Raw genomic sequence first — 137,394 nt, 5'->3', positions numbered from 1 at the left:
CCCCTACTTGACCTTGTCCTCTCCATCTTGCGACTCCCTTCATGTCTTGTTGGAGCTCCCCCTTCTGCTCCGTCCTTTGCCAGCCAACCTTTTGCGGCCTGCCCTCTTCCCTCTCTCACTCCATCAGGTTTGCCTTCCGTTCCGTGCACAGGCAGCAGCAGTCAAATTGATTTAGCGTCTGTGCTTAGGAGCACAATCAAGTCACAGATTGGGTTTCCCGGTTACTCACTCCCTCTGGCTCTGTGCATTCCTCTATATTTCTCTTTTCCTCTTCTTTTTTTGCAATTGTCTCCTTTTTGTCAAACTACACACACTCAATGTTGTGTACACATTCATTTTATTTAGCTCCTTGTACAGTGGCCCCTCTATTTCAAGATACGGTATGTCTTTCCGGCAATTATCTTTCGACCTACGAGATAAAATACGAGTTACGAGAATTTCCTCACTCTACCACTAGAGGGCCAGCTCACCACCAGCATAAGCTCGTCCCAGTTTGCACATGCGTTTCCGGGCATACAGACCTGTTACCTCTTGTAATGTTTTTTTTTTAATTGCATTGCTTTAGATCACAGGTGTCAAACACTCAGAGAAGCGCAAGAGAAAAACAAGCTGCAGGTTGAAATATGTCAACTCGATGTTGCTAAAGCCAGGTGCCTCTCACAAAGACACTGTACTTGTATTTATTTTTCTTTCTCTCTCTCTCCCTCTCTCTCTCTCTTCCACCCCTTTTCTCCCACTCTCTGTCTCTGTCTCTTTCACTCTCTGTGTCTTTTTTTCTCTTCCTTTGTTGCTCTTTGTCTCTTTCTCTCTCTGTGTCTTTTTAACTTATTTTGCTTCTTCTTTTTTGCCTTGTTCTATCTTTTCTCTTACTCTCTTCTTACCCTTCGTGCTTTCTTTTCTCTTTTTTTTCTTTCTGTATTTCTATTTCTGTTTGGATATCTTTCTTCCTCTCACTTTCTTTCCCCCTCTCTCACGACTTCTCTTTTTATCTATTTTGTTTCTCACGCTCTCTCCCTCTCTCTATTTCTTTGTCCCACCCTCTCTCCCTTTTCCTCCCTCTTTCTCTTATTGCTTTATCTCTCTTTTTCTTTCTCTTTAATCCGCTAGTCCGGCCCCCGACAGAATGTTTGTTCTATCGTGTGGCCCCCAAATCAAAATGAGTTTGACCCCCCTGCTTTAGATAGATAGATAGATAGATAGATAGATAGATAGATAGATAGATAGATAGATGGATAGATAGATAGATAGATAGATAGATAGATAGATAGATAGATAGATAGATAGATAGATAGATAGATAGATAGATAGATAGATAGATAGATAGATAGATAGATAGATAGATAGATAGATAGATAGATAGATAGATAGATATCTCATTCATCCCCGTAGGGAAATTCACACTTCCAGTAGTATCCTTGTGTTGAAAAAAAAAATGATAATAAAATAAAATAAATCAAATACTGAAATGACCAATATAACGTGTTTATACAGAGTATTTGAATTTATTTATTTATTTGCAGTATTTAATTACAGTTTCCGGACATGTTAAAAAGGACCCTGTTCCGAGGATGTTTTTTTTTTCTTGGTAACGTGTACTGTAATGCGTTATGAATAACATTTGGTTGATGAATTGTTGTTAATCATGGTGCATTACTACTCTTCAAAAACAGTGTCTTTGTATAGGTGTGTCATGGTTGCCATGGCGCCCAATTGGCTCCGCCCATGGACACCAGCTGAAACTCGTTAACAGATTGCTCCCTGTCACTTCTTAAACGCTGTCCTGTGAGTCGCCTTTTGTCGGAGCGTCTTCGAAACTCTGTTTTGACACGTCTAGCCCTGAGAATCACAGTTTTTGCCTGTGTTTTTGCTCCTGATTTGTTCTCGTCCCGATCTGTTTGATTTTGACCACTTCCACGTTCCGAGCAATCTACTACCCGCGATCTCCGGATCGAGTGTGCCCTCCTTTCTCTTCTCCCCAATAGACTGTGAGTGACGTTACACGAGTGAGTTCTGCTTCCTGTCCTGGTTCTGACAAGGTGAAATATACTGATTTTTTTATGATGCCCTCTATTTGCCAGCAACACTTAAAAAGAGTGGGCGTGTTTATATTTACCAACAAATTGCAACTGAAAACAGCTATGAGGGGGCTCAAGCACATAAAGCGAGAACAATGAAATTATCCTCACAAAGATATTCTCCCTAGTGTATACACTTGCCTATTAGCCTAACGTGTATCTATAAAATACTTTGGTTTATATGCACATATTTGGTTGTGTTTTACTAGAAGCACATTTTACGGAGTGTGGGTTGGGGTGTGCGTGTGTCTTTGTGGCTTTTATTGGAACAACAAACAAAAACACGAGCACAGAATAAAAAAAAAAAGTGCAGCTTTTTTGTTTGAAAAATATGTATAATATGCTGTACATGTCAGGACCAGAATGAAAACGGGACCGAATTGCGTTACGTTTCTCACAAGTTTTATTAAAGGAGAGAGGAAGGGCTGCGCCCGCGATCCGGACACGGAGGTGTATCTTCCGTCGCGGTGATGGCGGTGTCAAGGACGGAAAAACAGGTCGATAGCCGGGACAGGAGAGCAAAACGTGGTCGGGGTCAGAAACAGGTTGTAAGCCGAGATGGGAGAGCAGACGTGGTCGGGAACAAAAACGGGTCGTAAGTCGCGACGGGAGAGCGACGTGGTCAGGATTCAAACAGGTCATAGCCGGAGACAAACAGGTGGGAATCATGGTCGAAAAAGGCTTGCCAAGTGTTCACTGAGGTTCTCAGACGGACTGACAACATGGGATTGACAGGACTGAGTTCAAATAGTGACAGGGAGCCAATCAGAACCCGCGGTGGGTGGCGCCAAATGAGCGAGCACAGCCAAGTCACATCAGTAATCATGGCAGTACATCCATATATCCATCCATTATATGCACCGCTTATCCTCAGTAGGGTCGCGGGATATACTCTAAAGTATACTGGTATGTATAATAGTGTATATTCCGACGTGCAAAAATGGTCAAGAATCTTCAAAGAGTAGTTTTCCTTCGTAATAACTTTTTTTCAATTTTGGGCAAGGGGGGATTCAAGTCACTTCCAGGGCATCCGGAAAGTATTACACCCTTATTCCTAAATGGATCCATTAATACCCTGTTTAGTACTTAAATGATTTACCTTTGGATACAATTACCTTCTCAAGTCTCTTTGAAAGTAATATCAAACGATTGGCACAGTTATCTTTGGGCAATACTGCCCATGCCTCTGCAGCACCTTTCAATCTGTATCAAGTTGGAATGGGAAACGCCATTGCCCAGATGTTTTTAGATCTCCAGGGAAGTTCAATCAGATTAATGTCTAGGCTCTGGCTGAGCCACTCAAGGACATTCACCGAGTTGTCCTTAAGCCACGTCTTTTGATATCTTTGCTGTGAGCTTAGGGTCGTTTTCCTGCTTAAAGATGAACCATCGACCGTGTGTGAAGTCAAGTGTGCTCTGGAGCACCGGATGTCTGTGAACATTGTTGCATCCTTCCATCCTGACTAGCTGCCGCTGAAAATATCCCCACAGTGAGATACTGACACCACCATGCTTCAATGTATCGATGTTGTTGGTCTGGTGCCTGGTTTCCTCCAAACATTCACACCAAAGACCTCATTCTTTGTCTCATCGGACCAGAACATTTGGTTTGTTGTGGTCGTCAGTTGCCTTTTAGCAAAATCGAGGGGTTCTGCAATGTGTTTTTTTTTTAATATGAATTGGCTTCCATCTGCTCATTTAGACCAGATTGGACGAATGCTTCAGTCATTGTTTTGCTTCAGGGAGGTTCTCCTCTGTCCACAGTGGAATAATAGGGCTCTGAAAGAGTAACCATCAGGTTCTAAAGCCCAATGTCATTTTTTCCACGTTCACCCAACCACCCCATCATATTTAGCCTCCCTTTCAAGTATTTGGTGAGGGCAAGGGTAGGATTTCCGCACAAATCAGGAATGCATTTTCTGCTTACCACGTCGTCACTTCCAGCACCTTTTGTGACGTAACATGCAGCAAGTTTTCCTGTTTTTTTTTGTTTTTTTTTACTGGAATAAAATATCGGAAATATACAATCTGATATTGGAGAAGGCAACTTATTTATTTTTGTCATTATAATTTAGGAAAACATATTTGATGTAATACAGATACTTGTTCTTAATTTATTTTCAACCATTAAATAACACGCATGAAATAGGAGAAGGGAGAAGATTTTTTTTTTCATTTTAATTATTAGAAAATTATTTGTATTTATGTTATTCGTCCATGCTGAATAAAGAAACATAATATGTGATCTAATGTTATATAGAAGATGGTAGATTTGTTTTTTCTTCTCATTTTAGGAATTCTGTCATGATTACTGCTGTGCCCGCTCTTTTGGCGCCAACTGCCGCAGGTTCTGATTGGCTCTATGTCTGTATTTGAACCCAGTCCTGTCTGTTACCTGTTGTCAGTCCATCTGCAAACCTCAGTGAATACTAGGCAAGCCTTTTTTGAACCTGACTCCCACCTATCCCATTTCTGCTCCCATCTGTCTCCGGCTATGACCTGTTTTGATCCTGACCGCGTCTGCTCTCCCGTCCCAGCTTAGAACCTCTTTTCGTCCCCGACTATGTCTACTCTCCCGTTCTGGCTTACGACTCGCTTCCAACCCCGACCACGTCCTGCCCTCCCAGTCCCAGCTACCGACCCGTTTTTTCCATCCCTGACATCGCCATCCCTCGCTACGGAAGATCCACTACCGTGTTCGGATCACAATCCGAGTACGAGAGTGACCTGCTTCCCGCGTCCAGGGAACACCGGATCGTGGGTGCAGCCCCTCCTCTTTCCTTCAATAAAACTTGTGGTAAACGCTACGCAATCGGGTCCTGTTTCTGTTCTGGTCCTGACAAAAACAGTACAATGGCAATTAGCAACAACAACATTCTAAAACAAGTTGATATATAATGTGTGAGTAAACATTTTTCGACATTTAGTCAAAATATCTATGTTTTTCCAGTTTTTTGTGCTTGTTTAAGGTGATGGTAGACATTTTAAGTGACCTGTAGTGCCTATTAGATAGCAGAACGGTAAAGGGGTGGTGGCTGGAGCGAGGGGAGTCTTTTATAATATTGGTATCTCTGGTGTGGTATCGCAACCGGCAATATCCTTCGTATTGTAAAGAATAAAATCAAACTGTATTATTATTTTTTTTTACCCTACATATCGTCAGATCAAAAATGAAGTCTGTAAACTAGGTGTCAGGTAGTGAGCTCTTTTTGCTGTGCAGACTAAAAGTAAGCAGTGTTCATTTTACCTCTGAAAAGTGATGAGTCCCGGGGACTCGCACGCTCAAAAATCAATGGGTCCCAACAGAGATCTATGGGTCCCCAAAATTAAGTGTTATCGAGGTTGAAATTGTAAATCGGTGACAAATATATAATAAAATTCTATATATTCATTCAGTTTTAATCATCAAATTATTAATTCATTTCCTGCATCAAATTATTGTTGGTAATATACCGATTAAAGGGATAACCACAAACCTGTCTTTTTTTCATTTTCTCCTTTTATACTTTTTCTCTTAACTTCTTTATACAACATAATAATTCGTAATATAATGCATCAAAGCAAGTCAGAAGTTTGAGAGCCGGCTCTCTTGAACGAGTTGAGCCGAAAAAGCCGGTTCTCTAGAAAGAGACGGACTTTTCACCACACAATTCGAAAACGGCGGGCAGACGAAATCTTGAACTGCAATACCAAAACAACATCTGCCGGATCTGCCTGACGAAAAGTTTGGAGTGCGGTAAATATTTGTTTAAAAAAAATGTAATGGGGTAATAATGACAATTTTGTGTCAAAAAAGTTGCGTTCCGGGGACGCACGTTGATTTGAGAGTATGCGTCCCCAGCAAAAATGATGCGCGTAGGACGCAGTGACGCGGGAAAACGAGAACACTGAGTAAGCAGGACTTTTTGAAGCCCAATTTATTTATTTTTTCAAAATATTGACATGGAGTTAGGAACTAGAGATAATGCATCTCAAATACATCATGTACACATGTGTTAATGTATATCCCAGGGCCAAATGTATGTCACTTGTTTTTCCCAACAAAAGCCCTCCTAAAATCCTTAACATAAGTGCCTTGACACAAACCTCAAACATCCCTAAGAGATGCAATTTTCTACCAGCACAGATGGTTTTTGCAAAAATAGCCTCATAACTCCTTTACCTAATGAGCACCGGACCTCCACGCCACGAGGACATTTCCAAAATACCGTAGGCATTATCACCGGAGGTGAACCAATTTACTGGAGGTTTGGCTGACCTTACCACGAGTGTTAGTGAAAATGCTCATGATCAAGCTTGGCTTCTCATTAACTGATGTGCTTCATAAATGCAGTCACTGCAAATGATCTTGGTTGATGAATGCCTTTCTAGGAAATTAATCTTGCGGTGCAATAACTGGACAGATTGCTCCAATTATATCACATTGCCGCTCCTCTGTGTGCTGTGAGTCATATTCATGTGAGCATCACACAAATATAGAGAGCGCTTTTTTTGTTTGTCTGTTTCTTTTTACAATGTTTTCAAGTTGAGTCAACAAGTGACTTCCAGAATGTTGCATCAATCACAGCTAATACCTCAGAAAACAGGCGAACCAAAAATGGATCATTATCTAAAAATAGCCCAGAAAGAGGACATACTTTTCTTCTTCTACATGCTAACTTAACATCCGGGTTGCGAGACGCGACAGGTAAAATAAATGCAGTAGTTCCGTTGTGTCACGAACCAGGGCGGGAAACAGAATTTAGAACCCAATAGTGTAACGTACTCACAATTTATTAGGGAGAGGAGGAATGTGCGCACACTCGATCCAGGGATCGATGGTCGCGGAAGTGGATTCAAATCCAAACAAGAAAAGTTGTCAAAAACAAACGGATCTGGCCAAAAAATTAAACTGGTTCAAACACAGGCAGATTCACCTTACTAGTCATTTAACACAGGAGTCTTACAGAAATCTCACAGACGCTCAGACAACTAACGGCTCAAAGGACCGCGTTTAAGTACTCCCAAGGAGCAATCAGTCAACGCGTCTCAGTCGGTGTCCATGGGCGGGGCCAATTGGGCGCCATGGCAACAGTGACACGTTGAGGTTTTTAAATTCAAAAGCAAATAAAACAGAATGTAATGAACTTGTGGGTACAGAACAAGGCTATGATGATTGCACACGTTTAAAATGGCTGACAAATTTCACATACAAGATCGTAAAACATGGCAGGCTATGACAAAAACGAAACATACGTCAATGGAAAATTCCCAGCTTCACACCATTCCTGTGTCAAGACTGAATCCTGTAGGTGGTTTTACAAGACTCAAAGCAATACTTAAGGCCTCCTTCCAACAGTAAATCAGAAAACCATTTAGAACAATGTAGAGACTTAATAACGCCTGAATGATTGGATACGGGCAGCATGGCGGCGCGGTGGTTAGCATGTGTGCGGCACAGTTCTGAGTTCATGGGTTCAAATCCAGCTACCAACCTACCTGTGCGGAGTTTGCTTGTCCTCCCCGTGCTTCCAATCCACATTCCAAAAACATGCATGTCAAGTTGGTTGGCCGGTCCAAACTATCCAAAGGTGTGAATGAGCGAGTGAATTGTCTGTCTCTGTGTGCCCTGCGACTGGGTGGCAACCTGTTCAGGGTGTCCCCTGCCCACTGCCCGAAGATAGCTGGGATGGGCTCCAGCACCGCTGCGGCCCTACTGAGGATACGCGGAGCAGATAATGGATGGATGATTGGATACATGTTGATGTCAAGTAAATTAAACAAGAAGTAAACAAGTAAATAATTCAATTGAAATACATGGATAGCCATAAGGTGCATTAAATACAACTGAGTAAGTGAAAGCCATATGAGTGACTGAAATGATAAAGAAGTTATAGCTTAAATGCAGTGAAACAATTCAATCTTACAGTAAGCAACTGTGATGTAATTGTCGATTGTATTCTCAAATTGGCCACACTATTAGATGTATAAGACGGGTGGGGTTTGCGTCTTTCCTACACAATATTGATCTAAAAACAGTGTTGTAACTAGTGGGGGAACATATACATTGATTTGTTCAAGCTCCACTTTAGAGGATTGAAACGTATAATCAAGGACAGAAAACTAACAAGTGTTTTATGAACCAGCAATGCAATTTTTGATTTGAGAACATTTTAGAGATAGGCTCGTCTTTCAAAAAAAAAATATATATAAAACAATAGAACTGTTAAGTCAAGTCATGTTTATTCGCATAGCCCTTAATCTCAAAGGGCTGTTAAACTACAAAATAAATACATTAATCAATGCCTAAATAAAAGCTGTATGTTGTATCAAATAAGCCATAATATTATTTGAAATTGCCCAAAAATAAAAAAATAATAATATATAAAAATAATGAATATAAAAATAATGAAACAAACAAAACCAAATAATAAAATGTAGAAACATTCAAAGATTAAGGTAGAATGTATAAATGAAGATAGATTTAAAAAATAAACAGATTAAAAAAATGTCTAAAATAATCAAATGATATAAATGACAAAAATAATCAAAGTACACAAAATAAAATTGAATAATGTAAACATTAATACGGTATAATGGCATGATTACTCATTACACTCACCTGTGCCCGCTCGTTTGGTGCCAGCTGCTGCTGGTTACCTGATTGGTTCCTATTTAAGCTCAGTCCTTTCACTCGCCTGTTGTCAGTCCGTCAGCGAACCTCTGTTTTCACAAGGCAAGCATTTTTGACTCTGACTCCCGTCGGTCCCATTTTGTCACCCGTTTTCCATTCCTCCGTTCCTGATTTCTCCGTTTGTCTCCGGCTAACGACCCGTTTTTTGACCCCGACCACGTTCTGATCTCCCGTCCCGGGTATCGACCTGTTTTTCCGCTACGAATTCGTGCTTTGGAAGATCCACTTCCGCATTCGGAACATGCTCCGATCCTGTGAGCGGCTTGCTTCCCACGTCCAGCGAGCACAGGATCGCTGGCGCTGCTTTTCCTCTATGTTTCAATAAACTCGTGAGTAACGTTATGCATCTGGGTCCTCCATCTGTTCTGGTCGTGACAGTGTAATATATAAATTACGCATGTATTCTGGAACTGAAGCATATTAAAGACGATAAAGACGCATGTTTAAAGATCAAACTCAATAATTTAGCCGAGCCTCACTGCAATTGTTGATTTGTTCAAAATATACTCACATTCAAAATCCAATAACCGCTCAGTTTAAGAGTAAAGCATTAAAAGTCAATAAAATATTGACTGTAAATTAATAAAATGTGTTTGTTAGAGCAAGGAGTTCTGTGCAAACCATGTATATTAAAGTTTAAATATAATATACACAAAGCATACATTATGCATGTATAGAACGTTAATCAGGGTGGACGAGAAAGGGATTTATTTTGATGGACCAGGAATAATCCCCTACAATAATAGAAGTCGATTAAGTTAGCAGACAATAGAAACTAATGTGTAATTAATGTACATGAATAAATCTCGGACTACCAAAGACTTAAACATAGATATGGGAAATGCGTACTTTGTTGAAACATAATACAGTGTAAAAGCCATTTAATGAAACACAAAGAAAATGTATTGAGGTGATTTATAATCTGAATTAAAATGGATAATTTGATTTGAGCAATGACAGATATGTATGTCTTTCTAAATGTTTGTAGAATTGTAATTGTAATTTTATGGGCGTGACCACCACATTTTAGCCGTGTGGTGATGTTAGTGTCTGGTTTGGCAAAGATTAGCAAATAAATGAAACTACATCTGTCTCAAGCCAGAAACGGAGACAGGACCCAATAGCATTCAGTTTTATTGAGAAAGAGAGCAGTGCTTGCGGGTAGCTGATGGCAGGGTAGCTGATGGCAGGAACGCGGAAATGGCACTTCCGTGTCGAGCGAGGATAGTCGTGGGCGGCAGGAAAGCTAATCGATAGCCGGGACGGGGGAGCAAGGGCGGTAACACGTCCAGAAAAAAGTTCGGCAACAAGTATCATGTAGGAAACAGGGCAAAACAGGTCGATGCCCGGGAAGGAAGAGCAGGGCAGAAACGGGTCCAGAAACAGGTCGGCAACAGGTAACAGGCAGAAGTAAACAGGGCAGGATATTGTCGGAGGGTACAGAGCTTGCCTAGCAAAAGCGTAGGTTTGCAGGACCGTCTGACAGCTTCCTCTTGGAAGCCGAGGGTTTAAAAAGGGTCAGGGACCCAATCAGCGCTCAGGGCTGTTGGCGCCAACGGGGCAGCGGCAGGTGCCCCGAATCAATAATCATGACAACGTCTAACTCATCATTTTATTGATTTGAGTATGAAATAAGTCAATGCATCGAAAAAGAAATTGCATTAAGCTTGCTAATGTGATCACTAATTCTATTGTTTTGGGATAGGGCAAATTAGACTTGTTGGTCTCACTTACGCCCTCTGCCATGAGGCAAAATAATTGCATGCCTCATACTGTATCTGTAGACGCTTAACACAGTAATCCATTGCATTCTGCTCATACATAAATAAATAAAAGCTTCTAAATATAGGTAATGATCCAAAAAATACTGGACGGCCTCCCTTGTTGTTAGCCTTCATACTCATTTTTTCTTTTAATTATTTCATTTTTTTGGGGTGATCAAGCAATTGATCCTCCTCCGTGGCTATTGTTCTTTTGTCTTGCAAATTTATATTTTCTGTTTTGACCTGTTGTGCTTTCCATTTTATATTTGCAAGAAGGTTCAAATGCAAAAAAAAATGTTGAATGTCTGATTGACTCTAGCAATATACAGACGCTCCCCTACTTACGAACATTCGAGTTACGAAAAACAGTAGACACGAACATTTTTTTCGGGATGTCTTAAAATATCCGTACATTGCTGTAAGTTAGATGTTGTGTTGTGCACTGTTTTCCGAATACAGGACAGTACTGTAGTGCTTCTTTCCGCCACTACTGGCATGTGGCGCTGTGAGAGGTCACCCAGCATCTATCCCGAAGAAGATATTTGCTTCCTCTTCCTAGTTCATGTGTTAACATATATTACTGTACCTCCAGCGCTAATTACTAAATTTTGTGCAGGCTTAGGGAGTAACGAAACACATGGAACGGCAAAAATGATGTTGGCAAGCTGTTTGGATTTTTATTTCATTTTGTTTCTGTCGCATTTCATGTTAGTTTTGCCGGAGATCAAAGAGATCAAAGCCAGGAGAGAAAGCTTACCACATGTTGTGATTCATAATTGTATTCATATTTAGTTTATTTTGTCTTTTATTAGCATATTTGGTATTGGACTAATCCAAAAGTAATTCAAAGTAATCCAGTTAAAGTAACCCTACCCAACCCTGTGCATACCCATACTGCACATCAATGTTCTCCACCAACATAAAAAACACACCAAAGACACTATTTGTTCCAATTGTGTTATCTATGCTGTTTCTACCTCAGAAATCTGCCAACAATCACTCCGTCATTATTTCCACGTCAACCATCCGTTGCATTCAACATGCTAAACCGCCAACTCTGGTGGTATAAGGAAAAATCTCCGCGGTGTCAAGAGTACCATGAAAGGGTCATCAGCCTCACTCCATCTGTTTGATCATTTGGTTTTGCCTCGAGATTGACATCAGTTCAGGACACAGAAAAAACACTGGACAATAGAAAGATTTGTAGCACGCAGGTAATAAAAGAGCACTTATATGGCATCAAACCATAACGTGACCTTTATTGCCATAGCTGACTCTTTGAAGATTGATGTCCTGTGAAAGGATGGATGTAACAATTGATCTTTTAAACACTCGGCAGACAGACAGCTGTGTAATCCACAGGTAGTGGGACCGCAAGCGGGGGCCATTGATCAGTAGCAAAGAAGAAAAGGGAACACTGACATATAAAAGGACAAGTATAATACAACAGTGGTGTGCTCATTGATAAAGACGCTTTTAACCTTGCACTTTCTTGCATGAGGAAACAAATGAAGTCAAAGCTTTTTCATCGTCATGTGACAATACGTATTTCGATTTTTGTAACTTTTACTTTTTTGTAAAAAATGTCATGACGATCAGGGGTTACTTTAACTCGATTACTGTTAATTACTTTTGGATCACTCCAATAGCCAATATGGTAATAAAAGAAAAAATAAACTAAATATGAATAAAATTACTAAATTGTGTGCAGGCTTGGGGAGTAACGGACCACATGGAATGTCAAAAATGATGTTGGCAAAGTAACCCTACCCAACCCTGATGACGAAAAAGAAAAAAAAACTGTCTTTAACGGAGGTATAGTTCCATATTATATGAAATTTTCTCTTGGAACGGACGTGCCCAAGCTGTCCCTTTTTGTCGCACAGTATTTGTCAGGACCATAACGGAGACAGGACCCACTTGTGTTAAGTTTCTCTCAGTTTTATTGGAAGAAAGGAAAAGGGTTGCTCCCGCGATCCGGTGATCGCAGAAATGGGGCTTCCGTGGCGAGCGATGGCGTTGTCGGGAACTGAAAAACGGGTTAGTAGCCAGGACAGGAGAGCAAAAAACGTGGTCAAGGTCGTAAGCCAGTCGTAAGCCAGGAAAGGGGAGTAGACGTGGTCGGGGACAAAAAAAGTCAAGAGCAGGGGCGGGAGAGTAGACGTGGTCAGGATCAAAAACAGGTGGAAGCCGGGGGACAGACAGGAGCAAAAAACAAGATAGAGTCAGGGTCGAAAAAAGGGCTTGCCTAGTGTAAACTGAGGTTCGCAGACAGACTGACCGGAGGGGACAGATAGGAGTGGGTTTAAATGGGGACAGAGTCAATCAGATCGAGGTAGTTGGCGCCAAAGGAGCAGGCACAGGTGAAGCATATCGGTAATCATAAGCGGCTTGCTCATCGACTGAAAATGACAACTATTTTTCTTTATTGCAAATTGGTTTCTCTACAAAAATAAGTAAATCATATAGCGTGATCCAGGGATGTAAAACTCGTAGTGGCTCTGGGACCGGATCCCGATTTTCTGTCCTGATGCGGGTCGGGTTAGTAAAAAATTGTCGACTCAAAACGTTTAGCTTTTATTTTCAGTTTCTCGCATTATCATTCAGCCTACATCAGTAACCTATCGTACATACTATCATCACGAGTGACACGGGATCAAAGGTTTTATGTTTGGTTTTTTTCCAACAGTTGAGTGAATTTTAGACCTGAACAAACTCACCACACTATACAGACCCAACTTTATTGTTTGCATCTATAAAAAAAATTCTAACTTTTGAAAAAAAAAAAAATATGTATATGTATATATATATATATATATATATATATATATATATATATATCTCATCTCATCTCATCAGCTGCACCGCTTATCCTAAGTAGGGTCGCGGGGGTGCTGGAGCCCATCCCAGCAATCATCAGGCAGTGGGCAGGGGACACCCTGAACTGGTTGCCAGCCAATCGCAGGGCACACGGGGACAGACAACTCACTCGCTCAGTCTCACCTAGGGACAATTTGGACCAGCCAATTCACCTGAAATGCATGTCTTTGGAATGTGGGAGGAAACCGGAGTGCCCGGAGGAAACCCACGCAAGCACGGGGAGAACATACAAACTCCGCACAGTAAGGTCGGGAGCTGGATTTGAAACCACGCAGGAGGTTCCCACGACCTCAGAACTGTGCCGCACACGCGCTAACCACTGCGCCGCCGTGCTGACCATATATATATATATATATATATATATATATATATATATATATATATATATATATATATATATATATAGATAGATAGATAGATAGATAGATAGATAGATAGATAGATAGATAGATAGATAGATAGACAGACAGATAGACGGATAGACAGATGTATAGATTAGATGGATTGAGAAATAAAATTGAGCGACAGAACTGGAGTAGTAGTGGAACTGAGCAAGCGTGTGGATAAGAGAGTACTCGGTTGGTTTGGACAGATGGATAGGATGGATGAGGAGCGAATGTTGAAGAGGATCTACAGAGCAGAAGTAAATGGAAGGAGACCAAAAGGAAGGGCACGGTTGACGTGGATGGGTGGTGTTATGAGTGCACTGCAGGAAAGAGGTCTAAATATAGTGGGAGCTCGTGCTCTTGTTAGTGATAGGAATGAGTGAAGAGGTGTTTTAAAAGGATAGTGGGATGTTTAGACGTGTTCTAAGGGATGGGCTCGGCACCCATATGATGCGGCAGGGGTAAACCAGTGAAAGCTGCCGGGCCCTGCTGTTGAACAGAAGAGTGTGTTGTTTTGGCCTGACCCAGGTGACATGGCCGCTTTCTTGTGTCCTGTTTCATCTGGAGGGAGGAAAGCATGACCAACTTGGTGCTTAACTTGTTTGGGTGTTTGGGCATTTGGGTTGGCCATGGTCCACACAATTTTGTGTGTGTATCTTGCTACTTTTTCCTTTTTTATTTTCTTTTTTGTATGTGTTTGTCTTGCTGTCGGTCACCCCTCTTGAGGGATATTACCAGAATAGATAGATAGATAGTCTGTTTGTGGTGATTGGACACCACCATTTAAAACTTCGGTTGGGGCTCTCTGGGCGTAGGATGTGTGTCATACCCTAACATTATCTTCAATTTCACATAATATACCTTTAATTATATTACTTTGGTGTGCATGATATACAAATTACGACTTTTCCTATATTTTGTTTGCATGTAACCATAAGAACACACATGCATTTGACCAATTTAGGTTGATTAAGCTTACCTTGATTAATAAAAACATTGATGAACAAGAATTTTGCATGTGACTTGACATTCATTCCATCAGCAAGGGACATCTCCTGAGGAGCAATCAGTTTGAGTTGCTACTCTATTTTTGTGCACCTATTTGCATATGAACAACAAAGTTTTCAGAAGACAAAAGGAGATTGGGGTCATCTGTCATGAGTTGCAGTAATACAATAGCAGCAATTATGCACCTCCACTATGTTGCAATTACGCTCGGTTATGCTAAGCAAAACGTGTACTAGTCTTTAAGAATATGGGCACTTGACCAGTGTTTTTCAACCTGTGTGCCAGGCCAAAATAGTGTGCCATCAGACATTGTCCTGTGTGTCGCAGGAAATAGCCCGATTTTATAAGTGCTAAAAGCATGTCGTTTTTGGGTGTTTTGCTTCCTTCTGGTGATTATTGCAGTAACTACAACATGCATCTACAGTTGGTGAAAGGGGATTATTATATATGTTTTGAAATTTTTAACCAACCAATTTTAAGCCTCTAAGTTACTACAGAGAAATGTGTTGTAACACATGTCATTTGAATGAACTGTTTAAAATGTATAACAAAGTGAATCAAACAAAGTAAGTCTTCTTGAAAGTATTGTTTTCATTACCAAACTACATTTGTCCTAATGCAGTCTTTATAGTAAATTATTTAAACAGCTTTTCTTGTTTTGCTTTTGATGGATAATGCAAAATCTAGGTTTATTTTTTTATTTTTTATTTATTTTCACTATATTTCTGTACTTTTGTAACACTATATTACTGCAACAATACTAGTTGTATTTATTTTTTATAAAAACGAGTAAAATACATAATTTTACCAATTTCAATAAATCACTAAAATACAGTGACATTTCTTATTTTTTTATTTTTTATTTTTATTTGATTATTCAAATTTACTAAAACAACTTATTAGTATGATATTTGCATTTGTGCTTTATAGAATACAGAAAGTAACTTTTAAAATTCATAAAATGATTGTACATTACATATGGAAAATATATATTAGATGCTGTATTTTGAAAAAAAAATGTCACTAAAAACAAGAGCAATTGTAAAGTATCTGCCCTGCAACTGGATGGCAACCAGTTCGGGGTGTCCCCTGCCCACTGCCCAAAGACAGCCCGGATGGGCTCCAGCATTCCCGTGACCCTACTGAAGAAAAGCCTTGCAGATAATAGATGGAAATGTATGGTATATCTTCAGATATTATAATGATAAAGTTTGCCCTTGTTCAAATTAGGTTGAAAAACATTTACCCAGACCTTCATTCTTTACGTATCTTTGTCGAATGTTTGGGAGCAATGTTCCCTCCAAACTGCGTGTGTGCGCAATTGCTTTTCCGCGCACAAGAAAATCTAACCTAGCTCACAAAAATCAGGGCTCGAAATTACTAATTAAGAAGCAATTTAAGTCAAAGTTACAGTGCATGAAGGTAAAAATACACAGGTTGAGGAGAACGAAGTTGAGTAAAGTCAGTAGAGTTTTTCGAGAACCGGCTTCTTCTGCTTGGCTCGCTAAAAAGAACCGGCTCTTTCGGGTCCCAAGTGGCTCTTCAGGTTGTTTTTGCTTCGTTTATCCCTACACGACCAAATATTATGTAAAATTGTGGGCAAAATGACTTAAAGGAAGAGGAACAAATAGAACAAAATAGAAAAAAAATACCAAAATGAAAAAGTAGTGAAAAGTTGAGAAAAAAGGAAACGCAAGGAAGAGAAAAAAGAAGGAAAAATTCAGAAAATAAAAAACATAGGAAAAAAGTAAATAGAGAACAAAAACACAAAGTTAACAGCTAGGAAAAATAAACACAATGAGATTTTTTTAAAGGAATTGAAAAAAATTGATAAAAACAGGGAAAAAGACGAAAAAGTTTGTGTTGCATTCAAATAATTTCCAATTATACCAAGTCAATCTTGTTGCCAACATTGTACTTCCACTAAAAACTGTGATTAAATACAGTTCTTTATCGTGAAACCGACTAAATAAGCCCCAAAAATGAGTACAACAACAAACGACAAAAGATACCAGGAAAAAAAAAAATTGGAAATATTGTGAAAGAATTGTTGTAAAAACAAATGACGTTTGTAGGCCGTACAACCTTTGCAATAATACATTTGTCAATTCATTCAAAAGTGATTTATTTTTTTTGCATTGCCGGAAACTCAGCAAAATGTAACTTGATGTCAAGTTTTGGACGTATTTGATGATGACTTAGTTGCCACACTTGGGATTGCTGTTGCCCACTGTTGCTTCAAGCGTTGCTCACTGACTTTGAGTGCACACTCAGACCCGTGGAAAATTAGAGGGAACATTGTTTGGGAGCGCCTGAAACATGTGCAAAGGGTGATAAAACGAGTAGAATTAGCAATTCGACAGATTTAGGGCTCTATAATGACATTGATTAATTTGGATTATGTTCAACTTGTATCTGAAAACGCACATGCACAAATAGAAAAGAGCAGCGCATGCAGGATTTGTTTGGAGGTCAAAAAGTTAAACCGGTTTCCGAAACTTAAATACAAAGAAACTGTCAATCATCTGCTTATATCTTCGTTGAAGAAAAAATGGTAAGACTGCTCGTTTTTGTGTGAAAAGTGTTGATTTTCTAACATCGCATAGTAGCACAAATATGTAAAGGTCATTCAGTGTAAACTGAAAATGATTTACCGTTTTAATGGTTGCAATAAATGACAGCATTCATACAGTTGTCATAGCTGACCTCAGTTGTCAGTTTAACAAAGAATCGGGCCACAAACACTTTAAGTATTCGATTTGGCTTTGAGCCTTAGTTGTGGCGCGTAAATTGCGTCTTGCAGATCATGTCACTTGTGTTGCTGAGGGCGAACTGATGTATTTCCAAATCCACTCACTGATTGGACTGCCAGCCCGTTTCTAAGGTGCGAGTATGACCTTATAAAGGGCTTTTCTGACAAGCAATGTAATGTATTGGATTTCTGTCTTGCAGAGCTCAAGATTTGTGTTGCTTGAAATGACTTATAATGGATAACGTGCCATTTTCTTAGTCCTTTCTGTGTTTTTCTGGGTTTTTGGGGATTTCTTGAACACCACCACCCATTTAGAAATGAACATGTGGGGTGAGTATGTTTGCTGGGCAAATACTACTTGTAATAATTGGCTGGTTTTATAGAGTATTAGAAATTAGGCTTCCAAACAGCTCCACAAATATGTTTTCGACAGCCTTACTTTATTATAAAACATTATGGATGAAATGACTTATTGTTTTTTTTAAGTATAATTTATAAATTGAAATACCATACATTTTTATGGTTATTGGCTTAGCTAATCTGTGTCTCAATGTGTGTTTAACTTCTGAAGGTTCTATGATAAGATTAGGGTTGATCCATCAGAACACCACTGAGAAACAATGCTGGGAAAGTAGTGATTGAAAGGATACAGACGCTGCCCTACTTACGAACGAGATATGTTCCGATCATTCGTAAGTTGAATTTGTTCGTAAGTTGCTTCTGTGCTATATTTTGTATGTTTGAGGTTTATAAAAGTACTAAGGCTAGTATGAGTAACCGTTATTATTTAGAAAGGGAAAAATAAATATTTAATAAAAGAATATGCTCCATGACAGTACAAAACAGGCTGAATGATAAAGCATAGTACTGAAAAACAAAGGTACACATTACACGTTGACATTCTGTGGTCTGTGAAGCCCTCTGAGACACTTTGTGATTAAGGGCAATACAAACATAACTTGATTCGACTATAAAGATACATGAAGTTAATTTTAACTTACTTTTGGAAAAAGTGGATGAAAAAAAAGCAATCCAACCATTTTCTCAACTACATCAAGCTTTCTTATTCCACTATCATTTGAAAAGAAACGTCTCTTCTTCACATTTTACACCAACCATATTGAATGGATGCACGAGATATTAAACAATAAAAATATCAAAGTTCTTGGCGTGCTAGAGATACAGTGCAGTGCCTTTACATTACACAGAAATTAGGAAGTAGAAGCCAATTTCTTCTTTGGGCTGGATGCTGGGTGACCTCTCACAGCCCCATTCCAAAAACATGCATTTCAGGGGAATTGGCCGGTCCAAATTGTCCCTAGGTGTAATGAGCGAGTGAGTTGTATGTCCCCGTGTGCTCTGCGATTGGCTGGCAACCAGTTCAGGGTGTCCCCTGCCCACTGCCCGGAGATGGCTGGGATAGGCTCCAGCCCCCCCGCGACCCTAATGAGGATAAGCGGTACAGCTAATGAGATGAGATGAATCATTTTTGCTTTTCCATGTATTCCGTTACCCCCCAAGCCTGCACAAAATTTAATAATTGTATTCATATTTAGTTTCTTTTGTCTTTTATTGGCATATTTGGTATTGGAGTAATACAAAAGTAATTGAAAGTAATCAAGTTAAAGTAACCCTACCCAGCCCTGACAGTAATGTCCTGTACTCGGAAAAAGGTCCACACAATACAAAATCTAACTTACAGCAATGTCCAGATATTTCTCGACATCCCAAAATTGTTTTCGCATTTAACGTTGCTCTTCACTCGAATGTTCGTAAGTAGGGGAGCGTCTCTACATTGGAATATCACATAAAGCCAGTGAGTTAATGCTTTGTTTAAATGTGTGGAAGAATAAAAAGTGCATCTATAACAACTAATTGAATATTGTGATTATCAAGGTAATGATGTGCTAATTAAATGGTAAAATTAATGCAACTGGAAAACTCATGCAGTAGTGACATCATATAGTGATAAATTTAATAATCAAATAGTTTTTCATCGCGCCTATCTTCTTTTATCACAGCTGTTTGGGACGTGCAACACTTTAAAAAACAGGAAAAAGTGTTTTTTTCCAAAATAACATCTGTTATTTTGTTATTACTATACAGTAACTATGTTTTTATGGCTTACTATGTTGTAATAACCAGTTGTGGGGGAAATTAACCTACCATAAACTATTTTAAAAACAGAACCGCTTAACTACACATGTAATTGATGTAGAAGATGCATGGAGAGTCATTATATTTTCCATTGCTTATATTTTCAGTTCCTAAATTGTTTCTCATGAAATATCAATGATGAGGTAACTGGAACCAGTCCCGTCCAAGTTTTTGTTTGGGGCTAACTGGTAAGGATGGGTGGATCGATCCAAATATCGATGTAAGACCAAGTACTTGGATCAGATCAAACCTATTGTTGTGGGATCGATACTGCCTTCGCATTTCAACCATCACTAAAAATAATGTGGTATGATGTTGTGAGATTTAACATATATTCACTTTCAGTTTTGATACAATTATGATGACACATTTTATGGCACTACTGACTTTATTTTCAAAATATTGTGCAATGAAAGTATTGTCACTGTTGACATTGGCACACATTATTCTTACATGTATCACATTACTCATTTTTGAGGTTTGACTCTCCTGGCTATTATTCTGGAGCAGTCATAATAGAAATATGCATATTGTTTTTTATTTACAGCGTTAATGTATTCATTGTAGTAATTTTAGGAAAATAAAACATTGCGCTGCCTAAAGTCCTTGTGCTGTTTTGATCGTAATTATAAACTAACTCAAAGAGGGAGGGATTATATTGTTTATCCTGACATGTTTAGCAAAAAGTATCTGTATCAGATTGGTATCAATCAATACTAGCCAGTATTTACTTGGATCGGATCTATACCAAAAATCCTGGTATCACACAAGTACCCGAGGGCAATTTATTGGTGTCTTCTGATATAAAATCATATCAATTCTTTTGATTGGAACACTTTCATTGAAGGGCGGCATGGCAGCGCAGTGGTTAGCGCATGTGCAGCACAGTTTTTAGGTCATGAGATTGAACCATCCTGAGTGGAGTTTGCATGTTCTCCCCATGCTTGCATGGGTTTGCTCCAGGCACTGCGGTTCCCTCCCACATTCCAAAAACATGCAAGTCAGGTTAATTGGCCGGTCCAAATTGCCCCGAGGTGTGAATGAGCGAGTTAGTTGTCTGTCTCTGTGTGCCCTGCGACTGGCTGGCAACCAGTTTAGGGTGTCCCCTGCCCGCTGCCTGAAGATAGCAGGGATGGGCTCCAGCACCCCCGTGACACTACTGAGGATCAGTCGTGCAGATAATGGATAGATGGATGGACTTTCAATGAAGGTTTTTCTATACTAAAAGAGGTTAACAAGTGTCTACCAAAAATGAGTTTGTCGCCTGGTTTCGAAGGTTTTGTTTTGAGGGTAAAAAGTTGAAGTCCTTGAGATCTTGAAGTGCATCAGGTGCAAACGGCAAGTACGCAGAGCACGCCAACGATATGAGTCAGTGCGGTTCTATTTTATACAGGACGGGGGTTACTTTTAAGTTGGCCTCTTGCGCAAATAGAAAGTCAGTAAAAGAAAGCCCAAGGCTGGAGAAATGTGGTTGAATTCATGAGTCCTTGTTAGATTCTACCCCGCGGGGCTGGCCCTTTTTCTATCAGGGAGCGCTTAGGATGGAGAGTCAAACAATTGGAGGACCAGAAAGAGAAGTGGGGAGATTAATACGAAATGAGCTACAACAGAGTGCGGGGCTTAACTCAGCTCGCAAAAGTGGCACTTTTTTTTCCAGGAGAAAATGTTATTCTCATTATGATATGTTGAATTATTCACAGACACTTCCATTTAATTTCACTTTATTGGAAATAAATGATGACTTTTGACACAACCTTTGTATTAAGGATCTATGCAAACTTCACTTTTCAGAGGTAGTGAGGCTGCCAGACTCACGGCACTTTTACAGACTACATTGGATCAAACTTTAACTTCAACATCTGTAGTTTATCGAGGTAGTTTACATTCTGAATTCTCTGAAATAGACCAAAACATCAGTAATGATAATGAACACATTTTAAGTCAAGTCAAGCCATTTTTATTTGTATAATCCTTAATCACTAAATCACTAAATCACTCAAACGGCTGCATAGACCACGGACTATTGCAAACTACAGAATATTATAACACCATCCCCTGATCTAAAACCTACATGAGGGCAAGGAAAAACTCAAGAACCTTATCATGAGGAAAATGAAAAAAACCTTGAGAAGGGGCCGCAAATGAGGCTGCAATGGATGTAGCAATAATAAATATGACACAGATTCTATCAACATAAAATGTAGGTTATTCATATGCTATAGAATAGAAGTGTGTTTGAAGCCTGGATTTAAACAATTCCACTGTGGTTGCAGATCGAATCTCAGGGGGCAGAGAGTTCCACAACAATGGGGCCCTGAATGGAGAATGCTTTCGATCCTGGGGATCTCTTCTTGGCCCTTGGGATCACTAGTAGACCAGCATTTTCTGAGTGAAGGCTACCGACTGGAACATAGGGGGACATTATATCTGAAAGTGTCCTGTAAAATATTTGTGTCTGTTAAAGAACAGTCAGATTTACACTTAAATAAACCTACATCATATTCATCATTTGATTAGCAGAGCTAGAAGGCAATAGATAAACTGTAACATAGAAAAACAAGTGCTTATCTTATCTTAACTTATAATAAGAGTACATTTATTTTGAATAATGAGGTGATTTATTATGAAAAAGAAATCCATGCCACAATAAAAAAAAAATAGATTGCTTAACGGGACGTTAGGTTGCTAATATTATCATTAAATATATGATTTGGTTCTAAGGTGTGCACCTACAAATCATCTGCCTCACCATCACCCTCTGTCATGAGGCAAGAGAATTGCGTGCCTCACTCTGCATCTGTAGACGCTCAGCACAGTAATACCTTCCCTATTACTTACATGGATACTATTTATCATATAATATCAATCTTCAGTTATTTTAAAAATGGAAATCCAAAAATTGAGAATAGATATAATCTAGTTTTCATTTTATTTGTCCTGACTGTATAACACTCAGGCATTATTGAAAGAAAAGTGGTAAGATATACAGATGTTTGTCATTTTGAAATGGTATGGCTGAAGATAGCTGGAATGGGCTCCAGCACCCCCGCGACCCTACTGAGGATAAGTGGTGCAGATAATGGATGGATGGATGGATATTTATTCTAAATATTTGTACATCTTTGAATTTTGTTGGTATGGTATGGTATGGCGAGCTCTGTTGTGGGCAAAGAGCTGGACAGAACTAACAACAGTAGCTGAGAGACGGGCACTGGAAACGCTGCGGTCAATCATGGACAATCCATCGCATCCACTACACGGCATTATCTCCAGACAGAAGAGCAGTTTCAGCGACAGACTGCTGTCACTGTCTTGTACTACGGAGAGAATGAAGAGATATTTTCTTCCTCATGCCATGAGGCTCTTTAACTCTACCCGGCAGAGTAAAAGCCCACATTAAACCACACCACCTACATTGCATATTACCGAATTTTATTGCAATATGTATTCTGTGTAGCACTATTTAGATATTCTATATAACACGCTATAGTGGGCATTTGCACGTCAAACTGGGTATTTGTATATTGTATTATTTTTGCTTTATTATTGTATTGTTCTCAGCTCAGGGATGCTGCTGGAAATGTGAATTTCCCTTCGGGGATGAATAAAGTATCTATCTATCTATCTTAAACGGGCAGCAGGTGGCTGAATGCTTAGCGCATCTGTGGCAGAGTTCTAAAGGTCATGAGATCAAACCTTCCTGTGTGGAGTTTGCATGTTCTCCCCGTGCACTCTGGTTTCTTCCCACATTTCCAAAAACATGCATGTCATGTTAATTGGCCGGTCCAAATCGTCCCTACGTGTGAATGAGCGAGTGAGTTGTCTGTCTCTGTGTGCCCTGCGACTGGCTGGCAACCAGTTCAGGGTGTCCCCTGCCCACTGCCCGAAAATAGCTGGGATGGGAACCCCACACACCCCCAACCCCCCACCCAACTGAGGATAAGCGGTGCAGATAAAGGATGGATGGATGAATATAAATAATTAGCATATTTTGCCAAGGGGAAATATGTTCTTCTTATCTTATATTTTGTTGTAGATAGTTATGCCAAGAAGTCTAGATACGTTAAAAAAATGCAGTCAATAATATTGCTTTACTAACACAAAAATGCAAATTTGCTGTCGTCATTGTTTTGATGTTCATTGTGACCAAGTGTACTTGTGGTTTTTATAAATGGTGGCAGCAACGTTATAAAAACAACAGGATCGGCTTGGAACCCAGAAACAAAACAATGAGCAAGCCCCACGCATGTTAACGTCTTATGGCCTGCCTGCTCACTTGCTGTGTTCTGTTTGTGTGAAACGCTGAAATGGATTTGAAAATAATTCTGAATGGAAAGTTTTGTTTCAAAAAGTTTCAAAATGGATCGATTGACAAGAAGTCATTGTCAAAGACCAACAAAATTCAAAGATGCATAAATAGTTAGAATACATATAGATAGATAACCCAACACCCATTAAATAAGTAAAAGTGCATACATGGTAACATAAAAACTCAATTGCAGCATCATTAAATCAGTCAATGTTCGAGTGCAAAGACCAAAGTAATCTGACATTCAGTCTGAAATCTCACTTGATGTCCAAACATAAAGCAAATGCAAATTCTCCACCTCCTCATCTTTAAAACCAGGCGACACTGGATGGCTTTTGACACAGGCATATGGATACCGGAACCAAGAACAAGCTAACTACGGCCAAGAGGACAGAATTTATCCATGTCTGGAGCGCTACAAGGCAGAGCATCATGTTGGCATAGAGGACTCTCCCCAGAAATCGTGGTGCACACATGAAGTGTCACACAGTGAGATGGCCCTACTTGCACGGAAGTACTTAGCAACACCTGCCACATCAGTAACTTCTAAAAGGTTGTTTACGTCGTCTGGACATGCTGTTCAGAAAAGGCGAACCTCCCTGTTGTCTGAAAATGTCAACAGGCTTGTCCGCTTGAGTAACTCGTTCAAACAAAAGAAGGAATAGACTTTCATATATTATATCTAAATGCTAATGTCCATTCTTTCCAATTTCCAGTAAATAAATGTTTACAGTAAGCCATGATTTACTGCTATATAGTTACCGTAAATTCCGGACTATAAGCCGTTACTTTTTCCCCAAACTTTCAACCTTGCGGCTTATTCAGTGATGCGGACAATTTATGTAATTTTTCTAACGGCTGCCAGCGGCGCTGGAGTACAAAAGGTAAGATTTAGACCGGTGGAATATATGCACTGAGGAAGACTGCAACTTTTTGGCTTGTGCATAAATTAAATTAGCGTAAACATACCCTCATCATGCAAAATGCAAAAAGAAAGGCACATGACACAGCTTTCAGGCTAAAAGCAATCGAGCAGTCCGATAAAAAAGGAAACAGAGTTACTGCACGTAAACTTGGCATAAACTAATCAATGGTGAGACGCTGGAAACGGCAGCGGGAAGAACTGGAGAAATGTAAAAAGGCGAAAAAAGCTTTCCTAGGTAATAAAACTAGGTGGCCCGAACTGGAAGACCTTCTAGAAGACTGGGTGAACACACAGTGAGCAGATTGCCGACGTGTTTCGACTGTGCAGATCAGACTGAAAGCAAAAAACAATCACCACCGAAAAGAAAATTCCGGATTTCAAAGGAGGACCGTCGTGGCGTCTTAGATTTATGAAACGAAAAGGTCTGTCCGTCAGGACATATATATTTAGTGGATATATATTTTTCCCACCCTTACCTTTGGAAGTATACACTTGTTTCATTGGATTACTTTCAACGGGACCCAGACCCCGCAGGTCTGCATCAAACCTTAAGTACCGGTATCATTTTCCGTTCATTTTGCCGGCTGTGATTTTTGGACTGTGTACTTTAATGAAGGACATTTTGGTTCAATCGCGGGACTTAAAGTCGGGTTTGGGTTAATTTTGTGTTTGTGTTACATCATGCGGCTTATATACAGGTGCGGCTTGTGTAAGTACAAAATCGGTTTTCCTCTTAAAATGTGGTGGGTGCGGCTTATAATCAGGTGCGCTCTATAGTATGGAATTTACGGTAAGTTCTAGTTTACAAGATGTGCACTTTGTAACTTTATTTTGAATATATAAGGGAATTTATGGTCTAAGTGTGGCTTTTATACTATATTCTATATTTTATACATTTATATATCTTCATACGTTTGTATATTTCTGTATTGTACTCCAAACCAGTTAAGCTTTCACGTTGTTCTCAGGAGCAAGCACCTTTAAGGTCAGGACAATAAGGTTCCCAAGCTTAAAAGCTACAATTCAGACACTCACTGTTAGACTTCTATCTGTTATCAAACAGATGCACGGAAATCATTTGCTAACCATCTACAACTTAAAAGGCTACTGGTTACGTCTTGTTCTATGGAAGTTTGACTCCTAAATTCCAATTTTCTATTGCTCATTCGTTATACTCGCATGGTATCTCGCGACCAACATTATACACTGCATTTCCTGTCCGAACCAATCAGAAACATTACTGTGTCCTCCAATCAGAATCCACAAGATCGTATAAAAAAAGAGGTGCACACTTTGTAAATATTATATTTCAGTTTGCAAGAACGCAATCTTTCCTTGTTTCTATGTGCTTGCTTTTCCTTAATAAACGAGTTTGATTATAACTTAAGGGCAGCATGGCGGCGCAGTGGTTAGCACCTCCTGTGTGGGTTCAAATCCAGCTAACGGACTTCCTGTGCGGATTTTGTATGTTCTCCCCGTGCTTGCGTGGGTTTCCTCCGGGCACTCCGGTTTCCTCCCACGTTCCAAAGACATGCATTTCAGGTGGATTGGCCGGTCCTAATTGTCCCTCGGTGTGAATGAGCGAGCGAGTTGTCTGTCCCTGTGTGCCCTGCGATTGGCTGGCAACCAGTTCAGGGTGTCCCCTGCCCACTGCCCGATGATTGCTGGGATGGGCTCCAGCACCCCCGCGACCCTACTGAGGATAAGCAGTGCAGACAATGGATGGATGGATGGAGGTTATTAAATCATCCGGACATAGTTTTCAACCTGACAGTATCATCCTGTTTTGATCCCTTAGAAAGGTTTGTTCAGGGTTTTTGTTTTTGTAAATAAGTATTATTTTTTGGTCATTTATTTATTGACAGTGTTAAATTGTGTGAAATGTTCCTTCAATTATGAATGACTCTTTGGAGTCAAAATAGATAATGTTAAATATAAAACTACACATTGTTTTTAATTAAAAAAAATCCACGAAGCGTTCTTATCAACGTTTTCGAGTTGATAAGAGCATTAAAATGATAATTTATGACATTTTCTGTCCTACATACTCAAAGCCCCAGTGTGGAATATTTGACCACTAGATGACGCTGTTGTCTAATGTGAATGAAAACCTGACCCAAAAGCACAGGGTCGCAGCAAGATACGCGAGAAAAACATGGTGCCGACTAAAAACTAACATTGCTATGATAGTTCATGCAATTTTGCCTAGTATTCAAATCAATGTTTTTTTACTGAATTAAAGATGTTTTGTATCATTAAGAGGCACTCAATGTTACACACTGTCCCTTTAAGTGAGCTGTATGCAAATGTGTGCCTAATTACACCCTGTCACCATCCCCTGGCTTAAAGTCTTTGTTACAGCCTTGGTCATCTCATTTATGATACGTGAGCCCTCTGAGACAGGCTAGAAAGATTACATATTTTTTCCATGTTTCTTGGGGTTTGAGTCTCATCATTTTATTGCACCCCTTCTGTCAGGACCAGAACGAAGACAGGACCCACTTGCGTGTGTTTATCTTAGTTTTATTTGGAAGAAGGGAAAGTATAGTACACACGATCCGTAGATCGCTGGTCGCGGGGAGCAGGTTGCTCAGACGCGGATGTGGTATTTCTGTGGCGAGCGAAGGCAGTGTCGAGAGTGGGAAAAAACAGATCCGTGGCCGGGATGGGGGAGAAAAAATCGTAGTCAAGTTCAGAAAATGGGTCGGAGCCTGGAAACAGACGGGAATCAGAACAGGAGAGAGTCAGCGTCGAAAGGCTTGCCTAGCTGCTGACAGGAAAACGGGGGTTTTAAAAGAGACAAGCAGCCAATCTGCGTCCGAGGCAGTTGGCGCCAAAGGAGCAGGCTCAAGTGCCTCGCATCAGTAATCATGACACCTCCAAAAAAAAGGCGGGAACAAGCATGACATCTCTCACCTGCACCCCCAACCCCCATATCCCAGTCCTCAAACCTAACGTTGTTCGCCCTGAACAGCTCTGATAAGTAAGAGAAAGCAGATACGCGGAGTAGAATATAAAGCAGAAGGGCTATTTGAACTCAGTTGGTCATCGTTAACATATACTTAATAAAGCAATACCTTCCAACTTTTTAAGGACCCTTTGAATGCACCCCACTTTTACAGCTCTTCTACATAAGTCTATGGAACAGATGACCACTGTGAACAATGTTACGTCTAAGCTGCGCGCGTGCGCAATTGCGCACTGCCTCCACATTCTTAGCACACAAGAAAATCTACCCAGCGCAATGTTCCCTCTAAGCTGCGTGTGTGCGCAATTGCGCACTAGCCAGAGCTTTTCTGCGCAAAAGGAAATGTAGCCAGCTCACAAAAATCAGGGCTCGAAATTGCGAATTAAGAAGTGAATTAAGTCAAAGTTACAGTGCATGCAGGTTAAAATACAAGGGTTCCCCTGATGTTGTGTTCTAAATGCGGTATTTTGAAGTCAAGGTCGTAGTAGAACGAAGTTGAGTAAAGTCAGTAGAGTTTGTCGAGAACCGGCTTCTTTGGCTCGGCTCACTAAAAGGAACTGCTCTTTCGGGTCCTAAACGGCTCTTCAGGTTGTTTTTGCTTCTTTCATCCCTATATGACCAAATATTATGTAAAATTATGCACAAAATGACTTAAAGAACGGGGGAATATAAAAAAAAGAAAAAAATACAAAAAAAAAGTGAATAGAGAACAAAAAGAAAAAAGTAACAGCTGAGAAAAATAAACACGATGAGATTTTTTTAAAGGAATGAAAAAAAAAATGAAAAAACAGGGAAAAAGAAGAAAAGGTTTGTGTTGCATTCAAATAATTTCCAATTATACCAAGTCAATCGTGTTGCCAACATTGTATTTCCACTAAAAAATGTGATTAAATGCATTTGTGTATCGTGCAACCGATTAAATAAGCCCCCAAAAATGTTAGTATTATGCGACAAAAGATACCAGGAAAAAAAGAAATGGAAATCTTGTGAAAGAATTGTTGTAAAAACAAATGACGTTTGTAGGCCGTACAACCTTTGCAATAATACATTAGTCAATTCATTCAAAAGTGAAACATTTTTTTGCATTGCCGGAAATTGAGCAAAATGTAACTTGATGTCAAGTTTTGGACATGTTTGATAATGGATTAGTTGCCACACTTGGGATTGCTGTTGCTCACTGTTGTTTCAAGCATCGCTCACCGACTTTGTGTGAACGCTCAGACCCGTGGAAAATTAGAGGGAACATTGACTGTGAAGTCAAGGAATCTCTTCAATAGGGCATGATAATTTTACAAGCAAGAGACATTTTAGTGCGCGATTCTGTCATGGATTCAAGAGCTCTTTAACCTTGCGACGAGCTGAGAAGGTAATGCCGTCGTACACAAATCATAAATACGTTCCCCAAAGTATCTCATCTTGTTTGTGTCGTGTTTTGATACAAACAGGCTCATCTTTGAAATGGGTTTCATCACTTGCTCATTATCCGTGTTATTTTGTCCTCTCCACTTCATAAACAAGCGTGTGATGCCGGCGCTGGCGAGAAGCATACAAGCTTTCCCTTCTCTCCCTTGTGACGGTCCATTGCCCAAAAAGCACCGTGCAATTATTGATGAGGTTCATTATCAATAATTCAGCCATACTCTGATTAGCCAAAAGGATTGATGACGGGGGCCCCGGCCCAATCCTAGCGCGTACCCATCAATCCTGGACGGCGCCCGAGGCTGCCAGTCTCTCCCTTCCTCTCTCGATTATTTTGTTGTCTCGTTCTCTGTGGTCCGTTTGCCTTCCTCTATCCCGTCACTCCATTATCGCCGTCATGCGTCTTCTGTACCTGACCTTCTCTCCTTATTCAGGCAAATTGATCTGCATTCCAGACATGCTTCTGTCCCTTGAAAGACAACACTTACATCAACAAGTGGCAAATGCCACACCACCAGCCAGTAGCGAGTCTGTGTTTGCTTGTTTGTCTCAACTGGAAAACTAGTTACGGGAGTGACTAATCTAAGCGTTTGAATAGAAGTCAATACTTTTTTAAGGGGATTTAAGTTCCAGCTGAAAGGGGTGTGCACTCTTAGACATTGGGTGATGCTCAAGCCCCTGCTTCCTTTAACTCATTCAGTGCCATTGAATGGGACCAGACCTCTTGACCGAGAGTTCCCGCACCTAGAAAAGAAAAGCAAAGCTCCAAACTGCCTTGTTTTTTTCCCAGAGCCTACACACGTGATGGAAAAGGTCTCGCAGGCCGAGGCTGCCTGAGGACAATGGAGATTAGGACGTCCAAAAGCCACAGTTGTCATGATTACTGATGTGAATCAACCGTCCCTGCCCCTTTGGCGCCAACTGCCTCGGACTCTGATTGGCTCCCTGTCCCTATTCATACCCACTCCTATCTGTCCCTGTTTGTCAATCCGTCTGCGAACCTCAGTTAACACTAGGCAAGCCTTTTTCGACCCTGACTCCCACCTATTTTTGCTCCCGTAGGTCCTCCGGCTTCAACCTGTTTTTTATCCTGACCACATTTACTCTTCCGTCCCGGCTTTCGACCTCTTTTTGTACCCGACCACGTCGACTCTCCTTTCCTGCCTTACGATTCGCTTACGACCCCGACCACGTTTTTGCTCTCTGGTCCTGTTTTCCGTTCCCGACACCGGCATCGCTCACCACGGAAGATCCACTTCCGCGTTCAGAGCGACCTGCTTCCCGCGCCCAGCGAACACTGGATCTGGGCGCAGCCCTTCCTCTTTCCTTTGATAAAACTTGTGAAAACGGAACGCAATTGGGTCCTGTCTACATTCTGGCTCCTGACAACAGCCTTATCTCTCCAGCCATTAAACATATCAAAACCAAGATATGGTTCTCATTTTCCCTATCCCTCGGCTGAAGGATGCGACAAAAAGGGATAGAAAGACTTTTCTGAGGGTTTTTTTTTTTACCCAGCATTAATTTTGGTGGGACACCGTGTACACTACCTGCTGGCCGAATCGTTAACCAACAAATAACATTCTGGATTAAATAGCAATTACTCTACAAATATTTCGGTATTCTGTTGTTTTTTTTTGCTTTGTATATGTATACGACATACAGTATATGTGTAGATATTTAATCATTTATACCTTTGATTCTGCATAAGGTAGTATTGGCCAGACCCTATCTCTGGACTATACTATATTTGAGTATTTGAGTCAGGCGTGTATTTGAGTTGTGCATTATATTGTGCGTCGTTTACAAGGCAACAAAGACTCACTGTTGCAAAGTGAGAGGGAAGAAAAACTTGCCAGAATAGAGCCGAAGTGTTAATTACTTATCGATTCAATTTGGCAGATATAGGAGGCAGAGAGCAGCTAGGCTAATGTCTAAAAAGAAGGCAATGGAAAGACTATCTACTGTTCAAAAGGAGTGCGCTCTCTCATCTGTGGTCGACTAAATGTTTACTCCTGTTTTTACCTTTAAGCCTTGCATGGCCCAGTAATTTTTTATTACTTTTCAGCTTGGCAAGAGAACACCTACTCCTGTGTTTTTGAACGCTCGTTGCACAATGTCTACTTCCATTAACATGTTCACGCCTTTAACTTAGGCGTCTGTTTTTTTTCTGTGATCACATCCATAGTTTATGTGTTTGTATACATGTAGACTAAATGTATTAACACTTAGTGTCTTATAGGTTCCAACAAACTAAATTCCTTGAATTACAATAATAATAAAATAAAATAAGAATTCTCCATGTAATACTTAATTTCTATACTATTTTTATTTAGCTAAATACTTCTGTTCTACTCATAAAATATTGAAAAAATGGTGCCCAGCTGGCCCCGCCCCTTGACATCGGCTGACCTGCATTTTCCTGATTACTCCTATGGGTACTTAAACGCGCCTTGTGGAGCTGCCTTTTGCCAGATCATTGTTTAGACTTTTTTTTAACCTGTTTATGCTTGTTGCGCTTGTTGGACTTTGTTGCACTTGTAACATCCGATGTGATTCCGGCAAGTTCTGTTTAATCCTGTTAAATGCCTGGTCTGTAAATCTGCCTGCGTTTGATCCTGTGTTTTGTTTTTGGTCCGTTTGTGTGTTGGACAACTTTTCTTTCTCAATTAAAGTGACATATCGTCTACGCAAATGAGTTCCAACTTCCTGCTTCCCGACCTGCTTCGTGACACATTTTACTATATTCATACTAGTTTTCCCCAAAAATATATATATAATAAAATGAATTGAGCTAAATTATCCAAGAATTTTGTATTTCATTACATTTTATTTTGTACTGTTGTTCAAAAAGAAAAAAATCACTTGACCAAATTAACTAATTGTTGCAGAACAATTAAATAAAATGGTAAAATGACTTGAAATGGCGGGCAGCACGGCGGCGCAGTGGTTAGCGCGTGCGCGGCACAGTTCTGAGGTTGTGAGCTCAAACCCCCTGTGTGGAGTTTGTATGTTCTCCCCGTGGGTTTCCTCTGGGCACTCTGGTTTCCTCCTACATTTCAAAAAACATGCTTGTCATGTTAATTGGCCGGTCCAAATTGTCCCTAGGTGTGAATGAGCGAGCGATTTGTCTGTCCCTGTGTGCCCTGCGATTGGCTGGCAACCAGTTCAGGGTGTCCCCTGCCCACTGCCCGAAGATAGCTGGGATGGGCTCCAGCAGCCCCGTGACCCTACTGAGGATAAGCGGTGCAGATAATGGATGGATGGACGGACTTGAAATATCATATCATTTTACAGATTTTAACCCAGTTTTTCACTTTAGTAAAAGAACAGTACATATTATTTGTAAAGTTCTATTTATGTAATATTTCAGTTGTTTTTAGTAAAGCATCTCTTAACTTTTCTGAATAGAAATAGTAATTAATATCAGCTAAACCAGCTGTCAGCAACAAGCAGCTGTAGAGCCACATGAGGCCACATAATCATTCATTGAAGGGAAAGTGAGGTTTTGGATTTAATTTGGAGACAAAACTCTATTCAGCCTCCGGTAGCACAATACATTTTGAATTGCTTCGGCGTTAGCATCCACGAGTACTTCCGCAAACAATGGACATGCTGTGTGTGACGGCAGTGACCCCTGTAGGCCTGGATGAAAACAGAGGGTTGTGAATGAAGACGTGGGTGATTTTTTGGGGGAAATGTGATTCCATAAGAACATCGGATTTTACACAAAATCTGGAAGTAAGCATTAAGCTGTCCAGTGTTTAAATATAATTAATTACATTACTTCTATGTACATTTTAGTAGATTAATGATGCTTATGTTCAATGGTTATTTGAGTTACTTGCCTGCAAGTTTAGTTCAATATCAAACATGCGTCGTCAGGAATGAGCCCACTTGATGCTAAACTGTGAATGTACATTTGTGGTTATTTGTAATCACAACCATTCTTAGTTGGTGCTGGCTACGACAGCTTAACTCATTGCCACGAGTGCTGTAAGCACTCACATTCAACGTTGTACTGACCCCTGCTGGCCCGGGTGAAGACAAAAGGTTGTGAATGAAGATGTGGGTGATTTGTCTAAAAAATGTGATTTATTCCGCAAGAACATCGGATTTTACAGAAAAATTGGAATTAAGCATTAAGCTTGCCAGTGTGAGTCGGTGTCCTCAGCTACATACGCCGTCTCACATCACACACAGGTCGCACTGTTCGATAGGGCGCGCCGCACAATTTGAAAAACATCTGAGAGTTTTGTGTGAGCTTTTATTGTCGTTGACACATGGTACATTCCCAGTATCGGCCATCTTTACTGTGAGTTTCTCATATGCTGCAGTTTCCAAGCTGCTTTGTGAAACCGAGCCCTTCCTCCCACTGTCGCAACACTATTTGTCGACTTACCTCTTCGACGTAACCTTTAATGCTCGAAGCCTCCTTTTATGTTTTCTTCCTTTGTATGAGCGATTTTATGAGTTGTTGTGCTGATGTTTTGTATTTGTTTGGCTTTTTTTCTTTTTGTACTCACCTGATATTCCCGTGTAGCTGAAAGTTTGTGTGTGCCTGTTCATTGCCAAGTGCATTAACCTGTCAAAGTGCAAAGCCGACTCATATCTTACATCTAGGAGCCAGATAGGAAAACGACTCCACTTTTGATTTGAGGCGAGAAAAGTGGTTTTGCACACCTCTTTTATATATATCACCTCCTCCTGTTCCTCCGTGTTTGTCAATTTCATTTTTATCCCGGTTGGACGGACAGCAGCACCTGTGGATGAGGGTTTCATTCGAGCTTTTCTGATTTGTTTACAAACGAAATACCAAGAGCAGAATATTGCTTTTTGCTGTTCTGCTGGGTTCGAGGTATTGCAGCAGCTCTCCGTGTGCGGTATCTTGAAAAAATATGAGATTTTTTTTAAACCCTCTCTCAAATGGGAATGTTTTTACAAGAGAAGTTGTAGTATATTTGTATTTAGTGACCTCTCAGTAATGTTTTCCATAATAATACACATAGTCATCTTGCTTTTCCTCATGCATTTTTCTGTACTGAGGATACGAACATTTTTGTGTCGGATAGGGAGTTAATGTTATATTCAAGAATAAAATAAGGCCACTAACGAAAAATGGACCCATTCAATGACATCACAGCCAATCATATTTAAGTAGGTCACGCCCACTTCCGGTTGTAACAGCTAATAGGCAAGCAGCTAAAGCCAAGAAGCCCCACCCCCATCCGTGGTAAGTCCGACTAACTTCCGGCGGTCTCAACCAATAGAAATTAAGTGTTTCACATAGTCCCACCCACTTCTGGTTATGCCCAAACCAGGTATACCCACTTACAGCCCCGTCTACGTCCTGTCAAGACCAAATATACACATCCCATCACGCCCACAATCGTAACAGACTGAAGAAAGTATAAGGAATTGTTTCCCATCTTTGATCCTTAAAGGGACATTGTGTAATTTTTAGCAGCTTCAAGTGGTAAATCATCTGAATTCATACCAAAAACTCAGACGGCTGTCGAGGATCAGACCTTGTATGGGTGTCATATCCCTTTCTGATAGGGTCATTGGCACATGCTCACCAGTTATTTGTAGCTGATGGGTTACCAGTACATGTTGGTCAGTAACGCGGGGTGGCACCTGATTGATGTCGAAGTAACACACTAACGTCAGCTGTGTATGCTAATATGTTTTATCCAGGGTGGCATTAAACCTCAAATCTACTGTAACCGAAAGTTGCTCAAATTTTATATAATTTGTATTTCAGCTACATTGAGTGTATTTGGCATGACTCGTTGTGGCTGATTTCCAAATTCCTGCAGAATTTCACCCCATTCATGCAAACCTGCACTCGTGTTTTATTTTTTAGTCACGCCATTCAATGTTCTTAATAAACAACTTCTAAAGACTACGACCGGGACATTCGTTCTCTCGAAACGCAACGCTAGAAGCATAGGAAAAACCGAGTGCGTGCTTAAGTTGAGGGGGGCTAGATACTTCTGCTGGGGCATCTAAGTTCACCAAAACACTCGAAGCTACTTAACAAAAAAATTGATCGGAAATACATCAAACGTTCCACGCAAAAAATACTCGCTGCAAAGCCTGGAAAAATTTGAGGGCTGCAAGTCCCTGGGGTTGAAGTCACTTAAGTTGTTAAAAAGCTCCTCCGTGGCAAGGCCCAAGGGGTGAATGAGATCTGCCCGGGGTTCATTAAGGCTCTGGATGTTGCAACATCGTGTGGACATCGGGGCGGGCAGACTGGGGTGGCTGGCCCTCTTTTCCAAGAAAAGTGGACCAGAGTGTGTGTTCCAACTACAACAAAATCCCACTTCTCAGCCTCCCTGGTAAGGTCTATTTGGGGGTACTGCAAAGAAGAGTCCATCAGCAAATTGAACCTCCTATCCAAGAGCAGTTAGGTTTTCGTCTGGGGCTTGGAACAGTGGACCCGGTCTGAACTCCATGCAGGGTCCTTGAGGGTGCATGGAAGTTTGCCTATCTGATCTACATGTGTTTCGTGGACTCGAAGAAGGCATTCGACAGGAGTATTGGGCAGTGCACAGTCTTGTCAGAGCTGTGCACCAAAGCAGATTTTCCCCTCCTCTGAGACTTTTTCGAACGCAGAAAACAGAAAAAAAACAATGTTTAGAAGAATTATTTAGAAATGTAATCAAACATAAGTAAGATGGTAATGCAGAACATGATAATGTACCTTTCAAAATAATTCTATGTTGCAAGTACACCATCCTGTTTTTATGGCTTATTTTGTTGTATTTCCAGGATATTAAGGACTTTATTGGATCCTAGTTTCTCCCACGCTCTGTTCCCACAACCCTGACCACACACTTTACATGCTTCACTATTAACTATGAATGCAACCTCTGTTAACAATCAATTGGCTCAGGCTGAAAAAACACGATTCATCAGATAAAAATGCGTGCGTTTGGAAACGGCTGGAAAGACATAAATCAGTGTTCAGTACAGTTTGTGGTGCCGTGACAGATTGTTTATGTGCTTGTTTAAAGCTACATTTACCTATTTTTCACTCCATCAGCGGTATAAATATTAATTTTGCGGAAAGCCTTGATATTATATGCTGGCTTCAACCAGCCATCTTTATTTGCGTTCACAATTTGTTTCCTCCTCCATTGATGGTTTTTCATCCACTGTCAAAAAAGCCAAATATGAAGGACGCGGGAGGAAGAAACTACTATGATAAAATATTGTATTGAAGAGGGCTCTGTCTAAAAATATTTCAGTTGAAAAACATGATTTATTATTCCCCTTTTCTTTTTCTGGGATTATACTTCATCGCTTTTTGTTTTCTCTTAGGGGCTATGCTCCCTCTCTTTTAGTCTCTGCATTTGCAAGCTTGAATTTTGATAACATTCCGGACTAAAGCAAAGGGCTAAAAGAGAGAAAAGCTGGAGAGGGAAAAGGACGAGACGGTGGGTGTGGAAACGGCCAGAGATTTGCAAACAAATTTAATAACCGCCCCTGCAGAATTGAATCATTTTGCAGAGTTTGAAATTGCTCACCTCCCGGAAAAAGAATGAGGGGGATGAGAGAAGGAAAATTGAATATGGAGAGGGTGTGATGGGTGGACGGGAGGGGCTAGAATTTGACACATTACATCAATTTCAGACACAGCAGCTATGAGAGCGTTTGGCTAGAACCTGAATACTTTGGTGGCAGGTGAACAGTAATCTCGGGGGCAAGGACAGATAGGCTTGATGTGGAACTTTCTGGCACAAACTAATATAATATTTCTTGATTGTAGGTTAGAAATAACTAAACTTGTTTATTCATTCCATTCATTCATTTCCGAACCGTTTCTCGTCACTACGGGTGAAGGGGGGCTGGAGCCCTTCACAACTTTTCGAAATATTTTACAGGCCTGAAGCGTCGTTGCTGTCAGCCACTTTCTGGACAAATTTCCACATATTACCTTTTTTATTATGATTGATGTTTAGTATGTTTTGTGTATTGTTAACCATTGCTAAATCTATCGCTCCCTGGTCATTCTGAAAGGGGGATTACCACTTGTGAGGCCCCTTCTCAAGGTTTCTTATTATCCACGTGTTGAGGTTTTGAGTTTTTTCTTGCCCACATGTTGGTTTAAGATCAGGCAAAGGTGTAATTGTAATCCTGTGCAGTCCTTTGGACATCTTGTGATTAAGGGCTATACAAATGTCTGTGACCTGACTTGACTTGACAACTGAAATCAGGCACCCTGCACCGTTGACATGCAGTCAGGAGAGGCAGGAGAGAGCGTGCCTCACCTTTCATCATTGAGACGTCCAATAAAAATATGTTAAAACATTATATTTAGTCAGGGCTTTGTCATTTAACTTCACAATTTTTAGTTTTTTTTTTTTTTTTTTAAATCATTGATTTTTCACATTTAACATTCACATACTAAGAGTGTGCGGCCACCGAGATTCACTTGTCTCACTGTCGCCTCCAGGAGGAGTGATAGGAGCCCTCTGCACCTCATGTCAAACAAAATAAAAACAAGCACTTTTACGAGCTAGTTATCGGCAATGTTGGTACTGACGTGTTACAAAGAAAATCATTGCAGGAACACATACTTTTCTCGGTAATAAGTACTGTACCGCAGTAGTAATGACATTTCGAATTCAACTGTAGTTACTACATTGTGCATTACTAAATGCAGAAAATGAATCGTGATGTCCTCTGCTGAATACTTCTGCACCACAGTATCACATACAGTTCTCAATCTGCCAGCAATACTAAATGGGCATGTTTAATTTAACCTATAAAGTACACCTGAAGACAGTTATGTTGGTAAAGCACAGAGTACGAGGACAGTGAATATCTCCTCGGGCAGATATTCTCCGTACCGAATACATTTGCATGCAAGCCAAATGTCCGTCTGTTAAATAAAATTTTCAAATCAAGGGTTCAGTTTAACTGCACATATTTGGGTGTGTCACCAGTAGCAAAGGGTAGGTACTTCTTGAGGAGGGGGAGCATGGCATACACCAGAACAATGTACTTAAGCCGAGTATTTACGTTCAACATGCGCTGAATATAGGTATTTTTTTTGTACAAATATTTTTACAATATACCATTCATAGAGACAAGGAAAACATCTTTGACTGTACCTCGACATGGAGAAGGAGATCTTCAAGTGGTTTGAAGTCCAGGCACAAAATGGAAATAAAGTGTCTTTGCAAACAGTTTTTTTTATAGTTATTTTTTTTTTGCTAATCAATTAATATGAAGAGCTCGCTGCTTCCAAAGGTTGGTGTACATTATGATTTGGCTATGTATAAGCATTTTTAGGTGATTGGCTACTACAAAAGTATATAAGATCATTTGTGACTAGTAACTATTACTGTCCGAGTAATGAAGTCAGTGAATGAAGTAACTATTTTTCAGCAAGGCGCCCAACACTGGTTATCTTTTTATATGGACCAGTGACGATAGAACAGATCAAGCCTCTATGGGCGTGCTCTTAGATATCTGATACTCACAGTATCGGGTGGTGGTGTTTGAAATTGCTAAACGTGTTAGAAAGCCAAACAAGTGAGACATTTGTGTAATTTTCTGTACTTGGGAATGTCTCAATATTTTATCAATGCCTTGGATGTTTTAGATACATTCAAAACTTCATGTTATTACATTTCATTATGGTACATGGTGAACTAGTACGGCCGGGAACTGTCCAAAAGAGAACACAGTCATTTCATCCATTCCAAAGTGAGTTATTTGAAACGAATGTGGAAGTCATCTTTGTGCCGGGCTTATTTATTCTAGACAATCATAATTGTAAACTAATGCAATGGGGGTAATTTGTCAATGATCATAACATCAGTATCAGATTTGTGTCAATAGAGATTACAGCCTGTATTTATTTGGATCTGATTGATACCAAAATTCCAATATCACCCACCTTTCATAGTATTGTCTCACTGATAAATCGCAAATAAACAAGAGTTATTGTGAGAAAGGCCCTCATACTGGTAGGTAACCATGACTCTTTAATTACATGTGTGTTTAACATTAATATGTAAAGTTGAAAATAATACGAACTGGGGCTTTAATGAGTCTGAAAGCTATGACCATAATTACATAAAACTCTAAGTAATTATTGCCTTGCCAACTTAATAAGTCCCTGTTTGTGTAGTGGCCTGGAATATGGCCGTTTGATTGGTTAGGGAAGGTTTTAGTGTCACTGGTGTAGTTAATTGCGGCAGGGAAATCATTTTAATAAAAACAAATGCCCTTGATAGGCTCTCTCTCTTTCTCTCTGCAGATATATTGAGGGCAAAGAGATTGGGACTCCCCCATTAATGAGGTATAATGTGACCCTTAATTCTAATTACCCTCCCTGATTACATGCTACAATCATAGAATTCCGGCGCTAGCAAAAAAGCTATTAACACAAACGGGGGGAGAGAGAAGGGGAACGTTTCTTCTTTTCCTGTCTGGTCTTAGTCACTTTAATGAACAGATAATCCATGGTTGATAAATACATTAAAGGTTGTACTGACAACCCCAGATACGCATTCGTTTTTTTAACTAATGACTAATCGATAGGTAGTTTGCGAGACGGACTTTATGGGCCCATTGGGATGAAAATAGCTGATAAGTACATAGCCAGAGAATGCTGGATTTCAAAGTAAAACATGTTACAATGACTCAATGTGCCTGTTTGAATTCAAATGTCAATTGTTAGTTTTATTTTGATGATCGGAGGCATTTTTACAGATGTTGTAGCACTAACTAGTTTTACAACCTGTAGTATTGAAAAATCATCTAAAAACAATAAAGTATTGTTTTAGATAAATACCTACATGTACCTACTATAGAATTTGCCTTAAATGGACAGTGTGTATAATTTAGTGCCTCCTAGTGGTTGTTAAAAATGTTCATTAATTTAAAAAACAAAATTGATCTATTTAAGAAAAATATATGAACTATTATATAAAGTGCATTATTTAATGTCATAAGTAGAGAAATTTGTATTTATTTCACATGCCATAAGGGAGCTGACATCTTTGTCCGCCATCTTGATGCCACGGGAATCCCCCTCCAAATTAAATAAAAAGACAGCTTTCTTACCCCCCATTTTCTAGCTTTTTTTTCTCGCTGTTCTGTTTTTTATCATTTTCTCACCTATTCTCTTTTTTCTCTTTTCTTTTTTTAATATATTTTTTTCTGTTTTGTTGTCTTCTGTTGTGTCCCTGTGACATTTAATGGTCAAATATTAAATATTGTAACTATAAGATCTTGTGGATATAATAAAAGCTTTCATTAATTGATCTATTGGATTTTAAACTTCGGAGAAAACAGCTTTAACAAATAAAAAACAAAACAATAATAACGTGCCAAAGATCCTCATGTGACTCCTGAGCTGGTTTAGCGGGTAGAGACGTTCAATTTGTTTGGGACAGAAATAGTCTTCCTCTATTTAGCCAGTCAGAATGCAGAAAACAATGTGCAATGAAAATCCATGAAGCAATGAACCATAATCGAAGTGCACAATTTGAAGTGCAATAATCAAAGTGTGATAATCGAAGTGCAATAATCACATTGCAATATTCAATGTGCAATAATCAAAGTGTGATAATCGAAGTGTGATAATCGAAGTGTGAAGTATCCCCGCCTCTCTGTATTTGTACCCTTATGATAGCTGCCATTCAAGAAAAAATGTTAAATAGAAAAATCAAAGGACATACACAACAGCACAAAAATATGCATTACATAACATGTTTTGATTGACACATAGCCTACTTTGAAGCAAAGGCAAGACCAAGAGCTGCTACTGATGTGTTTTTTTTTTGCACTCCTTCAGCCTGCCTCAATATCCTATCAATGATCAGGAAATCAATAAGTTTCAGGGCTAATTTCAGTAACATGTCGAGTTTATATCTTCTGCATCAATAATTAAGGTGTCTTATAGTATCGTTGTAGGACTCGATTATATCGGTGTCGAGGACAGGAACCCTTTTCCTTTCAGTCACGCTCGGCGGCTTTCTGGAGATTGATCGGTATCAGTCATCGGCCTGACAGCTCCAGGATTGAATCTCATTCAGTGAGGATGGCAATTTGGGACTCAGTTAGCAACAAGACAGGGAGAAGATAAGAAGTGACCGAAAAGATGGAACGAATTGTGAGTTATTGATCAGAAAGACATGAATTATAGCAATCTTTCCCAGGAAAGAAATGCTTGAAACAAACTGATTAGATCTGGAAAAATGACCACACATTTATGGATTGAATATTGGAGGATTATTTAGGAAAATGTTCTTTTCCTTTTATTGTAATTTGAGTATAGGACAGGTTAGGGTAACTAACTTATTCAGTGCTAGACGTTTTTCTCAAATTGTGAGAGGTGCTCCTGACAATTTTTGAAGACCTATCAAATATTTCAGTTTTGTAGCTATATAGGCATAGGGCAGGGTCGGTAACCCGCGGCTCCGGAGCTGCATGCGGCTCAGGAGCCAAGTGACTCCCTGGCGCTTTTTCAAACAAATTGAAAAAAATGGGTAGGAAATATAACTATCTTTTACTCTGGTTTCTGACACAAACGTTTTCAAATGTCGTAAAAATGTTTGGAATACATATGACATTTCAACTAGTTCGATATACTTCCATCTCCTCTCGCCCGTGTTGCCTGTGTCGGAGCCGAGTGGAGCACAAGCTCCGTTCCATTTAAAGGGACATCGTCACAATTGAAATCAACCTATCACGACAGCCCTGATTTCTACAAAGGGGCCAAGGAACTAAATTCACATTTCCAGAAACTATGTGACCTAGTCTGGTGATACCCCGTCAATTTTGGTGAATATTTCTTTGAACATCGATAGGTTGATAACACTGAAAGGGTGGCATTATCTAAACAGAAATAAGAAACTACATGCAAATAACAAACTAGGAGTTGAAGCAAATTACTTAACAGAAACCAAAATCTTTAATCATAATGTAGGTAATTTCGCATGGTAATCAAGCTCTCTATTACTATCAATTAATAGACTCCTATTTCACACTCAATTAGACCTTTTATAAAAGAACTTAGACTAGAGTTTAGAGCTTTAACCAGAAACCCGAACCCGAAATTATTTCTTACCTTTTTTTTTGTTTTATTTTTAATTATCCACTTGTCATTGTTCTTTGTTTCTTCGGCCAAAATCACCCTTCCTCCTACCAAGTCCCCAATAGATAAAATGTGAAATTGTGGGGTTGCATCACTCTTTGTCCCTCAAATCAAGTAATTTGTCGGGCTGTGGCTGGTTCAGGCTTTAATACCCGCAGACTCAGGTCGGGTCAGGCTGGATTTTTTTTTTTAGGCCGAATATTACCTCTAACTAGACTATGTCAATCTCAAGTCAGTGGCCCTTAACCCTTTCTAAAGCTTTGAGTTACTCCCAGGTAGTGGTTAATGTGAAGTGCTTCCAGGTTGATACACACGCCGTAATATACACACAAAGTTAAAAATCTCATTGGGGAACAAATTTCTAATTATGCAACGTGTGATCCCGTTCCCACGCATTATCTCTCGATCCAAGCTGTCAGAACGGAAGCGGGTTGGGAGCGGTGTGGTTTTCTAATAGCTAGCTCATCAGCACTCTGACAACGCCAAATGGCTTGAACAAGCCATTCTTGTTTTCGTTTTAATATAAATGTGGCAACACCCCTGAGATAGATGGTTCTTCTTAATCAGGATGCCGGTATGCACAGAGTACTCCTGACACAATTGCTCTTTCACACTCTCTACTTCCTACTTAAGCCTTCCACCTAGCAAACACAAAACTCAACAAAAGTCAAGGTATAGGGACTCTAGCTAATGACAGAAAGAGGTAATCAATGCATTGCACGATGTCTCTTAAGTCCCCTCATTCTATTCTCATGCATTGCTTGCCGTTCTTTCTTCATTACCTATTCAACTTCACTGGTTCGCCGCATGACTAATCCTTTCTTTAGCCAGCAGTTCCTTTCTCACTATTCAGTTTTCCATGCACTACACATCATTCTCTACAATTTTACTGTTATACCGCAAAAAAAACATACTGTGACTGGTCCCCAAATCTCAAGCTATACATTGCAGATTTTATTACAAAAATTGGACTCGCTCAGCTCATCTCAGAGAATTTCCACTGCAGGTAGAATTTCAAAACTCAGAAAATGTTATGAGTTAAAACTATGGATTTATATGTTAATTTAAAATGCTAAGTTTGAAGGTAGGTAGCTTAGCTTTTTTGGGATTACATCGTTTAGCACCACTAGCCACATGTCAAAACAAAGCCTGGCAATTCGGGAAAACTGCAGACTTAATATTCAACACTTGGTCCGGTGTGTGCCGAGCATGACCAGAAGTCAACAACATTCTTCTTGGTCTTCGCTACATTCAGGCGGAGATGGTTGTCATTTCACCAACACTTACTGATGAGAAGTGTTGCCTTTGTAGCGTCAGAATTTGTAGGAAGTGTTGGCAAATTCAAATGACATGCACATCTATTGATTGCAATTCAAATTTAGGTGTTCTGGGACACAGGTTGGGACTATCATGGGTTGTTCCTAGGGCTCTATGGGTTGCTAATTTAACTATTGGTGCATTTAACGGCCCACAATTACAGCAAAGACAATCCCAAATCTGGCTGGATCAATATAGTGCCATGATTGCCAATGAGGCACCTGTGACTGCCCATTTGGCGCCAACAGCCCTAGAGCTGATTGGTTCAGAGACTCCTTTTAAACCCCCGGCTTTCAAGAGGAGGCCATCAGATCGTTGCGAACCGATGTCCCAGCTAAACAAGCTCCTACCTTCAGACATTTTTCATGCCCTGTTTTCTCCTACCTGATACCTGTTGCCGACCTGTTTCTGGACCTGTTTCTGCCCTGTTCTGCCATCCCGACATCCGACCTGTTTTGCTCCGCTTCCTGCCTGATACCTGTTGCCGACCTCGTTTCTGAACTCGATACCGCCTAGCTCTCCCGTCCCGGCTAATGACCAGTATCCCTACAGTCTACGATTATCCTCGCTCAACACGGAAGTGCCGCGTTCTAGCCACCTGCTACCCGTGTCCGTCAATCATTGGATCGTGGAAGCAAGCCCTGCTCTCGCTCTTTATCAATACAACTGAGTAAACAAACGCTGCTGGGTCCTGTCTCTGTTTCTGGTCTGTGCCATATACTTGTAGAATAGAATAGAATAGAATAGAATAGAATAGAATAGAATATACTTTTATTGTCATTGTTACAAAATGAGTTAACATTTTGTGACAACGAAATTGGGCATGACACTCCAGTTTCACACATTCACAGTGAGATAAAAAGCCAAGAAGATAAAGGAACAGAGAAGATAAGATTATAAAACAAGGAGGATAAGGCTATAGTTATAATTTACATGATATGTACATAAGATGTCGGCATGTAGGATGTTACATACAGTTGGGGAGTGGGATTTTGTAAGGTTTATTGTTCTATATTCTTTATCAATTATCCATTATCCGTTATCGGTCTAATCATAATACGCTACAAACCCAAGGGGCCGAGACATTTGCTCTCAGCCAAGAGGCCGAGTTAAGGTCCTAGCCACAGAGCCATGCAGTGAACAGTGCGAATGCACCGTTCCCGGAGGTACTGCAATACCGGGCCGATGCGTGGAGTGGACAGAGCAAGCTCTTATTCCATCTCCGAATTGCAAAAATCAAACTTAGATACAAGGTCCTGACCTGACCGACACATGCCGAAACAGTTGACTCTCACATGTCGAAACACCTTGAATGACATAAATGCGGCACAGTTTTTTTAACTTCATAATTACGGCACAGCTTTTCTTATCAGCTTGGTATCGTAATACAGTTGGTATCGTAGGGGTTGTGCAAATTTGCATTCCATGTATTCCCCTCATTTAGTACAGCAAGCAATATGTTTCACGAAAAAGTATCTCACGTAGTTTCTTATTTCTGTTTGAGGATGAACATCGTTTGTTCATATTTCATCTGTTTTGTACCTTTATTCAGTTACTATGAAAGACAGGTTACGAGCCAAGTGGGTCGTCACTCACATTTCCCTTGATTACAGCATGCACATGCAGCATAGTTAATTTGAATGCGCGCATGGTTGTGTTTGAGTTGTTAGTGTCTCAAACTGCAGCAATATGTAACTATTGACTTAACCATAACCTCACGACTACAACCTGACCACAAATTGAAGCATTTAATCAACGCAATCAAAGTGCGAGAGGAAGAAAGCTCAGCGACAATTCAACAAACAGAAGAGTCCTCGTAAATGTTGAGTTTTTTACGTTATTCTATGTTGAGTGATGACTCGTTTATCCCCGGGGTTGGGTTTCAAAATGAACCAGTGGTAGGCAAAATATGTGAAGAAGAAACCATTATTATATTATTATATTTTACAATTCAAATCAAGTCAAGTCATGTTTATTTGTATAGTCCTTAATCACAAAGAGTCTCAAACGGCTGCACAGACCACAGACTATTGCAAACCACATACTATTATGAAACCATCCCCTGATCTAAAACCTACACGAGGGCAAATAATACACAGATATTGTCAACATAAAATATTCATATTTTACCACCAGGATGTATAGTGCAGGGTCCTCGAACCTTTATCAAGCTGTGAGCTACTTTTTGTTACTAATTAACACAAAGGGGAACCAAGTTTGGTATGCATTTCTAAAATAACAACTTACTATGCTGTTACTATGCCATGCCCAGGGTTGGGTAGGGTTACTTTAACTTAATTACCTTCAATTACTTTTGGATTACTCCAATACCAAATATGCTAATAAAAGACAAAATAAACTAAATATGAAAAAAAATATTAATTTTGTGCAGGCTTGGGGAGTAACGGAATACATGGAACGGCAAATATAATGTTGGCAAGCTGTATGGATTTATTTTCACTTTGTTTCTGTCGCATTTTATGTTAGTTTTGCCGGAGATCAAAGAGATCAAAGCCATGAGATAAAGCTTACCACGTGTTGTGAGTCATAATTGTATTCATATTTAGTTTATTTTGTCTTTTATTAGCATATTTGGTATTGGAGTAATCCAAAAGTAATTGAAAGCAATCAAGTTAAAGTAACCATACCCAACCCTGGCCATGCCCAGGTTAATTATTGAAAGAATGGTTAAAAATACTCAAACACTGAAACAACAATCTTACTATACAATTAAAATGACCCAGCAGTGGTGAGCCTATTTCAGAACAGGTCCGCGGGCACCTTAGCTGTCCTTTGGGGACACCACGTTGGAAACCCCTGGTTGGTCCAATGGTAAAAAAAATACAAAATGCTCAAGGAAGAATCTAAGGAGACCTTAAGTAGCGAATCTGTTTGGTACGTCTCCTTCAACGAGAGAGTGCCAATAAAATTTGGAACATGGCAAAGGTGTGTCCAATCACCACACACGTGTCCCTGATTATCCTGATCTCTTATAATGATATTTTGGAAAGCACACGGCATCGGGTCATTTAATTTTCATTGTCACCGCCACATATGATATGTTTTTTTTTCATTTTTCTGGTTTGGGCATTTTTCTGCCCATTGCCAGCTATCTTTGGCCAGTGGGCAGGGCACACTCTGAAATGGTCGCCAGCCAGTTGCAGGGCACACAGAGACAGACAACTCACCCTCTCATTCACACTGACCAAAAAACTTGACTTGCATGTTTTTGTGGGAAGAAACTGGAGGGCCCGGAGGAAACCCACACAAGGGAGCATGCAAACTCAGAATACAGAGGCTGGTTGCTGGATTTGAACCTGTGACCTCAGAGTTGTGCAATGGGCGCCCTAATCACTCATCTGCTGTACCGCCTCATTTTTCTTCATTTGTTCTGCTCATCCTTAACCAAGGCTTTTGGGAACCTGGAGCAGCAAGATAACATACAAATATGTCAACTCCCTCAAGGCAATGGTAATGCTATTCTAAATAAAAGCATATTCATCCACATATTCATATTTTTAAAAATGCAAGATAGTTCATGTTTTTTGCATTTTCCTTAAAAAAAATGCTATTTATTTTATGAATGCTGTTATCTTACGACTAGGAGGTGCAAACATATTCACACTATCTCATTAAAAGATTGAAATTCCACCCTAGACAGTATTTAATGAATTAAATAATTTTCATTAAAGTTACAATTTGTCCTGACTGATTCCATAATTGAATAGCACTTATCTGTGTAAACAGAAAAAGCTGAATGCAAAACATCAATTCCAGATAAGTGTCTACCATTTTGGAACCCAAACTCAAATGAAAAATGTCGAAAATTCGAGGTGCAAAGAAAATGGCAGGTCCTTATCTTCCATCAAGGGCAGATCACGTGTATGCCTCTGGCTGTGTAAGAGACGTAATTGATAACGCTGGCAGGTGGCTAGGTCGGCAGGAGAGGATGGCTAGAGATTAGCACAGATCCTGACAAGCTGACAGGAGCTGGCAACCAAACACTTTCCTTTTATATCGGCAATGTATGGAAAACCTAGAGAAGCATCATGGAGAATTGCATTAGAATTTGGGATACGCGATAATTATCTACGGCAAATTAGGTTTTGGGACAAATAGAAAAGAAATACTCTGTAATTAGTCATTCAGAATCACGATATAATATCCAATCTGCCAACACCACTTGTGACAAAGATTCTCGGCATTTATGTTCCTCATAATTATACATTCTGACTTGCTGTAGAAGTAGTTGAGCAATTGGCAGCACAGCCGCGCAGTGGTTAGCGCGTGTGCAGCACAGTTCTGAGGTCATAGGGTCAAATCCAGCTACCAGCCTTCCTGTGCGGAGTTTGCATGTTCTCCCCGCGCTTGAGTGGGTTTCTTCCTGGCACTCCTGGCAGGGATGCTGGAGCCCATCCCAGCTATCTTCGGGCAGTGGGCAGGGGACACCCTGAACTGGTTGCCAGCCAGTTACAGGGCACACAGGGACATCGCTCATTCACATCATGTGAGGTCCTTTCTCAAGGTTTCTCTTTTCTCCTCACACTGAGGTTTTTGAGTTTTCCTTGCCCGCATGCTGGTTTAAGATCAGGTCATTGTGTAATTTTGTAACTGTAATCCTGTGCAGTCCTTTGAGACATTTTTGTGATTAAGGGCTATATAAATACATTTGACTTGACTTGACTTGACATCTAGGGACAATTTTGACTGGCCAGTGAACCTAAAATGCATGTTTTTGGAATGTGGGAGGAAACCAGCGTTCCTGGAGGAAACCCACGCAAGCACAGGGAGAACATGAAAACTCCACACAGGAAGGTTCGATCTCATGACCTCAGAACTGTGCCGCAGACTCACTGACCAATCAGCTGCTGTGCTACCATATTAAAAACAGTTGGGTCAAAAATGGACCAAACCAATCCTGGGTTGTTTTAATCCCCCTCAAAATTTGAGTAATGTTTATTTTTTTGGTACAAAAGTTCTCAAAAGAATATGAATTTTGTCTCAAATAACTACTAAACTTACTAAGTGATCGGATTTATCTTTAGAATAACCCAAGAAATTGCGTCGTTTTGAGTACGGGCCTCAGAAAAATAGTATTGGATATTAAATTGTTTTCATTATGAAGAGTTGTTGAGGTCCTTACTCTTTACTCATAATTGACATACAGTGTGCATGTTTAGGATTAAATCCTCTCATTTTTAATACAAACCACTGCAGAGCAAGATCCACTGTGCGCATATATACACATACAGACCAAAGCACTGTCATAATGCAGTCCTTGGTCTTAATATCTATGGAAAGCGATTCTTTATGTTGTGACAGCTTAATGAAGGCCCCGAGAAACAAACAGACCCCCCACGCAGGCAATCACATTATGTATAAAGACGAAGCAGTGGAAAATCTATCTTAATGAGTCTCCGTAATGGGTGGCCATGCATCTGCTATGCGCTTGGACACACTAGACAAACATTCACTCCAGCAGTAGTGCTGAGATGTATATGTAGATTAATGTATTTGCTTTTTTATAAATATTGTATTCTCTATATTTGTCAACAAATCAATAGGGGTTTGATCCCAGCCCTCCTTGTGGGTCAAGCCACTAAATACATCTCCTCTTGTCATGTTCAAGTTTTAGTCCTCACTGAACAGTTGGTAGGAGGCCTGAACAAGCAACAGAACAGCGTGCATGGTTTGAACCTGACAAATCCACTCTTGTTAGGTGTGTGTTATTTACTGCTCTCGCTCGAAAAATATGTTGTACTTTCATCTCAAGAAGTACCATCTGGTGGTAGCACAACTAGAGGAAAATCTGTCGAAGTGGTCCTCGACTGTGCTACTGTACCCGAGAAATGTGGTCATGATTTAAAAGTAAATGGATCATAAGAAACAATAATAATCAAGTACTTTAAGAAATTCACCCGTGAAAAGATGTATTTATAATACAACTGTAGTATTTAGCCAGGGTTGGGTAGGGTTACTTTAACTTGATTACTTTCAATTACTTTTGGATTACTCCAATACCAAATATGCTAATAAAAGACAAAAAAAAAACTAAATGTGAATAAAATGATGACTCACAACACGTGGTAAGCTTTCTCTCCTGGCTTTGATCTCTTTGATCTCCGGCAAAACTAACATAAAATGCGACAGAAACAAAATGAAAATATATCCAAACAGCTTGCCGACATCATTTTTGCCGTTCCATGTATTCTGTTACACCCCAAGCCTGCACAAAATTTAGTAATTTTATTTATATTTAGTTTATTTTGTCTTTCATTAGCATATTCGGTATCAGGGTAATCCAAAAGTAATTGAAAGTAATCAAGTTAAAGTAACCCTACTCAACCCTGTATGTAACGTCCAATGTCCCTAATGTATATATAATAATTTGGTAGGTGTGAATTAAATGATAACAAGATTGGTATTTTTCTTCTTGGTTTTTATATGCAAGTTTTTTTCATTGTTTTTATACAATAGTACTGTACAATTAAGCTAACACTAGAAGTACAACAGCCATGCCATTTGGCTCTCCTACATAGAATGCCCAAAGGATAGCCAACTGACTGGATTACTTTCACCATTGATCTGCAAATGAGGCTAGCTCTGTTGTGATCAACACAACTCAGTCATGACCCTTTGCATGCTAATGTGAAGAAAAAAATGTCTGTTCGGGGCATAACCAGCCTGTATTTTTACGATTAATGTTTTACATTTTTGTGGTATTTTATCAGTATTTCTGAAGTCTAATTTTTGTAGTTTTTCTGTCGTATTTTTATAATATTACTGTACTTTTATTTTGTTGTTTTTTTAGTTTTTCTACAGTTGTCAGGGACCAGAATAGGAGACAGGACCCACTTGCGTTTGTTTTTCTCAGTTTCATTTAGAAGGAGGAAAAGGCTTGCGCCCACGATCCGGTGATCGTCTGTCACGGGTAGCAGATCGCTCGGAACGCGGAAGTGGCGAGCGAAGGCAGTGTCGAAAGCGGGGAAAGAACAGGTCGATGGCCGGGGCGGAGGAGCAGAAAGTAATCGAGTTCAGAAAAGGGGTCGGAGCCGGGAGTCAAAAACAGTCAGGGTCAAAAGGGCTTGCCTAGCGAGGGGCTGAGGTTCGCAGACGGACTGACAACGGGTGACAGGAAGACGGGGGTTAAAAAGCAATAAGCCACCAATCAGCGTCCGAGGCAGTTGGCGCCAAAGGGGCAGACTCAGGTGCCTGCATCAGTAATCAGGCTTGTACTTTTAAATTACCTATTATATATTATATACCAGAGCCATATCCCACTAGTGGGAGGTGGCTAGAGTCTTTTTCTGACTCTTTCTGGGAAATCGATACAGAGGAGGGGATTCCCAGCCCCCTCGCCCAACCCAACTGAAGTGTTGGGAGTCATTAGGTGACCAAAACCCCCAATTCCAACCGCTAATGCTAATGTCTTAGGAATGACCCGGCCGAGGCTTGAACCTGCAACCTCCCAGTCTCAGGGCGGGCCCCCTACCCCAAGGCCACCAAGCTGGTTTTTATATTATTTATGTTTTAATATTTCAGTAGCAGTATTTCTGTAGTATTTCTGTTTTAATATTTATGTCACAGTATTTGTGTACAATCATATTACTGTAGTGGTATTTTTGTATTATTTATGTAGAACTGTTTATGTAACAGTATTTGTGTATAATGATATTCCTCTGGTGGTATTTTTGTTGTATATGTGTATAAGTATTTTGAAGTATTTCTATACTAGTATCTTTGTATTATGTACAATAAATATATATTTCTAGACCTATGAATAATAAACAAAGTGCATGTTAACATGACAGTTCATGTACTTTTGCTAATATTCAAATGTTTGTTCGTTTTTTACTACCAAGTGGTGCAAATAAATCTAAATATCCCTTTAAAGTGTCTTCCAGTCCCATAATGTAATTTTCTAGGACTATAGGTAAAAAAATGGAAAATAAATACAATCCAAATAGGCAAGAGCTAATCATGAGGTTTGAATTAACTGACTATAAGCATGGTAAAAATGTCCTGATTTGTTGACATGACACAGATACAACAAAATAAATGTTTATTTTGAAACATAAATTGCCCTACCGTGTTTTTTTTTCCATTCATTTTAGAATTAGCAACTTTAGGGGTCTGGAGCTATGCAACTATTTTATGTAGCAAGCTGGTACACATAAATTAGAACCTTTGTGAATGTGGAAAAAATGGCTTTTAAACTTATCGTCTGCGCTTAAATGGCTGTTTTATAACAGGAAATAAAAATTTGATGACTATTATATCATAATTAATTTCAAGCAATTTCAAGCAGAATTATGCCAGGATGAATGCATAGTTCTTTGAAGGCAATGTATAAAGAATGTTCCATTTCTGTTCATGTAATTTTAACCTATTGTAGAGTCTGGTGTCATTTAATGTTTTAGAGTAAAATTAGTGAATTGAGTACACTAGGCATTTTTTTTAACTCATCCCTGCATTATTTTTTCATTAACAAAACATGTCAGTCATCGGGAAGACTTGTATCAGGCTAATATTCTACGGAGGTATTTATACTTTGTGACTCAAGGCATTTTACAGACATGTCAAAATATTATCCCTTTTTACCATTGATTGACATCAAGGAATAAGCAATTACAAAATGTGGAAATGTTAATGCATGGAGTTTAAAAAACTAAATCTTTTTTCAAAGCAGATCAGGTATTTTTCAGGGGAATATTTTGTACCAATAGTAATTATGGTAGTTGGTTCCTCATTTATCTCCGCAAACATGACGTAAAGACCCGACCATTAAAGGACCCATTGGAAAGCATCCTTCTCCTCTGTTATCTAAGTATTGTCTGCCTGGTGCTGGTTGAAAAAAAAAAAATAAATAAAAAAAAAATACACATCTCGGTAGCCTAGATGGTAGGGTGCCCGCTCCGTGACAGGGAGGTCGCTGGTTCAAGCCCCGGCCGAGTCATACCTAAGACTCACAACATTGGTTCTATTTGCCTCCCTGCTTGGCGCTCGGCATTAAGGGTTGGAATTGGGGGATTTGGTCACCTCATGATTCCCAACACAGCAGTTGGGTCTAAAATGGCGGCGCCCTGTTTGGCCGCGGCTGCATCGGCTCATTACAGTTTAACAGTACAGGTCAGGTGTATCGACATTTCGTTCTGTGTGCATGGTTACAAAGAAGGACAATAAAGTAAATTCTATTCTATTTTAGCAGGAAGAAAGTCCCTCACCCATTTCTCCTTCCTGGTCCAGCGACAAAGAAAAGTTCCCTTCGTCGCTTCTGGTCCCTGTCCTTGCAACGAGAAGGTTCCTGTCCTGAACAAAGTCAAAGTTACCTGGCTGCTTCTGGTCCCTGCTTCAGGGGGGAAGTCCTGGTGGCTGTAAGGTCCACGTCCCGGGAGCTTAGAGAGGAGTCCTCAACTGTTTCTGGCTCTGCTTTGGTGGGACGGACAAGGACCTTCAACCTCCCCTGTTCCGGTGTTTTGCTTTTATTTTTTTGCTTTTAGGGTCATCTGGCATATGGCCCTTGGGGGGGTTATTGTGGTTTACTATCAGGATCTGGCACACTGCCATCCCCCAGAGGGCTTCAAATGGTTTTATAACTAAACATGCCTTCGCCAAATCTATGGACAATCTCGGTGGCCTTTGGGTAGGGCGCCTGGTTTGCGCCTTGGCCGAGTCATACCTTTGACTTGCAACATTGTTACCTATTGCCTCCCTGCGTGGTGCTCCGCATAAGGGGTTGAAAATGGGTGGTTTGGTCCTCTAATGACTCCCAACGACACAGTTTTTGCTAACAGGCCTTGGGTAAGTACTGCTTCCTTTTATTGTCTGAGGATACAAAAAAATGAACCCCAAAAAATGCATTGCAACGGTTGCATACTATATACGTCTCTGGACACCAGAAATATATTATTATTTCCATTTTCTGTCATCATCCATTTTATACCCTCGATCTCTGTTTCCTCGCCTCATATATTACACAGCTTTGTGGTTTTATGTGCATCCCCATGGCCACAAGCATAGATTTCTCCTTCCTTTTTCTTGCTGCACAAGTCCTATTAGGCGATTGCGTTTGCCCGTCTCGTGAGGCGCAACTGAGGTGCAACGCATGGCCTGACGTAAACCCCTACGGGGTCGCAATAATGCTGGATATACTTCTACTCCATCAGCCTAATGTCATATTATTATTGACCACCTGAGAGACAAGAGCTGCTAGATAATTATCTGCATGTATCATAAGCATGACTATTGCACAGGCCGGGGGAGCGCTCGCGCTACTCGGATAATGAACGAACAGGCGATCCGCCAGCCAGAGGCGTTTAATGGTACCAGAAATGTGAAGCCAACTCAGAGACGCAAAGCAGAAGATTAATTCATTCTCTGCCAGGCTCGTGCAAATCTTTGGATGAGTTAACACAATAGAAATAATGCAATGCAAGATTTTTTTTGTCCCAAACAGCAGATGGACAGATCAAAGCAATGAGTCACGTTTGCCGGCGGACGGAAGAGTCCAAGCTGTGATTAGGGAGGGTATTGATGGTGGAGGCAAGCAAATTGCGTCGTACTTCTTCAGCCTCCGACAGGTGCAAAGGTGCATACAATAACACAGGGACGAGGCACGAAGACAGAGTGGCAGTAAGGCAGATGGATGGCCGGTTTTGGAACGACCAGGGAGAGAGAAGTATCACTGAGTCCGAGTGGGCTGGACGTGGACATGCAGTAAAGCAGCGCCGGTTGTCATGTCCATAAGTCACACTCCCTGGAGTTTTTCCTCGAAAATGAAAGTGGGACGTTGTTGGTTTCTTCTCTGGGGCATGATAGGAGCGCGGAAAAACATTCATCCTCCCGTTTCAGAGTCTGATAACCTAAGGTAGGGGTCGGGAGAGTGAGCCAGGTGTATACTGGCTGAAAGATGAAATTTTCTTTTTGAATACACTTAGATTCAAAATTGTCTTTATTCTCATTATCATTAAATGATAATGAAAGTTTATTTGCAGCCTAGATGTACAGTGTTTACATAGGAAGTTCTAATTTACAAAGGATTTTAAAACAGGATACACCAAAATATATATTCAATGGTACCTCTACTTACGATTTTAATTTGTTCTGGGAGTAGCTTTGTTGCATAAAAACTTCGCAAGTAGAGAAGCATTGTGTATGTAAATGCGCTAATCCGTTCCAAGCCCCTTAAAAGTACAATATATATATATATATATATATATATATATATATATATATATATATATATATATATATATATATATATATATATATATATATATATATATATATATATATATATATATATATATATATATATATATATATATTTGTTTTTTTCCCTGGGTTTTCTTGAAATACGCATCCAGTGACGTCGGCTTTTTCCGGCTTTTGACACTCCGTCGGAAATGCGCAAGGCAGACATAGCGATAGCCCAACTTGTCAACGACTTGTCAACTGGTTGCCAGGCAGATTTGAAGCAAAAGCCAGTTTTTTTACGTTCCTGAAACTCTGGGAGCGGCAAATCGCAGCGCGTACTGTACTATATTTTTGACTTCGTAACGAGAGGCAATATTTTACTCTTCAGGTACTCCGTAACCTGAAACCTTCGTATGTAGAGTCATTCTTAAGTCAGTGGTACCACTGTAAATAAAAAGGAAAGACTGTGCATGTATATATATTTTTTCTAGATTATTATGTCTTGTATATGTACATCAAAGTGTGACTGAGGGGACCAGGACAACGTCCGTGGTTGACGGAATGATGAATTCTGTTTTTTAAAGTCAGGCCATCAGTTTTTGCCCTTAAACTCAAGCACTCTTTTCCTGCAGCAGCACACTGATGTGAAACACTCCAGCAAGTCCACCTCTGAATGCCTCAAACAAAAACATAAAAAAGAAGGTTAGCAGTTGCCAAGTCAAAGTCTTGATTTAAATCAAGTTGAGATGCTGTGGTGTGACCTTAAACGGGCATTTTATTCAAGAAAACCAAAAGGTTACACGGGATCAAAGAACTTAATAACCATCTGAGCATTATTGGAGCATGCAAGATACAGAAAACCATTCAACAATAAGTTTTAAACTTTGAAATGTTCTTTGATGCTAATTACGATACAACATCATGCAGAGTTGTACCATTTAAAAAGACAAATGATGGATTTTAAAGTCATGACAGAATGTTGATGGTGTGTCGCTGAAATTAATTGAAGAGGGGGAAAGACAATGATGAATAAATTCAGACTTAAGGCCAAAGATCCATGAAAAATGGCATTCAAAACAAATGTATCTGGTCAAAATGTACGATACCATCCGTTTGGGATATCAATCTTGAACATTAAAAAATGACAAGGAAAGCGGGAAAAACTTTCGACAAATTATAGTGATTTGGGCTTCTACAGTTTTGAATAGCCCAAATGAAGCCAGTTTATAAGGCACCAAGATATTGCGTTGTGTAAACATTACCTGATTGTAAGCGGAGAACAGTTATTACGCAGAGGTGTAATTGCTGTTATGAAGTGTGTGGATAACAAGAGAAGGAGTTGACCCTGGTCCATAGAAGATTTTGACGGATAAATCAAACTTTTAGTTGAAAATCTTAACTTTTTCTTCTGCCCACGTTGGCACTAAAAATACTCCTCTTCAAACGTATGCCTCTGTGTCTTCCTGTGACAATCTTGATGGTGAGAGAATGATGCCTTAATGCCATGTGAACGGTTATTACAATATTTAACGTCTTACAAGAATCTTTCCTTCAGTCTATTACCGCATCTAGCTGCTACGATATTGTATAATGTATTGTCACACAATTATTTTCATTGTTAGCACTCAGATAACAACTACTAGCGAGGCTTTTAATTAGGACAAGAAAGTCCGATCACATTACGCCGTTTTTGGCTAACCTGCATTGGTTCCCTGTTAGCCTAAAATGTGATTTCAAGGTTCTCTTGGTAATATACAAAATCATACATGGACTTGCTCCCTCATATCTTTTAGATTTGATTTCCCCCTATGTTCCGGTCCGAAGCCTTTGTTCTGAAAGCGATGGTCTACTGGTGATCCCAAGACCCAAGAAATGTTCCGCAGGTTCGAGAGCGATCTCCATCCGGGCGCCGGTGCTGTGGAATGCTCTTCCCCCTGAGATCCGATCTGCAACCTCAGTGGAAATGTTTAAATTTAAGCTTAAAACACACTTATACTCTATAGCGTTTTTGTTGACAATATCTCTGTACTATTTGTACTTGCAATATCCATTGCAGCCTGGTCATCCTGAAAGGGGGATTACCAAATGTGCGGTCTCTTCTCAAGGTTTCTTCATTTTCCTCATGTTGAGGTTTTTGTGTTTTTCCTTGCCCTCATGTTGGTTTCAGATCAGGGGATAATAGTTTGAAATAATAGTCTGTGCAATAACCTGTGCAGCCCTTTGAGACTCTTTGTGATTAAGGGCTATACAAAAAAAATGACTTGACTTGACTACTACTATAGTTACTTATTAGTCTGTACACTGAAGACTTTCTGATGTCAGGGGCTCTCTCTGAATACTGCGGAAGCACAGATTAGTTCGATTAAACTATTGATCTTTATAAAGTCAGGGTACATCACACAGATCGTCAGGCAGCTAGGCATCTGTATCCAGAACACCAAGCGTAACCATTAGACAGGTAAAAATTTGGAAAACCACAGAGTCCAGGCAACAAAGTCGACAATCCAAAAGGGTATTGTAGTCCGGAAGCTTGCTTGGAATATGAAGAGAAAGGAAAGAAACTAGCAAAGAACCAAGAGTACAGAACACAAAAGGAAAAAGGACAAATTGTGATAGGAGGAAAAACCTTGAAGTCAGTGACCAAATAAGGTAAAGACAAGCGCGAATGAAGAGAGAAATACAGAAACAGAATTCACCGTGCAGGATCGTGACAACTGAGCCACTTCACTTTCGTGGGATGTGAACCTAGACAAAACCCAAAATAAATCTGACTAGATGACACCTTCTTTGAGGGGCCACACATTTACTGTGGTTCCATTCCCACACAAACACATTTACAAATGTCACAATTCAGTGATGCACTTCCTGGAATTATTCATCACTCTTTGCTTCAAGGTCATGGACCTCCTCAGTGAAAATCCAGAGGTGGAGATGAGTCGCATACAAAAAAAATTGCCAAATGAATCGAGGTTGGGTTGATCAAGGTTGTTTGTGGTTTAAAGTGTTATGGGACAGTCATAACTACAGGGAAAGACAACTGTTTCCCGACATGCCGTGCTAATGGCATTAAAGGTTACACCACAAGCAGCATTTAATTAGGAAGCATCGCATGGGAGAAAGCGGTCTTATGCTGTTGGTGTTTTTTGCACTGCTGTGCATTTCTGTTATTTAATCAGCTATCTATTTAGCTCCATTGACTGGGCAGTTGCCAAATCGAACAGGCAAGGAAGAATAAAATGAGGTACCTTGTAGCACTGCAAACAAAACAATGTTGTTACATAGCCATAACATTTTCCCAATTTTTGATATCTTACAAAACATTTTGACTGCATAATACAAAACGAGAATTCCCTTTTTTCAAAGTAAATATGGTGTTAATTAAAGTCAGTTTGGCTCTGGGGCCGGATAGAGACTTTTTGTTCTCAGGTGGACTAGATCATTAAAAAATGTCAATGCCAATTATTTAGCTTCGTTTATCAGTACTATACTTTATCATTTAGCCTATCTTTGCAGCCTACTCTACAAACCATAATCTCAGAGATTGTTTCCAAGCACAATGCATTTATTCACAAACAATTAAATGAAAATGATTTTAATGTTAATGTTCCTGCTTACCTTCATTTTGGTCCACCCCAGAAAAGCGGAACAAAAACAAGACTTTGGGGGAAACCATTAAGAAATGTTGAACCATTCAAAGGGCAATTTAGCATTTTGAATGTTTATCTCTCAGTTTCCTTTCTGTGGTTTGTAACTTGCTTTAAATTCTCTAGTTGTAAGTGGCTGCAATAGCTTGAGTTTTAAGAGCTGTTTGTTCACCTGGACGCGGGAAGCAAGTTGTTCTCGCACTCAGACTGTGATCCGAACACGGAAGTGGATCTCCCATAGCGAGCGATGGCGGTGTCAGGAACGGAAAAACTGATCGGTAGCTGGGACTAGGAGAGCAAAGCGTGGTCGGGGTCAGAAACGAGTCATAAGCCAGGATGGGAGAGTAGACGTAGTCGGGATCTAAAATGTGTCGTAAGCCGGGACGGGAGAGCAGGCGAGGTCGGGATCAAAACAGGTCGTAGCCGGAGACAAACGGGAGCAAAAACGGGACAGGCGGGAGTCAGGGTCGAAAAAGGCTTGCCTTGTATAAACAGAGGTTCGCAAACGGACTGACAACACGGGATTGACAGGACTGGGTTTAAATAGGGACAGCGAGCCAATCAGAGCCCGCAGCGGTTGGCGCCAAATGAGCGGGCACAGGTGATTCACATCGGTAATTATGACACACACCCTCTGTCAAGCTGCTTGTATTGCGAGTGCAAGTACGTGCATTTCCAAGAAATGAATCAACTCTTCTTTATTTATCTTTTTGGGGGTTTGGTTTAGTGTTTGGACTGTATTTGAAACAGTCCTCTTCTTACTTTCACTATTTTCATGCTACACTAACAAATATATTTTTGGCTAGTATCGAAAGCGATGTTTTTCTTTTTTACTGAATGAAAGTATTTGGAGCACTATAGGGGGCACTAAATATTACACACTGTCCCTTTAAACACAAGAAGTCTCAAATGGCTTTACAGACTACTATAAGACCACCCCTAACCTAAAACCAAGAGGGCAAGAAAAAGGCTCAAATACCTCAGCATGAGGAAAATGAAGAAACCTTGAGAAGGGGGCACACATGAGGAAATCCCCCTTCCATGATTACCAGGCTGCAATGGATTTTGCAACAGCATCAAGGGACTATGAATGAATGAATGAATGAATGAAAACTTTTATTTCGAACATAAAAATAAAAACAGGACAAAAACAATGAGTCGACAACAAAATAATGTCACATAACATGTTCGAAAGGGGGTAGTCAGAAGCAGATGCTTATTTTTCCTACCCCTTTATCTTCCCTATTAAATACACTTTATAGATAGCTCCTCTTGTGTCCAATACAACAAAATCTTATGGATATACTTATTACACAAGTCAGATATCAATAATTATAATAGTTACAATAATCACATATTTTATACACTAATCTTCGCAATACCCATCCCTCAATGTCATTTACATATACATTTGTTTGTTTGTACATGATTCAAATTGAATCTTTTCTTCCGGCGCCGTCACGAATGGCAGCCACTCCAGCAGCTCCCGTGTTATTTCCGTGTTATTTTCGATTGTTCTCGATTGTTCTCAGCTCAGGGATGCTGCTGGAAATGTGAATTTCCCTTCGGGGATGAACAAAGTATCTATCTATCTATCTATCTATCTATCTACCTCTGTGCAAAGCACAAATGTCTTCAATAGGTCCATAAAACATGTGCATATTATATGGGAAGTCCTGACCTCACTCTTTTAGGAGAAAGAAACCGCAAACCCTCGATTTTTCCTGGGTACAATGAAGGGTCTATTGTTCTAAGATGTGTGGTTTGCGTCAGTGACTCTTTGCACATATTTTGACAGCTTGGGGAGATCACAATCCAGGAGGGAAGGGAGTTCATCCAAAACCTGTCCCTGCTATGAACCTGTTGCTACATGAGTATTCTTGGAGACATCAAATCTGCCAATGGATTTGCCAGTGGAACACAATTTCAATGAATGGGTTGCGTTGGAGGCTCCTATGTAAACATAACGTTCATCTTTAGATGTTTTAAATCAATGTAAAATTGTGTGGGAGAGTACTTGTTCAGACATTGTTCGAATTAACTATTTGTTTTTCTTGTAGTGAAACATTATTTCTCAGTATTCAAACAACTACACACCGGATAATGGATAGCACAATTCTAGACGATCACTTGTTTTTGTTGTGTGTGTTGAATCTCTTAATCACTATGGTTTTAGGGGCACCGTTTCCTGTGGTGTATCTTGGGCAAGTACAGACTGGTGGTGCCCATTCCTCTCCAGGCCAACCAATGTTTCGACGTGATTTCGAACCAGGGACCTTTTGTATTAGGCAATTGTGTTAAAAACTGAATTACAGAAACACTAATAATTGATGAGGAAGAAATGTTAAAACTGAATGATTGCTAATGGACATGCCTCCGTTAGCTATTCCATAGCAAGGCATGTTAAATTACGAAGAATTGATGTTTATTTTGTCAAATTACATATTCACTAATTGGTTTAGACTGGCTGTAGGACATTTAAACTTGTTACGCCTTCTCGTTCTTTATTTTATTATTTTTCTCATTTAGGTAAAACAATCATACCAATATTGGCACACCCAAGAGGCAAAAAGATATAATTTTTCTAATCTGTACTTTCTACGAAAAAATACATCTGATACATTGAAGGTGTGGTGCGTTGCTTGAGGTGTCTTTAAAAAGTTGAGCATACACAACATACAAGGGTCAGTCAAGTTCAAAGAGCCTTTACCAGGGATTTTTTTCCACCATGCCCATCTGATTATATCTTAATTTTAGCACGAGTATTCCGGAACTCACAACACATTTGGAAAACAAGAAAGGGTGGGGTCGGGGGGCGGTGGAGAGAGATTTCATGCTCGTTCCTTGTCTTTTTGTGAGTGTAGCCTGAAAATGGTAAAGTTAAGAAAAGACCTGTTTAAAGTACAAACCAAATGCCAACCCAACCCCCGAAAAGAGGAGCTTATTAATATTAGCTGACTGAGGCTACGATCATGACTGTGAGCCAGCAGATGGTGGCAAAAAGTAGTAAAATTCTAAGTTGTGAACATCACCTGTAATAGTGTAGTATTTAATCAAAACAGGGTTCAAAGACCTCAATGATTTTTACAATTGTGTGGAGAGCAGTAGAGGGCTATGCCAAAACACTCTAGATGGAAAAATTCCAACCTGCCCTAAAGGTTCTCCCTTGATCCCTTTTTTTTTATCTCCTAAGATACAAAAAGGGTGTGGAAATAAAAGAACAGCAACTTGATTGGCCAATAGTGGCACCGACGTAAACAATGCCTAGTAGTCAAAATAACAAACAATAGTCAGCTAAAATAAAGCAAAACAAAGCGCACTAAAATGTAAAATAACAAACAACCCTGGCAACCGAAAGACCGTAAATTCCGGACTATAAGCCGCTACGTTTTTCCCAAACGTTCAACTCTGCGGCTTATTTAGTGATGCGGCCAATCTATGTAATTTTCCTAACGGCCACCAGCGGCGCTCAAGTACAAAAGCTAAGATTTAAACCGGTGGAATATATGCGCCAAGGAAGACTGCAACTTCTTGGCTTGTGCATAAATTAAATTAGCGTAAACATACCCTCATCATGCAAAATGCAAAAAGAAAGGCATATGACGCAGCACATGAGGAAGATGAGGACGGTTTACCGTGATTTTTACAAGTACGGTATGTTTTTTTAGCAGACCCGTTTACTGTGTTGCGATCGTGTTGCTAGCGTGTTGCTACCATTAACTGCCCTGTCACAGGCACCGTTTGGGATGAAAGTTATGTTATTATTATTACAGCTTTGAAAACTCTCTCGGTGTACCGTCTTTCTTTGTAAATATGTGTAACCATGTATAATATGTAACAACTGCAACTGTATATTTTTGTAACGTATTTATTTTAGAGACCTATTCTGATATTTTTGCACGGGAGAATGAAAAAAAGGGGCGAAACAAACAGGGGGTAACGGGAAGTGGGTAAAGGTGAGACCTGTTTGTGGACGCAGCGGACAATAGTGGATATATATTTTTCACACCCTTACCTTTGGAAATATACAGTTTTTTTCCTTGGATTACTTTCAACGGGACCCGGACTGTGCAGGTCTGCAACAAACCTTAAGTACCGGTATCATATTCCGTTCATTTTGCCGGCTGTGATTTATGGACTGTGTACTTTTATGAAGGACATTCAGTTTCAAACGCGGGACTTAAAGTCGGGTTTGGGTTATTTTTGTGTTTTTGTTAATTTTTTTTTAATGTGGGCGCATGTGACATATATACAGGTGCGGCTTGTGTAAGTACAACATCGGTTTTCCTCTTAAAATGTGGTGGGTGCGGCTTATAATCAGGGGCGCTCTATAGTCTGGAATTTACGGTAACTGCTCTGCAGGTGTAAGAACTAAACCACATCCTTCATTGTAAGCAAGCTGCATTAAAAACAAATATGAAAAAAACGTTAAGTTATTTACTTACCAATAGCATTCAAACCGGTATTATTGGATAAAAAATAAAGTAGAAATGTGAAAAAGCCCATCAATGTTTCTGGTCATGGCAGCCTCATCCATCCTCACCATGTTTCTTATTATTTGAGCTGAGGGTCGTTCACCCTCTAGATTTCACGGCTCTCTGCTCCTTATCAAGATCAATTTCATTCAACTTGATTCAAGTTGAGCCTTTTTATTACCAAATTGAATTTGGGTGACTAATGAGCACAAAGGGAAGCTCGAGCACATGTCGTCTTCGGAGACTTGATGTTGTGGAAAAACGTAAGAAAATAAAGCAGGAAAATATAATTCAAGAAACGTCTGGCTGCATCAATAACTTTTCTGGAAAACACTGACTTGAAACATTTTGTTGTCATAAGCTTTGCATTTAAACTGTGTTCATTGCCACAAGAATTGTTCATTTCTACCAGTCTGTGTTGCAGGGCAATGCACATTTGGATGCTCATTCACTTTGGAGGACCCAAGTAAAATTCTTAGTCATACTTCCTTACTCTACGTTGCATAAAATTCCATGAAATGACCCACTTTAAAATCCGTGTAGGCCTCAAGGGACCTTCAGGGGGCAAAACGTTTGGCATTTGCATACCTTTTTGTGCCGCTATCTTGACTTTCTCGGGCCTCATGCAGGTCAGGTTTTTGTTTCAGTTTGTCTTATTTAAATGGGAACGAGAAACATCAGAGCTGAGAAAAAACTCCACCTGTCACTGAATCCTAACGCGCTAGGAGAACTTGTTTCTCACATTTTTTATATCTAGCAATGCTCTTGCTATGTTTTCTCGTTTATTTATTTTGTACTGTATGGTCTTCTCACATTTTCTCCCTCTGGTGCTCACTCACACACACGGCGAGTTACCAGTCAGATTCTATGTAATTCAGACACCAGACAGTGCTTTCTCTATGTCTAACAACTTTTTAAAAATTCATTAAGTTCACCATCTGAGAATTGCTTTTGACTTTTGGCGCAGAGGCCTGTGTGTGTGCATGTTAACATGGGCAGGAAATGTGCATATTTCAAGAGCAAAATGCTTTCATGCTGAAAAAAGTGGGGAGAGAACATGAAATTAGAGGAAGACAGTTGTTCACTTTCTTTTTTTAAATATGGACTAGAACAGGAGCAATGGCTAAGGGAAAAATATTATCTAATAGTGAAATATATAAATGCGCCTAATGTGTAATTGTGCAAGCAAAATACGTAACTTTAGTATAAAATAGATGTCTAATATATTAGACGCCTTTAGGATTCATTTTGTCTGAAGTTTTACTCAACATCCAGGTCACGAGACAAGATGGGTAACAATAAGCGCTGAAGGAGCAGTTCCGTTGAGGTTTTCTTCCAATAAAACATAATATCGGGGGTTTATAAATACAAAATTAGTTGGGATGGTTCCACTAGAGCAACTTTTAAGTCTATAAGACTGACAATCATTTATGTACCAAATGGGTGGGATACAGAGGTTAGTAGAAAATACCCAACCAGTCCTTCATCCAGACGTATGACACTCTACCAACAGTAAATCAGAACACCACTTAGCACTGTCAACATTTGCCATGGCGCCCTATTGGCCCCGCCCGTGTGGCACCAGCTGCGGCTCGTTGACAGATTGGCTTTCCGTCTATTTAAGCTCAGTGCTCTCACTCTCCCTTTGTCAGTCCGTCAACGAACCTCTGCCCCGCAAGACGTGGGTTTTGACTCGTTTCGACCAGTTTATTTTGTCCTGTTTAATATCAGTTTCCAGTTTTATCCTGTTTGATTTTGATATCCTGTTTTGAAAACAATCCTGTCCGTGCCGTCCTGTCTGGTATCGACCCCATCTGTACGATATCTCCTCGGGCAAATGGTATAGATCTCGTTGGCCTCTGGCTTCCTATCATTCCACGCCAGACTGCTGCCCAACGTGCATGACTCCCCATTATCCGTAAAGTAAAAGGCTTGTGTGAGAAACGTCACACATTTGAGTCGTGATCCTGTTCCAGTTCTTGACAAGTACAGGCGCTGGGAAAGTATGGCCTGGAAGACATATACGGCTATTTTCATGTGTACATCTGTCTTGGAGATAAAATGTTACTCATGCAAATATTTTCTGCATTTTTCTAATAATCGCAGTCAACTTTGCAAGAACAAAGCCGGAACACCTCCAAGCTAACATTCGGTTTGGTCCAGTATATGTAGGGCACAACTGAACTGTATTTTAAAGGTAAGATGTTACACAAACTGACCCTGATTTGGTTGTTTTTTGCTGAAAAATCCTTTATATAAAAGCTCTTTAAACAGCCTTTGTTTACTGTTGGGAGACTTTATGACGAAAACCCACAAACCAAACTGCAAACACCCAAAAACACCAGAAAACCACCCAGAGAAGTGGGAGTATGGGCAGAGCTATAAATGTCACACTCCCTTCTTCCCCTTGCCCAGCCCTGTCTGCGCCAAAGATAAACGTGTCTTGTTTGCAGTTTTTGGGGGTTTCTTGACCATAACTTTGTAACCAATGATTTTCCAAAGGTTCTCTATTGGATTGAGATCAGGACTCTGCGAAGGCCATGTCATCAATTTAATATTTTCACCTTTAAGGAAATCCTTTACCCGTTTTGATATGTGATATGGAACATTGTCCTGCCTAAACACTGCAGGATGGTTTTGTGATAAAGATCAGGGTTGGGTAGGGTTACTTTAACTGGATTACTTTCAATTACTTTTGGATTACTCCAATACCAAATATGCTAATAAAAGACAAAATAAACTAAATATGAATAAAATTACTACATTTTGTGCAGGCTTGGGGAGTAACGGAATACATGGAACGGCAAAAATGATGTTGGCAAGCTGTTTGGATTTATTTTTATTTTGTTTCTGTCGCATTTTATGTTAGTTTTGCCGGAGATCAAAGAGATCAAAGCCAGGAGAGAAAGCTTCCCACGTGTTGTGAGTCATCATTGTATTCATAGTAATTGAAAGTAATCAAGTTAAAGTAACCCTACCCAACCCTGATAAATATAAATAAGAAACCATGTGCTGTTGAAGAAGGTTCTGATACAAATTTGCATTCACTTGGCAATGTAGCTGTAGAAAAAGCCCCAACTCCTGCCGCACAAAACATGACCAAACCATGACAGTTCCTCCTCCACCTCCACATTTTTACACACTTTGGGTTCAATCTTTCGCCAATGGGTCACCGAAACATAATGCTTCCCATCAGACCTAAATAAATTAAATTTGCTTTCATCACTGAAGTAAACTCTGGACCAGTTCTACTCTGTCCACACAACATGCTCCTTAACCAAGCTCAGTCTAGCTTTTAGGTTTTTTTCTGATAATGAGAGGTTTGGTCACTGCGGCAACACAGATCCTTATCATGTTCAGCACAGAACTGACAACCAATTCCTGCTGCAATGTCGAAATGATTATCCATTGACGTCCTCCACAGTGACCTGTCCTCTGTTGCACTTGTCATCTGTGAACAGCCATCCTTCTTGGGGGACTTGAATGTAGTTTTTTTAAAGATTTGATATTCCTGAAATCACAGATTTGGAATCATCAACTTGCCTTACTATGGCTGATAGGGTCATCCCTTTTGTTTTCATTTGGACAACCTGCTGCCGGAGGCTTTCACTCACTTTAGAACAGACCAACATTTTGCAAAGTCAGTGAAACTGGCAGTTAGCATGCCAGTTAAATAAGGGTTGACAGATAATGAAGGAAATTAGGACCGTATGCCAGATTAGCAACATTAAATAAAGGGCAAATAATCAGTGCTTTTATGGCAAAATACCTGTTTTTTGCTTTCTTATTCCTTTTTTGAAAAAGTGTTATAGTAGCATGGTATATAAACAACATAATGTCATTAAACTTTTGAGCAGTGAAGATGGTATTATTTCAAAATGGTTTTTTTAAGTTGTTCTCTAATTTTGATCTCCAATGTTTATATTATATTATATTTAAAACCTGACGCATGTGGCCCGCCAGCCGTTGTTTGCCCACTCCTGCTTGTGTTAGATTTTTTCAGGGGTATGGCCTTCCCACATTGCACATATGTTGCCTGCTCTAACTAAAAGATGGAGCAGCATTCCTTAATAAAAATGGAAGACTATTAATTAGAACTGCAAAATTGTCATGCTCGTCCTCACACAAGAGGTCAAAGCCGAGTGTGCTGCTCATAAAGAAGTCAGGAAAAAATGCGTCTTGGTCAAGGACTCTTCACTCATGCGGCTCGGACAAAGTCCTCGAGAAATGAGCTGTGCCAGAATGCTTGTGAATTGTTATTTGTGACGTGGGTTGTTTGTGTCTTCGTACATTCACACAGGACTTTTTCACCTTTTGAAGAAAACTATGAGTCATTTTCATAGTTGAGAAGTAACAGCGTTATTTTTTAGTAACAGGGTAATTTAACTAAATTCCCCCTGATATTGTTACTGATGGTAAAAAGTGGTGCATTAGTTTGGCTGCAGAACGCCAATGGCGTTGAGTCCCCGTATAACTGACGCTGTTTTCGTTGGGGCGTTTTTATGGAGTTGGTTATATTACGTATTTTAGGTTCACGTCATTATTCAAAATAGCGACTACCATACAGTTTGACAGCGATTATGGATAGAGTATCTACTAATGCGCCGAAAGAAAATGTAGGTTGGTGAGTGCTGCAACCGATTCATGTAGTTTGCGAAGAAACGGCTTTATGAGCTGTCTCTAGAAAGAAGGAGTCGGCTACTCACTAATCGAGCACTGGTTTCCTTCTATTTTTCTCATGTGATTGGTCAAAATGCTATTTTTTCAGGGATTATGTGCTGTTGACTTTGAATTTGTTTAGTGTAAAAAGGTTTACATTGATTTGTGTTTTATATATTTTTTTGTAGATTTATAAATATTTGATTTTTTGTTTCCTGTGTTTTTCAATGTTAAGTGTTATTTTTGCTTTATTTCTCCCCCTTTTAAGTAATTATTAATATGCATAATACATAGTAATATGTGGATTAAAGAACAAAAACAAATCAGCCGCCATTTTGGAACCAAAGGAGTTTTTTAATGAAAAAGCCAGTGCTTTAAAGAGACCCGCAATTCCCATTTCTACAACGGACCATTCCAGTTTTTTTGATTAATTAAAAAACGTTTTATTGTTTACTGCCGATTGGTATTTTATTATATTGTGTACCGTTTATTTTTGTTGCACTTCAAGTGTAGGATACATCTGTTGCTCTTGAGGTTTAATAAATATTACATGGTTTTATAACACAATTACCTGTATGTTCTTCTTTATTCAACTGACTGGAAAATTGCTCAGAAAATTTCAAATTATTTGACATACAAGAACTTGTTTTTAAAGTCATGGATGATGTCACTTTCCTTGGTAACTAGTTATCTTTAATGTAGATTAAATTAGTTACTAACTCAGTTTCATAATTGGTGAGTAACTATAACTACTTTTTTTTTGAAGTAACCTGTAATGGTCATCTTTCAATTGCTTTTGTTGTTGTGAAATTGTGGAAATGGTGTCTTTTACGAGGCTTACTTATTGCTTGAATGGAAACTTGTTTTTATTCTTGGCAGACAGACATAATGTATATGTGTGAGAACCTCAATCATTTATTAAAGCCATCCAAGTAGAGTAAGGGGTCCGTGTCTCTTTTAATTCATTGCAAACACTTGTTGGGCTTCAAGCCCCACTGTGTAGTATTCCACCACTAGATGGCATTTTGTTATCTGGTGTGAGCTAGGGCCAGTGATACAAGGCAAAGCGTGGGATTCTTCTCAGCCTATGAGTTTTTATAACAATTAACACTGAAATGATAGTTCATGTGTTTCTGGCCAGTATTCAAATCAATGTTTTTCTTTAGTTTTTTTTTTTTTTTTTTTTTACTAGATGAAACATTCTTCTACCTGCAGTAGCCACTAAATATTACAAACTGTCCTTTCAACATGTAACTATAAAAAACACAATAAATATCAACCTTCAGGCTGCATACATAAATCAATTTCATGACTGAAGTTCTGTTGAATGTAAACGGGTAAATAATGTTCTCTTTCCTCAACAAGGATCTAAAAGCAAATCCCTGGTTGCACTCGGAGGGGCCACACTAGCAGCTGGCAGAAGCTGTGACTATATTGTGCATGTTAGTTTATTTGCTTGCATGTTATAGGTAATAATAATATTGTGATTATAAAAAAACGAGGGCAGCACGGCGGCGCAGTAGTTAGCGTGTGTGCGGCACAGTTCTAAGGTCTTGTGTGGGTTCAAATCCAGCTACCGGACTTTCTTTGTGGAGTTTGTATGTTCTCCCCGTGCTTGCGTGGGTTTCCTCCGGGCAGTCCGGTTTCCTCCCACATTCCAAAGGCATGCATTTCAGGTGGATTGGCCGGTCCAAATTGTCCCTAGGTGTGAATGAGCGAGCCAGTCTGTCCCTGTGTGCCCTGCGATTGGCTGGCAACCAGTTCAGGGTGTCCCCTGCCCACTGCCCGATAATTGCTGGGATGAGCTCCAGCACCCCCGCGACCCTACTGAGGATAAGCAGTGCAGCTAATGAGATGAGATGAGATAAAAAAACGAAAATGCACTAGATAATTATCTAAGGTTTGTATCTGGTGAGGCAGAGTGAGTATTACGAACAAATTAAATTAAAATGTTATTCATTGTTTGATTAACAGAGCAAAAAGTAAATATATAAACTTTATCATAGGAAAAAATGCCTACATTGTTTTTATATTTTCTTATCTTGATGAATAAGTTATAATCTATTATGGAAAAAAAAACATGCAATGAAAAAAAACATACTGGATGACTTGACTAGCTTGCTAATCTATCACTAATTCTGGTGTTTAGGGCTGAAGTGTGCAAACTTAAATGGTAAATGGTCTGCATTTATATAGCGCCATTCAAGTCACACACTTACCCATTCACAAACACACTCACACACCAATAGGGAGTCAGCCATGCAAGGCGCCTAGGGATTCAGTGTCTTGCCCAAGGACACTTCGACATATTACAAGGAGGAGCCGGGAATCGAACCTGCGATCTCTTGATCCCAAGACCAGCGCTCTCACTATCACCCTCTGCTATGAGCCAAGAAAACTGTTTCTCAGTATTTTTTTTTGGTGCTGTGCACAAAGCCACAAACAAAAACACTGATTGTATTAATAATATTCACAATAAAATGTAAACATCCAGAAATTTTACAAAAGAAAATTCACAAATTGTAATTTTGTTTTTTACAATTTTCAATTTTATATTTCCATGATGAAAGGTGAGGTTGTGCCTCACCTGTCTCTCCTGACTGAATGTCACTGCAGGGGAAATACTCTCTTATAAAAATGCAAAGGTCACAAGACTCTTTCTTGGTTTGAAAAAATATATTATTTATTTTTTTCTTATATCTCACTGACTGGAAAACGCTATACTAGCCTTCTGGGCTAATTTTCGACTGAGAACAACTTAATCCTAGTTTTCATGGTAAAACAAAAAAAATGCGAAGATGCTAGTTCCATGCATAGAGCTGAAACTTGTTTTTGGTTCAAAAGTATAACGTAATGTAACACAATGTCAAATGGTCCTTGAGCGATGGAATGCAAGCCAATTGTTCATGTTGACTCACTCGTACAAGAATATGGAGACAGTCTTGGCTTATTTTGATGGTATAAAAAGCAATGCATCTTTTGACGTTTTTACACTATCTGTGCAGTCCTTTAAGACTTTTTGTGATTATAGGGCTATACAAATAAACATAATGTGACATGACTTGACAAAGGAATCATATGATGAGTCAAAATGACATTCCAGAAATTGTTAAACAACTTCTATTCAATAGCTCAAGATTGATGCCCACCTCATACTTTTATTTTCCTGTCTTTTTCCGACTGCCTGGCTTGCGATGATACGAGGGAGAAGAACGATTTGAGATGAGTCAGCTGACCAGCATCTGGACCTGAAGCATGTCAATGCCTGCATTAACCAGCCGGCAGAGATGGGAAGCTGTGTGGTTTCTGTTATGGACTTTTTGGACTATTTTACAGGCTTGAGGCGTCGTTACTGTCATGCACATTCTGGACAAATTTAAACATATGACCTATTGTTTTCTTTTATTGATGTTCACTATGCTTTGTGTGCTGTTGCCCAATGCTAAATGCATTGCACCCGGGTCATCCTGAAAGGGGGATGACCACTTGTGAGCAGTGTTCCTCTGAGCTGTGCGCGTGCGCAATTGCGCACTGCTCGCACCTTCTCAGCGCACAAGAAAATCTAGCCAGCGCACAAAAATAAACACAATGAGACTTTTTTTCAAGGAATTAAAAAAAAAGTAGAAAAAAAACACGGAAAAAAGAAGAAAAAGTTTGTGTTGCATTCAAAGAATGTCCAATTATATCAAGTGACATTGTACTTCCACTAAAAAAGGTGATTAAGTACAGGACTGTGTCTTGTAACCGACTAAATAAGCCCCCAAAAATGTTAATATTATGCGACAAAATATATCAGGAAAAATAAAGAAATGGATATCTTGTGAAAGAATTGTGAGAGCAAACGATGTTTGTATGCCGCACAACCTTTGCAATAGTACATGAGTCAATTCATTCAAAAGAGAAAAATAATTTTGCATTGCCGGAAACTCAGTAAAATGTCAAATTTTGGACATATTTGATAATTAATTATCTTGCAACACTTGGGATTATGGTTGCTCACTGTTGCTTCAAACGTTACTCACCGACTTTGTGTGAACGCTCAGACCCGTGGAAAATTAGAGGGAATATTGCTTGTGAGGCACCTTCTCAAGGTTTCTTTTTTCCTCATGGTGAGGTTTTGAGTTTTTCTTTGCCCGCGTGTTGGTTTAAGATCAGGGGATGGTGTCGTTGTAATCCCGTGCAGTCCTTTGAGACATCTTATGATTAAGGGCTATACAAATAAATGTGATCTGACATGACTTGAAAAAAACACCACATAGGATTCTTGTGAATAACCCAGACTCATTCAGTATTTAGTCTACATAATGCACACTGTGGATATTTTCCAGCGTGATCTTACTTTGCCTAGATGTGAGTAAGTGTGTGTGACCGTGTCTTGGGCAGCAGCAGTCACATCTGGACATATATAAAGCAGCGCAAATCACAGCTTAACTATGTATGGGCCGTCTTGTGGGAACCCAGTGTTTAATTTTGCATGTCTGCAGAGAGTGTCATAACATATTCACATCACACTGCTCAACAAGCTCACTGGGTCAGGATAAAGAAGAGTGGGAATGTGCATTAGCCCGCTGAGCTTTCGAATTCTTGTGCAGTGGCTTGTTTGAATGTACTGACAGTAAATATGGCTGATGGTGCACTCTACTCCAAAGAATATGATACGATATCCTAAGTCAACTAGGTAGAGTGACTGTGACATCAATACATATCAAATTTAGTAGGGGTTGGCAATACTTAATTTTGGTATTGATCAGATCAGAGTAAATATTGAATAGTATTGATAGATTGTCTAGGTAATGTCATGATCATTGAATAATTAAACCATTCCCCCTGAGTTAGTTTATAATTACGATAAATTCACCTCAAATATTTGTCACACAAACATTTGTATTTTTTGGGGGGATAAATAAATATCTTAAAAATGTTTACAGTAAAAAAAAAGAGTATGACTCTTGGTGTTACATGGCAGGCAAGATGCAGCAGCGGGCCAGATAGGGAGAGGTGCTAAAATTTTGCCCGTCAGTTCCGACTCATGCTTGAACTGGGTGGCAGAGGGCGCTGGGTGAGAGAAACAAGGGGTGCGCTATCTAGATAGAAAGCTCTTAAATGGAAATTGGTAAGGGAACAATTTATTGATCCCATGAGTCAAGAGGATTATGTGCCTCACTCTGCATCTGCAGACAATGTCAGGACCAGAACAAAGACAGGACCCACTTGTGTGCGTTTCTCTTAGTTTTATTAGGAAGAAGGGAAAGGGTAGTATACATGATTCGTAGAGCGTTGATTGTGGGGAGCAAGATACTCAGACACGGAAGTTGCACTTCTGTAGCGAGCGAAGGCAGTGTCGGGAGCGGGGGAAGAACAGATCGTTGGCCGGGAAGGGGTAGCAAAAACCTAGTCAACTTCAAAAAAGGGGTCGGAGCCTGGAATCAAACAGGAATCAGGACAGGAAAGATTCAGGGTCGGAAGGCTTGCCTAGCGTGAGCTGAAATTCGCAGACGGACTGACAACCCGTGACAGGAAGACCGGGGTGTTTAAAAAGTGACAGGCGGTTGTCGCTAAAGGAGCAGGCTCAGGTGCCTCGCATCAGTAATCATGACAGACACTCAGCAGGTAAGTAGTCGTAGTCACAATACAATGTGGACATTCTGTGATTTTTAAAATGATAATCCAAAGGTTTAATACTGAAAAAATATAACCATTTAATACATGTTCAATTTCCACAATAGGTGAGACACAGGTTTACCTGCCAGCCCTGACTGATTGATTGAGTGTTATTGTAAAGTTGACTGTTTTTGGTTGTGTATTTCTCAGACTTCCATGCTATGAAATTAACCTGCTAATATAAAATGATCTGCATTTATATAGCGCTTTTCGAGTCAATGACTTCCCAAAGCGCTTTACAATGAGCTCCACATTTCCCAATAGCGGCCTTGCAGCCATGTAAGGCACTAACCTGCTTATTGGGGGTATTAGGGGTTCAGTGTCTTACCCAAGGACACTTCGACATGTAACACGAACGAGCCGGGATTCGAACTGGGATCCCTTGATCCCAAGACGAGTGCTCCACCTCCTGAGCTACCTCCGCCCCAAAAACAATCATCATACACACACACATAGTCACGTTTCAAAGATCATTTGTAAATAAGTTTTTCAATTTTATTTGATTTTAATGTGAAGCCGCGCTTATGTGTGACTTCATTTGCTGTTTATGTGTGAAATCAATAAACCACGCCTACTGACCGGATGTTTTCAGTTTTAGCCTGGGCGGCCAACGAGCACGGCCGGTCAGGCTGGGCTAGGATATCCACGAAGTAGATTTAAAACCTCAATAAGTGTTTTTATCTGAATAATTCTGCCAACAGAGAGTTTATATCTTGTATAACTCTCACAGTTATCTGTTTGTTGATTTATATTTTGGATTTATTTTCCTAATCTTGCACCAAACAATCCTTACAATTTTGGGTACAATTAGAAACGGAAAAATCCAAAATCTATTCTCTTACCGGGGTAGGATCAGACAGTTCTTGCCTTGCCTAAAGCATGTTCCAAGCATTTAACACATCAGTGAGAGTCTCACATGCACTTTGTATAATTGATTAGCTGGCACACACCCACACAGGGAATATAGTATCCTGTATGTGTAAAGGCACGCAGGAGCACATGCAGTACTTGCCATGGCACAGCACTTTTACACACATGCATTAAGACAGATTGAGGTCAGTCTATTGTTTAGGATTGCACGGAAGTAATTAACATGTTTTGTTCGTACTGCATGTTTGCCATTTTGCCACTACTGAGCTCAGACAGCCATTTGCTTTTACTGTCATTAAAAAACAGTAACAGAGATAAGGTGACTCATTAGGCTGTGTGTCTTATATACCCTGTGTGATTCCATCAAGTTTTGTCAAGCAGTAGGATTTGTAGCAAAGAGTCCACAGAGACCTCCAGATACAAAGTTGGCTCTTTCTGCATCCCCACTTACGATTTTGCCTGCTTGTCACGATTCTAACAGTGACGAGTTTGGATTTAGTTTTTGCCCTGCCTCAGATGAAGTTCCTGAATGTGTGAGAAGGAGTCAACGTCTTTCTCTGCAATGGTTAGGGGGCAAATAACATTGTGAAATGTACCAGTAAATAATGCATGCTAATTACAACAAACAAGTTGTATTATTATTTATTATTTTGGATCATTTAATCTATTGAAACTTTAGATACCATATGTAATGTTGCACACTGGTTCACGGGTCCGACTTCATGTGGTGTGTTATGGGAAATTACAGCATGGCACACCCATCCCTTTGCTAACCCACATGAAACAGTTCCTAGTACTAGTTTCCATGGTTACCAGTAGCAAGAGAAGTCCCCTGATACGACTCAAATACAGCACCTTCATCATCTGGCTGTTCTTTTGGTTTACAGCGTCGTCCCACTCTTCAGAGATGAGCCAGACCTCAAAATTTATGGGCAGCAGCGGCGTGTTGGATTTACTTCGGCATCAAAATATTCTTTAGCCTTATGACATCCCGACGTGTAATTTTGTGTACAGCTGCTTTGTTCAGAAATGTAAATGTTTTAAATGATAACCTTCAGGAGGCTTTTCATTATTTCCCTGATACAAGTTAGCTCAGCCATGCGCTAGCCTTGAATATTGATGTCCAATGGTTTTGTAATTTTAATATTTTTGAAAATTCCAAAAATATTCGTAGAAAAACAATAACATGACAAAAGAAAATATATCCCATGTGTTATATTCTATTCCAAAGCGTATGATTGATGCCCACCTCATATTCTGTTTTGTCCCGTCTTTTTCCGACGCCTGCCTGGCTGATACGAAGGAGAAGGATGATTTGGGATGGGTCGGCAGACCGGCGTCTGACCTGCAGCATGTCAACCCCCGCATTTACCAGCTGGCAGAGATGGGAGGCAGCGTCGTGGCCGTCATAGACTTTCCGGACTGGTTTGCAGGCTTGGGGCCTCGTTGATGTCATGCACTTTCCGGACATTTTCAACATCTTACCTAATGTTTACTATTTTGCGTACAGTAATGCTAATTGTAATTCACCCTGGTCAATCCTGGAAGGGGGATTACCACACGTGAGGTCCTTTCTCGAGGTTTCTCTTTTCTCCTCACACTGAGGTTTTTGAGTTGTTCTTTGCCCGCATGCTGGTTTAAGATCAGGTAATTGGGTAATTTTGTAATTGTAATCCTGTGCAGTCCTTTGAGACATTTTTGTGATTAAGGGCTATATAAATAAATGTGACTTGATAACAAACAACCTTACCTATCTATCTATTTACCCTGGTCACATCCCTCGAGAGGGGTGACCGACAGCAAGACAAACACATACAAAAACAGCGAAAATAAAAAGAGAAAAAGGAGCAAAAAACACACAAACAATGTTCGACCATGGCCAACCCAAATGCCCAAACACCCAAACAAGTTAAGCACCTCGGCACCCAAGTTGGTCATGCTTTCATCCCTCCAGATGAAACAGAACACAAGAAAGCGGCCATGTCACTCGGGTCAGGGTGACACAACAAACTCTTCTGTTCAACAGCAGGTCCCGACAGCTTTCACTGGTTTACCCATGCCGCATCATACGGGTGCCCTGCCCATCCCTTAGAACACGTCTAAACATCCCACTATCCGTTCACAACACCTCTCCACTCATTCCTATCACCAACAAGGGCTCTAGCTTCCACTATATTTAGACCTCTTCCCTCCAGTGCACTCATAACACCATCCTTTTGTTTTCTCCGTTCTCTAACATTTGTATCATGGACAGTGAATATAACTAGTGAGATAATTAGATAAAATTGAATAAACGTTAAACACGAATAAATACAGTACTCTGCCTTCGCGAACTACACTGATTTATATTCAAATGCAACCCCTCAAACACCCGATTCACTCTGGGAAATCTCAGAATATTAACTCAAAAAATATTTTTTCTGGATCTATACAATTCACATATGTCACTCTTGTCTACTTCAAAATATTGATTTTATTTTTTAAAGGTGCCTGCAGGATGTTTCAGAAGTACAAAACTGCACTTAAAATACACTTCAACCCACAACTATAAGTAGGAACCCAAAAGAAAATATTAAGCACACTGGAGGTCTCGCAGGCACATTATTAAATTAGTCAGGGAAACGTGCCTCAAAGAAGTGAGGTTTTCTCTTTCCACCTAATCCCAACAAAGGGACGCTTCCTCCTTTGTTACCGTCTCCCTCTAGTTTCAATTTGACAAAGCAACAAGGGATTCAGAAAAGGGAGAAATATTTTCCAAGAGCACACATAACATTCTTTTTTTTTCATCTTTTTTTGTGGTTTTCGTCTGAGTTAATCTCAATGCCGCTGATTAGCGAGCGGCGTCGTGCTCTATTGTCTTCTCTAAGAGAAAGAAACAAGAAGGGATATGGAATAAGGATACAAATAATTTCCGTATCCACAAATCTCAAGAGAGCGAGAGAGGCCTCCGCTGTGCACATCAACATTTCTTGTAAACAAATAAACAAGCGCACACATCCAATTGGCCTCCAAGAATAGATTAAAGAAGGGAAAATTACCGGCAAGAAAATGAACAAACATTCACAACCGCAGGGATTTCCCTCACAGTGGCGTGCTATCACCTACTTAATCATTATACATGTTAAATTACCTTCGGCAAAGATTTTCTATTTCGTAAAAACAAAGCATCCCATTGTCTGCGAGAGATAAATGTCTTAAATGATGTGTACTGTTGGATTATGAGAAAATTAGACCCGGTGGTGTAGTTTCCAGTTCAGCTGGGATGGAAAATCGAATAACAATGACAAGTCCATGGATAATTGTTGCCTAAACAATTACCAATTGGTTATGTGTGTCATTTCAAAATGGCTGGAAAGATGCCTTGGAATTCGGTGCAACAATATACAAAAGCATTCAGAAATTAGGATAGACTTTTCGGGATCATCAATGTCCCAATTGATTATTCTCTCAAGAATTTCCAGCAACGGCAGCGATAGGCCGCCATGATACCTATCAGCCGATTGGGCAAACCTTGTGCTCATTGAGACTCTAGTATCTAAAAGGAGTCCCAAAATCTAAAACATACAAAATGTGAGAAAATAGCACATGTTTTTTGCATAATATATCCATATATGGAGCAGCACGGTGGGGCGTGTGCGGCACAGTTCTGAGGTCATGGGTTCAAATCCAGCTGCCAACCTTCCTGTGCGGAGTTTGCATGTTCTCCCCGTGCTTGCGTGGGTTTCCTCCGGGCACTCCGGTTTCCTCCCATATTCCCAAAAACATGCATGTCAGGTTAATTGGCCGGTCGGAATTGTCCCTAGGTGTGAATGTGAATGTGTGCCCTGCGACAGGCTGGCAACCAGTTCAGGGTGTCCCCTGCCCACTGCCCGGAGATGACTGGGATGGGCTCCGGCACCCCCGCAACCCTACTGAGGATAAGCGGTGCAGATAATGGATGGATGGATGGATCTACATATATGTATATGTTATTGGTATATTCAAATTATTTTCTGTGATAATACTTTTTGAACACAGTCTGTCTTGTATTTAACTTCCTGAGCTCTGATGTCATGTGAAGCACACCTAGCAAGACAGTCACCCTATTGGTTTACATGTTTACTAGTCAAAATGGTTGTGAGTGTTTTTAAGCAAAGTTTGGTAGTTTTTGTGGATAATGGCGATGCGTTGTGTCACAGATGGGTGCAGCAATGATGAAACGCATAAAACCCTAAATGCAGAGCAGCCAAAATGGGCCAAACTGGCAAAAATAACACACACAGAGCTAAGAAGGACTGAACCACAAGACAGACTAGCCGGCTGCCATAGAGGACAAACTGGGACCAATTGTCGGAAAAAAGGGAAGGCTGGATGGGGTATAGTATACATTTGTATGTATTTTTGTTTATTGTTAAGCTGTTTGACCAACACTTGGGCTTTTTTTGTACTATATTTTAGAACATTCTGCTGTTTTGTGTACCAGTTTTAATCTCTGGCTAAAACTTCAATATATTGAAAAATATGGGTAAATTAAAAGTGTCTTTTTAAAAAATAACATTCATCGATTAATTGTAAAAATGATCGATCAATTCGTCGAGATTTGAAATAATTCTTATTTGCAGACTAACCAAGACCTGACCAAGTTTGGCACAACATTTCAAATGCTTATTATCTAATTTTGGATATTGATATTTAGCTGAAAAGGTACTCTATTAACATTTAAGTTCTCATTTATGTTATGAATAATTGATAATTAAGTCAAAAAACCAGAAACATCAATTTTAACAAAATAAACTTACCATAACTGCAAAAAAAATATATTGTTTACTGACTGATAATGGCTGATAATAGAGGTCAAAATCTAGTGGAAGCTAGAGCTCTTGTTGGTGATAGAAAGGAGTGGAGAGGTGTTGTCAAAGGATAGTGGAATGTTTGGACGCGTTCTAAGGAATGGGCAGGGCACCTGTATGATGCGGCAGGGGTAAACCAGTGAAAGGTGTCGGGCCCTGCTGTTGAGGAGAGTGTGTTGTGTCACCCTGACCCAAGTGACATGGCCGCTTTCTTGTGTCCCGTTTGATCTGGAGGGACGAAAATATGACTGACTTAGGTGCCGAGGTGCTTAACTTGTTTGGGAGTTTGGGCATTTGGGTTGGCCATGGTCAATTTTTTTGTTGTTGTTTTTTTGCTACATTTTCCTTTTTTATTTTTTTTGTTAATGTATGTGTTTGTCTTGCTGTCGGTCACCCCTTTTAAGCAATATGGCCAAGGTGGATAGTGCTGGATCCCAGCCACTAGACCATCTGGGAAAGTTGACTGTTGGCAAATCCATTCTAGAACAAGAAACCTCTTTCCAGAATTGTCTGTCTTTCCGTCCGTAATAAATTCCCTGACAGGGAATCGAATCCGGGCCACAGCAGTGAGAGTGCTGGATCCTAGCCACTAGACCATCAGGGACGGTACAAGAAAAAGTTTACTGTTGGCAAATCCATTCTAGAACAAGAAACCTCTTTCCAATTCCTCAAGGAAATTGTCTGTCTTTCAGTCCGTAATACATTCCCCGACCGAGAATCGAACCCGGAACAGAGCAGTGAGAGTGCTGGATCCTAGCCACTAGACCATCAGGTACGGTACAAGAGAATTTTGACTGTTGGCAAATCCATTATAGAACAAGTAACCTCTTTCCAATTCCTTAATACAAATGGTCTGTCTTTCCGTCGGTAATACATTCCCTGACCGGGAATCGAACCCGGGCCAAAGAAGTGAGAGTGCTGGATCCTAGCCACTAGACCATCAGGGACGATACAAGCAAAAGTTGACTGTTGGCGAATTCATTCTAGAACAAGAAACCTCTTTCCAATTCCTCAAGAAGAATTGTCTGTCTTTCTGCCCGTAAAACATTCCCTGACCTGGAATCAAACTCTGGCCACAGCAGTGAGAGTGCTGGATCCTATCCACTAGACAATCAGGGACGGTATAACTAAAAGTTGACTGTTAGCGAATCCATTCTAGAACAAGAAACCCCTTTCCAATTCCTCAAGAACAATTGTCTGTCTTTCCGTCCGTAATACATTCCCTGACCTGGAATCGAACCCGGGCCACAGCAGAGAGAGTGTTGGATCCTAGCCACTAGACCATCAGAGACAATACAAGGAAAAGTTGACTGTTGGCGAATTCATTCTAGAACAAGAAACCTCTTTCCAATTCCTCAAGAAGAATTGTCTGTCTTTCTGTCCGTAATACATTCCCTGACCAGAAATCGAACCCGGGCCACAGCAGTGAAAGTGCTGGATCCTAGCCACTAGACCATCAGGGAAGGTATAACAAAATGTTGACTGTTAGCGAACCCATTCTAGAACAAGAAACCTCTTTCCTATTCCTCAAAAACAATTGTCTGTCTTTCCATCCGTAATACATTCCCTGACCGGGAATCGAACCCGGGCCACAGCAGTGAAAGTGCTGGATCCTAGCCACTAGACCATCAGGGTCGGTATAACTAAAAGTTGACTGTTAGCGAACCCATTCTAGAACAAGAAACCTCTTTCCTATTCCTCAAGAACAATTGTCTGTCTTTCCGCCCGTAATACATTCCCTGACCGGGAATCGAACCCGGGCCACAGCAGTGAGAGTGCTGGATCCTGGCCACTAGACCATCAGGGACGATACAAGCAACAGTTGACTGTTGGCGAAATCATTCTAGAACAAGAAACCTCTTTCCAATTCCTCAAGAAGAATTGTCTGTCTTTCTGTCCGTAATACATTCCCTGACCGGGAATCGAACCCGGGCCACAGCAGTGAAAGTGCTGGATCCTAGCCACTAGACCATCAGGGACGGTATAACTAAAAGTTGACTGTTAGCGAACCCATTCTAGAACAAGAAACCCCTTTCCAATTCCTCAAGAACAATTGTCTGTCTTTCCGTCCGTAATACATTCCCTGACCTGGAATCGAACCCGGGCCACAGCAGAGAGAGTGTTGGATCCTAGCCACTAGACCATCAGAGACAATACAAGGAAAAGTTGACTGTTGGCGAATTCATTCTAGAACAAGAAACCTCTTTCCAATTCCTCAAGAAGAATTGTCTGTCTTTCTGTCCGTAATACATTCCCTGACCAGAAATCGAACCCGGGCCACAGCAGTGAAAGTGCTGGATCCTAGCCACTAGACCATCAGGGAAGGTATAACAAAATGTTGACTGTTAGCGAACCCATTCTAGAACAAGAAACCCCTTTCCTATTCCTCAAAAACAATTGTCTGTCTTTCCATCCGTAATACATTCCCTGACCGGGAATCGAACCCGGGCCACAGCAGTGAAAGTGCTGGATCCTAGCCACTAGACCATCAGGGTCGGTATAACTAAAAGTTGACTGTTAGCGAACCCATTCTAGAACAAGAAACCCCTTTCCAATTCCTCAAGAACTATTGTCTGTCTTTCCGTCCGTAATACATTCCCTGACCTGGAATCGAACCCGGGCCACAGCAGAGAGAGTGTTGGATCCTAGCCACTAGACCATCACGGACGATACAAACAAAAGTTGACTGTTGGCGAATTCATTCTAGAACAAGAAACCTCTTTACAATTCATCAAGAAGAATTGTCTGTCTTTCTGTCCGTAATACATTCCCTGACCGGGAATCGAACCCGGGCCACAGCAGTGAAAGTGCTGGATCCTAGCCACTAGACCATCAGGGACAGTACAAGAAAAAGTTGTCTATTGGCAAATCCATTCTAGAACAAGAAACCTCTTTCCAATTCCTCAAGAAGAATTGTCTGTCTTTCTGTCTGTAATACACTCCCTGACCGGGAATCAAACCCAGGCCACAGCAGTGAAAGTGCTGGATCCTAGACACTAGACCATCAGGGATGGTATAACAAAAAGTTGACTGTTGGAAAATCCATTCTAGAACAAGAAACCTCTTTCCAATTCCTCAAGAAGAATTGTCTGTTTTTCCGTCCATAATACATTTCCTGAACGGGAAACGAACCCGGCGCACAGCAGTGAGAGTGAAAGATCCTACCCACTAGACCATCAGGAACGGTATAACAAAAAGTTGACTGTTAGCGAACCCATTCTAGAACAAGAAACCTCTTTCCAATTCCTCAAGAAGAATTGTCTGTCTTTCTGCCCGTAATACATTCCCTGACCGGAAATCGAACCCGGGTTACAGCAGTGAAAGTGCTGGATCCTAGCCACTAGACCATCAGGGACGGTATAACAAAAAGTTGACTGTTAGCGAACCCATTCTAGAACAAGAAACCTCTTTCCTATTCCTCAAGAACAATTGTCTGTCTTTCCACCCGTAATACATTCCCTGACCGGGAATCGAACCCGGGCCACAGCAGTGAGAGTGCTGGATCCTGGCCACTAGACCATCAGGGACGATACAAGCAACAGTTGACTGTTGGCGAATTCATTTTAGAACAAGAAACCTCTTTCCAATTCCTCAAGAAGAATTGTCTGTCTTCTTGTCCGCAATACATTCCCTGACCGGGAATCGAACCCGGGCCACAGCAGTGAAAGTGCTGGATCCTAGCCACTAGACCATCAGGGACGGTATAACAAAAAGTTGACTGTTGGCAAATCCATTCTAGAACAAGAAACCTCTTTCCAATTCCTCAAGAAGAATTGTCTGTCTTTCTGTCCGTAATACATTCCCTGACCGGGAATCGAACCCGGGCCATAGCAGTGAAAGTGCTGGATCCTAGCCACTAGACCATCAGGGACGATACAAGCAAAAGTTGACTGTTGGCGAATTCATTCTAGAACAAGAAACCTCTTTCCAATTCCTCAAGAAGAATTGTCTGTCTTTCTGCCCGTAAAACATTCCCTGACCTGGAATCAAACTCTGGCCACAGCAGTGAGAGTGCTGGATCCTATCCACTAGACAATCAGGGACGGTATTACAAAAACTTGACTGTTGGCAAATCCATTCTAGAACAAGAAACCTCTTTCCAATTCCTCAAGAAGAATTGTCTGTCTTTCTGCCCGTAATACATTCCCTGACCGGAAATCGAACCCGGGTTACAGCAGTGAAAGTGCTGGATCCTAGCCACTAGACCATCAGGGACGGTATAACAAATAGTTGACTGTTAGCGAACCCATTCTAGAACAAGTAACCTCTTTCCTATTCCTCAAGAACAATTGTCTGTCTTTCCGCCCGTAATACATTCCCTGACCGGGAATCGAACCCGGGCCACAGCAGTGAGAGTGCTGGATCCTGGCCACTAGACCATCAGGGACAATACAAGGAAAAGTTGACTGTTGGCGAATTCATTCTAGAACAAGAAACCTCTTTCCAATTCCTCAAGAAGAATTGTCTGTCTTTCTGTCCGTAATACATTCCCTGACCAGGAATCGAACCCGGGCCACAGCAGTGAAAGTGCTGGATCCTAGCCACTAGACCATCAGGGAAGGTATAACAAAATGTTGACTGTTAGCGAACCCATTCTAGAACAAGAAACCTCTTTCCTATTCCTCAAAAACAATTGTCTGTCTTTCCATCCGTAATACATTCCCTGACCGGGAATCGAACCCGGGCCACAGCAGTGAAAGTGCTGGATCCTAGCCACTAGACCATCAGGGTCGGTATAACTAAAAGTTAACTGTTAGCGAACCCATTCTAGAACAAGAAACCCCTTTCCAATTCCTCAAGAACTATTGTCTGTCTTTCCGTCCGTAATACATTCCCTGACCTGGAATCGAACCCGGGCCACAGCAGAGAGAGTGTTGGATCCTAGCCACTAGACCATCACGGACGATACAAACAAAAGTTGACTGTTGGCGAATTCATTCTAGAACAAGAAACCTCTTTACAATTCATCAAGAAGAATTGTCTGTCTTTCTGTCCGTAATACATTCCCTGACCGGGAATCGAACCCGGACAACAGCAGTGAAAGTGCTGGATCCTAGCCACTAGACCATCAGGGACAGTACAAGAAAAAGTTGTCTATTGGCAAATCCATTCTAGAACAAGAAACCTCTTTCCAATTCCTCAAGAAGAATTGTCTGTCTTTCTGTCTGTAATACACTCCCTGACCGGGAATCAAACCCAGGCCACAGCAGTGAAAGTGCTGGATCCTAGACACTAGTCCATCAGGGATGGTATAACAAAAAGTTGACTGTTGGAAAATCCATTCTAGAACAAGAAACCTCTTTCCAATTCCTCAAGAAGAATTGTCTGTTTTTCCGTCCATAATACATTTCCTGAACGGGAAACGAACCCGGCGCACAGCAGTGAGAGTGAAAGATCCTACCCACTAGACCATCAGGAACGGTATAACAAAAAGTTGACTGTTAGCGAACCCATTCTAGAACAAGAAACCTCTTTCCAACTCCTCAAGAAGAATTGTCTGTCTTTCTGCCCGTAATACATTCCCTGACCGGAAATCGAACCCGGGTTACAGCAGTGAAAGTGCTGGATCCTAGCCACTAGACCATCAGGGACGGTATAACAAAAAGTTGACTATTAGCGAACCCATTCTAGAACAAGAAACCTCTTTCCTATTCCTCAAGAACAATTGTCTGTCTTTCCACCCGTAATACATTCCCTGACCGGGAATCGAACCCGGGCCACAGCAGTGAGAGTGCTGGATCCTGGCCACTAGACCATCAGGGACGATACAAGCAACAGTTGACTGTTGGCGAATTCATTTTAGAACAAGAAACCTCTTTCCAATTCCACAAGAAGAATTGTCTGTCTTTCTGTCCGTAATACATTCCCTGACCAGGAATCGAACCCGGGCCACAGGAGTGAAAGTGCTGGATCCTAGCCACTAGACCATCAGGGACGGTATAACTAAAAGTTGACTGTTAGCGAACCCATTCTAGAACAAGAAACCCCTTTCCAATTCCTCAAGAACAATTGTCTGTCTTTCCGTCCGTAATACATTCCCTGACCTGGAATCGAACCCGGGCCACAGCAGTGAGAGTGCTGGATCCTAGCCACTAGACCATCAGGGACGGTATAATAAAAAGTTGACTGTTAACGAACCCATTCTAGAACAAGAAACCTCTTTCCAATTCCTCAAGAAGAATTGTCTGTCTTTCTGTCCGTAATACATTCCCTGACCGGGAATCGAACCCGGGCCATAGCAGTGAAAGTGCTGGATCCTAGCCACTAGACCATCAGGGACGATACAAGCAAAAGTTGACTGTTGGCGAATTCATTCTAGAACAAGAAACCTCTTTCCAATTCCTCAAGAAGAATTGTCTGTCTTTCTGCCCGTAATACATTCCCTGACCTGGAATCAAACTCTGGCCACAGCAGTGAGAGTGCTGGATCCTATCCACTAGACAATCAGGGACGGTATTACAAAAACTTGACTGTTGGCAAATCCATTCTAGAACAAGAAACCCCTTTCCAATTCCTCAAGAACAATTGTCTGTCTTTCCGTCCGTAATACATTCCCTGACCTGGAATCGAACCCGGGCCACAGCAGAGAGAGTGTTGGATCCTAGCCACTAGACCATCAGAGACGATACAAAGAAAAGTTGACTGTTGGCGAATTCATTTTAGAACAAGACACCTCTTTCCAATTCCTCAAGAAGAATTGTCTGTCTTTCTGTCCGTAATACATTCCCTGACCAGGAATCGAACCCGGGCCACAGCAGTGAAAGTGCTGGATCCTAGCCACTAGACCATCAGGGAAGGTATAACAAAATGTTGACTGTTAGCGAACCCATTCTAGAACAAGAAACCTCTTTCCTATTCCTCAAAAACAATTGTCTGTCTTTCCATCCGTAATACATTCCCTGACCGGGAATCGAACCCGGGCCACAGCAGTGAAAGTGCTGGATCCTAGCCACTAGACCATCAGGGACGGTATAACTAAAAGTTGACTGTTGGCGAATTCATTCTAGAACAAGAAACCTCTTTACAATTCATCAAGAAGAACTGTCTGTCTTTCTGTCCGTAATACATTCCCTGACCGGGAATCGAACCCGGGCCACAGCAGTGAAAGTGCTGGATCCTAGCCACTAGACCATCAGGGACAGTACAAGAAAAAGTTGTCTATTGGCAAATCCATTCTAGAACAAGAAACCTCTTTCCAATTCCTCAAGAAGAATTGTCTGTCTTTCTGTCTGTAATACACTCCCTGACCGGGAATCAAACCCAGGCCACAGCAGTGAAAGTGCTGGATCCTAGCCACTAGACCATCAGGGACGGTATAATAAAAAGTTGACTGTTAACGAACCCATTCGAGAACAAGAAACCTCTTTCCAATTCCTCAAGAACAATTGTCCGTCTTTCCGTCCGTAATACATTCCCTGACCGGGAATCGAACCCGGGCCACAGCAGTGAGAGTGCTGGATCCTAGCCACTAGACCATCAGGGACGATATAAGCAAAAGTTGACTGTTGGCGAATTCATTCTAGGACAGGAAACCCTTTCCAATTCCTCAAGTAGAATTGTCTGTCTTTCTGCCCGTAATACATTCCCTGACCGGGAATCGAACCCGGGCCACAGCAGTGAAAGTGCTGGATCCTAGCCACTAGACCATCAGGGAAGGTATAACAAATTGTTGACTGTTAGCGAACCCATTCTAGAACAAGAAACCTCTTTCCTATTCCTCAAAAACAATTGTCTGTCTTTCCGTCCGTAATACATTCCCTGACCGGGAATCGAACCCGGGCCACAGCAGTGAAAGTGCTGGATCCTAGCCACTAGACCATCAGGGACGGTATAACTAAAAGTTGACTGTTAGCGAACCCATTCTAGAACAAGAAACCCCTTTCCAATTCCTCAAGAACAATTGTCTGTCTTTCCGTCCGTAATACATTCCCTGACCTGGAATCGAACCCGGGCCACAGCAGTGAGAGTGCTGGATCCTAGCCACTAGACCATCAGGGACGGTATAATAAAAAGTTGACTGTTAACGAACCCATTCTAGAACAAGAAACCTCTTTCCAATTCCTCAAGAACAAATGTCCGTCTTTCCGTCCGTAATACATTCCCTGACCGGGAATCGAACCCAGGCCACAGCAGTGAGAGTGCTGGATCATGGCCACTAGACCATCAGGGACGATACAAGCAACAGTTGACTGTTGGCGAATTCATTTTAGAACAAGAAACCTCTTTCCAATTCCACAAGAAGAATTGTCTGTCTTTCTGTCCGTAATACATTCCCTGACCGGGAATCGAACCCGGGCCACAGCAGTGAAAGTGCTGGATCCTAGCCACTAGACCATCAGGGACAGTACAAGAAAAAGTTGTCTATTGGCAAATCCATTCTAGAACAAGAAACCTCTTTCCAATTCCTCAAGAAGAATTGTCTGTCTTTCTGTCTGTAATACACTCCCTGACCGGGAATCAAACCCAGGCCACAGCAGTGAAAGTGCTGGATCCTAGACACTAGACCATCAGGGATGGTATAACAAAAAGTTGACTGTTGGAAAATCCATTCTAGAACAAGAAACCTCTTTCCAATTCCTCAAGAAGAATTGTCTGTTTTTCCGTCCATAATACATTTCCTGAACGGGAAACGAACCCGGCGCACAGCAGTGAGAGTGAAAGATCCTACCCACTAGACCATCACGAACGGTATAACAAAAAGTTGACTGTTAGCGAACCCATTCTAGAACAAGAAACCTCTTTCCAATTCCTCAAGAAGAATTGTCTGTCTTTCTGCCCGTAATACATTCCCTGACCGGAAATCGAACCCGGGTTACAGCAGTGAAAGTGCTGGATCCTAGCCACTAGACCATCAGGGACGGTATAACAAAAAGTTGACTGTTAGCGAACCCATTCTAGAACAAGAAACCTCTTTCCTATTCCTCAAGAACAATTGTCTGTCTTTCCACCCGTAATACATTCCCTGACCGGGAATCGAACCCGGGCCACAGCAGTGAGAGTGCTGGATCCTGGCCACTAGACCATCAGGGACGATACATGGAACAGTTGACTGTTGGCGAATTCATTTTAGAACAAGAAACCTCTTTCCAATTCCACAAGAAGAATTGTCTGTCTTTCTGTCCGTAATACATTCCCTGACCGGGAATCGAACCCGGGCCACAGCAGTGAAAGTGCTGGATCCTAGCCACTAGACCATCAGGGACGGTATAACTAAAAGTTGACTGTTAGCGAACCCATTCTAGAACAAGAAACCCCTTTCCAATTCCTCAAGAACAATTGTCTGTCTTTCCGTCCGTAATACATTCCCTGACCTGGAATCGAACCCGGGCCACAGCAGTGAGAGTGCTGGATCCTAGCCACTAAACCATCAGGGACGGTATAATAAAAAGTTGACTGTTAACGAATTCATTCTAGAACAAGTAATCTCTCTCCAATTCCTCAAGAGGAATTGTCTGTCTTTCTGTCTGTAATACATTCCCTGACCGGGAATCGAACCCGGGCCACAGCAGTGAAAGTGCTGGATCCTAAACACTAGACCATCAGGGATGGTTTAACAAAAAGTTGACTGTTGGAAAATCCATTCTAGAACAAGAAACCGCTTTCCAATTCCTCAAGAAGAATTGGCTGTCTTTCCATCCGTAATACATTCCCTGACCTGGAATCAAACTCTGGCCACAGCAGTGAGAGTGCTGGATCCTAGCCACTAGACCATCAGGGACGGTATAATAAAAAGTTGACTGTTAACGAATTCATTCTAGAACAAGTAATCTCTCTCCAATTCCTCAAGAGGAATTGTCTGTCTTTCTGTCTGTAATACATTCCCTGACCGGGAATCGAACCCGGGCCACAGCAGTGAAAGTGCTGGATCCTAAACACTAGACCATCAGGGATGGTATAACAAAAAGTTGACTGTTGGAAAATCCATTCTAGAACAAGAAACCGCTTTCCAATTCCTCAAGAAGAATTGGCTGTCTTTCCATCCGTAATACATTCCCTGACCTGGAATCAAACTCTGGCCACAGCAGTGAGAGTGCTGGATCCTATCCACTAGACCATCAGGGACGGTATAACAAAAATGTTGACTGTTAGCGAAATCATTTTAGAACAAGAAACCTCTTTCCAATTCCTCAAGAAGAATTGTCTGTCTTTCCGTCCGTAATACATTCCCTGACCGGGAATCGAACCCGGGCCACAGCAGTGAAAGTGCTGGATCCTAGCCACTAGACCATCAGGGACGATACAAGCAAAGGTTGACTGTTGGCGAATTCATTCTAGAACAAGAAACCTCTTTCCAAATCCTCAAGAAGAATTGTCTGTCTTTCTGTCCGTAATACATTCCCTGACCGGGAATCAAACCCGGGCCACAGCAGTGAAAGTGCTGGATCCTAGCCACAAGAACATTAAGGACGGTATAACAAAAAGTTGACTGTTAGCGAACCCATTTTAGAACAAGAAACCTCTTTCCAAATCCTCAAGAACAATTGTCTGTCTTTCCGTCCGTAATACATTCCCTGACCGGGAATCGAACCCGGGCCACATCAGTGAGAGTGCTGGATCCTAGCCACTAGACCATCAAGGACGATACAAGCAAAAGTTGACTGTTGGCGAATTCATTGTAGATTAAGAAACCTCTTTCCAAATCCTCAAGAAGAATTGTCTGTCTTTCTGTCCGTAATACATTCCCTGACCAGGAATCAAACCCGGGCCACAGCAGTGAAAGTGCTGGATCCTATCCACTAGACCATCAGGGACGGTATAACAAAAATGTTGACTGTTAGCGAAATCATTTTAGAACAAGAAACCTTTTTCCAATTCCTCAAGAAGAATTGTCTGTCTTTCCGTCCGTAATACATTCCCTGACCGGGAATCGAACCCGGGCCACAGCAGTGAAAGTGCTGGATCCTAGCCACTAGACCATCAGGGACGATACAAGCAAAGGTTGACTGTTGGCGAATTCATTCTAGAACAAGAAACCTCTTTCCAAATGCTCAAGAAGAATTGTCTGTCTTTCTGTCCGTAATACATTCCCTGACCGGGAATCAAACCCGGGCCACAGCAGTGAAAGTGCTGGATCCTAGCCACTAGACCATCAGCGACGGTATAACAAAAAGTTGACTGTTAGCGAACCGATTCTAGAACAAGAAACCTCTTTCCAAATCCTCAAGAACAATTGTCTGTCTTTCTGTCCGTAATACATTCCCTGACCGGGAATCGAACCCGGGCCACAGCAGTGAGAGTGCTGGATCCTAGCCACTAGACCATCAGGGACGATACAAGCAAAAGTTGACTGTTGGCGAATTCATTCTAGATTAAGAAACCTCTTTCCAAATCCTTAAGAAGAATTGTCTGTCTTTCTGTCCGTAATATATTTCCTGACCGGGAATCAAACCCGGGCCACAGCAGTGAGAGTGCTGGATCCTAGCCACTAGACCATCAGGGACGATACAAGCAAAGGTTGACTGTTGGCGAATTCATTCTAGAACAAGAAACCTCTTTCCAAATCCTCAAGAAGAATTGTCTGTCTTTCTGTCCGTAATACATTCCCTGACCGGGAATCAAACCCGGGCCACAGCAGTGAAAGTGCTGGATCCTTGCCACTAGACCATCAGCGACGGTATAACAAAAAGTTGACTGTTAGCGAACCGATTCTAGAACAAGAAACCTCTTTCCAATTCCTCAAGAACAATTGTCTGTCTTTCTGTCCGTAATACATTCCCTGACCGGGAATCGAACCCGGGCCACAGCAGTGAGAGTGCTGGATCCTAGCCACTAGACCATCAGGGACGATACAAGCAAAAGTTGACTGTTGGCGAATTCATTCTAGATTAAGAAACCTCTTTCCAAATCCTCAAGAAGAATTGTCTGTCTTTCTGTCCGTAATACATTCCCTGACCGGGAATCGAACCCGGGCCACAGCAGTGAAAGTGATGGATCCTAGCCACAAGAACATTAAGGACGGTATAACAAAAAGTTGACTGTTAGCGAACTCATTTTAGAACAAGAAACCTCTTTCCAATTCCTCATTAACAATTGTCTGTCTTTCCGTCCGTAATACAGTCCCTGACCGGGAATCGAACCCGGGCCACAGCAGTGAGAGTGCTGGATCCTAGCCACTAGACCATTAAGGACGGTATAACAAAAAGTTGACTGTTAGCGAACTCATTTTAGAACAAGAAACCTCTTTCCAATTCCTCAAGAAGAATTGTCTGTCTTTCTGTCCGTAATACATTCCCTGACCGGGAATCAAACCCGGGCCACATCAGTGAGAGTGCTGGATCCTAGCCACTAGACCATCAGGGACGATACAAGCAAAAGTTGACTGTTGGCGAATTCATTCTAGATTAAGAAACCTCTTTCCAAATCCTCAAGAAGAATTGTCTGTCTTTCTGTCCGTAATACATTCCCTGACCAGGAATCAAACCCGGGCCACAGCAGTGAAAGTGCTGGATCCTATCCACTAGACCATCAGGGACGGTATAACAAAAATGTTGACTGTTAGCGAACTCATTTTAGAACAAGAAACCTCTTTCCAATTCCTCAAGAAGAATTGTCTGTCTTTCCGTCCGTAATACATTCCCTGACCGGGAATCGAACCTGGGCCACAGCAGTGAAAGTGCTGGATCCTAGCCACTAGACCATCAGGGCGATACAAGCAAAGGTTGACTGTTGGCGAATTCATTCTAGAACAAGAAACCTCTTTCCAAATCCTCAAGAAGAATTGTCTGTCTTTCTGTCCGTAATACATTCCCTGACCGGGAATCAAACCCGGGCCACAGCAGTGAAAGTGCTGGATCCTAGCCACTAGACCATCAGCGACGGTATAACAAAAAGTTGACTGTTAGCGAACCGATTCTAGAACAAGAAACCTCTTTCCAATTCCTCAAGAACAATTGTCTGTCTTTCTGTCCGTAATACATTCCCTGACCGGGAATCGAACCCGGGCCACAGCAGTGAGAGTGCTGGATCCTAGCCACTAGACCATCAGGGACGATACAAGCAAAAGTTGACTGTTGGCGAATTCATTCTAGATTAAGAAACCTCTTTCCAAATCCTCAAGAACAATTGTCTGTCTTTCTGTCCGTAATACATTCCCTGACCGGGAATCGAACCCGGGCCACAGCAGTGAGAGTGCTGGATCCTAGCCACTAGACCATCAGGGACGATACAAGCAAAAGTTGACTGTTGGCGAATTCATTCTAGATTAAGAAACCTCTTTCCAAATCCTCAAGAAGAATTGTCTGTCTTTCTGTCCGTAATATATTTCCTGACCGGGAATCAAACCCGGGCCACAGCAGTGAGAGTGCTGGATCCTAGCCACTAGACCATCAGGGACGATACAAGCAAAGGTTGACTGTTGGCGAATTCATTCTAGAACAAGAAACCTCTTTCCAAATCCTCAAGAAGAATTGTCTGTCTTTCTGTCCGTAATACATTCCCTGACCGGGAATCAAACCCGGGCCACAGCAGTGAAAGTGCTGGATCCTTGCCACTAGACCATCAGCGACGGTATAACAAAAAGTTGACTGTTAGCGAACCGATTCTAGAACAAGAAACCTCTTTCCAATTCCTCAAGAACAATTGTCTGTCTTTCTGTCCGTAATACATTCCCTGACCGGGAATCGAACCCGGGCCACAGCAGTGAGAGTGCTGGATCCTAGCCACTAGACCATCAGGGACGATACAAGCAAAAGTTGACTGTTGGCGAATTCATTCTAGATTAAGAAACCTCTTTCCAAATCCTCAAGAAGAATTGTCTGTCTTTCTGTCCGTAATACATTCCCTGACCGGGAATCGAACCCGGGCCACAGCAGTGAAAGTGATGGATCCTAGCCACAAGAACATTAAGGACGGTATAACAAAAAGTTGACTGTTAGCGAACTCATTTTAGAACAAGAAACCTCTTTCCAATTCCTCATTAACAATTGTCTGTCTTTCCGTCCGTAATACAGTCCCTGACCGGGAATCGAACCCGGGCCACAGCAGTGAGAGTGCTGGATCCTAGCCACTAGACCATTAAGGACGGTATAACAAAAAGTTGACTGTTAGCGAACTCATTTTAGAACAAGAAACCTCTTTCCAATTCCTCAAGAAGAATTGTCTGTCTTTCTGTCCGTAATACATTCCCTGACCGGGAATCAAACCCGGGCCACATCAGTGAGAGTGCTGGATCCTAGCCACTAGACCATCAGGGACGATACAAGCAAAAGTTGACTGTTGGCGAATTCATTCTAGATTAAGAAACCTCTTTCCAAATCCTCAAGAAGAATTGTCTGTCTTTCTGTCCGTAATACATTCCCTGACCAGGAATCAAACCCGGGCCACAGCAGTGAAAGTGCTGGATCCTATCCACTAGACCATCAGGGACGGTATAACAAAAATGTTGACTGTTAGCGAACTCATTTTAGAACAAGAAACCTCTTTCCAATTCCTCAAGAAGAATTGTCTGTCTTTCCGTCCGTAATACATTCCCTGACCGGGAATCGAACCTGGGCCACAGCAGTGAAAGTGCTGGATCCTAGCCACTAGACCATCAGGGACGATACAAGCAAAGGTTGACTGTTGGCGAATTCATTCTAGAACAAGAAACCTCTTTCCAAATCCTCAAGAAGAATTGTCTGTCTTTCTGTCCGTAATACATTCCCTGACCGGGAATCAAACCCGGGCCACAGCAGTGAAAGTGCTGGATCCTAGCCACTAGACCATCAGCGACGGTATAACAAAAAGTTGACTGTTAGCGAACCGATTCTAGAACAAGAAACCTCTTTCCAATTCCTCAAGAACAATTGTCTGTCTTTCTGTCCGTAATACATTCCCTGACCGGGAATCGAACCCGGGCCACAGCAGTGAGAGTGCTGGATCCTAGCCACTAGACCATCAGGGACGATACAAGCAAAAGTTGACTGTTGGCGAATTCATTCTAGATTAAGAAACCTCTTTCCAAATCCTCAAGAAGAATTGTCTGTCTTTCTGTCCGTAATACATTCCCTGACCGGGAATCAAACCCGGGCCACAGCAGTGAGAGTGCTGGATCCTAGCCACTAGACCATCAGGGACGATACAAGCAAAGGTTGACTGTTGGCGAATTCATTCTAGAACAAGAAACCTCTTTCCAAATCCTCAAGAAGAATTGTCTGTCTTTCTGTCCGTAATACATTCCCTGACCGGGAATCAAACCCGGGCCACAGCAGTGAAAGTGCTGGATCCTAGCCACTAGACCATCAGCGACGGTATAACAAAAAGTTGACTGTTAGCGAACCGATTCTAGAACAAGAAACCTCTTTCCAATTCCTCAAGAACAATTGTCTGTCTTTCTGTCCGTAATACATTCCCTGACCGGGAATCGAACCCGGGCCACAGCAGTGAAAGTGCTGGATCCTAGCCACTAGACCATCAGGGACGGTATAACTAAAAGTTGACTGTTAGCGAACCCATTCTAGAACAAGAAACCCCTTTCCAATTCCTCAAGAACAATTGTCTGTCTTTCCATCCGTAATACATTCCCTGACCTGGAATCGAACCCGGGCCACAGCAGTGAGAGTGCTGGATCCTAGCCACTAGACCATCAGGGACGGTATAATAAAAAGTTGACTGTTAACGAACCCATTCTAGAACAAGAAACCTCTTTCCAATTCCTCAAGAACAAATGTCCGTCTTTCCGTCCGTAATACATTCCCTGACCGGGAATCGAACCCAGGCCACAGCAGTGAGAGTGCTGGATCATGGCCACTAGACCATCAGGGACGATACAAGCAACAGTTGACTGTTGGCGAATTCATTTTAGAACAAGAAACCTCTTTCCAATTCCACAAGAAGAATTGTCTGTCTTTCTGTCCGTAATACGTTCCCTGACCGGGAATCGAACCCGGGCCACAGCAGTGAAAGTGCTGGATCCTAGCCACTAGACCATCAGGGACAGTACAAGAAAAAGTTGTCTATTGGCAAATCCATTCTAGAACAAGAAACCTCTTTCCAATTCCTCAAGAAGAATTGTCTGTCTTTCTGTCTGTAATACACTCCCTGACCGGGAATCAAACCCAGGCCACAGCAGTGAAAGTGCTGGATCCTAGACACTAGACCATCAGGGATGGTATAACAAAAAGTTGACTGTTGGAAAATCCATTCTAGAACAAGAAACCTCTTTCCAATTCCTCAAGAAGAATTGTCTGTTTTTCCGTCCATAATACATTTCCTGAACGGGAAACGAACCCGGCGCACAGCAGTGAGAGTGAAAGATCCTACCCACTAGACCATCACGAACGGTATAACAAAAAGTTGACTGTTAGCGAACCCATTCTAGAACAAGAAACCTCTTTCCAATTCCTCAAGAAGAATTGTCTGTCTTTCTGCCCGTAATACATTCCCTGACCGGAAATCGAACCCGGGTTACAGCAGTGAAAGTGCTGGATCCTAGCCACTAGACCATCAGGGACGGTATAACAAAAAGTTGACTGTTAGCGAACCCATTCTAGAACAAGAAACCTCTTTCCTATTCCTCAAGAACAATTGTCTGTCTTTCCACCCGTAATACATTCCCTGACCGGGAATCGAACCCGGGCCACAGCAGTGAGAGTGCTGGATCCTGGCCACTAGACCATCAGGGACGATACATGGAACAGTTGACTGTTGGCGAATTCATTTTAGAACAAGAAACCTCTTTCCAATTCCACAAGAAGAATTGTCTGTCTTTCTGTCCGTAATACATTCCCTGACCGGGAATCGAACCCGGGCCACAGCAGTGAAAGTGCTGGATCCTAGCCACTAGACCATCAGGGACGGTATAACTAAAAGTTGACTGTTAGCGAACCCATTCTAGAACAAGAAACCCCTTTCCAATTCCTCAAGAACAATTGTCTGTCTTTCCGTCCGTAATACATTCCCTGACCTGGAATCGAACCCGGGCCACAGCAGTGAGAGTGCTGGATCCTAGCCACTAGACCATCAGGGACGGTATAATAAAAAGTTGACTGTTAACGAATTCATTCTAGAACAAGTAATCTCTCTCCAATTCCTCAAGAGGAATTGTCTGTCTTTCTGTCTGTAATACATTCCCTGACCGGGAATCGAACCCGGGCCACAGCAGTGAAAGTGCTGGATCCTAAACACTAGACCATCAGGGATGGTTTAACAAAAAGTTGACTGTTGGAAAATCCATTCTAGAACAAGAAACCGCTTTCCAATTCCTCAAGAAGAATTGGCTGTCTTTCCATCCGTAATACATTCCCTGACCTGGAATCAAACTCTGGCCACAGCAGTGAGAGTGCTGGATCCTAGCCACTAGACCATCAGGGACGGTATAATAAAAAGTTGACTGTTAACGAATTCATTCTAGAACAAGTAATCTCTCTCCAATTCCTCAAGAGGAATTGTCTGTCTTTCTGTCTGTAATACATTCCCTGACCGGGAATCGAACCCGGGCCACAGCAGTGAAAGTGCTGGATCCTAAACACTAGACCATCAGGGATGGTATAACAAAAAGTTGACTGTTGGAAAATCCATTCTAGAACAAGAAACCGCTTTCCAATTCCTCAAGAAGAATTGGCTGTCTTTCCATCCGTAATACATTCCCTGACCTGGAATCAAACTCTGGCCACAGCAGTGAGAGTGCTGGATCCTATCCACTAGACCATCAGGGACGGTATAACAAAAATGTTGACTGTTAGCGAAATCATTTTAGAACAAGAAACCTCTTTCCAATTCCTCAAGAAGAATTGTCTGTCTTTCCGTCCGTAATACATTCCCTGACCGGGAATCGAACCCGGGCCACAGCAGTGAAAGTGCTGGATCCTAGCCACTAGACCATCAGGGACGATACAAGCAAAGGTTGACTGTTGGCGAATTCATTCTAGAACAAGAAACCTCTTTCCAAATCCTCAAGAAGAATTGTCTGTCTTTCTGTCCGTAATACATTCCCTGACCGGGAATCAAACCCGGGCCACAGCAGTGAAAGTGCTGGATCCTAGCCACAAGAACATTAAGGACGGTATAACAAAAAGTTGACTGTTAGCGAACCCATTTTAGAACAAGAAACCTCTTTCCAAATCCTCAAGAACAATTGTCTGTCTTTCCGTCCGTAATACATTCCCTGACCGGGAATCGAACCCGGGCCACATCAGTGAGAGTGCTGGATCCTAGCCACTAGACCATCAAGGACGATACAAGCAAAAGTTGACTGTTGGCGAATTCATTGTAGATTAAGAAACCTCTTTCCAAATCCTCAAGAAGAATTGTCTGTCTTTCTGTCCGTAATACATTCCCTGACCAGGAATCAAACCCGGGCCACAGCAGTGAAAGTGCTGGATCCTAGCCACTAGACCATCAGCGACGGTATAACAAAAATGTTGACTGTTAGCGAAATCATTTTAGAACAAGAAACCTTTTTCCAATTCCTCAAGAAGAATTGTCTGTCTTTCCGTCCGTAATACATTCCCTGACCGGGAATCGAACCCGGGCCACAGCAGTGAAAGTGCTGGATCCTAGCCACTAGACCATCAGGGACGATACAAGCAAAGGTTGACTGTTGGCGAATTCATTCTAGAACAAGAAACCTCTTTCCAAATGCTCAAGAAGAATTGTCTGTCTTTCTGTCCGTAATACATTCCCTGACCGGGAATCAAACCCGGGCCACAGCAGTGAAAGTGCTGGATCCTAGCCACTAGACCATCAGCGACGGTATAACAAAAAGTTGACTGTTAGCGAACCGATTCTAGAACAAGAAACCTCTTTCCAAATCCTCAAGAACAATTGTCTGTCTTTCTGTCCGTAATACATTCCCTGACCGGGAATCGAACCCGGGCCACAGCAGTGAGAGTGCTGGATCCTAGCCACTAGACCATCAGGGACGATACAAGCAAAAGTTGACTGTTGGCGAATTCATTCTAGATTAAGAAACCTCTTTCCAAATCCTCAAGAAGAATTGTCTGTCTTTCTGTCCGTAATATATTTCCTGACCGGGAATCAAACCCGGGCCACAGCAGTGAGAGTGCTGGATCCTAGCCACTAGACCATCAGGGACGATACAAGCAAAGGTTGACTGTTGGCGAATTCATTCTAGAACAAGAAACCTCTTTCCAAATCCTCAAGAAGAATTGTCTGTCTTTCTGTCCGTAATACATTCCCTGACCGGGAATCAAACCCGGGCCACAGCAGTGAAAGTGCTGGATCCTTGCCACTAGACCATCAGCGACGGTATAACAAAAAGTTGACTGTTAGCGAACCGATTCTAGAACAAGAAACCTCTTTCCAATTCCTCAAGAACAATTGTCTGTCTTTCTGTCCGTAATACATTCCCTGACCGGGAATCGAACCCGGGCCACAGCAGTGAGAGTGCTGGATCCTAGCCACTAGACCATCAGGGACGATACAAGCAAAAGTTGACTGTTGGCGAATTCATTCTAGATTAAGAAACCTCTTTCCAAATCCTCAAGAAGAATTGTCTGTCTTTCTGTCCGTAATACATTCCCTGACCGGGAATCGAACCCGGGCCACAGCAGTGAAAGTGATGGATCCTAGCCACAAGAACATTAAGGACGGTATAACAAAAAGTTGACTGTTAGCGAACTCATTTTAGAACAAGAAACCTCTTTCCAATTCCTCATTAACAATTGTCTGTCTTTCCGTCCGTAATACAGTCCCTGACCGGGAATCGAACCCGGGCCACAGCAGTGAGAGTGCTGGATCCTAGCCACTAGACCATTAAGGACGGTATAACAAAAAGTTGACTGTTAGCGAACTCATTTTAGAACAAGAAACCTCTTTCCAATTCCTCAAGAAGAATTGTCTGTCTTTCTGTCCGTAATACATTCCCTGACCGGGAATCAAACCCGGGCCACATCAGTGAGAGTGCTGGATCCTAGCCACTAGACCATCAGGGACGATACAAGCAAAAGTTGACTGTTGGCGAATTCATTCTAGATTAAGAAACCTCTTTCCAAATCCTCAAGAAGAATTGTCTGTCTTTCTGTCCGTAATACATTCCCTGACCAGGAATCAAACCCGGGCCACAGCAGTGAAAGTGCTGGATCCTATCCACTAGACCATCAGGGACGGTATAACAAAAATGTTGACTGTTAGCGAACTCATTTTAGAACAAGAAACCTCTTTCCAATTCCTCAAGAAGAATTGTCTGTCTTTCCGTCCGTAATACATTCCCTGACCGGGAATCGAACCTGGGCCACAGCAGTGAAAGTGCTGGATCCTAGCCACTAGACCATCAGGGACGATACAAGCAAAGGTTGACTGTTGGCGAATTCATTCTAGAACAAGAAACCTCTTTCCAAATCCTCAAGAAGAATTGTCTGTCTTTCTGTCCGTAATACATTCCCTGACCGGGAATCAAACCCGGGCCACAGCAGTGAAAGTGCTGGATCCTAGCCACTAGACCATCAGCGACGGTATAACAAAAAGTTGACTGTTAGCGAACCGATTCTAGAACAAGAAACCTCTTTCCAATTCCTCAAGAACAATTGTCTGTCTTTCTGTCCGTAATACATTCCCTGACCGGGAATCGAACCCGGGCCACAGCAGTGAGAGTGCTGGATCCTAGCCACTAGACCATCAGGGACGATACAAGCAAAAGTTGACTGTTGGCGAATTCATTCTAGATTAAGAAACCTCTTTCCAAATCCTCAAGAAGAATTGTCTGTCTTTCTGTCCGTAATACATTCCCTGACCGGGAATCAAACCCGGGCCACAGCAGTGAGAGTGCTGGATCCTAGCCACTAGACCATCAGGGACGATACAAGCAAAGGTTGACTGTTGGCGAATTCATTCTAGAACAAGAAACCTCTTTCCAAATCCTCAAGAAGAATTGTCTGTCTTTCTGTCCGTAATACATTCCCTGACCGGGAATCAAACCCGGGCCACAGCAGTGAAAGTGCTGGATCCTAGCCACTAGACCATCAGCGACGGTATAACAAAAAGTTGACTGTTAGCGAACCGATTCTAGAACAAGAAACCTCTTTCCAATTCCTCAAGAACAATTGTCTGTCTTTCTGTCCGTAATACATTCCCTGACCGGGAATCGAACCCGGGCCACAGCAGTGAGAGTGCTGGATCCTAGCCACTAGACCATCAGGGACGATACAAGCAAAAGTTGACTGTTGGCGAATTCATTCTAGATTAAGAAACCTCTTTCCAAATCCTCAAGAAGAATTGTCTGTCTTTCTGTCCGTAATACATTCCCTGACCGGGAATCGAACCCGGGCCACAGCAGTGAAAGTGATGGATCCTAGCCACAAGAACATTAAGGACGGTATAACAAAAAGTTGACTGTTAGCGAACTCATTTTAGAACAAGAAACCTCTTTCCAATTCCTCATTAACAATTGTCTGTCTTTCCGTCCGTAATACATTCCCTGACCGGGAATCGAACCCGGGCCACAGCAGTGAGAGTGCTGGATCCTAGCCACTAGACCATTAAGGACGGTATAACAAAAAGTTGACTGTTAGCGAACTCATTTTAGAACAAGAAACCTCTTTCCAATTCCTCAAGAAGAATTGTCTGTCTTTCCGTCCGTAATACATTCCCTGACCGGGAATCGAACCCGGGCCACAGCAGTGAAGGTGCTGGATCCTAGCCACTAGACCATCAGGGACGATACAAGCAAAGGTTGACTGTTGGCGAATTCATTCTAGAACAAGAAACCTCTTTCCAATTCCTCAAGAAGAATTGTCTGTCTTTCTGTCCGTAATACATTCCCTGACCGGGAATCGAACCCGGGCCACAGCAGTGAAAGTGCTGGATCCTAGCCACTAGACCATCAGGGACGATACAAGCAAAAGTTGACTGTTGGCGAATTCATTCTAGATTAAGAAACCTCTTTCCAATTCCTCAAGAACAATTGTCCGTCTTTCCGTCCGTAATACATTCCCTGACCGGGAATCGAACCCGGGCCACAGCAGTGAGAGTGCTGGATCCTAGCCACTAGACCATCAGGGACGGTATAAAAAAAAGTTGACTGTTAGCGAACCCATTCTAGAACAAGAAACCTCTTTCCAATTCCTCAAGAACAATTGTCCGTCTTTCCGTCCGTAATACATTCCCTGACCGGGAATCGAACCCGGGCCACAGCAGTGAGAGTGCTGGATCCTAGCCACTAGACCATCAGGGACGATACAAGCAAAAGTTGACTGTTGGCGAATTCATTCTAGAACAAGAAACCTCTTTCCAATTCCTCAAAAAGAATTGTCCGTCTTTCTGTCCGTAATACATATATATTCATCCAAGTCTGTTTTAAGCTTAGATTTAAACATTTCCACTGAGGTTGCAGATCGAAATCTCGGGGGGAAACAGTAATATATATCTTCCTTGGTCATATCACTTAACTTTTTTTTTTCTTTTTTTTTCTTTTCTTTTTGGTCACTTCCTCCTTGGCCCTTGTTTCCACATTTCTCATCTCCTGCTCACTATTAAAGCACTCCTGTTTTGGGGAATGGTTGCCAGTTTGTTGCCACTCTTGTCTTGATCTAGTGATGTCTTTTTTTGCTTACAGTGTACCAAACACTTACCTCCTTTTGCCAATGTGAGTTTGCCTACCCCTGGACCTGCCTTTGGTGATCAAGATATGGTTGCCTCAATTTTTCTGTCCCATTTGTGTATTGAATCTGGACCGAATAAATGGCCCATTGTTGCTTTCATCCATGCTCCTGGCCGTCCATCTCTCTCCAGTAGTGATGGCGGAATAAAGCCCCGTGAATGTATTGAGTCTCTTAGGCCATTTGCTTTGCGAAAAGCCTGATCAATTTAGGGCTCATTTAATAGCCCATTTAGCAGTTCTGACATCTGCTGGTCATTTGATGTAATGTACATGTTATTTGGTTAACAGGCTGTTGGGAATTATATATCAAAATGTACCGTTTACCAAATTGTTAGGATTAGTTACCTGACTCCATTAACCAAACACAACCTACAATCACCCAACAATTTATGCGCGCTTGTTTCTTAAAGGGAAAATGAACAGGAAAGCCGACATTTTCACACGGGGGCAGATTTATTTTCCCTAACAATTTAACTAAGTGTACTCGGCCGAATTAGCGACAGAGTCCCTGGAAAGCCTTCTTCTGAAGTCCTTTTTTTTCTTGGCCCACGTCTGCCCTCAAGATGGCGTCTCGGTTACTCCCACAGGCGTGCCAAGGAATTGTTTTGCGTCCACCGTTCTCACAACACAGCACTTTGTTCTCAAAACAACGCCTGCCGTCCTCCGTCAGAATCCTGTTATCAAAATTCCCTAGACAAAATATTCTGCATTTGGAACAGACTGCCTTGTCATTGAACTAAAGTCCAGTCAGTGAATATCTTTTGCATTAAATGTAATTTGTAGTAAATCGTATAAAATCATTTTACAGTTAAATGTATAAAATCCTTCAAGGCCAAATAAACATGTCAAGCCATGTTTATTTGTATAGCCCTTATTCACAAAGAGTCTCAAAGACTATTGCAAACTACAGACTATTATGACACCATCCCCTCATCTGAAATCTACATGAGGGCAAATAATACACATATTATCAACCTGAAACATAGGTTATTCATATGCTATAGAGTAGAAGTGTGTTTTAAGCTTAGATTTAACATTTCCACTGAGGTCACAGATCGAATCTCAGGGGGAAACAGTAAATATGTGCACAAAATAATGGAAGTTTGTCCATTAAAATATTGTCCGAATATTTGTCAGTTGTATGTTCAATAACTTGATATGCTTGTGTAACTGGGAGACACATTTCATGGAGGGAATAGTCCATTTTATTGATTTCTATTGAGGAATAAAATGGGTGATATTTGTATCTACATATATTATATAAATATTTTGTTTGTTTATATTATATTATATTGCACGATGTTTGTTCACTGCTCAAAACAGACACCGCACAAAAAAACTGAAAACTCGTGCCAACACTACCTCATACGAATATAATGGTACTCATGTCCATGTTCTTGCACATGTCGACTGCACTACGTTTACTGCTCACCTTGCACAATGTCCGACCATTTTCTTTTTCTGCACTATCATGTCTATGTTTGCACCAATGCATATGCTGACTATTTTTTTTTGCACTATGATGACTTTGCACCAAATGCAATATTGCACAACCCTTACGATACCAACGGTATCACGATAACACTGTATGTAACATCCCACATGCCGACATTTCTTGTGTAAATACCATGTAAATTATAACTACAGCCTTATCCCCCTTGTTTTATAACCTTATCTTCTCTGTTCCTTTATCTTCTTGGCTCATACCTCACTGTGAATGTGTAAAACTGGAGTGTCATGCCCAATTTCGTTGTCACAATATGTTAACTCATTTTGTAACAATGACAATAAAGTTATATTCTATTCTATTCTATTCTATTCTATATTCTGTGAGACACACACACAAAAGTGAGTGTGCATAGAGACCTAAGCTGTGCTTGATTATACATGTATGTATATACCTTGTTGGGAGATATCCGTTCAAAATGCTCCCAAACTGGTGAAGTCCTTGGCTTTTTTGGTGGCTCCATTCTCAAGTAGTCGAAGTAATGCAGCAATGATCCAAGACTCATGTCAGTCGGTTATGCGGGGGACTCCTGGGTTTTTCGAGCCTTTTTATTGAGTGCGAATGAGGACATGAGTCAGTCACGTGAGCGCTAAAAATGGGTCTTTAACAGACTATAACAGAACAACACTTTAAAATTCAGTTTATTATAAATCTACTTTTAATATCCAGTGCATGTATATGACATCGCTGTTTTCCATCTGCCATCAGTATGTACCTGTATTTAGTCATCTTCATTCATGCAATGTTTGCGTTGTGTCGTCTGCTACAAGCCACATGAACTCCCCTTTCCAAGATGCTTTTTAAGTACGCTTACGTTTGTAGCGTCATCAATTTTGTTAGCTTCTTTTGAATCTTTCTTCTGGGGCTGAGGTTTTGGTTTGATTCCTAACCGCTTATCATTTTTTCTTGTGTTTTCTGTGGGTCTACTTTGGAAAATGATATGCATATGCACGACCTTATAAGGGCCGGGAAAGTCCGAAAGCACAAAGTTATTCGATGCAGGCTTCTGATCGGCTGCCGAGTATGCAAATTGCCAAATGAAACAAAATTCCTAAATTTCCAAACAGAACAAAGATTTCAAAATCGGAATAAAGCAAACGTTTCATTTGACAAAAAAAGTTTCAGCAGGATTACTTGATGAACAATGCATGGAATGAGGAAAAAAATACATATTTTTAAAGATGACTTAGACGACCGGGTAGCACGGCGGCGCAGTGGTTAGCGTGTGTGCGGCACAGTTCTAAGGTCTTGGGAACCTCCTTCCATTTCCTCAAGAAGAATTGTCCGTCTTTCCGTCCGTAATACATTCCCTGACCGGGAATCGAACCCAGGCCACAGCAGTGAAAGTGCTGGATCCTAGCCACTAGACCATCAGGGACGATACAAGCAAAGGTTGACTGTTGGCGAATTCATTCTAGAACAAGAAACCTCTTTCCAATTCCTCAAGAAGAATTGTCTGTCTTTCTGTCCGTAATACATTCCCTGACCGGGAATCGAACCCGGGCCACAGCAGTGAAAGTGCTGGATCCTAGCCACTAGACCATCAGGGACGATACAAGCAAAAGTCGACTGTTGGCGAATTCATTCTAGAACAAGCAACCTCCTTCCTTTTCCTCAAGAAGAATTGTCCGTCTTTCCGTCCGTAATACATTCCCTGACTGGGAATCGAACCCGGGCCACAGCAGTGAAAGTGCTGGATCCTAGCCACTAGACCATCAGGGACGATACAAGCAAAGGTTGACTGTTGGCGAATTCATTCTAGAACAAGAAACCTCATTCCAATTCCTCAAGAAGAATTGTCTGTCTTTCTGTCCGTAATACATTCCCTGACCGGGAATCGAACCCGGGCCACAGCAGTGAAAGTGATGGATCCTAGCCACTAGACCATTAAGGACGGTATAACAAAAAATTGACTGTTAGCGAACTCATTTTAGAACAAGAAACCTCTTTCCAATTCCTCATTAACAATTGTCTGTCTTTCCGTCCGTAATACATTCCCTGACCGGGAATCGAACCCGGGCCACAGCAGTGAGAGTGCTGGATCCTAGCCACTAGACCATCAGGGACGATACAAGCAAAAGTTGACTGTTGGCGAATTCATTCTAGAACAAGGAATCTCTTTCCAATTCCTCAAGAAGAATTGTCTGTCTTTCTGTCCGTAATACATTCCCTGACCGGGAATCGAACCCCGGCCACAGCAGTGAAAGTGCTGGATCCTAGCCACTAGACCATCAGGGACGATACAAGCAAAGGTTGACTGTTGGCGAATTCATTCTAGAACAAGAAACCTCTTTCCAATTCCTCAAGAAGAATTGTCTGTCTTTCTGTCCGTAATACATTCCCTGACCGGGAATCGAACCCGGGCCACAGCAGTGAAAGTGCTGGATCCTAGCCACTAGACCATCAGGGACGATACAAGCAAAAGTCGACTGTTGGCGAATTCATTCTAGAACAAGAAACCTCTTTCCAATTCCTCAAGAAGAATTGTCTGTCTTTCTGTCCGTAATACATTCCCTGACCGGGAATCGAACCCGGGCCACAGCAGTGAAAGTGCTGGATCCTAGCCACTAGACCATCAGGGACGATACAAGCAAAGGTTGACTGTTGGCGAATTCATTCTAGAACAAGAAACCTCATTCCAATTCCTCAAGAAGAATTGTCTGTCTTTCTGACCGTAATACATTCCCTGACCGGGAGTCGAACCCGGGCCACAGCAGTGAAAGTGATGGATCCTAGCCACTAGACCATTAAGGACGGTATAACAAAAAGTTGACTGTTAGCGAACTCATTTTAGAACAAGAAACCTCTTTCCAATTCCTCATTAACAATTGTCTGTCTTTCCGTCCGTAATACATTCCCTGACCGGGAATCAAACCCGGGCCACAGCAGTGAGAGTGCTGGATCCTAGCCACTAGACCATCAGGGACGATACAAGCAAAAGTTGACTGTTGGCGAATTCATTCTAGAACAAAAAATCTCTTTCCAATTCCTCAAGAACAATTGTCCGTCTTTCCGTCCGTGATACATTCCCTGACCGGGAATCGAACCCGGGCCACAGCAGTGAAAGTGCTGGATCCTAGCCACTAGACCATCAGGCACGATACAAGCAAAGGTTGACTGTTGGCGAATTCATTCTAGAACAAGAAACCTCATTCCAATTCCTCAAGAAGAATTGTCTGTCTTTCTGTCCGTAATACATTCCCTGACCGGGAATCGAACCCGGGCCACAGCAGTGAAAGTGATGGATCCTAGCCACTAGACCATTAAGGACGGTATAACAAAAAGTTGACTGTTAGCGAACTCATTTTAGAATAAAGAAACCTCTTTCCAATTCCTCAAGGACAATTGTCCGTCTTTCCGTCCGTAATACATTCCCTGACCGGGAATCGAACCCGGGCCACAACAGTGAAAGTGCTGGATCCTAGCCACCAGACCATCAGGGACGATACAAGCAAAGGTTGACTGTTGGCGAATTCATTCTAGAACAAGAAACCTCTTTTAAATTGCTCAAGAAGAATTGTCTGTCTTTCTGTCCGTAATACATTCCCTGACTGGGAATCGAACCCGGGCCACAGCAGTGAAAGTGCTGGATCCTAGCCACTAGACCATCAGGGACGATACAAGCAAAGGTTGACTGTTGGCGAATTCATTCTAGAACAAGAAAACTATTTCCAATTCCTCAAGAAGAATTGTCTGTCTTTCTGTCCGTAATACATTCCCTGACCGGGAATCGAACCCGGGCCACAGCAGTGAAAGTGCTGGATCCTAGCCACTAGACCATCAGGGACGGTATAAAAAAAAGTTGACTGTTAGCGAACCCATTCTAGAACAAGAAACCTCTTTCCAATTCCTCAAGAAGAATTGTCCGTCTTTCCGTCCGTAATACATTCCCTGACCGGGAATCGAACCCGGGCCACAGCAGTGAAAGTGCTGGATCCTAGCCACTAGACCATCAGGGACGATACAAGCAAAAGTTGACTGTTGGCGAATTCATTCTAGAACAAGAAATCTCTTTCCAATTCCTAAAGAAGAATTGTCCGTCTTTCCGTCCGTAATACATTCCCTGACCGGGAATCGAACCCAGGCCACAGCAGTGAAAGTGATGGATCCTAGCCACTAGACCATTAAGGACGGTATAACAAAAAGTTGACTGTTAGCGAACTCATTTTAGAACAAGAAACCTCTTTCCAATTCCTCATTAACAATTGTCCGTCTTTCCGTCCGTAATACATTCCCTGACCGGGAATCGAACCCGGGCTACAGCAGTGAAAGTGCTCGATCCTAGCCACTAGACCATCAGGGACGGTATAAAAAATAGTTGACTGTTAGCGAACCCATTCTAGAACAAGAAACCTCTTTCCAATTCCTCAAGAAGAATTGTCTGTCTTTCTGTCCGTAATACATTCCCTGACCGGGAATCGAACCCGGGCCACAGCAGTGAAAGTGCTGGATCCTAGCCACTAGACCATCAGGGACGGTATAAAAAAAAGTTGACTGTTAGCGAACCCATTCTAGAACAAGAAACCTCTTTCCAATTCCTCAAGAAGAATTGTCCGTCTTTCCGTCCGTAATACATTCCCTGACCGGGAATCGAACCCGGGCCACAGCAGTGAAAGTGCTGGATCCTAGCCACTAGACCATCAGGGACGATACAAGCAAAAGTTGACTGTTGGCGAATTCATTCTAGAACAAGAAATCTCTTTCCAATTCCTAAAGAAGAATTGTCCGTCTTTCCGTCCGTAATACATTCCCTGACCGGGAATCGAACCCAGGCCACAGCAGTGAAAGTGATGGATCCTAGCCACTAGACCATTAAGGACGGTATAACAAAAAGTTGACTGTTAGCGAACTCATTTTAGAACAAGAAACCTCTTTCCAATTCCTCATTAACAATTGTCCGTCTTTCCGTCCGTAATACATTCCCTGACCGGGAATCGAACCCGGGCTACAGCAGTGAAAGTGCTGGATCCTAGCCACTAGACCATCAGGGACGGTATAAAAAATAGTTGACTGTTAGCGAACCCATTCTAGAACAAGAAACCTCTTTCCAATTCCTCAAGAAGAATTGTCTGTCTTTCTGTCCGTAATACATTCCCTGACCGGGAATCGAACCCGGGCCACAGCAGTGAAAGTGATGGATCCTAGCCACTAGACCATTAAGGACGGTATAACAAAAAATTGACTGTTAGCGAACTCATTTTAGAACAAGAAACCTCTTTCCAATTCCTCATTAACAATTGTCTGTCTTTCCGTCCGTAATACATTCCCTGACCGGGAATCGAACCCGGGCCACAGCAGTGAGAGTGCTGGATCCTAGCCACTAGACCATCAGGGACGATACAAGCAAAAGTTGACTGTTGGCGAATTCATTCTAGAACAAGGAATCTCTTTCCAATTCCTCAAGAAGAATTGTCTGTCTTTCTGTCCGTAATACATTCCCTGACCGGGAATCGAACCCCGGCCACAGCAGTGAAAGTGCTGGATCCTAGCCACTAGACCATCAGGGACGATACAAGCAAAGGTTGACTGTTGGCGAATTCATTCTAGAACAAGAAACCTCTTTCCAATTCCTAAAGAAGAATTGTCTGTCTTTCTGTCCGTAATACATTCCCTGACCGGGAATCGAACCCGGGCCACAGCAGTGAAAGTGCTGGATCCTAGCCACTAGACCATCAGGGACGATACAAGCAAAAGTCGACTGTTGGCGAATTCATTCTAGAACAAGAAACCTCTTTCCAATTCCTCAAGAAGAATTGTCTGTCTTTCTGTCCGTAATACATTCCCTGACCGGGAATCGAACCCGGGCCACAGCAGTGAAAGTGCTGGATCCTAGCCACTAGACCATCAGGGACGATACAAGCAAAGGTTGACTGTTGGCGAATTCATTCTAGAACAAGAAACCTCATTCCAATTCCTAGAGAAGAATTGTCTGTCTTTCTGTCCGTAATACATTCCCTGACCGGGAATCGAACCCGGGCCACAGCAGTGAAAGTGATGGATCCTAGCCACTAGACCATTAAGGACGGTATAACAAAAAGTTGACTGTTAGCGAACTCATTTTAGAACAAGAAACCTCTTTCCAATTCCTCATTAACAATTGTCTGTCTTTCCGTCCGTAATACATTCCCTGACCGGGAATCGAACCCGGGCCACAGCAGTGAGAGTGCTGGATCCTAGCCACTAGACCATCAGGGACGACACAAGCAAAAGTTGACTGTTGGCGAATTCATTCTAGAACAAAAAATCTCTTTCCAATTCCTCAAGAAGAATTGTCTGTCTTTCTGTCCGTAATACATTCCCTGACCGGGAATCGAACCCTGGTCACAGCAGTGAAAGTGCTGGATCCTAGCCACTAGACCATCAGGGACGATACAAGCAAAGGTTGACTGTTGGCGAATTCATTCTAGAACAAGAAACCTCTTTCCAATTCCTCAAGAAGAATTGTCTGTCTTTCTGTCCGTAATACATTCCCTGACCGGGAATCGAACCCGGGCCACAGCAGTGAAAGTGCTGGATCCTAGCCACTAGACCATCAGGGACGGTATAAAAAAAAGTTGACTGTTAGCGAACCCATTCTAGAACAAGAAACCTCTTTCCAATTCCTCAAGAACAATTGTCTGTCTTTCGGTCCGTAATACATTCCCTGACCGGGAATCGAACCCGGGCCACAGCAGTGAGAGTGCTGGATCCTAGACACTAGACCATCAGGGACGATACAAGCAAAAGTTGACTGTTGGCGAATTCATTCTAGAACAAGAAATCTCTTTCCAATTCCTCAAGAAGAATTGTCTGTCTTTCTGTCCGTAATACATTCCCTGACCGGGAATCGAACCCAGGCCACAGCAGTGAAAGTGATGGATCCTAGCCACTAGACCATTAAGGACGGTATAACAAAAAGTTGACTGTTAGCGAACTCATTTTAGAAAAAGAAACCTCTTTCCAATTCCTCATTAACAATTGTCTGTCTTTCCGTCCGTAATACATTCCCTGACCGGGAATCGAACCCGGGCCACAGCAGTGAGAGTGCTGGATCCTAGCCACTAGACCATCAGGGACGATACAAGCAAAAGTTGACTGTTGGCGAATTCATTCTAGAACAAGAAACCTCTTTCCAATTCCTCAAGAAGAATTGTCTGTCTTTCTGTCTGTTATACATTCCCTGACCGGGAATCGAACCCGGGCCACGGCAGTGAAAGTGCTGTATCCTAGCCACTAGACCATCAGGGACGGTATAAAAAAAGTTGACTGTTAGCGAACCCATTCTAAAACAAGAAACCTCTTTCCAATTCCTCAAGAACAATTGTCTGTCTTTCCGTCCGCGATACATTCCCTGACCGGGAATCGAACCCGGGCCACAGCAGTGAGAGTGCTGGATCCTAGCCACTAGACCATCAGGGACGATACAAGCAAAAGTTGACTGTTAGCGAACCCATTCTAGAACAAGAAACCTCTTTCCAATTCCTCAAGAACAATTGTCCGTCTTTCCGTCCGTAATACATTCCCTGACCGGGAATCGAACCCGGGCCACAGCAGTGAAAGTGCTGGATCCTAGCCACTAGACCATCAGGCACGATACAAGCAAAGGTTGACTGTTGGCGAATTCATTCTAGAACAAGAAACCTCATTCCAATTCCTCAAGAAGAATTGTCTGTCTTTCTGTCCGTAATACATTCCCTGACCGGGAATCAAACCCGGGCCACAGCAGTGAAAGTGATGGATCCTAGCCACTAGACCATTAAGGACGGTATAACAAAAAGTTGACTGTTAGCGAACTCATTTTAGAATAAAGAAACCTCTTTCCAATTGCTCATTAACAATTGTCCGTCTTTCCGTCCGTAATACATTCCCTGACCGGGAATCGAACCCGGGCCACAGCAGTGAGAGTGCTGGATCGTAGCCACTAGACCATCAGGGACAATACAAGCAAAGGTTGACTGTTGGCGAATTCATTCTAGAACAAGAAACCTCTTTCCAATTCCTCAAGAAGAATTGTCTGTCTTTTTGTCCGTAATACATTCCCTGACCGGGAATCGAACCCGGGCCACAGCAGTGAAAGTGCTGGATCCTAGCCACTAGACCATCAGGGACGGTATAAAAAAAAGTTGACTGTTAGCGAACCCATTCTAGAACAAGAAACCTCTTTCCAATTCCTCAAGAACAATTGTCCGTCTTTCCGTCCGTAATACATTCCCTGACCGGGAATCGAACCCGGGCCACAGCAGTGAAAGTGCTGGATCCTAGCCACCAGACCATCAGGGACGATACAAGCAAAGGTTGACTGTTGGCGAATTCATTCTAGAACAAGAAACCTCTTTCCAATTGCTCAAGAAGAATTGTCTGTCTTTCTGTCCGTAATACATTCCCTGACTGGGAATCGAACCCGGGCCACAGCAGTGAAAGTGCTGGATCCTAGCCACTAGACCATCAGGGACGATACAAGCAAAGGTTGACTGTTGGCGAATTCATTCTAGAACAAGAAAACTATTTCCAATTCCTCAAGAAGAATTGTCTGTCTTTCTGTTCGTAATACATTCCCTGACCGGGAATCGAACCCGGGCCACAGCAGTGAAAGTGCTGGATCCTAGCCACTAGACCATCAGGGACGGTATAAAAAAAAGTTGACTGTTAGCGAACCCATTCTAGAACAAGAAACCTCTTTCCAATTCCTCAAGAAGAATTGTCCGTCTTTCCGTCCGTAATACATTCCCTGACCGGGAATCGAACCCGGGCCACAGCAGTGAAAGTGCTGGATCCTAGCCACTAGACCATCAGGGACGATACAAGCAAAAGTTGACTGTTGGCGAATTCATTCTAGAACAAGAAATCTCTTTCCAATTCCTAAAGAAGAATTGTCCGTCTTTCCGTCCGTAATACATTCCCTGACCGGGAATCGAACCCAGGCCACAGCAGTGAAAGTGATGGATCCTAGCCACTAGACCATTAAGGACGGTATAACAAAAAGTTGACTGTTAGCGAACTCATTTTAGAACAAGAAACCTCTTTCCAATTCCTCATTAACAATTGTCCGTCTTTCCGTCCGTAATACATTCCCTGACCGGGAATCGAACCCGGGCTACAGCAGTGAAAGTGCTGGATCCTAGCCACTAGACCATCAGGGACGGTATAAAAAATAGTTGACTGTTAGCGAACCCATTCTAGAACAAGAAACCTCTTTCCAATTCCTCAAGAACAATTGTCTGTCTTTCCGTCCGTAATACATTCCCTGACCGGGAATCGAATCCAGGCCACAGCAGTGAGAGTGCTGGATCCTAGCCACTAGACCATCAGGGACAATACAAGCAAAAGTTGACTGTTGGCGAATTCATTCTAGAACAAGCAACCTCTTTCCATTTCCTCAAGAAGAATTGTCCGTCCGTAATACATTCCCTGACCGGGAATCGAACCCGGGCTACAGCAGTGAAAGTGCTGGATCCTAGCCACTAGACCATCAGGGACGGTATAATAAAAAGTTGACTGTTGGCGAATTCATTCTAGAACAAGAAAACTCTTTCCAATTCCTCAAGAAGAATTGTCTGTCTTTCTGTCTGTTATACATTCCCTGACCGGGAATCGAACCCGGGCCACAGCAGTGAAAGTGCTGGATCCTAGCCATTAGACCATCAGGGACGGTATAAAAAAAAGTTGACTGTTAGCGAATCCATTCTAGAACAAGAAACCTCTTTCCAATTCCTCAAGAACAATTGTCTGTCTTTCCGTCCGCAATACATTCCCTGACCGGGAATCGAACCCGGGCTACAGCAGTGAGAGTGCTGGATCCTAGCCACTAGACCATCCGGGACGATACAAGCAAAAGTTGACTGTTGGCGAACTCATTCTAGAACAAGAAACCTCATTCCAATTCCTCAAGAAGAATTGTCTGTCTTTCTGTCCGTAATACATTCCCTGACCGGGAATCGAACCCGGGCCACAGCAGTGAAAGTGCTGGATCCTAGCCACTAGACCATCAGGGACGATACAAGCAAAAGTTGACTGTTGGCGAATTCATTCTAGAACAAGAAATCTCTTTCCAATTCCTAAAGAAGAATTGTCCGTCTTTCCGTCCGTAATACATTCCCTGACCGGGAATCGAACCCAGGCCACAGCAGTGAAAGTGATGGATCCTAGCCACTAGACCATTAAGGACGGTATAACAAAAAGTTGACTGTTAGCGAACTCATTTTAGAACAAGAAACCTCTTTCCAATTCCTCATTAACAATTGTCCGTCTTTCCGTCCGTAATACATTCCCTGACCGGGAATCGAACCCGGGCTACAGCAGTGAAAGTGCTGGATCCTAGCCACTAGACCATCAGGGACGGTATAAAAAATAGTTGACTGTTAGCGAACCCATTCTAGAACAAGAAACCTCTTTCCAATTCCTCAAGAAGAATTGTCTGTCTTTCTGTCCGTAATACATTCCCTGACCGGGAATCGAACCCGGGCCACAGCAGTGAAAGTGATGGATCCTAGCCACTAGACCATTAAGGACGGTATAACAAAAAATTGACTGTTAGCGAACTCATTTTAGAACAAGAAACCTCTTTCCAATTCCTCATTAACAATTGTCTGTCTTTCCGTCCGTAATACATTCCCTGACCGGGAATCGAACCCGGGCCACAGCAGTGAGAGTGCTGGATCCTAGCCACTAGACCATCAGGGACGATACAAGCAAAAGTTGACTGTTGGCGAATTCATTCTAGAACAAGGAATCTCTTTCCAATTCCTCAAGAAGAATTGTCTGTCTTTCTGTCCGTAATACATTCCCTGACCGGGAATCGAACCCCGGCCACAGCAGTGAAAGTGCTGGATCCTAGCCACTAGACCATCAGGGACGATACAAGCAAAGGTTGACTGTTGGCGAATTCATTCTAGAACAAGAAACCTCTTTCCAATTCCTCAAGAAGAATTGTCTGTCTTTCTGTCCGTAATACATTCCCTGACCGGGAATCGAACCCGGGCCACAGCAGTGAAAGTGCTGGATCCTAGCCACTAGACCATCAGGGACGATACAAGCAAAAGTCGACTGTTGGCGAATTCATTCTAGAACAAGAAACCTCTTTCCAATTCCTCAAGAAGAATTGTCTGTCTTTCTGTCCGTAATACATTCCCTGACCGGGAATCGAACCCGGGCCACAGCAGTGAAAGTGCTGGATCCTAGCCACTAGACCATCAGGGACGATACAAGCAAAGGTTGACTGTTGGCGAATTCATTCTAGAACAAGAAACCTCATTCCAATTCCTAGAGAAGAATTGTCTGTCTTTCTGTCCGTAATACATTCCCTGACCGGGAATCGAACCCGGGCCACAGCAGTGAAAGTAATGGATCCTAGCCACTAGACCATTAAGGACGGTATAACAAAAAGTTGACTGTTAGCGAACTCATTTTAGAACAAGAAACCTCTTTCCAATTCCTCATTAACAATTGTCTGTCTTTCCGTCCGTAATACATTCCCTGACCGGGAATCGAACCCGGGCCACAGCAGTGAGAGTGCTGGATCCTAGCCACTAGACCATCAGGGACGACACAAGCAAAAGTTGACTGTTGGCGAATTCATTCTAGAACAAAAAATCTCTTTCCAATTCCTCAAGAAGAATTGTCTGTCTTTCTGTCCGTAATACATTCCCTGACCGGGAATCGAACCCTGGTCACAGCAGTGAAAGTGCTGGATCCTAGCCACTAGACCATCAGGGACGATACAAGCAAAGGTTGACTGTTGGCGAATTCATTCTAGAACAAGAAACCTCTTTCCAATTCCTCAAGAAGAATTGTCTGTCTTTCTGTCCGTAATACATTCCCTGACCGGGAATCGAACCCGGGCCACAGCAGTGAAAGTGCTGGATCCTAGCCACTAGACCATCAGGGACGGTATAAAAAAAAGTTGACTGTTAGCGAACCCATTCTAGAACAAGAAACCTCTTTCCAATTCCTCAAGAACAATTGTCTGTCTTTCGGTCCGTAATACATTCCCTGACCGGGAATCGAACCCGGGCCACAGCAGTGAGAGTGCTGGATCCTAGACACTAGACCATCAGGGACGATACAAGCAAAAGTTGACTGTTGGCGAATTCATTCTAGAACAAGAAATCTCTTTCCAATTCCTCAAGAAGAATTGTCTGTCTTTCTGTCCGTAATACATTCCCTGACCGGGAATCGAACCCAGGCCACAGCAGTGAAAGTGATGGATCCTAGCCACTAGACCATTAAGGACGGTATAACAAAAAGTTGACTGTTAGCGAACTCATTTTAGAAAAAGAAACCTCTTTCCAATTCCTCATTAACAATTGTCTGTCTTTCCGTCCGTAATACATTCCCTGACCGGGAATCGAACCCGGGCCACAGCAGTGAGAGTGCTGGATCCTAGCCACTAGACCATCAGGGACGATACAAGCAAAAGTTGACTGTTGGCGAATTCATTCTAGAACAAGAAACCTCTTTCCAATTCCTCAAGAAGAATTGTCTGTCTTTCTGTCTGTTATACATTCCCTGACCGGGAATCGAACCCGGGCCACGGCAGTGAAAGTGCTGTATCCTAGCCACTAGACCATCAGGGACGGTATAAAAAAAGTTGACTGTTAGCGAACCCATTCTAAAACAAGAAACCTCTTTCCAATTCCTCAAGAACAATTGTCTGTCTTTCCGTCCGCGATACATTCCCTGACCGGGAATCGAACCCGGGCCACAGCAGTGAGAGTGCTGGATCCTAGCCACTAGACCATCAGGGACGATACAAGCAAAAGTTGACTGTTAGCGAACCCATTCTAGAACAAGAAACCTCTTTCCAATTCCTCAAGAACAATTGTCCGTCTTTCCGTCCGTAATACATTCCCTGACCGGGAATCGAACCCGGGCCACAGCAGTGAAAGTGCTGGATCCTAGCCACTAGACCATCAGGCACGATACAAGCAAAGGTTGACTGTTGGCGAATTCATTCTAGAACAAGAAACCTCATTCCAATTCCTCAAGAAGAATTGTCTGTCTTTCTGTCCGTAATACATTCCCTGACCGGGAATCAAACCCGGGCCACAGCAGTGAAAGTGATGGATCCTAGCCACTAGACCATTAAGGACGGTATAACAAAAAGTTGACTGTTAGCGAACTCATTTTAGAATAAAGAAACCTCTTTCCAATTGCTCATTAACAATTGTCCGTCTTTCCGTCCGTAATACATTCCCTGACCGGGAATCGAACCCGGGCCACAGCAGTGAGAGTGCTGGATCGTAGCCACTAGACCATCAGGGACAATACAAGCAAAGGTTGACTGTTGGCGAATTCATTCTAGAACAAGAAACCTCTTTCCAATTCCTCAAGAAGAATTGTCTGTCTTTTTGTCCGTAATACATTCCCTGACCGGGAATCGAACCCGGGCCACAGCAGTGAAAGTGCTGGATCCTAGCCACTAGACCATCAGGGACGGTATAAAAAAAAGTTGACTGTTAGCGAACCCATTCTAGAACAAGAAACCTCTTTCCAATTCCTCAAGAACAATTGTCCGTCTTTCCGTCCGTAATACATTCCCTGACCGGGAATCGAACCCGGGCCACAGCAGTGAAAGTGCTGGATCCTAGCCACCAGACCATCAGGGACGATACAAGCAAAGGTTGACTGTTGGCGAATTCATTCTAGAACAAGAAACCTCTTTCCAATTGCTCAAGAAGAATTGTCTGTCTTTCTGTCCGTAATACATTCCCTGACTGGGAATCGAACCCGGGCCACAGCAGTGAAAGTGCTGGATCCTAGCCACTAGACCATCAGGGACGATACAAGCAAAGGTTGACTGTTGGCGAATTCATTCTAGAACAAGAAAACTATTTCCAATTCCTCAAGAAGAATTGTCTGTCTTTCTGTTCGTAATACATTCCCTGACCGGGAATCGAACCCGGGCCACAGCAGTGAAAGTGCTGGATCCTAGCCACTAGACCATCAGGGACGGTATAAAAAAAAGTTGACTGTTAGCGAACCCATTCTAGAACAAGAAACCTCTTTCCAATTCCTCAAGAAGAATTGTCCGTCTTTCCGTCCGTAATACATTCCCTGACCGGGAATCGAACCCGGGCCACAGCAGTGAAAGTGCTGGATCCTAGCCACTAGACCATCAGGGACGATACAAGCAAAAGTTGACTGTTGGCGAATTCATTCTAGAACAAGAAATCTCTTTCCAATTCCTAAAGAAGAATTGTCCGTCTTTCCGTCCGTAATACATTCCCTGACCGGGAATCGAACCCAGGCCACAGCAGTGAAAGTGATGGATCCTAGCCACTAGACCATTAAGGACGGTATAACAAAAAGTTGACTGTTAGCGAACTCATTTTAGAACAAGAAACCTCTTTCCAATTCCTCATTAACAATTGTCCGTCTTTCCGTCCGTAATACATTCCCTGACCGGGAATCGAACCCGGGCTACAGCAGTGAAAGTGCTGGATCCTAGCCACTAGACCATCAGGGACGGTATAAAAAATAGTTGACTGTTAGCGAACCCATTCTAGAACAAGAAACCTCTTTCCAATTCCTCAAGAACAATTGTCTGTCTTTCCGTCCGTAATACATTCCCTGACCGGGAATCGAATCCAGGCCACAGCAGTGAGAGTGCTGGATCCTAGCCACTAGACCATCAGGGACAATACAAGCAAAAGTTGACTGTTGGCGAATTCATTCTAGAACAAGCAACCTCTTTCCATTTCCTCAAGAAGAATTGTCCGTCCGTAATACATTCCCTGACCGGGAATCGAACCCGGGCTACAGCAGTGAAAGTGCTGGATCCTAGCCACTAGACCATCAGGGACGGTATAATAAAAAGTTGACTGTTGGCGAATTCATTCTAGAACAAGAAAACTCTTTCCAATTCCTCAAGAAGAATTGTCTGTCTTTCTGTCTGTTATACATTCCCTGACCGGGAATCGAACCCGGGCCACAGCAGTGAAAGTGCTGGATCCTAGCCATTAGACCATCAGGGACGGTATAAAAAAAAGTTGACTGTTAGCGAATCCATTCTAGAACAAGAAACCTCTTTCCAATTCCTCAAGAACAATTGTCTGTCTTTCCGTCCGCAATACATTCCCTGACCGGGAATCGAACCCGGGCTACAGCAGTGAGAGTGCTGGATCCTAGCCACTAGACCATCCGGGACGATACAAGCAAAAGTTGACTGTTGGCGAACTCATTCTAGAACAAGAAACCTCATTCCAATTCCTCAAGAAGAATTGTCTGTCTTTCTGTCCGTAATACATTCCCTGACCGGGAATCGAACCCGGGCCACAGCAGTGAAAGTGATGGATCCTAGCCACTAGACCATTAAGGACGGTATAACAAAAAGTTGACTGTTAGCGAACTCATTTTAGAACAAGAAACCTCTTTCCAATTCCTCATTAACAATTGTCCGTCTTTCCGTCCGTAATACATTCCCTGACCGGGAATCGAACCCGGGCCACAGCAGTGAGAGTGCTGGATCCTAGCCACTAGACCATCAGGGACGATACCAGCAAAGGTTGACTGTTGGCAAATTCATTCTAGAACAAGAAACCTCTTTCCAATTCCTCAAGAAGAATTGTCTGTCTTTCTGTCCGTAATACATTCCCTGACCGGGAATCGAACCCGGGCCACAGCAGTGAAAGTGCTGGATCCTAGCCACTAGACCATCAGGGACGGTATAAAAAAAAAGTTGACTGTTAGCGAACCCATTCTAGAACAAGAAACCTCTTTCCAATTCCTCAAGAACAATTGTCTGTCTTTCCGTCCGTAATACATTCCCTGACCGGGAATCGAACCCGGGCCACAGCAGTGAGAGTGCTGGATCCTAGCCACTAGACCATCAGGGACGATACAAGCAAAAGTTGACTGTTGGCGAATTCATTCTAGAACAAGCAACCTCTTTCCATTTCCTCAAGAAGAATTGTCCGTCCGTAATACATTCCCTGACCGGGAATCGAACCCGGGCCACAGCAGTGAAAGTGCTGGATCCTAGCCACTAGACCATCAGGGACGATACAAGCAAAGGTTGACTGTTGGCGAATTCATTCTAGAACAAGAAACCTCATTCCAATTCCTCAAGAAGAATTGTCTGTCTTTCTGTCCGTAATACATTCCCTGACCGGGAATCGAACCCGGGCCACAGCAGTGAAAGTGATGGATCTTAGCCACTAGACCATTAAGGACGGTATAACAAAAAGTTGACTGTTAGCGAACTCATTTTAGAAAAAGAAACCTCTTCCCAATTCCTCATTAACAATTGTCTGTCTTTCCGTCCGTAATACATTCCCTGACCGGGAATCGAACCCGGGTCAAAGCAGTGAGAGTGCTGGATCCTAGCCACTAGACCATCAGGGACGATACAAGCAAAAGTTGACTGTTGGCGAATTCATTCTAGAACAAGAAATCTATTTCCAATTCCTCAAGAAGAATTGTCTGTCTTTCTGTCCGTAATACATTCCCTGACCGGGAATCGAACCCGGGCCACAGCAGTGAAAGTGATGGATCCTAGCCACTAGACCATTAAGGACGGTATAACAAAAAGTTGACTGTTAGCGAACTCACTTTAGAAAAAGAAACCTCTTTCCAATTCCTCATTAACAATTGTCTGTCTTTCCGTTCGTAACACATTCCCTGACCGGGAATCGAACCCGGGCCAAAGCAGTGAGAGTGCTGGATCCTAACCACTAGACCATCAGGGACGATACAAGCAAAAGTTGACTGTTGGCGAATTCATTCTAGAACAAGAAACCTCTTTCCAATTCCTCAAGAAGAATTGTCCGTCTTTCCGTCCGTAATACATATATATTCATCCAAGTCTGTTTTAAGCTTAGATTTAAACATTTCCACTGAGGTTGCAGATCGAAATCTCGGGGGGAAACAGTAATATATATCTTCCTTGGTCATATCACTTAACTTTTTTTTTTCTTTTTTTTTCTTTTCTTTTTGGTCACTTCCTCCTTGGCCCTTGTTTCCACATTTCTCATCTCCTGCTCACTATTAAAGCACTCCTGTTTTGGGGAATGGTTGCCAGTTTGTTGCCACTCTTGTCTTGATCTAGTGATGTCTTTTTTTGCTTACAGTGTACCAAACACTTACCTCCTTTTGCCAATGTGAGTTTGCCTACCCCTGGACCTGCCTTTGGTGATCAAGATATGGTTGCCTCAATTTTTCTGTCCCATTTGTGTATTGAATCTGGACCGAATAAATGGCCCATTGTTGCTTTCATCCATGCTCCTGGCCGTCCATCTCTCTCCAGTAGTGATGGCGGAATAAAGCCCCGTGAATGTATCGAGTCTCTTAGGCCAATTGCTTTGCGAAAAGCCTGATCAATTTAGGGCTCATTTAGTAGCTCATTTAGCAGTGCTGACATCTGCTGGTCATTTGATGTAATGTACATGTTATGTGGTTAACAGGCTGTTGGGAATTAAATATCAAAATGTACCGTTTACCAAATTGTTAGGATTAGTTACCTGACTCCATTAACCAAACACAACCTATAATCACCCAACAATTTATGCGCGCTTGTTTCTTAAAGGGAAAATGAACAGGAAAGCCGTCATTTTCACACGGGGGCAGATTTATTTTCCCTAACAATTTAACTAAGTGTACTCGGCCGAATTAGCGACAGAGTCCCTGGAAAGCCTTCTTCTGAAGTCCTTTTTTTTCTTGGCCCACGTCTGCCCTCAAGATGGCGTCTCGGTTACTCCCACAGGCGTGCCAAGGAATTGTTTTGCGTCCACCGTTCTCACAACACAGCACTTTGTTCTCAAAACAACGCCTGCCGTCCTCCGTCAGAATCCTGTTATCAAAATTCCCTAGACAAAATATTCTGCATTTGGAACAGACTGCCTTGTCATTGAACTAAAGTCCAGTCAGTGAATATCTTTTGCATTAAATGTAATTTGTAGTAAATCGTATAAAATCATTTTACAGTTAAATGTATAAAATCCTTCAAGGCCAAATAAACATGTCAAGCCATGTTTATTTGTATAGCCCTTATTCACAAAGAGTCTCAAAGACTATTGCAAACTACAGACTATTATGACACCATCCCCTCATCTGAAATCTACATGAGGGCAAATAATACACATATTATCAACCTGAAACATAGGTTATTCATATGCTATAGAGTAGAAGTGTGTTTTAAGCTTAGATTTAACATTTCCACTGAGGTCACAGATCGAATCTCAGGGGGAAACAGTAAATATGTGCACAAAATAATGGAAGTTTGTCCATTAAAATATTGTCCGAATATTTGTCAGTTGTATGTTCAATAACTTGATATGCTTGTGTAACTGGGAGACACATTTCATGGAGGGAATAGTCCATTTTATTGATTTCTATTGAGGAATAAAATGGGTGATATTTGTATCTACATATATTATATAAATATTTTGTTTGTTTATATTATATTATATTGCACGATGTTTGTTCACTGCTCAAAACAGACACCGCACAAAAAAACTGAAAACTCGTGCCAACACTACCTCATACGAATATAATGGTACTCATGTCCATGTTCTTGCACATGTCGACTGCACTACGTTTACTGCTCACCTTGCACAATGTCCGACCATTTCCTTTTTCTGCACTATCATGTCTATGTTTGCACCAATGCATATGCTGACTATTTTTTTTTGCACTATGATGACTTTGCACCAAATGCAATATTGCACAACCCTTACGATACCAACGGTATCACGATAACACTGTATGTAACATCCCACATGCCGACATTTCTTGTGTAAATACCATGTAAATTATAACTATAGCCTTATCCCCCTTGTTTTATAACCTTATCTTCTCTGTTCCTTTATCTTCTTGGCTCATACCTCACTGTGAATGTGTAAAACTGGAGTGTCATGCCCAATTTCGTTGTCACAATATGTTAACTCATTTTGTAACAATGACAATAAAGGTATATTCTATTCTATTCTATTCTATTCTATTCTATTCTATTCTATTCTATTCTATATTCTGTGAGACACACACACAAAAGTGAGTGTGCATAGAGACCTAAGCTGTGCTTGATTATACATGTATGTATATACCTTGTTGGGAGATATCCGTTCAAAATGCTTCCAAACTGGTGAAGTCCTTGGCTTTTTTGGTGGCTCCATTCTCAAGTAGTCGAAGTAATGCAGCAATGATCCAAGACTCATGTCAGTCGGTTATGCGGGGGACTCCTGGGTTTTTCGAGCCTATTTATTGAGTGCGAATGAGGACATGAGTCAGTCACGTGAGCGCTAAAAATGGGTCTTTGTTTCCTTCGATCACGTAAAATGAGGAAAAAACGAGATGGATCTCGATACAGGCTCCATTTAACCACGCCCCCTTTATGCGGGGAATGATTTGCGACTCCAGATCCATTTGTAACATCACTACTCTTCAGGTCAACCAATATTTTCACACGGTCTCGAACCAGGGACCTTTCGCGAATCAGGCAAATGTGCTAACCACTTCACTACAGAAACACTCATATTATGTAATACAATATTCACTCCGCAATCGCATTTTGTTGTGTAAACCTGTTATGAACCGGAACAGGAGGAGAACCCAAATGCGTGACGTTTCTCACACAAGCTTTTATTTTATGGGAAATGGGGCTGTCATGCACGTTAACCCCAAACCCAGTGATTCGGCGATCGTTGGGCGGAAGACGTAAGGCAGCAGTCTGGCCTGGAATGACAGGAAGCCAGAGGCCGACGAGATTGCTATCAGTTACAAGAGCAGATATCGGACAGATGGAGCGACACAGACAGGATTGATATCAAAACTGGAAACCGATATTAAACAGGACAAAATAGACGGGAACAATACTGGACAGGAAACACAGGCAGGGAACCGGACAGAGTCAAAACCCACGTCTTGCGGGGCAGAGGTTCGTTGACAGACTGACAAAGGGTGAGTGAGAGCACTGAGCTTAAATAGAAGGGAAGCCAATCCGTCAACGAGCCACAGCTGGCGCCACACGGACGGGGCCAATTGGGCGCCATGACAACCGTGACAATACCATGCTACTACAACACTTTTACTACAAAATGGCGAGAGGCATTCCATCCCAAAAATATGACATATGTTGAGGGGTGTCCCAAATTACCATTTTCTATACTTTGTCAGTCTTTCCCTTTACTACCATCAGAAAGTTATTAACACCTTTTTCATGGCCAATTGCAACCACTTTTTAAGGACCAACTAAAATAATTTCCAGTACTTCTTGGCATCTTGGTATCTTCACCTGTCCTATTGGGCACTACACGTATGGGGCGATGATGCTTCACATGACAACACGATACCAACTAATACCAGCTGCTGTTAGTCACAAGGGAAGAAAAAATTCAATGGCAAAGCAGTGCCTGAAACTCATGACAAAAAGTTACTGGACACCAGGACAGACAACTTTGAAAAGTTGCCTGCCCAGCCATGAAGATGACGAATCGTAAAAAAAAAAAAACATTGTTCCAAATTCTTAAAGATTAATAATCGGAATATATAACAGAACAACACTTTAAAATTCAGTTTATTATAAATCTACTTTTAATATTCATTGCATGTGTATGACATCGCTGTTTTCCATCTGCCATCAGTATGTACCTGTATTTAGTCATCTTCATTCATGCAATGTTTGCGTTGTGTCGTCTGCTACAAGCCACATGAACTCCCCTTTCCAAGATGCTTTTTAAGTACGCTTACGTTTTGTAGCGTCATCAATTTAGTTAGCTTCTTTTGAATCTTTTTTCTGGCCTGAGGTTTTGGCTTGATTCCTAAACACTTATCCATTTTTCTTGTGTTCTCTGTGGGTCTACTTTGGAAAATGATATGCAAATGCACAATAGGGCTCGGGAAAGTCCGGAAGCACGAAGTTATTCGATGCGGGCTTCTGATCGCTGCCGAGTATGCAAATTGCCAAATGAAACAAAATTCCTAAATTTCCAAACTGAACCAAGATTTCTAAATCGGAATAAAGCAATTGTTTTATTTGACGAAAATATTTCTTTTTTTTTTTTTCCTAGAAAAAATTGTCAGCCACCCAGACGGGGACGTTTTGCAAGTTGTATGCCCGACGTAATAGATGCACGCCCCTGGGTGTCGGGGCAGACGTTATTTCAGACACTGGGCAAAGCGAATATGACAAAGCAGGGGTGTCTTAAGTCTCATTATTAATATCTCATTAGCTGCTGCACCGCTTATCCTCAGTAGGGTGGTGGGGGTGCTGGAGCCCATCCCTGCAATCATCGGGCAGTGGGCAGGGGACACCCTGAACTGGTTGCCAGCCAATCGCAGGGCACACAGGGACAGACAACTCGCTCGCTCATTCACACCTAGGGACAATTTGGACCGGCCAATCCACCTTTGGAATGTGGGAGGAAACCGGACTGCCCGGAGGAAACCCACGCAAGCCCGGGGAGAACATACAAACTCCGCACAGGAAGCCTGGTAGCTGGATTTGAACCCACACAAGGAGGTTCCCTAGACCTTAGAACTGTGCCGCACACACGCTAACCACTGCGCCGCCGTGCTACCCGGGTGTCTAAGTCATCTTTAAAAATATGTATTTTTTTCCTCATTCCATGCATTGTTCATCAAGTAATCCTGCTGAGAAACATGACATCGACAAGCATTTCACCCAAAATTCAAGCACTTTTCAAGCTTTGAAAACACAACATTACAATTCAAGCATTTTCACGAATTTCAAGCACCCGTACAAACCCTGAATTAAAATAGTAAAGTATTACGAGACATTTAATATATGTCCCCACATTGTCTGCTATACATGAATTGAAATCACACATACACACATATACACCCACACGAGCCTCCAGTCACTTCCACTTCAAAGACTCACTGCTTGATTGGGCCACAAGAGGTTCCGGGTAGAGACGGGACAAAGTTGCTCCTCGGAGGAAAGGTTTGCCTGTCTGCGTCATTAGAACCAATCTGTAGCGTCGTGCTTCAGGCTTTAGCTGGAAAAACACAACTAATGAGTGAATTAAATCGAACATATTTTGTTTCCAGTGTAAATATTACTCTTATCTAAAAGCTGCCCACTATTAGATGTATTTTCCTCTGCAATTAGAGCCATTTGAAATCAATTTCAACATGAGAAACTTTTGGCGAGTTTAATTGTCCATTTATGGTAATTAATGAACCTATCCCGGTAACTTGACCTTGTACGGCTTGAATGTATAATCTTAATTGATGTTTTACTGTTTGAAATAATCCTGTCGAAGAGATGTGAGCGAGTGCAATTTGTCTCTAGTAATTTGATGGTGGTCCTCATTAAAACAGAAATGACTTTGTCACAGTCATTCTCCTCACCATAATGGAGACTTTCTACTGCTACAAATAGTCAAATTGTTGAAGAATTAATATAAATGTCAGCGTGCGCACAGTACACAGTGTGTATTACCTAGTGCAGAGGTGTCCAAACTTTTCAGAAAGCGGGCCAAAATTGGTAAACTGGAAATGTGTGAGGGCCGAATAGTCAGCCTGGTATTCTTTGAAGTCTTCAAGAAATTCACCCTCCGTGAAAGGTTTGCAGCGCGTTGTGACCTCATAGCTCACCTTCGGAGCATTTTCATTTGGTTTGCAGGGTCCCGTGAAAAAGCGCTGCTGTGCCGCTAAATCAGCTTCCTTTTGCTTCCCCTTTTACAGCATTCTTTTCCAGTTAGCTTGTCGTAGTCACCATATTTCATTTGGCTGTGCCTCTTGATACTATATTCTTTGAAACCAGCCACAATCTCTCGGCAAATTAGGCGGGCGCATTTGTTCCGGATTTTAGTGAAGAAATACTTAAATGTGCCCTCGTCCTGGAAGCGGCGGCCCTCGTAGTCAACTTTCCTTTTTCTATTTATAGTCGCCTTGTCCGAAATGGGGTAGGCCTAAAATTATCAGAGAAAGCCAAGGGCAAATGGGTAGTGCTATCATCTAGTGAAATTGTCATGTCCAGCATGGTCGCCGTGGCGACCGTCTGCCCCCGCCCCCTTGGCACCGGCTGTAGCAGATTTTCTAATTTGCGTGTGTGCTTCTTAAGGGCGGGTTTTGGGGAGTGCCGATTGCGGGTTCATTGCATTACTTTACATTATTCTGTTCTGTTTGACTTGAGGAAACCTGTACTTGCCCGTTCTGGGTAAAAGCCTGTTTTGTGAGTATTCCTAGTCTGAGTTCCTGTTTGCCTGTAAGCCTGTTTTTGTTTTTGTCCCTGAGTGTTGGACGACTTTTATTTCCTTAATAAAAGTAACTGATCGTTAACGCGAATGAGTTCACCCTTCCTGCCTCCTGCCTCCGATCTGGTCCGGTCCCCTGACAGTAATAGTGATTTTATTTTTAATGTTTTTTTTGTACAAATGTATATTATACTGCAGTCAACCTTACTGGCCGGCCACATATTAAATTTAAGACGAAGGCCGGGGGCCAGTAAAAATTTGATCACGGGCCGTAACTGGCCCCTGGGCCGGAGTTTGGACATGCCTGACCTAGTGCTATACTATGGCTTATACTGGGGACTACATTCCACGCTGCACGCTTACACATGCGGTGATTGCATGTATTCATATGTATTACCGTTTTTTAGGCCTGTCTTCAGGAGTTTATTGTCATTGGGGGGACAGGTAGCCTTGATTAAGACATTTTAGTGGTGCAAATCATCTGTTTAAGCTCGTTTTTATGGTTAAGACTCTAGAGTTGAGTGTGATTCTAGATTGGGGTAAGGTTGAGCAATATAATCAAGTCATGTCACTTTTATTTGTATCGCACTTCATCACAAAAAAGTCTCATCAGGCTGTACAGACCACCATTTCAACATCCCCTGATCTGAAACCTACACGAGGGCAAGGAAAAACTTCAAAAACCTCAGCATGGGAAGGTCTTGTTTTTAAAAATGTATTTGTATCTCAGGAACCGTCCTCTCATGGTATATGTCCTACCTCTCAGACGGCACGCGTTGTGTTAGGGTAAGATTTATGGTCTAAATGTGCTTTTTATACTACATTATATACTTTTATACCCAATATATAATATTATTTTTGTGATCTCTATACCTTAATACTTAATACGTGTATTTCTAGTTGTTTTCAGAGCGAGCGCCTTCAAGGTCAACAGAATAAGTTCCCAAGCGCCAAAATAATGTTTTTTGTGTTCGGACAAGAACGGAGACAGGACCCACTTGCGTTACGTTTCCCTCAGTTTTATGAGAAGAAAGGAAAAGGTTGCACACACAATCCGGTGATCGCTGGACATGGGAAGCAGGTCGGTCTGAACGCGGAAGTGGGAGCAATGGCGGTGTCGGGAACAGAAAAAACAGGTCAGTAGCCGGGGCAGGAGAGCAAAATCGTGGTCGGGATCAGAAACGAGTCGAAAGCCAGGAGAGGAGAGTAGACGTGGTCAGGATCAAGAGACAGACGAGAGCAAAAGCAGGTGGGAGTCGAAAAAGCTTGTCTCGAGTACACTTAGGTTCGCAGACGGACTAACAACAGGTGACAGAAAATAGTGGATTCAAATAGTGACAGAAAGCCAATCAGAGTCCGAGGCAGTTGCCGCCAAGGAAGCAGACACAGGTGCATCAAATCGGTAATCATGACACTCTAATTAAAAAGTTACAACCTGAAGGCCACTGAAAATCTCCTCGGGTGACTCTTATCTGTTATCAAACAAAGAACTTCTGTGGTGTACAAAACTCCTCAAAAATGCTACACTCCTCATTCCTTTCATTGGGGCTAGCTAGCTGGTTAATCAAATCATCCAAATTGTCCCTAGGTGTGAATGAGCAAGTGAGTGAGTTGTCTGTCTATGTGTCCCCTGCTCCAGCACCCCCTGTGACCTTACTGGGCATAACCAGTGTAGATATTGGATGGATTACAAAAATGTATTTATTTTTTCTTAATCAATACAATTTTGGTATCAGACAAACTTTCAGGCGCTGACGTAAGAAGGCAAAAGTTTAATGGCCATATTATTCTGCAGTTCAGACAAAGAGCAAGACTATTTCACAGCAAAGTGTGTCTCATTGCGACTGATCACATAAAGGGGGGCTTTTTTATTGATGACAGTAGTCACCTCGGTTATTTCATTCGACATGGAAAGAACTGAGTTATATTGGCGATGTCTTTTTGTTATGTGTTCTTTTCTGCTCGGATACCTGTGGTGCACTTTCCAAAGACACTTTTTTTGATTAACTATCCACTTTGCTGCCTTGCAACAGCTCCAGATCCACTTTAACTTTATATTACTTACACACTTAAACACTTGTCCCCCAGTGAATGAGCCCCTGTGACCTAAAGAATCATTATAGTCGTAAGTCAGCCAATACATGTTCTTTTATGTTATGTCTTGAGGTTATTAAAGTACCAGTGAATGTTTTTTTCGTTAACGCCGCTCCTACACTTTTGATGGAATGTAATTTACTCCAAGACAAAATGGTACAGTTACCGTGCAATGAGAATCTAATCGTTTGCATAGAAATGGTATACATTTTTGGATTATGTTTGAATGTGTAAACAAACAAAATATTCATTCGATATGAATACAAACAAGCTATAAGTAAGGCATGAGTGTCTCTTGTGAGTTTTCTAGATGTTTATATGGATTTAGTTTCCAGTGTCCTGTTTCGATGTTATGAAATGTAATAACTGATGTGTCTCACCCTAAAATCAAATTACAATAGGAATATATGGTTATGGATGTGTATCATCTTTATTACCATGTAGTATTAACTATATTAAACAATACTACTTTCTTTTCGATGGTCACGACTGAGTTAGACCCCAAATCAAAATTGACCAGCTAACAAGGGTTAATGGTGCTAATTCCTAATACATAAATGTTAAGTCTGTTGCAAAATCTAAAATATACCTAATGGACTATCAGAAAACCGAACTATTTTGGTCCCCACAACACTTTTTAATTTGCTGTAAATTCGACCAGTGTTTTACTACTCTCAATGGAAATTTGAATTTGCAAGGAGGACAGGGAATGAAACCTTCAGATAAGAAAGTCCAAGAAAGTATTAAGGGCACTCGCCTGAGCCGTGTATTTTAATTACATCTTGTAGGTGAGAAAAGCACATTCACCCTAAAATGGTGTGGTTATCAAAAAACAGAAACGTGATTAGCTGATTGATGTAATAGTCAAAACAATGAACACCATTCTGCAATAATAGTCAAAATAATAAATTGGGATCCTATGAAATCTATCTTGCAGGTGCCTAATAATATCAGAATAAACTTATCAGAGGGTTTGCCTCACGATTTTTGGTTGAAAAAAGGCTGTCTCAGCTCGAAAATGGATGAGAATTACTGGTGCCGGTGGGTAATTCCAACATACACAAGATTTTTTGTAGTTTATCAATTTTAAGTATGAACAGCTTGGACTTTATCAATATGTATGAAATGTTAAAGTCATGTAATTTTCCAGACTATAAGCCGCGCATTTTGTCACAACCCTGCAGCTTTTGCAGAGTTGCAGCTAATGTATGCACATTTTCTAATGGCCGCCTGTTTGCCCGAGCAGAAAATGTAATGCGTCAGACTGGTGGCTGTCAGGACCAGAACAGAGACAGGACCCACTTGCGCATGTTTCTCTGTTTTATTGGGAAGAAGGGAAAGGATTGCACACATGATCCGGTGATCGCTGGACACGGGAAGCAGGTCGCTTTGAACGCGGAAGTGGCACTTCCATGGTAAGCGATGGCGGTGTCGGGGGCGGAAAAATCAGGTAAGTAGCCAGAAAAGAGAGCAAAAACGTGGTCGAGATCAGCAACGAGTTGAGAACCAGGAGAAGAGAGTAGACGTGGTCAAGATCAAAAAAACGGGTCGAAGCTGGAAAACAGACTGGAGCCAAAACAGGAGTGAGTCAGGGTGGAACAGCTTTCCTAGCATAAACTGAGGTTCGCAGACGGACTGACAACAGGTGACAGAAAGGAGTGGGTTTGAATAGGGACATGGAGCCAATCAGAGTCTAAGGCAGTTGGCGCCAAAGGAGAGGGCACAGGTGCATCACATCAGTAATCATGACAGTGGCGACGAGGAAGACGCGAGTCACCAACAACTATAAACACCATAGAAGAAGTTGAACGAACAGTGACACGCTTTGCACGTGAATGAGTTCAGCCTAAACTGACCCCTCATCATGAAAAATGCTAAAAGAATAGCATATGACATAGCTTTCAAGTTAAAAGCTGGTCGATAAAAGAGGGAATGGAGCTGCTGCAGGATAACTTTGCATTGATTGTTCCAGGGTGAGACGCTGTAAACGGCAGCGGGAAAAATTGGAGCAATGTACTAAGTCAAAAAAAGCTCTTGAGTGTAATAAAAGCTGGTAGGCTGAAATGGAAAGCATTCTTCCAGGCTGGGTGAGCACACAGAGAGGAGATGGCTGGGTTGTTTCGACTGTGCTCATCGGCATATGCGGCCTATAGTCAGGTGCGGTTTATCTAGTAAAGCGAGGGTGGTGATGTTTTTTTATATATGAAATATATAAGTTATATAATATCTCATCTCATTATCTGCACCGCGTATCCTCAGTAGGGTCGCAGGGGTGCTGGAGTCCATCCCAGCAATCATCGGCCAGTGGGCAGGGGACACCCTGGACTGGTTGCCAGCCAATTGCAGGGCACACAGGGACGGACAACTCGCTCGCTCATTCACACCTAGGGACAATTTGGACAGGCAAATCCACCTGAAATGCATGTCTTTGGAATGTGGGAGGAAACCGGAGTGCCCGGGGGAAACCCACGCAAGCATGTGGAGAACATACAAACTCCGCATAGTAAGTCCAGTAGCTGGATTTGAACCCACACAGGAGGTTCCCAAGACCTTAGAACTGTGCCGCACACGCGCTAGCCACTGCGCCGGATATTTAAGATATTTAAATGGTTTTGTGTCAAACGCGGCTCACTAATGAAGCACAGCCATTCTAGTTTTTCCTTTAAAAATGTATCGGGTATTGTTATTGATGGTGACAATTAAATCTGAAAAGTGGGTGCGTTGGTGTAAGGTGTTTTATGTAAGTGGAAATACCATATGCTATCCATTAAGTATGTGTTAACAATGCTAAATGGAGTTTAAAGAGCCTTCTTTAAAAAAAAATAGTTTTTAACAGTTTTTTGTTAGTGTAGCTTGAAAATGGTAAAATGAGAAAAGGTCTATTTCAGATACAGTCCAAAACGCCCACAGAAACTCCAAAAATAATAATAATTTAATTTGAACGCATGTAGGAAATGCTCTTACTCATAATTGAAATGACTTTGGCCACGGTCATGACTTTAAGCCAGGATATGGCGGCATAGAGTTTCAAAGTTAGATAGTAAATGGTATGCATTTATATTGCGCTTTTCAAGTCAATGACCTCCCAAAGCGCTTTACAATGTGCTTCACACTTACCCATTCACACACACACTCACACACCAATAGCAACCATGCAGCAATGCAAGGTGCCGACCTGCTTATCGGGGGCATTAGGGATTCAGTGTCTTGCCCAAGGACACTTTGACATATAATACGGAGAAGCCGGGAATCGAACCTGCGACCTCTTGTAATAAATATATATATTTTTTAACTTTTAGGTTCAAATGCAGAAGTGGGGACTAACGTTGCATTTAGTTGAGTAAGTTTGGCGATGTCTTTTTGTTATGTGTTCTTTTCTGTTAAGTGAGTAACTTATAGTAGTATTTTTAAATCCCGATACTTTTACTTTTATTTGATTAAATTTGTGAAGAAAAATCGGTACTTTTGCTCCGCTACATTAGGAAACATTGAAGTCGTTACTTTGGTACTTAATAAATCCCCTCCACGTACGTGCGTGTCTGTCTGTCTCCGCTAAAGCGCATTTAGAAGAGGAAGAGCACCCCTCGCCTCACATCAAAAGCATGTTCCCTCTTGAAAAGGGTGCAAAACTCCAGCTACAATATGCAATGTCTCCATTGTTCGAGTTCATGGGCTAGCTTGTTGTTCTGCTTTAAATGTGCTACTTGGTGCTACATGTGCTTAATTCATTTATTTGATTTATACTATTTTTATTTTGTTTATTAAAGCACTTGAGTTTATTTTGATTATTCTAATCTACGGGTACTTTTAAATTCAATGTCATGACTGCTTATTCGGGGCACCTGCGAATGCCCCGTTGGCGCCAACAGCCCTGGTCGCTGATTGGTTCCCTGACTCTTTTTAAACCCCCGGCTTCCCAAAGGAAGCTGTCAGATCGTCCTGCGAACCCACGATTTCAGCTAGGCAAGCTCTGTACCTTCTGACAATCTCCTGCACTGTTTTCTCCTGCCTGATACTGTTGCCGACCTATATCCGAACCCGTTTCTGCCCTGCTCGTTCCCGGCCATTGACCTGTTTAGCCCTGTTTCCTGCCTGATACTTGTTGCCGACCTTTTTTCTGGACTCGTTACCGCCCTTGGCTCCCCCGTCCCGGCTATCAACCAGCCTTCCTGCCGTCCACGACCATCCTCGCTCGACACGGGAGTGCCACTTCCGCATTCCTGCCATCAGCTACCCGTTTCCGACGATCATCGGATCATGAAAGCAAGCACTGCTCTTTTTCTCAATAAAATTGAGTAAAAACGAACGCTATTGGGTCCCTTCTTTGTTTCTGGCTTGTGACATTCAATGTTTTTTTTATTGATCGTATGGACTTTGAAAATTTGACGATCTGATTGGTTGTTTGAAAAAAAATCAATAAATTAGACGTTTTTACAGTTACTCAGTACCTGTGTATTTTTTTTTCACCAAGTACTTTTTTACTTTTATTTTACTTGGATGACTAATTTTACTTCTACTCGATTAATATGATTTTGAAGTAACAGTACTTTTACTTGAGTACAATTTTTGGCTACTCTACCCTCGTCTGGTCAAATGACAAAATGCAAAAGCAAAACACATGTTTGGATAGTGAATTGTAAAATGTTTTCATGGTTATGGCCCTATATCTTTTCAATAAACCTTTTCAGTACACTTTAAAGACACTAACTTTATGGCCACCTGTGGCTGCATAACTATGTAGGTGTCTGCCTCTTTGTTTTCTCCGCCTGCTGTGCACTTGGAGCGTGTTTTAATGGATTCAATATCTCTCTGCATGCTTATTGGCTGATTATGAAAAATGCAATGGCCAAAATCGCCCTAAAGCCACCTCAGCAGTGAGACATTTTGGGCAAAGTCGTGCATTTGCATGCAAACCACGAGTTCTCTTCTCCGAGCTCAAAGTTTATACCATTTGGTTGCTTCCAGACATACAGCAGAGAATTTAAATTCAATTTTAAACTTACTTGTATTGTATTTGCCTACACGCACACCTCCTTCATTAAATTTTGGGGGGTTTATAGTCGTTGCCTCCATTTTTTTTTCTTTTACAATCAGTCAGTTCAATTTACTCTGGGGACAGACTGCAGTGTTAAAGCAGCTGAGCTGTCACAATGAATTTGTGCGCTCTAAACAAGATTAACTACTGCTATTTGTATCCCCATATATCTGAAAGCGTAATCAACGCAGGAGGTTCTGTTTGCTAATTTTCACCATGGTAACCACTTAAAAAAAAGCCCATCATGGCAAATAGATTGGCTTCAAAGAGAGTTGCTGTTATATGTGTTTGTGTGCAAATATGTTCCTGCCTTTTAGCACCAGGTGCATGGGAATTTATTTAAAGGCATGTTTAGAGTTGAGGTGAAACCCATTTTCATGATTAATTCCACAGCAGAAGAAGAGAAAGATCGCACATCGAAACGTAAAGTTTGTTTTCTTATGAGACTTTGCTTGCATCATTGCATCACAGCAGGTAACAGAGGGTTCGGACTGGAGACCATCTGCTTTGCTCAAGGGCACTATGAAAGCAACTTCTTTTGGCTGCTAAAATCAATCAACTCGCATATTATAATCGCTCGGTTTTCGAGGGATTAAAAACGACCGCAATCGTCAACATTTCGAGAAGTAGAAACCATTCATCCATCACTTATCCGCACTGCTTATCCTCAGTAGGGTCGCGGGGGTGCTGGAGCCCATCGCAGCTGTCTTCGGGCAGTTAATAGGGGAAACCCTGAACTGGTTGCCAGCCAGTCGAAAAGTACACAGACAACTCACTTGCTCATTCACACCTAAATACAATTCGGACCAGCCAATTAACCTGACATGCATGTTTTGGGGAATGTGGGAGGAAACTGGAGTGCCCGGAGGAAACCCATGCAAACACGGGAGAACTTGCAAACTTGAACCCTGAACCTCAGTACTGTGCGGCTGTGCGCTAACCACGCAGTCGCCGTGTTGCCAGAGTAGAAACCTTTGTTTATTATTTAATCTACATTAAAATCAAAGAACAGACTCTATTTACAGACACTTGCCTAAAAAAACAAAGGAAATGTACATTCTAAACTTTTTTTTACAACTACATTTTGTACTGTCAAATTAAATTAAGGTTGCGGCTTTATTGCACTTTAGATTCCAATAAGCAGTGTCTGAAATAGCGTCTGCCCGGGGTGTGCAATTTACAAAACGTTTGTTTTATTCCGATTTTGAAATCTTTGTTCGGTTTGGAAATTTGGGAATTTCAGTTCGTTTGCCAATGTGCATACTCGGCAGCCAATCAGAAGCCTGCATTGAATAACTTTGTGCTTCCGGACTCTCCCGAGCGTTTATAAGGTCGTGCATTTGCATATCATTTTCCAAAGTAGACGCACAGAGAACAAAAGAAAAATAGATAGGTGGTTCGGAATCAAGCCAAAACCTCAGCCCCAGAAGAAAGATTCAACAGAAGCTCCCAAAATTGATGATGCTACAGAACGTAAGAGTACTTTAAAAACATCGTGGAAAGAGGAGTTCACGTGGCTTGTAGAAGACGACGCAAGGCAAAAATTGCATGAATGAAGATGAGTAAATACAGGTACACACTGATGGCAGATGGAAAACGGCGATGTCATATACACGCAATGAATGTTATAAGTAGATTTATAATAAACTTATATTTAAAGTGTTGTTCTGTTAAAGATTATAATTCTCAATCCTTAATACTTTGCAACAATGTTTTTTTTTTCTTGAGATTAGATATCTTATTGTGTTTCAAGTTGGGAAAAATGGGGCAGGCAACTTTTCAGAGTTGTCTGCCCTGGTGTCTGGTAACTTCTTGTCATGAGTTTCAGACACTGCAATAAGGGATGGAGATGAATTCAGGACACACTCCTCTTTTTAACTTCAGAAGAAAATGTGTTGCCATCAAGTAGCTTTTCTTGGAAAACAAAAATGTGGAGTAAAATGCTTTCATCTTCGTTTGTGCAGGACCCTTCACACCCCCTTACCCTCTCTCGTTAAACTTTAACACTGTGAGTCAAGTCAAGTCATGTTTATTTGTGATGCCCTTAATCACAAGAAGTCTCAAAGGGCTGCACAGGTTATTGCACAGACTGTTATTACAGACTATAATTACACCATCCCCTGATCTAAAACCTACACGAGGGAAAGGAGAAGAAACTCAAAAACCTCAACATGAGAAAAATGAAGAAACCTTGAGAAGGGGACCACACATGAGGTAAATCCCCCTTCCAGGATGACCAGGCTGCAATGGATGTCCATCCATCCATTATTTGCACCGCTTATGCTCAGTAGGGTCGTCTTTTTGTCATCTTTGGGCAGTGGACACCCTGAACTGGTTTCGCAGGGCACACCAAGACAGACAATTCACTCGCTCATCCACACCTAGGGACAATTCGGACCGGCCAATTAACCTGACATGCATGTGGGAGGAAAACAGAGTGTCCGGAGGAATTCATGAGATACTGCGATAGAAACTAATGTGTCAATTAATATAAATGTTACCAAAATCAATAGAGTTGACGAACCGAGAGAAAGCCAAATTCCTCTTTTATTTTTTTCAAATATTTCTTTAAACTCAATCAACATCCAAAAATTCCACACAAAAATCTTTCTATGTACCTCTAGTAGTCAAAACACAGCATTTTGATTAATTTTGTATTTGCAGAATATGAATAAATAAGTAATATCCACCTTCACGGTGTTGCCATTTTGACCCTTTGTCCACTGAAAAGAAAATCAAACTTGCAAAGGGATGTCGTAATAACCAATCAAGTTTGTCCTGTTTCCTGATTGGTCGTCACCTGATCGCTTAGCAACAGTGGAGTTGTTTTGTACTCTACAAGTGTGTTTTTTAAGTCAGATTTCTTAAACTTTTTAAATAAGATTTAAATAATTCATTATAGTATTTGAAAAAAAATTCTAACAACTAAAGATTTCTAATAGATAAGTTGTTTTAAATACCATATCCCATTTCCTATAAGCAAGTATATGTAACGACCCTCAATCATGCGCGACACAAGGGTTCACACTCACTCGGTTTATTGCCTGCAATCAGTAAACAAAACAATACAAAGAAGTCAGGGCGTCTGTGCAAGACTGCATACATCTTCAGCACAAGGTGATATTGCTGGAGGTACGGCAAGCGCAGAAGCCCATAAAGTGCCAAATGAGAAAGACAGTCGCACACGCCCATGGCTTAACAAATGAATGCGGCACCAGAGTTGTAACAGTAATGCAACAAGAACACAGATTTTGTGAGAATTCAAAAAAACTCAAAACAATCAAATTTCAACTCTGTTACATATTCATGCCTCATCCACTCAATAAGAACAACAAAAGTAGGAAAGATGGGGAACAAAATGTAAAATCCGCAGCTCACAACACCAAAAATTGCCCACCTCTGTTCTAGCGCCCCTAACTGTGGAAAAAAAAATGCAGATAATAGACGCATTGTCATGATTACCGATGTGATGCACCTTTGGCGCCAACTGCCTCGGACTCTGATTGGCTCCGTCACTATTCAAACCCACTCTTTTCTGTCACCTATTGTCAGTCCGTCTGCAAACCTCAGTGTACTCGAGGCAAGCTTTTTTGACCCTGACTCCCACGTGCTTTTGCTCCCGTCTGTTTCCCGGCTTCGACCCATTTTTTGATCCTGACCACGTCTGCTCTCCTCTCCTGGCTTTCGAATCGGTTGTGATCCCGACCACGTTTTTGCCCCGGCTACTGACCCAATTTTTTTCGTTCCCGACACCTCCATCGCTCGCCACGGAATTCCCACTTCCACGTTCAGAGCGACCTGCTTCCCGCGTCCGGCTATCACCGGATCGTGGGTGAAATCCTTTCCTTTCTTCTTATAAAACAGAAAAAACGTAACGCAAGTGGGTCCTGTCTCCATTCTGGTCCTGACATAGAGAAAAATGATTTTGGTGCTTGGGAACTTATTCTCTTGAGCTTGAAGGCGCTCGCCCCTGAAAACAACTCGAAATACACGTATTAAGTATTAA

General features: G+C 41.6%; 81 non-coding genes across 81 annotated transcripts; all 81 read right to left on the bottom strand.

Moving 5' to 3' along the window:
• Nucleotides 1-44,896: 44,896 nt before the first annotated feature.
• LOC148358733 (U2 spliceosomal RNA) lies at nt 44,897-45,088 on the bottom strand. Its single transcript, XR_015851911.1, has one exon. It is a non-coding gene; the product is annotated as a U2 spliceosomal RNA (small nuclear RNA).
• A 35,733-nt stretch (nt 45,089-80,821) lies between these two features.
• Nucleotides 80,822-80,893, bottom strand: trnae-cuc (transfer RNA glutamic acid (anticodon CUC)). The gene has a single exon. It is a non-coding gene; the product is annotated as a tRNA-Glu (tRNA).
• A 100-nt stretch (nt 80,894-80,993) lies between these two features.
• trnae-uuc (transfer RNA glutamic acid (anticodon UUC)) lies at nt 80,994-81,065 on the bottom strand. The gene has a single exon. It is a non-coding gene; the product is annotated as a tRNA-Glu (tRNA).
• Nucleotides 81,066-81,853: 788 nt separating this feature from the next.
• On the bottom strand, nt 81,854-81,925 carry trnae-uuc (transfer RNA glutamic acid (anticodon UUC)). The gene has a single exon. It is a non-coding gene; the product is annotated as a tRNA-Glu (tRNA).
• Nucleotides 81,926-82,541: 616 nt separating this feature from the next.
• trnae-cuc (transfer RNA glutamic acid (anticodon CUC)) lies at nt 82,542-82,613 on the bottom strand. The gene has a single exon. It is a non-coding gene; the product is annotated as a tRNA-Glu (tRNA).
• Nucleotides 82,614-82,713: 100 nt separating this feature from the next.
• Nucleotides 82,714-82,785, bottom strand: trnae-uuc (transfer RNA glutamic acid (anticodon UUC)). Its single transcript has one exon. It is a non-coding gene; the product is annotated as a tRNA-Glu (tRNA).
• A 616-nt stretch (nt 82,786-83,401) lies between these two features.
• Nucleotides 83,402-83,473, bottom strand: trnae-cuc (transfer RNA glutamic acid (anticodon CUC)). Its single transcript has one exon. It is a non-coding gene; the product is annotated as a tRNA-Glu (tRNA).
• A 1,304-nt stretch (nt 83,474-84,777) lies between these two features.
• trnae-cuc (transfer RNA glutamic acid (anticodon CUC)) lies at nt 84,778-84,849 on the bottom strand. The gene has a single exon. It is a non-coding gene; the product is annotated as a tRNA-Glu (tRNA).
• Nucleotides 84,850-85,981: 1,132 nt separating this feature from the next.
• Nucleotides 85,982-86,053, bottom strand: trnae-uuc (transfer RNA glutamic acid (anticodon UUC)). The gene has a single exon. It is a non-coding gene; the product is annotated as a tRNA-Glu (tRNA).
• Nucleotides 86,054-86,153: 100 nt separating this feature from the next.
• On the bottom strand, nt 86,154-86,225 carry trnae-uuc (transfer RNA glutamic acid (anticodon UUC)). The gene has a single exon. It is a non-coding gene; the product is annotated as a tRNA-Glu (tRNA).
• Nucleotides 86,226-86,497: 272 nt separating this feature from the next.
• On the bottom strand, nt 86,498-86,569 carry trnae-cuc (transfer RNA glutamic acid (anticodon CUC)). The gene has a single exon. It is a non-coding gene; the product is annotated as a tRNA-Glu (tRNA).
• A 99-nt stretch (nt 86,570-86,668) lies between these two features.
• Nucleotides 86,669-86,740, bottom strand: trnae-uuc (transfer RNA glutamic acid (anticodon UUC)). The gene has a single exon. It is a non-coding gene; the product is annotated as a tRNA-Glu (tRNA).
• A 100-nt stretch (nt 86,741-86,840) lies between these two features.
• Nucleotides 86,841-86,912, bottom strand: trnae-uuc (transfer RNA glutamic acid (anticodon UUC)). Its single transcript has one exon. It is a non-coding gene; the product is annotated as a tRNA-Glu (tRNA).
• Nucleotides 86,913-87,184: 272 nt separating this feature from the next.
• Nucleotides 87,185-87,256, bottom strand: trnae-cuc (transfer RNA glutamic acid (anticodon CUC)). The gene has a single exon. It is a non-coding gene; the product is annotated as a tRNA-Glu (tRNA).
• A 100-nt stretch (nt 87,257-87,356) lies between these two features.
• On the bottom strand, nt 87,357-87,428 carry trnae-uuc (transfer RNA glutamic acid (anticodon UUC)). The gene has a single exon. It is a non-coding gene; the product is annotated as a tRNA-Glu (tRNA).
• A 616-nt stretch (nt 87,429-88,044) lies between these two features.
• trnae-cuc (transfer RNA glutamic acid (anticodon CUC)) lies at nt 88,045-88,116 on the bottom strand. Its single transcript has one exon. It is a non-coding gene; the product is annotated as a tRNA-Glu (tRNA).
• A 100-nt stretch (nt 88,117-88,216) lies between these two features.
• Nucleotides 88,217-88,288, bottom strand: trnae-uuc (transfer RNA glutamic acid (anticodon UUC)). The gene has a single exon. It is a non-coding gene; the product is annotated as a tRNA-Glu (tRNA).
• Nucleotides 88,289-88,560: 272 nt separating this feature from the next.
• On the bottom strand, nt 88,561-88,632 carry trnae-uuc (transfer RNA glutamic acid (anticodon UUC)). Its single transcript has one exon. It is a non-coding gene; the product is annotated as a tRNA-Glu (tRNA).
• Nucleotides 88,633-88,904: 272 nt separating this feature from the next.
• trnae-uuc (transfer RNA glutamic acid (anticodon UUC)) lies at nt 88,905-88,976 on the bottom strand. The gene has a single exon. It is a non-coding gene; the product is annotated as a tRNA-Glu (tRNA).
• A 273-nt stretch (nt 88,977-89,249) lies between these two features.
• trnae-uuc (transfer RNA glutamic acid (anticodon UUC)) lies at nt 89,250-89,321 on the bottom strand. Its single transcript has one exon. It is a non-coding gene; the product is annotated as a tRNA-Glu (tRNA).
• Nucleotides 89,322-89,938: 617 nt separating this feature from the next.
• On the bottom strand, nt 89,939-90,010 carry trnae-uuc (transfer RNA glutamic acid (anticodon UUC)). Its single transcript has one exon. It is a non-coding gene; the product is annotated as a tRNA-Glu (tRNA).
• Nucleotides 90,011-90,282: 272 nt separating this feature from the next.
• On the bottom strand, nt 90,283-90,354 carry trnae-cuc (transfer RNA glutamic acid (anticodon CUC)). Its single transcript has one exon. It is a non-coding gene; the product is annotated as a tRNA-Glu (tRNA).
• Nucleotides 90,355-90,798: 444 nt separating this feature from the next.
• Nucleotides 90,799-90,870, bottom strand: trnae-cuc (transfer RNA glutamic acid (anticodon CUC)). The gene has a single exon. It is a non-coding gene; the product is annotated as a tRNA-Glu (tRNA).
• Nucleotides 90,871-92,002: 1,132 nt separating this feature from the next.
• trnae-cuc (transfer RNA glutamic acid (anticodon CUC)) lies at nt 92,003-92,074 on the bottom strand. Its single transcript has one exon. It is a non-coding gene; the product is annotated as a tRNA-Glu (tRNA).
• A 100-nt stretch (nt 92,075-92,174) lies between these two features.
• trnae-cuc (transfer RNA glutamic acid (anticodon CUC)) lies at nt 92,175-92,246 on the bottom strand. The gene has a single exon. It is a non-coding gene; the product is annotated as a tRNA-Glu (tRNA).
• Nucleotides 92,247-92,690: 444 nt separating this feature from the next.
• On the bottom strand, nt 92,691-92,762 carry trnae-cuc (transfer RNA glutamic acid (anticodon CUC)). The gene has a single exon. It is a non-coding gene; the product is annotated as a tRNA-Glu (tRNA).
• A 1,133-nt stretch (nt 92,763-93,895) lies between these two features.
• trnae-cuc (transfer RNA glutamic acid (anticodon CUC)) lies at nt 93,896-93,967 on the bottom strand. Its single transcript has one exon. It is a non-coding gene; the product is annotated as a tRNA-Glu (tRNA).
• A 444-nt stretch (nt 93,968-94,411) lies between these two features.
• Nucleotides 94,412-94,483, bottom strand: trnae-uuc (transfer RNA glutamic acid (anticodon UUC)). Its single transcript has one exon. It is a non-coding gene; the product is annotated as a tRNA-Glu (tRNA).
• Nucleotides 94,484-94,755: 272 nt separating this feature from the next.
• Nucleotides 94,756-94,827, bottom strand: trnae-cuc (transfer RNA glutamic acid (anticodon CUC)). Its single transcript has one exon. It is a non-coding gene; the product is annotated as a tRNA-Glu (tRNA).
• Nucleotides 94,828-94,927: 100 nt separating this feature from the next.
• trnae-uuc (transfer RNA glutamic acid (anticodon UUC)) lies at nt 94,928-94,999 on the bottom strand. The gene has a single exon. It is a non-coding gene; the product is annotated as a tRNA-Glu (tRNA).
• Nucleotides 95,000-95,615: 616 nt separating this feature from the next.
• trnae-cuc (transfer RNA glutamic acid (anticodon CUC)) lies at nt 95,616-95,687 on the bottom strand. The gene has a single exon. It is a non-coding gene; the product is annotated as a tRNA-Glu (tRNA).
• Nucleotides 95,688-95,787: 100 nt separating this feature from the next.
• Nucleotides 95,788-95,859, bottom strand: trnae-uuc (transfer RNA glutamic acid (anticodon UUC)). Its single transcript has one exon. It is a non-coding gene; the product is annotated as a tRNA-Glu (tRNA).
• A 272-nt stretch (nt 95,860-96,131) lies between these two features.
• On the bottom strand, nt 96,132-96,203 carry trnae-uuc (transfer RNA glutamic acid (anticodon UUC)). Its single transcript has one exon. It is a non-coding gene; the product is annotated as a tRNA-Glu (tRNA).
• A 272-nt stretch (nt 96,204-96,475) lies between these two features.
• On the bottom strand, nt 96,476-96,547 carry trnae-uuc (transfer RNA glutamic acid (anticodon UUC)). The gene has a single exon. It is a non-coding gene; the product is annotated as a tRNA-Glu (tRNA).
• Nucleotides 96,548-96,820: 273 nt separating this feature from the next.
• On the bottom strand, nt 96,821-96,892 carry trnae-uuc (transfer RNA glutamic acid (anticodon UUC)). Its single transcript has one exon. It is a non-coding gene; the product is annotated as a tRNA-Glu (tRNA).
• A 617-nt stretch (nt 96,893-97,509) lies between these two features.
• trnae-uuc (transfer RNA glutamic acid (anticodon UUC)) lies at nt 97,510-97,581 on the bottom strand. Its single transcript has one exon. It is a non-coding gene; the product is annotated as a tRNA-Glu (tRNA).
• A 272-nt stretch (nt 97,582-97,853) lies between these two features.
• trnae-cuc (transfer RNA glutamic acid (anticodon CUC)) lies at nt 97,854-97,925 on the bottom strand. The gene has a single exon. It is a non-coding gene; the product is annotated as a tRNA-Glu (tRNA).
• A 444-nt stretch (nt 97,926-98,369) lies between these two features.
• trnae-cuc (transfer RNA glutamic acid (anticodon CUC)) lies at nt 98,370-98,441 on the bottom strand. Its single transcript has one exon. It is a non-coding gene; the product is annotated as a tRNA-Glu (tRNA).
• A 1,133-nt stretch (nt 98,442-99,574) lies between these two features.
• On the bottom strand, nt 99,575-99,646 carry trnae-cuc (transfer RNA glutamic acid (anticodon CUC)). Its single transcript has one exon. It is a non-coding gene; the product is annotated as a tRNA-Glu (tRNA).
• Nucleotides 99,647-100,090: 444 nt separating this feature from the next.
• trnae-cuc (transfer RNA glutamic acid (anticodon CUC)) lies at nt 100,091-100,162 on the bottom strand. Its single transcript has one exon. It is a non-coding gene; the product is annotated as a tRNA-Glu (tRNA).
• A 616-nt stretch (nt 100,163-100,778) lies between these two features.
• trnae-uuc (transfer RNA glutamic acid (anticodon UUC)) lies at nt 100,779-100,850 on the bottom strand. The gene has a single exon. It is a non-coding gene; the product is annotated as a tRNA-Glu (tRNA).
• A 100-nt stretch (nt 100,851-100,950) lies between these two features.
• Nucleotides 100,951-101,022, bottom strand: trnae-cuc (transfer RNA glutamic acid (anticodon CUC)). The gene has a single exon. It is a non-coding gene; the product is annotated as a tRNA-Glu (tRNA).
• A 100-nt stretch (nt 101,023-101,122) lies between these two features.
• On the bottom strand, nt 101,123-101,194 carry trnae-cuc (transfer RNA glutamic acid (anticodon CUC)). Its single transcript has one exon. It is a non-coding gene; the product is annotated as a tRNA-Glu (tRNA).
• Nucleotides 101,195-104,433: 3,239 nt separating this feature from the next.
• On the bottom strand, nt 104,434-104,505 carry trnae-uuc (transfer RNA glutamic acid (anticodon UUC)). The gene has a single exon. It is a non-coding gene; the product is annotated as a tRNA-Glu (tRNA).
• A 100-nt stretch (nt 104,506-104,605) lies between these two features.
• trnae-uuc (transfer RNA glutamic acid (anticodon UUC)) lies at nt 104,606-104,677 on the bottom strand. Its single transcript has one exon. It is a non-coding gene; the product is annotated as a tRNA-Glu (tRNA).
• Nucleotides 104,678-105,121: 444 nt separating this feature from the next.
• trnae-cuc (transfer RNA glutamic acid (anticodon CUC)) lies at nt 105,122-105,193 on the bottom strand. The gene has a single exon. It is a non-coding gene; the product is annotated as a tRNA-Glu (tRNA).
• Nucleotides 105,194-105,465: 272 nt separating this feature from the next.
• On the bottom strand, nt 105,466-105,537 carry trnae-uuc (transfer RNA glutamic acid (anticodon UUC)). Its single transcript has one exon. It is a non-coding gene; the product is annotated as a tRNA-Glu (tRNA).
• Nucleotides 105,538-105,637: 100 nt separating this feature from the next.
• Nucleotides 105,638-105,709, bottom strand: trnae-uuc (transfer RNA glutamic acid (anticodon UUC)). Its single transcript has one exon. It is a non-coding gene; the product is annotated as a tRNA-Glu (tRNA).
• Nucleotides 105,710-106,842: 1,133 nt separating this feature from the next.
• On the bottom strand, nt 106,843-106,914 carry trnae-uuc (transfer RNA glutamic acid (anticodon UUC)). The gene has a single exon. It is a non-coding gene; the product is annotated as a tRNA-Glu (tRNA).
• A 100-nt stretch (nt 106,915-107,014) lies between these two features.
• On the bottom strand, nt 107,015-107,086 carry trnae-uuc (transfer RNA glutamic acid (anticodon UUC)). The gene has a single exon. It is a non-coding gene; the product is annotated as a tRNA-Glu (tRNA).
• A 444-nt stretch (nt 107,087-107,530) lies between these two features.
• On the bottom strand, nt 107,531-107,602 carry trnae-uuc (transfer RNA glutamic acid (anticodon UUC)). Its single transcript has one exon. It is a non-coding gene; the product is annotated as a tRNA-Glu (tRNA).
• A 100-nt stretch (nt 107,603-107,702) lies between these two features.
• On the bottom strand, nt 107,703-107,774 carry trnae-uuc (transfer RNA glutamic acid (anticodon UUC)). Its single transcript has one exon. It is a non-coding gene; the product is annotated as a tRNA-Glu (tRNA).
• A 616-nt stretch (nt 107,775-108,390) lies between these two features.
• trnae-cuc (transfer RNA glutamic acid (anticodon CUC)) lies at nt 108,391-108,462 on the bottom strand. The gene has a single exon. It is a non-coding gene; the product is annotated as a tRNA-Glu (tRNA).
• A 272-nt stretch (nt 108,463-108,734) lies between these two features.
• On the bottom strand, nt 108,735-108,806 carry trnae-uuc (transfer RNA glutamic acid (anticodon UUC)). Its single transcript has one exon. It is a non-coding gene; the product is annotated as a tRNA-Glu (tRNA).
• Nucleotides 108,807-108,906: 100 nt separating this feature from the next.
• trnae-uuc (transfer RNA glutamic acid (anticodon UUC)) lies at nt 108,907-108,978 on the bottom strand. The gene has a single exon. It is a non-coding gene; the product is annotated as a tRNA-Glu (tRNA).
• A 272-nt stretch (nt 108,979-109,250) lies between these two features.
• Nucleotides 109,251-109,322, bottom strand: trnae-cuc (transfer RNA glutamic acid (anticodon CUC)). Its single transcript has one exon. It is a non-coding gene; the product is annotated as a tRNA-Glu (tRNA).
• Nucleotides 109,323-109,594: 272 nt separating this feature from the next.
• trnae-uuc (transfer RNA glutamic acid (anticodon UUC)) lies at nt 109,595-109,666 on the bottom strand. The gene has a single exon. It is a non-coding gene; the product is annotated as a tRNA-Glu (tRNA).
• Nucleotides 109,667-110,110: 444 nt separating this feature from the next.
• On the bottom strand, nt 110,111-110,182 carry trnae-cuc (transfer RNA glutamic acid (anticodon CUC)). Its single transcript has one exon. It is a non-coding gene; the product is annotated as a tRNA-Glu (tRNA).
• Nucleotides 110,183-110,282: 100 nt separating this feature from the next.
• On the bottom strand, nt 110,283-110,354 carry trnae-uuc (transfer RNA glutamic acid (anticodon UUC)). Its single transcript has one exon. It is a non-coding gene; the product is annotated as a tRNA-Glu (tRNA).
• A 99-nt stretch (nt 110,355-110,453) lies between these two features.
• On the bottom strand, nt 110,454-110,525 carry trnae-cuc (transfer RNA glutamic acid (anticodon CUC)). The gene has a single exon. It is a non-coding gene; the product is annotated as a tRNA-Glu (tRNA).
• Nucleotides 110,526-111,142: 617 nt separating this feature from the next.
• Nucleotides 111,143-111,214, bottom strand: trnae-uuc (transfer RNA glutamic acid (anticodon UUC)). The gene has a single exon. It is a non-coding gene; the product is annotated as a tRNA-Glu (tRNA).
• A 444-nt stretch (nt 111,215-111,658) lies between these two features.
• trnae-uuc (transfer RNA glutamic acid (anticodon UUC)) lies at nt 111,659-111,730 on the bottom strand. Its single transcript has one exon. It is a non-coding gene; the product is annotated as a tRNA-Glu (tRNA).
• Nucleotides 111,731-111,830: 100 nt separating this feature from the next.
• On the bottom strand, nt 111,831-111,902 carry trnae-uuc (transfer RNA glutamic acid (anticodon UUC)). The gene has a single exon. It is a non-coding gene; the product is annotated as a tRNA-Glu (tRNA).
• A 780-nt stretch (nt 111,903-112,682) lies between these two features.
• trnae-uuc (transfer RNA glutamic acid (anticodon UUC)) lies at nt 112,683-112,754 on the bottom strand. The gene has a single exon. It is a non-coding gene; the product is annotated as a tRNA-Glu (tRNA).
• Nucleotides 112,755-113,026: 272 nt separating this feature from the next.
• Nucleotides 113,027-113,098, bottom strand: trnae-uuc (transfer RNA glutamic acid (anticodon UUC)). Its single transcript has one exon. It is a non-coding gene; the product is annotated as a tRNA-Glu (tRNA).
• A 616-nt stretch (nt 113,099-113,714) lies between these two features.
• Nucleotides 113,715-113,786, bottom strand: trnae-cuc (transfer RNA glutamic acid (anticodon CUC)). The gene has a single exon. It is a non-coding gene; the product is annotated as a tRNA-Glu (tRNA).
• A 272-nt stretch (nt 113,787-114,058) lies between these two features.
• Nucleotides 114,059-114,130, bottom strand: trnae-uuc (transfer RNA glutamic acid (anticodon UUC)). The gene has a single exon. It is a non-coding gene; the product is annotated as a tRNA-Glu (tRNA).
• Nucleotides 114,131-114,230: 100 nt separating this feature from the next.
• Nucleotides 114,231-114,302, bottom strand: trnae-uuc (transfer RNA glutamic acid (anticodon UUC)). The gene has a single exon. It is a non-coding gene; the product is annotated as a tRNA-Glu (tRNA).
• Nucleotides 114,303-114,574: 272 nt separating this feature from the next.
• trnae-cuc (transfer RNA glutamic acid (anticodon CUC)) lies at nt 114,575-114,646 on the bottom strand. The gene has a single exon. It is a non-coding gene; the product is annotated as a tRNA-Glu (tRNA).
• A 272-nt stretch (nt 114,647-114,918) lies between these two features.
• On the bottom strand, nt 114,919-114,990 carry trnae-uuc (transfer RNA glutamic acid (anticodon UUC)). The gene has a single exon. It is a non-coding gene; the product is annotated as a tRNA-Glu (tRNA).
• A 444-nt stretch (nt 114,991-115,434) lies between these two features.
• trnae-cuc (transfer RNA glutamic acid (anticodon CUC)) lies at nt 115,435-115,506 on the bottom strand. The gene has a single exon. It is a non-coding gene; the product is annotated as a tRNA-Glu (tRNA).
• A 100-nt stretch (nt 115,507-115,606) lies between these two features.
• On the bottom strand, nt 115,607-115,678 carry trnae-uuc (transfer RNA glutamic acid (anticodon UUC)). The gene has a single exon. It is a non-coding gene; the product is annotated as a tRNA-Glu (tRNA).
• Nucleotides 115,679-115,777: 99 nt separating this feature from the next.
• trnae-cuc (transfer RNA glutamic acid (anticodon CUC)) lies at nt 115,778-115,849 on the bottom strand. The gene has a single exon. It is a non-coding gene; the product is annotated as a tRNA-Glu (tRNA).
• Nucleotides 115,850-116,466: 617 nt separating this feature from the next.
• Nucleotides 116,467-116,538, bottom strand: trnae-uuc (transfer RNA glutamic acid (anticodon UUC)). Its single transcript has one exon. It is a non-coding gene; the product is annotated as a tRNA-Glu (tRNA).
• Nucleotides 116,539-116,982: 444 nt separating this feature from the next.
• On the bottom strand, nt 116,983-117,054 carry trnae-uuc (transfer RNA glutamic acid (anticodon UUC)). Its single transcript has one exon. It is a non-coding gene; the product is annotated as a tRNA-Glu (tRNA).
• Nucleotides 117,055-117,154: 100 nt separating this feature from the next.
• Nucleotides 117,155-117,226, bottom strand: trnae-uuc (transfer RNA glutamic acid (anticodon UUC)). The gene has a single exon. It is a non-coding gene; the product is annotated as a tRNA-Glu (tRNA).
• Nucleotides 117,227-118,006: 780 nt separating this feature from the next.
• Nucleotides 118,007-118,078, bottom strand: trnae-uuc (transfer RNA glutamic acid (anticodon UUC)). Its single transcript has one exon. It is a non-coding gene; the product is annotated as a tRNA-Glu (tRNA).
• A 444-nt stretch (nt 118,079-118,522) lies between these two features.
• Nucleotides 118,523-118,594, bottom strand: trnae-cuc (transfer RNA glutamic acid (anticodon CUC)). The gene has a single exon. It is a non-coding gene; the product is annotated as a tRNA-Glu (tRNA).
• Nucleotides 118,595-118,694: 100 nt separating this feature from the next.
• trnae-uuc (transfer RNA glutamic acid (anticodon UUC)) lies at nt 118,695-118,766 on the bottom strand. Its single transcript has one exon. It is a non-coding gene; the product is annotated as a tRNA-Glu (tRNA).
• Nucleotides 118,767-118,867: 101 nt separating this feature from the next.
• Nucleotides 118,868-118,939, bottom strand: trnae-cuc (transfer RNA glutamic acid (anticodon CUC)). The gene has a single exon. It is a non-coding gene; the product is annotated as a tRNA-Glu (tRNA).
• A 92-nt stretch (nt 118,940-119,031) lies between these two features.
• trnae-uuc (transfer RNA glutamic acid (anticodon UUC)) lies at nt 119,032-119,103 on the bottom strand. Its single transcript has one exon. It is a non-coding gene; the product is annotated as a tRNA-Glu (tRNA).
• Nucleotides 119,104-137,394: the final 18,291 nt, after the last annotated feature.

The sequence above is a fragment of the Urocampus carinirostris genome, chromosome 10 (genome assembly GCF_059441175.1).
Source record: "Urocampus carinirostris isolate Australia breed hairy pipefish chromosome 10, RoL_Ucar_1.0, whole genome shotgun sequence".
Lineage (NCBI taxonomy): Eukaryota > Metazoa > Chordata > Actinopteri > Syngnathiformes > Syngnathidae > Urocampus > Urocampus carinirostris.
This window is presented reverse-complemented; position numbering and strand designations above follow the sequence as displayed.